This window comes from Schistosoma haematobium, chromosome 4 (assembly GCF_000699445.3).
Source record: "Schistosoma haematobium chromosome 4, whole genome shotgun sequence".
Classification (NCBI taxonomy): domain Eukaryota; kingdom Metazoa; phylum Platyhelminthes; class Trematoda; order Strigeidida; family Schistosomatidae; genus Schistosoma; species Schistosoma haematobium.
This window is the reverse complement of record NC_067199.1, coordinates 15,260,463-15,404,641: the sequence shown is the minus strand read 5'-3', so window position 1 is coordinate 15,404,641 and position 144,179 is coordinate 15,260,463. Positions and strand designations below refer to the sequence as shown.

General features: G+C 35.4%; 4 protein-coding genes across 4 annotated transcripts in view; 2 read left to right on the top strand and 2 right to left on the bottom strand.

Annotated features, from left to right (window-relative positions):
- Positions 1–926, top strand: part of MRPL45_1 (39S ribosomal protein L45, mitochondrial) — a gene marked incomplete at its 3' end in the record, with an annotated part of 16,334 nt that extends 15,408 nt beyond the window's left edge. The window contains exon 8 of the mRNA XM_051215776.1: positions 1–926. This exon is cut by the window's left edge and continues 3,465 nt beyond it.
- A 3,088-nt stretch (positions 927–4,014) lies between these two features.
- On the bottom strand, positions 4,015–46,226 carry MS3_00007493 (uncharacterized protein). Its single transcript, XM_035733277.2, has 8 exons — positions 46,060–46,226; positions 45,892–46,027; positions 34,590–34,692; positions 30,258–30,359; positions 26,814–26,929; positions 16,861–17,039; positions 11,677–11,956; positions 4,015–6,264 (listed from the first exon to the last, which is right to left on the bottom strand). The coding sequence occupies exons 1-8, from the start codon at positions 46,167–46,169 to the stop codon at positions 5,557–5,559; spliced, it is 1,734 nt and encodes a 577-aa protein (XP_035587504.2). The 5' UTR covers positions 46,170–46,226; the 3' UTR covers positions 4,015–5,556.
- A 19,447-nt stretch (positions 46,227–65,673) lies between these two features.
- Positions 65,674–72,705, top strand: BUD20 (Bud site selection protein 20). Its single transcript, XM_051215775.1, has 5 exons — positions 65,674–66,010; positions 66,057–66,177; positions 67,897–68,002; positions 69,071–69,274; positions 71,399–72,705. Exons 3-5 carry the CDS (start codon positions 67,937–67,939, stop codon positions 71,531–71,533), a joined length of 405 nt encoding a protein of 134 aa, XP_051066311.1. The 5' UTR covers positions 65,674–66,010; positions 66,057–66,177; positions 67,897–67,936; the 3' UTR covers positions 71,534–72,705.
- Positions 72,706–72,890: 185 nt separating this feature from the next.
- On the bottom strand, positions 72,891–129,586 carry MS3_00007491 (uncharacterized protein). Its single transcript, XM_051215774.1, has 24 exons — positions 129,273–129,586; positions 129,186–129,238; positions 128,990–129,146; positions 128,933–128,955; positions 128,771–128,903; positions 128,436–128,692; positions 127,282–127,469; positions 126,831–127,065; positions 120,182–120,343; positions 113,723–113,977; positions 112,814–112,883; positions 111,414–111,584; positions 109,701–109,968; positions 108,112–108,161; positions 106,635–106,861; positions 103,903–103,989; positions 100,905–102,651; positions 99,238–99,534; positions 94,625–94,733; positions 89,972–90,210; positions 87,923–88,438; positions 86,197–86,538; positions 76,285–76,553; positions 72,891–75,125 (listed from the first exon to the last, which is right to left on the bottom strand). The coding sequence occupies exons 1-17, from the start codon at positions 129,349–129,351 to the stop codon at positions 102,589–102,591; spliced, it is 2,478 nt and encodes an 825-aa protein (XP_051066310.1). The 5' UTR covers positions 129,352–129,586; the 3' UTR covers positions 72,891–75,125; positions 76,285–76,553; positions 86,197–86,538; positions 87,923–88,438; positions 89,972–90,210; positions 94,625–94,733; positions 99,238–99,534; positions 100,905–102,588.
- Between the last annotated feature and the right edge of the window lie 14,593 nt (positions 129,587–144,179).

Below are 144,179 nucleotides of genomic sequence, written 5' to 3'. Positions count from 1 at the left end.
CGAGAACGTTTAGACAAGACCGAGTTCCCACCATAGGCGAGCTGCTGTATAAGTCGGAAAATAAGGATACATAAAATGGGAATAAAAGAGTGAATAAATGACGTAAATAATAATAATGTGAATCGTTTGATTATTGATCGAAGGAAGACAAGTATTTTCCATCAATATCGACATTTCATCATATTTGTGTGTGGGCTGTGATACTACCCGGGTGCCCAAACCGAAGCAGGTGCTTTCCTTAGGGGGCCACACCCCGAGCCCTCGACCTGAAGGTCTGATCCACAAGGCATTGGAGCACCGTGAGGAAATGAAGTCCCATGGCAGCCGGTGACCAACGATTGGTTCATACGCCATTTGTTCCTTCAAGATACTGGAGCCCATGTGCACCATTGGTTTGGAATCCGGTTAAAGCGCCGAACATTCGCTTTTCGTCCCCTCATTTTTGTAAACAACACCCCTGTAACGAGAAGGCAGTGAGTAGGACTTCCCTGGAAGAGGCTGTATACGCGTGGCTGTGTGAGAGCATTTCGAGAGGGAGGGCGAGCCCATCCCACTCTCGGCCATACCAGGGCATCCAAGGGCTTGAACTGGTTGGAAAAGGCGAAGAGGTGGTCAGTGTATGACATGGTGTCGTAGTATGGAAGAAAGCTGCAAAGGGCTGGCTTCCATTGGCCCTTCACGACTCCCTGGCTGGGGTCCGAGGGGTGGTATGACACAGTGGCTAGAGACGTTATCAGATACGGCTCAGAATGGAAGCCAGTGGCGATCCTGCTGTAACCTTCTTTTACTTTCTTCATAAAAAGTGGTTGTGTCTCCCTCACCTGAGAGATTTCTTCTGATTGTACCTTTCCGTTTCCCCCATTATTATTATTATTATTACACAACCTTACACTAATCTGTTCGTTATTGTTCTTTTTTTTACGCTCCTTACCTTCTGTTTTCTCTTCGAATTCGTTGTTTTGTGTGGCACATATATATTTGGTGCCCTCTTGTACCAATATTTTTGTGTTCAAAAATATTAATAAATAATAATAAGAAGACAAATTGCTGTTTATCATTACTTGAAAATGATCATGATTCTTTGTGATTGTATGACTCATGTATATGTTAAAGGTGAATCAGAAAATAATCTCCAAGTGGCAGATGCAAGTTGAACAGAGGAAATGAGAATAAAGCACAGACAGTAATTGTATTATTACATCCTACAGAAGCCAGCTAAAGCTGTGACCTATATTCTTTCACACCGATAAAGATCTATTTAGTGTGGATATTTTAAGAAATCAGTTCACTTTGATTATAAAAGTACGATCATGCATTGATTACATTTAGAAAGCGGCTTTGTTTAGAGTTGGGAACAAATAATTGAATTGTTCTAAACTTGTATGATTATGAACAGAATAGATCAATAATTGGGTTGAGAGTTCTTTCAGCAAGACTATTTTGTAAAAAATGAACAGCATATTTGATATTACTCTATAAACGACTCTTAACATTCAATTTACATTCACCGTTTAGTATAATAAATACTGGTTTGATGAATATCGCTAAACTGATTTGGTCGTAAAAACAATTTGTAACATAAATATTGCAGTTAACTTTGATTTCAGAATTGAACGAAATATAAATCGAGAATTAAATATTACTTTTAATAGTGACTATGCACATATAAATTTTCTAATTATTCATAGAAATCAAATTATGGTACTTGGTAAAACGCTTACAGCATGTCTATATGGGAATCTGAAACTCAGGAGTGATTAATTTTGTTCAAGACCAGATGGCTCCTGTTTTTGAGAAAGATTTGTTTGTTATTGTAGTTAGTATTATTTGCAGTATTTGTTAAGATGATACTGTTCGGTAACGTACACTTAGAGAAGTCAAACTCCTTCAACATAAACATCAATCTATTAGAATTTGAAATGATCCGAAAGTAATCAAATACAATGTCACCTGAATCACAAGTTCCTATGTCAGGCAAGCCCTGACGAACCACATGCTGTTCCAAGTTCAGGTGTAATCAGCCTAATGTTAATAAGTGAATTATTATTCTGTCAGTATAGGGTTGCTGAGATTGTTGATGTGATCGGTTCATCATCTAAATTATTTATCTGGCGAAGGTTGAATCCCAGTGTATCTGTGTTGATCACGGCAAATATCATTATGAAACGTCTAATCATAAAGCATATAACAGTTCGCATTTTCCTTCTCCACCGTAAGCATTAGTTGCCGAGCCGGACTGTACAACGCACTATACATCTTTTAAAAATAGGATATTCTACTTGATGATAATTTTCTTTCTCTTAAACGTTTTCAATTAACGCACTTGAAGACCTCGTCAATAATCAAACGTGATTAAAGTCTTTAGTAAAATCCTCGCTAACATAAGGTCAAGTACTTTAGGAGTTATTAAGTACTTTAATTACAATAAATTTTGACAATTATTAATTTCATAACAAAATAGGAAAAAAGTGAAACTCGAACATTACAAATCAATATTACTATCATTATTGTTATTATGAATCATAATAACATTCTGTAAAATATAGTGGTTTGAGCTTATATCTCGTGATAAAATCTTGTCGTTAAGTATGCAATCTTCCTTTAACGTGACCATAAAACGTTTACTTTTATAATAAAGATGTGATTCGTAGTCATTCTTAACTTATTGAAATGTCTGTCTCTATAGGCATTGTGTAAAGAACTATAAAGTGTAATAGAATTCAAATTACTGATTAATTATAAATTAGATATAAATGGTACATCTTAGCGTTATCCCAATTCGAAATTTTCTTTAACCCTTGATTGTTCTATCCAGTTGCTATGTTTATTGTGAACAAACAAACGTCTTTATCGGACAGAAATTTCTTCAGTCAGATGCGATTTAATTCACATGTATCTAATACACTTGTTCTTCATACCAAACCGAAACAAAAACCATCTTTTTGATCATAGCTGTCTTCATGACCTACCTCACCTATCGTGAAGAAACAGAGTAATCAGTGCTGAGGTATGAAAATGAATAATAGGTAAAGACGATAATTCCACCCCTCGAATTGTGACTGGGGGTTTATGACATGTAATACTTGACCGTCATCTACCTTGACGCGCATTGCTAACCGGTATAAAATTAAGCTGGAAGAATACTGAAGCAGCAAAGATAAGCCATATTATTAGTTCACCAAGTCACTAAATGTTAATCTGAGCCATATTAATGGACGCAAACTGGCTGGTTGGAAGATGCGCGACAACTCTAACTGGTGAAGTCGTTGGATGACATAACATCGAATTGGTCACAAAGGTTTAGATGGGCTAAATTTTTACGCTCCTTCAGATATTCATATTCAATATTCCTCTATACATACTTTTTCATTCCTCATTCTCCAAATATGTTCTTATTGTTTATTCTTTCTTACTATTATCGCTTTCATATTATTTATACTCTTATTAATTTAATCTCATAGACCTAATGTGGTATACCAACTACAGATAACGTACATTTTTGTCAGACAGTACCTTAATTACGCTTGACTAATTAGCATAACAATGATGCCATAAAATAAGCATTATAAGGACAGATCTGACGATTTATGAAAGATGATCTATTTGTTGGAACTTTACAATGTAATTGTATAGTTGATTTGAAATTTCTTTGAACAATCTATTATTTTATTATTAAGACCTACTCATTTAATACCAAACATATATAGTTCTCAATAAAATGAATATTATCATTATATACTTATTTGTATACCAAGTTTGATAAACAAAACAAAACAATTTATTCAACGCTACTGACAATCGTAACTAATGGTTGGAGACTCTTGGTGACATGGCTCAGAATCGATCACAATGGCGTCGGTGTATACACTCTCTGTCTTCCCTTAAATTAAGAGATTAAAATCGCTTCATATCTTTCGCTCTACGAACTAATTCTTTCTTCCTGTACTATATCCTTATTGCAATCTTTCTTTTATATATTACCATCTCTGAATTAACTACTTTTATGAATCCGGTGTCCATCTTGTTGTGTTAATGAGGTATGGCAATTTGGACCGATGCATATATGTGCCTGGTCCTACGTTGTAGCTGACTGACTATTAAATATTAAACAATCTATATTATTATATAATGAATAAATCAAATAGTTTTACATTACAATCACAGATAAGAAATAACAATAAATAATAGGAAATATGAAGAATTCCAGTTAATAGCAAGAATAAGTTAGTTGGAAAACATTTAACCATTGTGCTTTGTGGTATAAATTATGCAGAGGAGAATTAAATTTAAAAGGGAGAAACATGTTTTGGCACTCATCAATTTAATTGATTGAATTGAATGTTATCAAATTAAATGAAAAAAAACAAAAAGAAAATAATAATAATAAAACAATAATTTTAACTTAACAAAAAATCTACAGTTTTCTCTCGAAGAACTAATGATTGCACAACACATTTCATTTTGAGCAGATGTGATATTGGCACATCAATTTGATGATGATCTGTGTAGATAAATTTTTATTTACACAATGTAAATAGAGTAATAATAATAATAAATTACTGGTGAAATCTCGCTACTATAATTGAACAGTTAAAATATTGATGATAGAAGTTAGTTCAAAGTAAACACACCTATTCATATAGGTGGTAATAATGAAATGAATAGATTTAAAATATGTTGAATTAATCTTTTCTAGGGGAAAAAAATGGAACACTTCAAAAAAATCACATGGAAACGTGTTTATTAGGAATGTAGGCACAAAGTATAAAACATAATACATCTCAAAAGAGACATTGTAATTAATTTTAAGAGAAAAATTATGTACAGAAATAATATAGACATACATTGGGGAATGTATATACATATATATAATGTTTGATAAATTGGTTAAATTTCATTGTAAGAAATGCAATCCTTCCATTTTGTAGCTTTCTTGTTTCTTCTAATCATACACTTTTACAAAGTATTAAAAATGGAATCATTTGATATGAAAAGTTATTTGCACTAAATATAACATCTAGAATTATATATTACTCTGATAAACAAGGGTATAGACAGGCTAATAGACAATAATATACAGATAGAGAGGCAAACGAAACTTTGATATAAAACTCAACTGATATTCACGTTTAAGTAATAAAGATAGCCGATAGAAATCTCAGATGAAAAAAAAACTGATTTTTTCCAACATAAATATTTAAGTTATTAAGAAAAACAAGGAATAAAATTGAGTATTGGACATGAACGATTTATTTGTAGAAAAACATTGGAAAAATGAGTTGAATTTATCAATCAAAATGAATTAAAGTATGATAACTCTACAATTATTGGGGAAAATTATAGTTACGAAAGCTCCTATGCTTTAGGTCAATAATAAGAGCATTTTTCAAAACACATAGCGTATGTTGGGCGTGGATATAAAGATAGTTAAAAAATTTTCCTCTTTTATAATTTTTCGATTACAAACTTATATTATGACAGTATTACAATTGATTCAAAAGAGTATTGGATTCAATAATTGGTAAAACAAATATTTCACAAACTAGCTATTTGTGACTATAACTCATTACTGTTACTACTGACACCATTGTTATTGATTCCATTATTATTATCAAGGATATTAGTATAATTATCAATATGTGTATTAACCTGAATTGCTTCATTATTGGATCTGTTGAGTTTTACATTCACTTTATTGATAAAGTTGGTGGGAGGGAAATTATCAATAATGCTACTGCTTAGTATATCGTTTATGTTACCAGAATTAACTTGGAAAGGAATGTTTCTATTATCATTACTATTATCATGGATGACAGGTGATACTCCCATCGTTGTGTATGAAAACAAATGAGTTTCCGGCTGAGAATTATTGATAATTTCATCATTTAAACAATCAAACCTATTTTCATCACGAAATTCATCTAAAACTCTGTTTGTATCTTGCATGTGAATATTTTCTGAAACTGTACGCCTTTTGAATACTTTCTGCACATCTATTGATGTACCACAAAACACAGGTTTATAATTATAAGATGCAACGTCCGTATTTATTTTCATGAAATCACCATTGGTATAATGATTGATAACTGTACTATTAGACGATAAACGTTGAGTTAATCCACCAAAATTAATACGATAAGTGTAATTACCCCATTTAATGCGCCATGGATTAGATAGGGCAGTAATAAAAACAACATAGACTAGTAATTCACGACTAATCCAAGCTAGTAGAAATTTCGCAAATGAAAATGGAAGTTTTGAATTCTGTTAGTGAAAAACAAAAAATAAAACAACGAAGAAAAACATATAGGCAGAAAAAGATTTAAAAAAATAAAGGCAAAGTACCACAACGTAACAGAGAAATCAGTTTTCTGCAAAATACGAACTGACTAATTTACAGAATAAACATATCCACTTCGAATGGACCACAAGGCGGATAGTGGTCAGTCACTTATAAACACTTACCGTATCCATTAACTCCGACTGCAGCTCCTCTGGAGCTACTATTAGTCCCAAATTAGTTTAAAGAAGAGGATTATGAGTTGTGAGAAAGCAATTTCAACCTCGTTATAAAATTGCTAACAAGAGAACCGTATTGATTATATTTTGCTTCAAGCCGTTAGGTTTAAATGTTTTACATGGCAGAAAATAAAATATCAAATTAGAAACCTCAGCTTTAGAAATCCAACAACCTTTCAATCAAAAGGTGGTACATATACATGAAATAATCTCTATAGTTTTAAAATTTTAACTTATTTGATTCTATCACTTTTTTCAAATATTTAAACATGCAAAATATTGATATAAATTTATCCTACTTGATGCGTGCCATTACACTAAACAACTATTTTGTCCTATTTTGAAGTCATAAAGTTGTGTGCAACAGCGACCGCATATGGAACCGAAAGAAGAATTTATAATTTTGCGTTATATCGCGAAATGACTTATATTGGACACATAAAACATTGAATTCTATGTATATATGTATAAATGTAGTGAGTTCCCACTGAAACTTGAAGGTTCTGTTTTTAAATCCTGTAGGTGTTGAATACGAGCACTAATGTAGATCCTTAGATTAAGACACAATAGGTGATTAATTTAACCTCTTGTCTAGTGGATCAACAAATGATATCAGTAAAGAATCAAAATTATCATAAAATAGAGTTAGTGTATCAGAATGGGTGAAATCAACAAACCATTCCAGATAATTAGTTTGTAATCTGTAAATTAAGTCAAATTTAGCTGTTGTTAACTTTAATAATATCGATATCGGACGAAGAACTATGATCATCTAGTCTACTGAAATACTATCAATTCATTTTAGATAAAATCAATAGTAACCAGATTATTTAATTTAATTATGAGGATTAAAACTGTAGAGATAAATTTTTAAAAAAGTCCGTCGCTAAGTCATATTACTTTCCACGCAAATCGAAAATATTAACATGCACTTATCTTAAAAGTTAATCCATGATAAAATATTAAAATCTTTTTCAAAAAGCTTTGTACATGCTTAACTACAACAAAGTGAAACGTTTTTTTTGTTTCTAATTAGTTTTTACTCAAAAAGATGATCAAAGAACATAATGTAATAAACTATACTATAAAAGGGTGGAAGTGAAAATGAAACAAAATAAGCAGAGATGAATGATAACTAGCAGTGGAATCCAGGACGCGCGTTTCGTCCTATTTGGGACTAGTCAGCTGGATGTACAAATATCCCAGAGTTGATATTCACTCCAAGACTCCAATCCAGTACCATTCGTTTCAAACGCTACCACGTTATCCACTAAGCTGTTGAGTCAAGATAGCCACTAGCTTGTGCAATGGGCTGAAGTTTTAATTCATTTTTGTATTGTTTGAATCCATCTCTGCTTAAAATGCTTGTTATTTAAGACACTATCAAGGCGATCCGCACAGGATGCACATATACCAATTAGACACTGATCAATCGCATTCCTAAACATCAATGGGAAGATTGAAGCAACCAATACAGGAATGGAAATGAAATAGTTATTGAAAACAGATCATGAGACTTTTATGCTTAGCTAAACATGTACATACTAGAATTATGTGAATAAAATGGTTGTTATTTAAAGATTCTGTTCTGATATGTATTAAATGAAAATTTAAACAAGTTGAATACATTCCTGAAGAACGTATTCGACTTTCTGGTTCTTAAATGAGATCTTGCTTATGTGAAATGCACTTCTTACAGTGACAAATTATTTGGATAATAAAGATCGATATTATTTTGCTAATATTCGACTGACTAATTATGGACAATTTTAAATAAACCGGTATAATTTGAATATTTACTAACATGTAATTATTATTAAACTTTAAGTCATACATGATCTGTGAAAAAAAGGATACTGTGATGTATGCTACATATCCTGACAGTTATAAGTAGTATATAGCCGCAATCGAAAATTTAATATCTGTGAGAAGATTGGATTGGAGCGAGCAGAAATGAAATCGGAGAGCAATCAAAATAACAATACAATTAGAGGAACAATGGCGTAGGTAAAGTAAAACTCAGAAAATACTTACAAATGATGTAATTAATGTATGGTTTTCATATTTTACTAAACAATAAATTGGTTTTCCACACAGAAGTCTCGTTTAATACAATCAGTGTCGCAGCCAGTGTAATGTATTTTACTTGTGCTGATAGATATAAGTAGAATACATCATAATTTTATCTAGTTTCTGCAACAATTGAAGCCTGTGATCAAGTATTGAGTTATTAAATTTTTCAATAGTTGTCTCACGTGAACAATTAATCGAGAGCCGGATATAAACAGTGTTATTCAGTCTTGAGTGCTGTTAAAGGAATAAGGGCGATTATCGATTCCCGGTTGCCAGAATCGTGAAAGGGTTCTTTTAGAGGTACTTGAAAAGGAAGTTGGATCAGAGGTGATCTTAGTGACCTGGGAGCGTGACTGCAGTGCCCAAGAGACAAGTGCTTGAGGTTGGTCACATACGACCTTTTTGTGGGTAGTTTTCGTGTTAGCTGCGTACTTGTTGAGACCTTACCGCCGGAGGCGGATATCCGTGGGATAAGGCGAGGTGTGCATTTTTTAGGTCGGCCTTTTCTAACCCCAGCCATCCTTGTGGGAAGACAGTATCGCTGTTATGCGCGTTGTCTGAAGGAAACACCTTACTGCTGTCACACCTCTATACAGTCAGCAGTACAACTCCACCCTCAGAACTTGGGGTTTGCTGTTTTTTTCTCTTACCGTTCTTCAACTGATCTGTCTGGCATGGTAGGACCTTGAAGAACGATTGTTCCAGCCAGTATAGCTCGATTGGTTTATCACGATAGGCAAATTCGACCACCACGTCAAGGTAGCAACAACAGTCGGGACAGTGTTATTAGAAAGTAAGCAAAGTAATATAGGATAAAACATTTAGCAGAGTCAATCCTTCAATAAGATAATAAAATATATTTCCACCTTCGTATCAAATTAATATAATCGAATTCAATTCATTGGAAAATCAGTTAACTGTGTTTTTTTTGAAGAAAATTTTATTGATACCTCAATAATGAACAAAACTAGAGTACTGTGATTTCGTTGTTATACTGAAAGTATAGGATTAAACCAAGAAATTGTCTGAAAAAAACGTGATTATCTACAAACACGGAAGGACAAAAAAACAAACAGAATAAACCTTTTATGAGACAAGACTACAAAAATTCACAAAGAATAAAATTATCGCTACAGCTGAAATTTTGAGATAAACAGTTGATTTTTACAGGGTAATAAATTAGGCTATGAATAATATCGAATGAAGACACGACAGCCACAATCAAAGCAGTTATTGAATATTACCAAATTTATTCGAGAATCACAATAAACAAACTTAAAGAGCATCACTAATATCAAAAATATTGTGAAATGAAACTGATATACGGATTATTTCAAATGCAAAGCTGTTTTTAATGTTATGTAATTCATTATAGAATATAAATCGGTGAAAAAACATACGTATTCACTATGTCATAGATTCTTTGAAAGGAGAATTGAAATACTTCAGTTTTGCATCGCTTTTTGGAGAATCGTATTATTAATTTTGTTTAAACAATTAAAAACACTGGTGATTTTCAAAATCAGTAGTCGCTGAGAATACTTGAAGATATATTCAGTTACTAAATACACATTTATGTACATACGTAAAGTCTTTTAGGATGAATAAGTAAAGATACGATTTTCAATCAAAGCTTCATAATGAAACGATACATCATTCTATTACGGTGTATGCTACTTGTGCTAAGAGACATAAGTAGTATGTAGAAGCAATCGAAAGTGGAACGCCTGCCAGCAGAAGATTTGTAAGGATTGGATTGACGTGAACGGGAAGGTAAAAATAGAGCTATTGTAATAAAACCAGAATTCAAAGAATCATGAAGTACATCAAAAACGAATGAAGGAAGATGTTCAAATAATGTATTTAATGTATGGTTTTCATATTTTATGAAAGCACCCTGTAATTTTGCACTAAACAGTAAATTGGTTTACCCCACCTGAGTTTACGTTTATTACACTATGAAAAAATTGGTAGAGTGTTATAGAATAATAAGTAGATATTTCACATGTGTCAGTCTGCAATTCGTATAGTAGGACATCAAGATATCACAATATTATAAACAACTTAAATCTTCCTTTCTTTTAATATTGTTTTGAACTTAAGGAACTTAAAGACTTGTTTTGGGTCTTGATCAAAACTGTAATATTTCGAGTGTAAAATATTTCCAAACATTTGTTATTCTTGTTCCTACATCTATAAAATTTGAATTTTTTACTATAAGGTGCACACTACATACTTCCTTATCGAATTATATGCACATTGTATGCTGGAGCGGCGACTCAATAGTTAAGATATTCAACTTTCACCATATGAGTTCCAGGTTTGAACCTCACTACATCAATGTCACTAGTCATCAAATTTAAAGTATGATACGAAGCTGAGTACATTAGCATGCATCTGGTAAATGAGTGTGATATGATGGGATTAGAAAGCAAAATTACATTCTTTTACTCATTGTAATTTTTGTTCAACAGTACTTCAGTTTCATTAATTCAGTGTGATAATTACTCAGTGTAGTATTTGTTTTGTTTTTCCAGTATAATAATTTATCCGTTATAACACTAATTTATATGAGTGTAATCTTCATTTAAGATACAATATTCTTGTATTAAATTAATATGGACGATGCACAGCATGACACGCAGCATATGATTTGTTACAACTCTAAGTAATTTTCAATATATGTGATTTCATCATAATAATTAATCAAATGGGTTTACAATCAATGTATAAACGAGTGCATTTTCGACTAGGGTCGCTGCAGTGTTTTGAGGTTAATAAATCTTCACTTGTACCAGTCTTGTTGTTCCTACTTTGAGTCGTGGGAATTGAAGTGGTTCCTCATTTTACAAGTATAAGTAATAAGAGATTCCGACATAACAAATAGCGACGACCATCTATAACAATTGGTGAGGCAGTCATAACAGAGTGAAATAAAAGAAATACACATTATAATTCAACAATTTGCAGTTGAAATTCCAAACTTATATACGCATGACAGTTAAATATTGAAATCAAAAGCTTGTTAATTAAACCGTAGTATCCTTGCAAGAAATCTAGTTTTTATAAGTCTTCATCACTTACTTGTATACAACGTAATAATGTATAATCCAATAGTATCCAAAGTGTAAAATGCATCATAATTAAATAAATAATTTGAATATCAAATAAATAATGCATAGTTAATGCAAATAATAAACCAAGTGTAATTGATTCACATAATGGTTCCAATACACCTGAAACTAATGGCAACATATTCAATCGTAGCCGAAGCCAACGAACCATTCGCCTGATATAATTTACTAATGTACTATTACTAACATTTTGAATAACTGGATAAGATGACAATACTATCCGATAACCTCTAGAAAAAACAAACAAACACGAAATATAAAGGATGAATGTAAAAAGAATATTAAGAAACTATATAGATGTTTCTATGTTTATGTACAGAATAAAAACATCATTAAAAAACAATCAACCGTAATAGTACATTGATCAACATTATACATAATCATTATTTACGCTACTGAACCACGTAATATACATTATGTTTTGTTTCTTTAGGCAACAGCATGTAAATTAAAACAAAAAACGAATTAATTTAACAAGTTTCAAGTCAATGGATGATTGAAGGGCGATACAGAAGTAGTTGAGTCTATGGTGAAAAAACTTTATGACCTTAATTTTTACAAAAATGTTAAAATGGAACATATTGTATGGCAATGATTTCCTAAAAATTAATAAGCCCAAGCAAAAACATGTATAAATAGATTAAGAAACTATATGAGATTTTTTGTTACTGTATAAAACAAATAAATACGTGATGAAATGTGAAGAGTTCTGTCAAAAGAAGTGCAATCTAGTAGAGAAAAAACAATCAACTAGATAACCGAGAAAATCAAAGTTGATGAAAACGATCTTGGAAAATCAAATATATACTTATATCTTTTTGTTTACTTGCTATTGTTGGGACGGTCTTAGACTTTCACGACGGAGCCTTCAGGGGCTCTGAAGAAACCTAATAAGAACCTAATGGAGCTTTCAAGAATATCAACGTGACATGCTATTATTGGACGGTAGCATAACGTGCCTCCTTGAGGATTGGCTAAATTATAAGGATATTATAACCAACGCTAATAACTGTAAATACACATGCTTTCTATACATTTTTGATTCTTACCCAACAATCACTTCACCTTCTTTCTTCTGTCTTCGGATTTTTGACTATGGGGTTCTATACGTTTGAGTACTGTTAGTTGTGTATCATATTTTGCTTTAATCAAGTAGAGGACGTAACAGCTATCTTGCATAAGTTTGAAACAATTTACAGTAAATGGTTAACTTCATCAAAAGATGTCGTTTCTCAAATCTGTGTAGTAGTGTTTTTCTTCAAAATATCATTGTGATACACCATATTCTCTCTCTTTACACAAATACTATGACTGTCTGAAATTTTCGTTGCAATAACGCATATTTGAAACATTCCAACTTGATGAAATACTAAAGAGTTTCAGTCAAATACCAACAACGTTTCACTACCCTCTTAAACAATGTATTTGTGAATATTTCTTCATCACTTACAATGTTTTCTAGGATAGTTCATTAGATTCTATAAAATCGAAAGTTTATCAATGTTTATCCATGATATTTCTATCGTTCATCGAACTAGGAAGAATGAGTTAGCAGTCAGTGATATATATATACATATATTCTTACCAAGAATACATGTTACTACTGTTAGCGGTGTATCGTCATTTACATTTGCATTGACGTAAAGCGTTATCATATTCCAAAAAAATGGAAAAATATTTCCTTTTAATTAGTCAATACATGGTCATTTTTATTAACAGTTCATCAACTATAATTATTCCCAAGCAATCAATAAAATTAATTTACAATTATATATTGTATTTGTTTCTTCATTATATTATCTTTATCAAACTAAGGGAATTCTTTATTTTTCCATTACAATAGCTAAGTATATAATGAATAGAATGTATTGCTTAATTTATTCAACAATACGTTTTGAATATTTTTATAATGACTTTAAATAACAATCTAATGATTTTATATTTAATTGTAAGAAACATTCAGTTTACAATTTCTTTTACAATATTATAATCTTAATGTTTGAATTTATGAGTCGATCTAAGCTAGACCACCATTGAAAACCTGAAAGCACTGAATAGCCGTGTCGTCCCAGAATGAGACTCTTCAGCAGAGCGCATTAACGATTCCACACGCTGAAGTTGAACTCAGGACCTTCGGTTTCGCAAGTGAACGCTTAACGTCTTGACCACTGAGCTGGCATCCAACAGTGTTAGTATCTAACTGTAATCAATCCATATTCATTCTAATATTCTCCCAAATATTTATCAAATTATTCAGTATCTATTAAACTATGCAATTGTAGTGGAAACATAATGACATTTATTTGGAAAATTATTACATTTTTAAATAAAACTGAAATTTGATCAAAACATTATTCTTAGCTTTGCGATAATCCTGGTTTATGTGTATCGTGTCAAGCACTTAATGATAAAATCATCTTGATGTAACGTATAACATAGAACACTATAGTCATTACTAAATTCTTTCAACATGAATGGTGTTGTTCAAAAGAGATTGTTTCAAGAAACAAAAAGCAAGTTCAATCGTTTTATCAATAGTAAAAACTCAAAAATCTAAATAGAATTTTCTGAATTATTCCAATTATAAGTTCAGTGACTAAACCCTAAATAAATGTAATTATGCGATATTTTATAATTATACCTCATTATCCAAAGTAATGTAAGTGAAGTGAGATTCAAATTCTTATCTGCAACTGATTACATAATTTCCCATTAACATATTAACATTTTAATGATACCGCTTATGCAAAAACTAGTTATAATATGCAGTTATTCATCTCACTGTCTTGAAGCAAAATTAAAAGTTGTAGCATAAAATGTTAGAAGATGAGTTCTTGACCTATTAAGCAACTATGAATATTTTGTTAAGTCAATCAACATGAAGAAATACGAAATAACTATTACTAAAACGAAATATATACACGTTTATTATTTACGGACAAACTATACTCAAATAAGTTAGTGTATTCAAGATCAAAAGTTTCAGCTCATAAACCATATTCTTCAATTTATTATTTTAGGCATCTGTAAACAAATGTAAATAAGCAACCGGTAATTTTAGAAACAGAAAACACAACTTTCTGAACACCTTTTATTATTCTATGTGTAAAAGAGATCATTCTTAAGCAAACAATGCTGGAAACATATTTCACGCTATGAATATTTATCATCAAAACAGATTTTGGCAGTCATTTAACAAATGAAAGAAAATACAAACTCTATTTAATTAAGCATACGCACATGCAATGTTTCAACACAATTTATGACATTTACAAGAATTAAGATACATAGTTGGAGTGTAAAATCTAAGTTTTCATGATTCGAAAAGTTATCCATGAGAGGAATAATCCGTTTCCTTTGGGATTACTTACGAGACGCAAACGGTTTTTAAAGGGCTTTCTATATAGTTACCACATTGTTTGCAGTTGAAAACGTTGATACAGTGACCCAAATGAATCATTAGTAAGTTAAACACAATGTGTGTCCTGGATAAATGCTTATTAACCAAATTCCTTACATTTCATATCAATACATTGAGAGAGAGCCACTGAGATAGAACGGGAAAAAAAGAGGAAGAAGCCTATGATTTGGTAAATGCGGCTGAAACATGTTTTATACTTTCACAGCCACAGAGCAATAAATACCACACTAATGCAAAGTATACTCACGATATGAAAGACTGATGGATTACAGTTGTTTTTAGTGAGTGTTATGACAGAATAATTATATCAATAATATGTGATAATGCCCTGACATCAAGAAATAATGATAATAACATATTGAAATACTAGGAATTATATGCTTTTGATGTGATGTATATTAATGGATTTATGTTATGTACTGTTTCCCCAAACAATGTGTTTATATGGCTCTAAAGGATCATCCAACCAATATTAGTGCAAATCTTTTAGAGATAAACAGACTGAAGAATACATTCTTATGATTTACATTTTTTTAAAATTCAGAATCCAGCAACAAGTTGTATTAGATTACTTTAAATCTTAGCAAGACAACGCTTATTCACCATGTGTGGTAACTGTGAAAAAACCCTTTTATCCAAGATACAAAAGGGATAAAAATAACGATAAGCTTCATCCACTGCATACATATTGATAACGTAAAGAGAATAATAGCAATATACGCAATGGAGTCTGCTAATGGACTTACAATAGCAAGTATATGTACAGTTTATCTAAATAACAAATACGTTTTGATGGCTTAAATGATTTCAATGGTTGTCATCATGAGTCAATTGAAGCTAGACCACCATGGAAAATCTGGAAGCACTGGACGGCCGTTTCGTCCTGTCGTGGGGCTCCTCAGCAGTGCGCATCTACGACCTACTGGTCTCGAGCGCGAGCACATAGCCACTAGACCACTGAGCCAGCATCCAACGGTGTTAATGTTTAACTTCAACTAAATGGTTTCATTAAATAATAAGATGACTAAGAAGACTGAACATATAAATAGCTCACGAACTGATGTTATCAAGTACATAATTATACAGCAATAGATTGACTAGCAATTCAAGGTGAAAAGAGCTCAATAAAAATAAAGGAATGATCTTGAAGATGAGTAGTACTCAACTAAATATTATCGAATTAAGGTCACCCCAGAACTTTTAAAGATATTGTCCATTTGTGATCGCAGATTCGATTACTGCTCTTTCAGCAAGGCATAGTAAATCTGATTTGGTCTACTTATTGATCAATTCGACAAGTTACGCAATGTTCAAGTTATTTCCATTATCTAACAGGTGATGAAAAACTGAAATGTCGAATAATTGTTGCTTGATAGTCAGTTTTAATTCACCTAAAACCAGAGAAAGACTAGTCCAACTCTTCGACCAATAAGTTGGGACTAAAAGTAACAAGTTATAAAGTAGTTCCAACTGATAAATTTATAAGTTTACTTGCTTTTAAGACAGTAAATCATAGAATTAAAGAGGGTCATTATTAAATAATTCTAGGATAAAATTAAAAAAAAATAGTTATTTCAACCAATTACGAATATTTATTAAAACGTTTCACTACAAACTTAAGCATTAATATTAAACTAATAAATATACGATAATAACGTGATTAATTATCGTTAATGAGTACATTGTATATATATATATACGCCAACTACTCACTTCTGACACAATGCAGCACTCAAAAAATAATCTTCAGCCAAATACTTCCCAAAATAGGCTAATCCACCAACTTCATTCAACATTGATTTTTTGACAATATACGACATACCGGTAAAACATGTCACGCCTAATTGATTCAAAGCAGTATAACTACGAGCCAAATAACACCCAAATGTAACCTAAAAGGTTAAAAAGAAATATCATTTATGAAAGCATTTCGTGGTCAGGATTTTAAATTGAATAGTGAACATTCTATAAAAATACACTGGTGATTTCGACACAAACAACTAATTTGTATTCATAGAAATGTTGGATTAGGACATATACATACTGTGCTAGGTTAAAACGTTCAAGCATACTGAAAACAATAGAATTTTTGTTGATCCTGTGTGTAGAAACCATGGAATCACCAACAGTTTAAAAAATGTATTGCAAATGAATCGGAAAGCAATTTTACACCCTCTATATTGCTTTCGGTGTACAATAATAATTAGAGCAAAACGATTAACATCTTATAAATGTCACTTTGTATATATATATATATATATATATATATATATATATATATATATATATGGAAGCAAGAACTGAAACAGTAGTTCCCTTTAAATTCCCTAGGATTTCCTAAAATTGACAAATGTCTTTCATACTACAGTCAAATAATAAATAACAGTCCTGAAAACTTTTAAAATAATGCAAATATAAAATCAAGTTCTTAATACTTATCTCAATCGGCCACTATCAAATAAGAGTTAAATAACCTCTGGAGCAGAAGAATAATCTAGTATCTTTGTTATTTTTTAATCTTTTAAATATATTTAACACAGATATAAACAAATTTCTCTCCAAAAGGTTTCATCCTGTTCAACGTTCCAACAGTTATTTCTTCCTATTGTAAACAATCATAGTTTGGTTTAAAAGAAATTGAGTGATGGCATACACATTTCAACCATTATGTTCAAAGTTCAAACTTCTTATATAAGCTAACCAGTAAAATCACAAATTCTCATACACATAGACATGAAAGAATAGATTAACACTGAGCGTATACAAACTAATATGTGTTCCAGTCATTTAATAAATTGAATTTTTATCTTCAATAAAATGCAAATATTGAAAATTATTCTAGTCATATAAATAATTCTAAAAATTATTATGAATATTTGAAATATGTAACTTTAAATGATAAATTACATTTGAAGCATCAACAAACCAGTAAATAGATAATATGTCAACCTATTTATTTTATATGTAAAGATAAACTATTCAATATCATTTATATTTTGTTTTATAATTCAAAATTCTTCATCTAATCAAATTGAAACAAGAATAAATAATCTAATGTTGAATATAAATAAACTGAAGAAAATCTTCAAAAAACAAGGACGAAACACATGTGTCGAGGATTTCATCACTATTAGCCATAATTTCATCTGACTAAAATTATTGAAAACTAATGTTTATAAAAATTAATAATAAGAATTGTATTATTGAACATTTTATATTGGATTACAGTAAACAATTCTTAAAACGAACTATGCGAAATATGTGAATATTCAAAAAAATAGGTATAAGGAAAAGACTTTATATTCATTGGATAATGTTTACAATCAGTCTTTGTTCTATGGCATTTCTTTTCACTTCATATCATGTTTAATGTAGGAATTAAACTGTAATCTTTTGAAGCTTCTTCAAACGACAAACGAAGAGAAAAACATCAGACGTTATAATGGTTCTTGATTTTTTCTATAATTAGGATCATAATAGATAAAAGTTTCGGAAAGATGACAAAATACCATCTTTTATTGGCTTTCATTCTACATTTATCTCTAGGCTGATAGATAAGATAAACGAATTTTTGAAACAATTATTGATTTACACACAAAATATTCGTTGAATAAGACTTGTCAAATACTCTGTAATGAAAAGTATTAATTTTAAAGAGAGCAAGAACAAAGGTTGGTGCAGAATAATATGAATTCATTTTATTTCGTTAGGTTCTCATCAGCTGCTTACAACCTAAAATATTTGAAATTCAACATTATAACAGATATTGACATACTTATACAACAGAGGGCGATGAAGGATGAATATATGTAACATAGTGTAGTAAAGATTTCGTTAGAGTTAATGAGGTCATAAAATTCTGTTTCGAATATATAGAGTTTGGGAGGGAAGATTCCAGAAAATTGAAATAGTGATTAGAAATCATGGAATTAAAACACATTAGACGATTATGTAATGAAGTAACTGAAAAGTATTAAAAGGTCACTTAGTATTAGGTGAACTTGGTTAGTTCTTATAATTTATTCCTTGTAGAAATAAAACAAAGTAGATTATGTGATAATTTTAAAATTTGTCAAGGTCATAAGTATGAATAGAGAACGATAGAAGAATAAGCAAAGTAAAACGCAAATTACGTGTCCTTTACTACTGAACAATTAACATGGATGAATTAATAAATGAGAAACACTTTAAGATTTAAGGTAAAACTGGAAAGATCAAATTATGTTAACATAAGGAAATATTGTTTCCAATCTCTTTTATAAATGAATTCTATTTAAAATTAGTGCATAGCAGAGTTATTGCTAAATATAACAAAATAAGATATTGACGAAAACAATGTTGTAGTATCCGTACCACTACGTTATGTGGCAATCCATCCTAATCAAATCGATAATGCAATTAATTAATATCAATGTTCAAATCCTAAAGATAACTAACACTGCTTAGACAAAATTTAAACGCTATAACTAACCAATTAAGCAGATACCATCAATTTCTGAGGGAAGTAAATGCTAGGTTTTAGAAGTACTGAGGAAAAAGAAGACAGAAGTATAGGAACATTCGTAATGGAATTGTTAAATTTATTACAACTCTTACGATAGATAATTCCGATATAACCCCTTATTGTCCAGTTAAGAAGAAAAGTGTTGCATTTTAGAGATTGTGTACTGTCATGTAATAACCAATAACTTAGACTGAATGAAACAATGCATATGAATTTTTTGAGATTTCTGTTAAACTGTAACTGAATAGGATTCACAACTGATAAGTCAATAACCAACTGCTTATTGTTTTAAGACTAACATTGTCATAAATAAAGACAGAACTTACTTTCTAAGTCACATGCTTTGTTAACAAATGTAAATGACTAACTTCGTAAAATACTGGTCCGCAAGTTGCACGTATTTCATTAAAATGAAATGCAATACAATATTTGTCAGACAAAAATTACAGTCATTTAGTAATAAGATCAAACGACATTTCTTAATTATTGAAACAGTGGACTTATGTCTAAATTTTAGTGCATGAAGGATAGATTGTGTTGTAATTACTGAAAAAATATTGAATAATTAAGGACATAATTTCCATTTCTATCATTTTATATATATAGATAAATAGTTCCAAAACTTTTAAGCTTTTGTCGACATTATCATACCGTTAGCCAAAAAGACCATATGATCTAAAAAACTCTAAGTTCGATTCCTTAGGAAGAGGTTATCACCGTGTACTACTGAAGAATCCCATATTAAGAAAAAAACAGGTGTCCGATGTTCCGTGCTTCTCAATGGTGGTCTAGCTTTAATCATGAAATGATTTAGGCCATGAAGATTTAATAAAAATACAAAATTAAATTGAGATAATATGAAGTAACTGAAGATGGTCATTTTAGACAAAAGGTAACTTAATTCTATTCAAATCTAAGAATACTGCAGAAATCATTTAAAATATGAACAATATACCAATTCAAGAACAACCATAGATCAAATGAAATAAATGATTGATGGAAAATTTGAAATCATCCATTCTTACATTCATGAAAGTAAACGATTTCAATTCTAACATTTTTTTATACATAGAACATAGTGTTTTTATGATCCAAGTTAAAAACTCATCAAACTATCAATTTTACATTAAAGAAGATCTAGTTGACTTTCATTTAATTTATCATCTTATCTTATTGTTTCATTTACCTATTAGAATACAAATAGAAATGTTCACAAAAATAAATTAAAATATCTGCATCGAAATAGGTAATTATTTTTTATCTAGTACAAAACTATTATCAAAATTAAAATTCATTCCACAGTGTAAATGCTTATATTAAAAAATCCCACCAAAAATATGGTCGCACTCATTAAAACAAGAATATATTTAAAATTATAATAAAAACATATCTTAAACTACATTGGTTGAAATCATGAGTCAATTGAAGCTAGACCACCATGGAAAACCTGGAAGCACTGGACGGTCGTTTCGTTTTAGTATGGGATTCCTCAGCAATGAGCATCCACGATCCCGCACCCCGCGAGATTCGAACCCAGGACCCATCATCCTCGCGCCAGGCGCTTAACCAACCAGACCACTGAGCCGGCATCCAACGGTGTTATTGTCTAACTTCAACCAATCCACGAAGTTGCGCCACCGTACACTATTGTCTTCAGTGAGTTGATATCTCACAACAGACCTGGTTGAACTCCACTGGTAACGGTTTCTCACTAGAACTCCAGGAGTATCTCTTGAAGTCAGTCACTAATGAGCAGATGATTATTATCAGAAGGGGTTTTGTGGAGATTTTAAAAATTTCAGTGGTTGAAATCATGAGTCAATTGAAGCTAGACCACCATGAAAAACCTGAACGAAACGGCCGTCCAGTGCTTTCAGGTTTTCCATGGTGGTCTAGCTTCAATTGACTTATGATTTCAATCTGTGAAATTTTTAACATCTTCACAAAACCCCTTCTGATATCTTAAACTAACCAATTTAAAATCATAATACATAGACAAATAGTAAGTCAGTATCTACTGAATAGAATAACTTAAATAAAGGGAGGTTGAACCAAATCTGCACCATAATTATATATATACTCAAAGAGCCAGTTGATTTCACTTCTCCATTCAGTATTTATTTACAACAGATTGTATAAGATGATGACGATTAAAATGCATTACAAGGTGACATAATTATTTTTACAATAAAAACGAAAATATAATCACACGAAATTTGTAGTCAACTATGATAACTGAAAGAAATTAAGGATTATGAAACATGATATTATAACTTTAATCCTTTGTACTTTGACCTAATTCATTTTAGATATTAAATATAGTTAACATTTTACTCTAATATTATTATAGATTATATTCAATAAGAAATTATACAAATAACCTGATTCTAGAATGATTTCTTTTAATAAGATTAACACATTTGATAATAATTACTGTTGAACATTTAATTTGTAAAAACAAACAGACATGTTATGAAGATTATGGATTTAATTAATGCAAAAAGTAGAATCAGTGTATGTATGTGTGTGATTTATTACGCTTAAATTGACAACATTTACAAGAAATGAATTATTTCTTTTTGGTTAGCGTGAGAAAGAACAAACCAGCTTCCAACTGAAGAGGAAATTAGGGAAAGACGATGGAAATGGATAGGATATACATTACGCAACTCATCAAACTACGTCACGAGGCAAGCCCTAAGGTGGAATCCTGAAGGGAAACAGAAAAGAGGAACGCCAAAGAACATATTACATCGAGAAATAGAAGCAGATATAAAAAGGATAAATAACAACTGGAAAGAGTTGGATGGAAAGTGCAGGTTGGCGGCCTACGTTCCTCCACAAGGAGTATCAAGCGTAAGTAATTAACAAGAAATGGAATCATTTTAATGTAGGGACAATTTAAAGATGAACAGAAATGAAACGTGCAACTGAAATCAAATGAATGCTAACTTTAAACTGAATTAATAACACTCTTTGCAAAAGAATAACACTGAAAAAAAGTTAGTCAAACTACAAAATTCTACTGTTAACCACAAGGAAAAAAGAAATAATACTTCACCAATGATACTGTGTTGTATTGACAATAAATTCAAAATAAATCCTTTTTTGTTATATCGGCCATATGAACAAAAAACTTTTACAGTATAGAATCATACATAACAGTGTTTTGTTCCAATCTACTTCAAATTGGTTAAGTATAGAAAAAGAAAATAGAAACAAATTTTGACCTATGGAAAAATTGTTCTTTTAATTACTTAGCATATTGAAATCTAAATAGTGTTAACATATTATAGTCAGCTATATGATAAAACTAACATAATCTTCTAACCTAAGCGATGAGAAATACTTAATGCAATTAAAGGAGAAAGGTTTGTATGATGTAAGTTCTACGTGTATATTTCGGTCATAAACTAATCAAATTATGTTAAGAAAGATGAATAGTGATTGACAGTGTTTCGTCCTATTCGGGACTCGCCAATTGGAATTACCCAGATCCCCGAGTTATTGATCACCAGAGGATTAGATCCCGACCCCGTACACTTCAAACGTCATTGCGATATCCGCTTAGTTATTGAGTCCACATTGTTAATGGCTTGTACATTGTTTTTGTAATTGTTAGGGCTTCAACTGCTCAATATAACTTAAATCTGATTGTGATCATTTTAACCTATATTCCACGATAATCAACTGTGTCATCTACTTACTGTTTATTTACTGTACAATAACATGTGATATTACATAAATCCAAATAGTGTATTTTTCGAAATACACTGTAAAACGTTTACACCATGTCCGTTATTTATCATACATTAATCAGATTTGATATGATTTCCAATCACTGAATAGTTACAATGCAAAGATCAACAAGAAATTTCAAATACTTGAGTCACTTCGATCATCCGAAGATTTAAATCTGACCAGATGAGTTGAGTGTTAACAAATTTATGTTAATGATACACTGATCTTGATTGTATCATGTAAATCTTCATCATTAACTTATTTTATATAATGTACAAAATTCCTAGTACAAATGTTAATATATCAAGGGTATGCTAGTTAAAAGTGATATGCACAGAGAAGTATGCTTCATATATAAATTTGGAATTATAAAACAGTGCGCTGAGTTAATTTACATCCAGACAACTTCCTATGTATTTGAATGAACCAGATCCATTTTTAACATAACTAGCTAATTTGTACGAATATTCGTCAATATTAGACCGGAAAGTTTGACAAAAATTGAGCACCGAATATAGATATAACATTATTTGTGAGAATTGTGCCTGAAATAATCGCAGCGATTGCAATTTAAATAATTCTAACCTTTCGTCCAGCAAACTTGTCTGGACTTCTTCAGGGTGAAACTCAAAATCAAAATCACCAAAGAAATGCATAATGTTTAACAATAAAATCTTTGCTGCGTTTATTCAATCATATTTTGACGTTAACATTAGTAAGTAGGATAACATGAGTCAGTTATATATGGATCATGTGAAAAGTCTATAATGTGAAAATAAATAAATGAAATGTGCGTGTATGTGTAAGATCGAGTTATTAATAGTTGATATTAGGTGTTCGATTTTTTTGTTTGAAGTAAAAACAAAAGTGCAGGTTGAAATTGTTTATGAACCGTCGATGTGCATGTAAAATGAGAACCATCAAATACATAAATGTAATGCTAAGATAACCCAGATTAATTTCTGTCAGAATAACGATGTATGAGAAATAAACAGGTTGGATAGAGAAAAAGTCCAATCACTTGTTAACGAATACTTGTCAAGTAGTTGCTAGTTGAATACCATCCTTTTTGCTCAGACTCTCCTTATTCGCCCATATATACAGCGCTTCTGCTGTCAATACTTCTTTATGTGTACTAAAACCTATCAGAGGTATTTTGGTCCCTTTCATATTGATCTTGTGTCCTATTTACGACGTGTGTAGTGCTATCGCCGACCTATTCTCAAGTTTCCCCACATCAACCATGGATTTGGGACATTTTTCAAACATTCTTTGTGTTCCTTCAAGCTCACATTCAATTGCCGTTAAGTTTCTCCCATATACACTACATTACAATCATAACGGTTGAGCTTATAAACAATATTCTGTTGTTCTTCCTTTAGAAATCTACCCTTAAATTTCACTAATAGTGATTTTGTGGTTTCATAAGCCCGAAAATACACTCTTATATCATGTTTGTTTAGAATCTCCCTTATTCCTTCCGATGTTTCACTACGGTATGGGATGACCAGGGTGGACTTCCAATCTTTCGGTACACACTAATTTAGTTTTTTTTCCATTTATAATAATCTTATTTACAAATTCTTTGGGGCAGTTGTTATTCTCTAAGCGCAGACAAAATTTCATTCAATTCAACCTGTTGGTCTTCCTTATCTGTAACGAGATTACCACTTTTGTTAATTAAATTTTCTACCAGTTACTTTCGTACAACACTCATGAGTCCAACCGTAATCTAAGTATCTCTCAGAATGTGTTGAATTCTTGAATACATTTATTTTCAACTTATTATTACATCTTTGTTCAATCGAACAATCGAGAAACGCTTGTTTGTGGTCATTAGACTTTATTTCCTTTGTTAGCTTCATGCTCTCCGAAATGCTGTTTACATTTTCAAACAATTCTTTTAAACCATTCCGTTTAATGATTTCATTTAAAGATTGGTCTACAGTAGACAATAAAATGAAGGCTACCCTATTTACCTGCCCTTTATCAATGACATATTATAAACCTTTGTTGACAGAATAACTTTTTCAATGCTCGATTTATTTTAAATCAAAATGTTACACATCAAAGCTCAGTCTATTTTGATAAACCCGGTTACAATTGATCAATTTATTTAGTTAATATTGTAATGAATAACTTACAAAAGATTTCTGTCATTGAGGGAATGTCATTCTACATTTAAATTAATTATCTTCAATTATACTGTCATTTTAATTGTTATAGTAAGATTGTTCATTTGTTTTAAATAATCAATCGTTTATGATAATACGCATGTAGGTCAGTCTAGTTTACTTAGTTCATAAATCCGTGAAGACGTTTTAATCACACAGAATAAACTGTTTAAAGTTTATGTACAATATACATATTTAATTTGATTAGAGAAATGATTGAAGGGATTATTTATGACATACCTTTAGTGAAATTATTACTAAAGCTTCATATATTCATGCATTTGTATTCAAGTTAGAAAAGAATATGTATTTTCTAACTGTTGAATTAAGTCTATTGCTGTACAGAGATTTTTTTACATATATTTATAGGAGAGATATAAAATACTCAAAAAGAATGTTAGACACTGAACTGGTAATTGACTTATGAAAGCAATCTCCAGATTCTGACCGTTACATATTACAGAAAACAAATAAAAAAAACTCACACGCTCAACTAGACAGGATCTTATCAATGATTAAGATATAGGCATTTCAGAAAGATATCAGGCTTCCAGACTTTAAACTTGTTTCAGTAAAAACATTATACGGTGTAAAGCATGAATAAGTGGTAAATAGCATAGTCACTCAGTTAACTTTAAATAGCTAAGAACCTGACATAAATGTAGATCGCTTCAAGTTGAAATAATTTACATCAATAAAGAGAGAGAACATTCCTGAGATAAAGAGCATAGAAGTGAGGATAACAATAATAAGTCCTAATGGAAAACTATTCACGGAACATATGGTTTCACAGGAAAGTAATTATATTAACAAAAACATTGAGTAACTACCATATTCAAAAATCAGGAAACTAAAGAATGAATACATCTCAAATGCAATCGATCGTAAACAATGCAACAAAATATTTTTCATGATATACAACAAAAGCATTTCCTTCCCCTGGTTCTTGTATTTATCGATTCAAACAAACTAAATATACCTAATAAAAAGTTTAAGTACTCAAACATTCACTGAAATAAAATGGTAAGCAATGCGTAAATTGAATTGATTAAAACCAAACGATTCCAGAGAGATAAATAATTTTGATAAAAAATGAATCTGATGGGATATAAAATAATCGCAATGCAACACACTGTTACTAGCATTAATTAATGCTAAGAAAAAATGACGTTTGACACTTTCATCTTTGTAAAATGAATTGCGATGAAACTTTTTTAAAACGTTCCAAAAGAAAACATCTGCACTACCTTTTCAATAGCGGCTACAAAACCAGAATGATCGGCGAAAAATGGCAATTGATGAACAATGGCAACTGATGGATCATGAGCTTTATAGACGAAATCCCAAATGACCTCTGCGGATGCTATGAAAATTTCATATTAAAACAAAAATAATCGACTTACAATTATCTTAATATTTATTATAATAATCGTATTTACAATTCAAGTAAAAGGAAGGAAATTTGAAACCGAAAAAATCATATTTAGTAATACGACATCATGTTCAAAAGATAGTATGTAAGTCTAACATTATTATTATTGTCAGTATATGCTTGTGGAGGTTGCTGACCTTTGATTGAGATTATGAATCGATCAATGTTAGATTCGTTGAAGTCAGGGATTAACACCGTTCGATGCTAGCTCGGTGGTCTTGATGTTAAGAGCGCGCGCGCGAGACCGAAGGTCCTGCGCGCAGTATCGTGGATGCGCACTGCTCAAGAGTCCCATACTAGGACGAAACGAACGTCCAGTGCTTCCAGGTTTCCAATGGTGGTCTAACACTGATCGATTCATTATCTCAATCATTATTATTGTTCAAATGTCAGATTAAATTATTTCGATAAGGTAAATATTCCTAAACTATGTTTGAAAATATGCATGCTAAAAGTACAAAAAGTATCGTGTTTATGACAGAAGCTACCTTCACAAAATTAACCAATATACTGTTAATTAACACAATGCCAGTAGAATAAACGAATTTAAAGAACAATGAACATTATTGGAATACAACTTTTGTTCCCACTTAAAGCATAATGGGATACATATCTATTGTGAAAAAATTCCTCCCCTATCACAAAAAATTAGATTCGTATAGTTTATTTAAAAATCATGAAATAACTTGTTGTAGTGCAAGTTTACAGTAGGATGAATAGTAATGTACATGTTGGACATTTTTGCCGAATCTTGAAAAAACAAGTTATTCTATGGTTGTGAAATAGCCTATCGTCCTGAGACCTGGCTTCAGCTGTGATAAAATATTCGGAAAGATTGACTTTAGATTGAGAACATTGAACATACTTTTTAACGTCCAACAGTAATTGTATTTATTGACCTTTAGATGGCATTCAGCTTGGTTGATCGCGAGGTTCTGTGGCAAGGTCTGTCATTGAAATGTGCACCAAAGAAGTACATTAAACTTTTGAAGGCAGTCTACTCAAACACTATTGGTCAAGTCAAAGCTTATGGTAAATTGTCTTTAGAATTGAGATATTTGAGTAGCCTTCGTTAAGGATGCCTACTTTCTTCACTTTTATTAAACTATGTCACAGACATTCTTTCAAATATAAAGCTTTCACCGTCATACGTTTCAGGGATTGGTCTCCTAGCGAACTATTAACTTTTCGACTTACAATATGCAGATGATATAGTTCTATTTGGTGAAAACCCTAACAAAATACAGAGTCTTCTGGCCATCATAAGCAACAATCCAAACATGTTTGAAATCAGATTCTCTACCTCAAAACCCCATATTCTGCTTTAGGATTGGCTCGTGTCACCTCCTGAATTAATTGTAGGAGGTGAAGTAGTTGGACGTATCGACCACTCCAATTATCTTGACGATCTGATCAGTCCTGATGGTCTGCTATCTGGCGAAATCTCGGCATGGATTCAGAAGACTCGACTAACTTTTGCCAATATGCATCACTTGTGGCATAGGCAATATATCAGTCTGTCAACCAAAGTATGAGTTACTGCGCAGAATTTCACTAAAAAAATATTCCAACCTGTATGATCAGAAAGCCTATGATTTTATAGAACTTAATAAATATGATTTTGATCACTGAAACAGTCGAGCACTAGTAAGCAGTCCTACATTAGGACGAAACAACTCTCCAATGTTTTCTGGTTTTCAATCTTTGTTTAGTAAAAGTTAGTCTGTGATGGAAAACTGCAAAATCCAATAAACTCCTTAACTCTCTATACTAAGACAAAATAAATAGTCATTCTTGAAACATACATCAGAAATTAAAAATACAAACAAACATGCTTTGATCAATTCGATTACGCTACAGTACGACTAGGCAAGACTTTTGAAGTAATTCACTACATGTATTCGAAAAAAATACGTAACGAAATAATTTCCAACCGACAGTCCGTAGAGCTGATCATAACTTTCAAGATAAATTGAACGGTCATTTAACAAATGTCAAATAAATAACGGGAAACATGAAAAAATAGGGTGTACACGTCATACTACTCTTGAACTTATATTTACCAATTTGATGAATGACACATTAGTAGTATTATAAGTAATTCATGTACAGATTCATTTCTAGATAATTCTAAATGTTAATAAAAGAATATCTCACATAACCTACTTAAACCAGTTATAAAACAGCAAAGATCACCAGTAGCTGTCCTAATGTTGTTAAATATGCACGTGGCTAATTTATAAACTTAATTAGTCATAGAACCATTGGAATTAATGAATGAGACCGTTAATTTATTAAAATAAATTAAAACAATATCCTAAATTGACTTCCCAGCAAATAAATCTCACTGTCCAAAATGTAAGAAATTACAGTGAATTTACTGACATTGGTGAGTGTATGTACTTGACAGTTAATCTTTTTTAATTAATGATACAGTAATCGTATAAAAAGCATTTAACAACCTGAAAGGTGTTAAACTACAGTCGATGAAAACGTTTAAGTATGTAATCGATAAGTGAACGATTCGATACTAAATTCAAACCCCCTGGTTATCAAGTATAAAACTAAGAAATCAATAGAAGCTGGTAGTTTCTATTAAGCAACTACGTGATTGCAATAAGCTACCTAACTTATCCAAGGTGTTGTTGGAACTCCATAAGGTATTTTTTAATCTGACCACCAATCTAAACAACTCAATAATTGTTTTCTATTAAACTCCTACAGATACCCATTAAAAGTTCAAACACTACGATTATTTTAGCTCTCACCCACATAATAGTGTGCTGTAAGCTGTTTATGCGGATAGTTATAGGCAGTATGTAACAGGAATCGGGAGTAAACTGCCCACCAGCAGAAGATTGAAATAAAGAGAAAGAAAAAAAGAGGAAGAAGAAAAAAAGAAGGGAAGAAGGAGAAGGAGAGGAAAGAAAATAGAGGGCGATCGGAACAACAACAGGATTGGAAGAATGATGGACTGCGTAAAGGACAACTTAAGGAGGATATGCTCATGATGGACTTAATGTGTGATGGTCATATTTTCCAAAGACATTGTGTAATTTTGCGTAAAATGATAAATTGACTTACATCACCTGATTTTTCTATCACTACAATAGTATTTACAATTTCTAAAACCATTTTTTTCACTATGAGACACCAAACTAAATCAGTAAAACTACGTTTAAAGAAATATAAAAAGAAAATCAAACCAAACGGGTTAAATGTAATGTAGTAAATTAAACACTACAAACCGTAAATCTACCTTTAACTCGACTAGTGCTCACCCAAACAAGATTATATTTTGCAGCCTCGTAAGCAGGTACCATATTGTGTACCATTGGATTCACTACTCCGTCTCTACCTCCTGAAGAATTAAAACAGAGATTTATTTTCAAAAAGCAATCAAGATCATTTCTTAATGACTGAATGATTAAATCGTTACATGAAAAATTTTCCACATAAAATTTCACTAACCTAATTATAAATTATTAAGTCAAATTATGTAACTCAGGAATTCCAGTTGTGCAAATGAACGATTAATATCAATGATGATAGAAATGATATGTAGGATTTTAATTACAGGATTTACAAAACTAATTTGTAATCCCCAATTTACGCACGATGCAACAACGCGGTTAGATGAAGCTCAAATAAGATCGCATTTAAAATTATTCTAGTAGTTCATAGAGTTGAGTAGATAGCTAATCATATACAAACATGAAATTGAATCGTTACACAGTGACTGATTGTCGTGTAATTAGCAATATTTATAAAATAGCGAAGTTGTGAAACGTTTCATGTTAATGACAGTTTAACTTCGTTTCGCACTTCCTTTTGCGATGTGCGCTTGATTCAAGATTCTGTATTATGGTATACGTTCGAACGACATTTAAGCAATTGGTTGGATAAATATACCATTAGTTTAAACACGTTGGTTAAGTCAACATTCAACGAGTATTTAAGGCACTATTTTTCTTAATTAACAGTTCTATCAAGATATAATGTTATTGTATATCTTTACAGTTGATGGAAAAAACACTACTTCTTAACATACTTTCTCCTGTTTTCATAAAATAGCTACCTTTTATCATTGGAAAATAGGATCTCAAGGAGCGGAGCAGTTGGTGAATCGTCGACTTCACTCAGCACCCTGATAGGAACGTAAATTTCCAGAGCGGATACGAGAAACTAGTTAGCCTATTTGTGAGCTCCAGATATACTGAAGTAAAAAAAACTAATCACAAATAAATGTCTACCTTCAGCAGGAAGACTGATATTACCATTATGCTAGTTTTTATTTTAAAGATTAATGTGCGTGCACGAGCGTCTAATAAACAAAATTCATTAAAAATCTTATGAGTAGTAAAGTAACAAATACATCTTTTATAAGTAGTGTTGAGTTATTTTGATATGAGTGAAGCATAAAACGGATGGGCTTATCAGCATCATGAGAAAATAATGCTTTGTCAAATTCAGTCACTTTCAGTAACATGGATACAATTATGGTAGATCTTCTAATCATAAAGATAACTTTTCTAAGCTGAACCTATCTCATTATCACGATCAAGAAATAGATTCAACAAAAAACACTTTAGAAACTATCCACATATTAGTTCGAAGAACTGTGTTAATAGGAAACGTTTTATAAAAACAAAAAGTTATCCAGATCCTTTATAGTTATATACTACCGAAAAAACTGTACAGAGTAAATAAGAACTTTCATCTAAATTTGATCGAATAGTTTCACAGTATTTGGGCGCCGAGTTAATGTGGGACATTAAAGAGGTAGAATGTATTTGTAAAATCCTAGCGAAAACATTTGAAGTATATCAAACGTTTCGCCTAGCAATCTGGTCCAAGCTTTTTCAAGGAAATATAAACAAACATCAAAATTATCAAATTTAAATAGATGCTTAGTTCTCCAGTTTACTGTATACTGAATAGGTCATCTAATCAACGTTAACAATTCACTTGATATTGTTTTACTTGAATCTTCCGATTGAGGTTTAAGACTGCAATTGATCAGTCTGTTGTTGGCTTATGTGCATACTGTGTGTATGCCTCGATATTGCCTTAATTTACAAGCATTATAAGCAAAGATGCATAGTGGCTAGCAGTGGAATCCAGGACGCGCGTTTCGTCCTGTTTGGGACTCGTCAGCTGGATGTACCTGCATCTCAGAGTTGATGCCAATAAGAGACTGATCAATTTCAGTCCTAAAACATCAATGGGAAGATTCAAGTAAAACAATATCAAGTGAATTAAACTTCACCCCATTGCACAAGCAAGTGGCTATCAGGACTCAGTAGCTAAGTGAATAACGCGATGGCGTTTGAAGCCGACGGTACTGAGTTCGAGTCCCAGAGTGAACATCAACTCTGAGATGCAAGTACATCCAGCTGACGAGTCCCAAACAGGACGAAAGGCCTGTCCTGGATTCCACTGCTAGCCACTATCCATCTTTGCTTATAACGTTAACAATGTTTAAAGTAGATATTTGCATTATTGTATAAGAGACATATGATGTAAAACAAAAAGTGTTAAGATAACAGAACATTACTAAAACTATCTTGAATGAATTCATCTTGCATATTAAAAGTTAAGTATAAAAAGATTCTCATATTATTTAATAAATACCACTTAATACAGTCATTACTATTCTAGAAACATGAAGACATAAAATCACTTTACTTTCAGTAATCTAATTTATTTAAGACTAAATATTATAATTATAGTGGAAATCATTTTGTTGTTAGCTTTTCATTCTATTTTTTTCTTCTTTGTATGGTGATTTCCTAAAAAGAAAATTCTTCTCATTATGTAGTGTGTTTTAATCTCGTTGAATAATACATATGACCATAATAATAATAATATTAATATCACATTTTAGAAACATTTGGTAACTAAAATAAATAAAGCAGATGATGTTAGTTTTCGATATTATTTCATTCTAATGGATTTTATACACACCTATTTCTTTGTTTTTATTAAATATTTACATGTGACTTATAATTAAAGTAAATTTGACTATTTCCTTAACGTTCATAATATAGAATGATGACGCAATATGCACAGTATGCACATATGCCAATAACAGACTGATCAATTGTAGCCATAAACCTCAATGGGAAGATAGAAGCCAAACAATATCAAATGATTAGTTCCTTTGATAAACTTCGATAATACAATGAGAAGACGAATTTTATCAGAAAATTTATAAATGTTCTTAACAAGTATATGTGTGATCAGATTGTTCGAAATGTATTGTGCAAATATATCACATAATTCTGATAAACTTCTGAATATTTTGATAAACTTGTACTAGTGATTAATATTTGCTCTCAAATTTTTGAAGAAACACATAAACTTTCACACTATTTTCATCGGCTAACACTCCTGTCATTCAAAGTGATTAAATTTTATATAAAAAATATATAGTTAAAAACCGTTTCATATATTTCAATTGCTTTGATTGCTTCAATCAAGATACCATTTTACGAAATTTTATTTTGCTTATACTTATAACAGAAGTTAACTAAAACTGTCTTATTCTTGCAAAATATACCTAATATTTTCACTTTTAATCTTTTTATTTCAAATAGGCAACAGTAAACTACACGAAATCATGAAGAGAAATAATATGTTCATTGATACTTATCGAAAAAAACTTAACTGTAGTCATCCTACTCTCAGAATTTAACACTACTTCGTTGTATATCAGTCAGTAATATAAACTAACTTCACAAAATGTAAACCATTGGAGTAAACGATAGCCTTCCACTTGTTAATAAACATAATTCAAGATAGATTTTCAAAGGATGTAGTACGGAACTGCTGGATGTGTAATCAGCAAAACAGGGAGAATCATTAATTTTCAAAGATGATACTTGGCAATAACCTCACTTTGTGATGAACAGACGGGTCGAATAGGATGTTTAAATATCATATTATTACAGCTGCATAACATCAACTAAAAAATTACAAGAGACAAGGGACTGTGGAGAGATATTTTACCTTGATTTAGAATTTCTTAGTATTGAGTACTAAAAACTTGGGAGTAGAACCCAGAACATTCGGGTCTTAAGAAGAGTGCAATACACGTTCACTAACATGTCGGAATCTAATGATCTACAATCCAAACTTCACTTAATTTATAGTATAAAGTGGTTGTTGCCCAATGTTCATCAACAATGTTTATTTTACTTATGAAATGATTGATGTCGACCAGCCCCATATCTTCTCCCTTCAAATCTCCATGACATCATCAAAAAATGCAACCATTACTAAAAGAAAGGTTTTGTAGTAATATATCAGTCATTCTGAATTGATATCAATTAAAAAACTGTTAGTCTAAGAATTATAGTTCTCACTATAAAACCTAAGTGTTCCGAAAACTAGTTGCTAATGCAACTCTGTGGGTGCATACTTCTGAGAAGTCTAGTACTAGTACAACATCTTTAGACACTGCCTAGCAATTTTCAATAACTCTTAATTTACTACCCGTTTGTGATGAAAATCACCTTCAAATAGTCAAATAAATTCCTCTTTTAAAAAATATGGGACATTTCTGAAATACTATCAAATACACACTTACCAATAAATAATCTGCTATTTACATGAGGATATTGTTCACATAATGATTGTAATAAACTAATTACTGGATCATTTTCATTTTGTACACAAAATAACAGTTCAAACTAAAAACATATAGAAAAGAGAGTTATTTGAAAAGGTACAAATTACTCAGTACTATATTCCATGTACAATGTACTGTATAGTAATAATTTAATTAATAAATCGTAAATATTATCAGTTGCCAGAAAAATTGCGTTAAATTACAATCTGTTCGTTCTCCAATTCATAAAGTCCACTTGAATAGCAAGATGATGAAAGTACCTTTGATGAAACTATCAATCAAAATCAAATCACCATTTTTTATGTGAATTAATGATAATATACAAATATTCCTCTAGAATGAAACGAATTAAAAAACCGGATGAGTAAGAATTCGATATGGTTGCGAGCCATTCGTATATCACAAGAATCTGAAACTATGATTTAATTACCAAACGAAAGCAATCAGTTAATTACTCGGGGTAGCAGATTTTTAAATGCAATAAATGCGGTGATAAAGGTTTTAAGGAATACTACATATACTAATAAATCTATTTGTTCCCCAAACCGTTAGTCTAAGGGTGAGGATTATTGAGGGATAATTAAAATCTAGCTTGTCGGTCATTATGCTTATTTAGTTATTTAGTTGAGTGGTATAGTTCACATCATATGATAACGCAACAACCATTTAGTCAACAATCCAGTAAGGCAACTTTCATTACTGTCAAGTTTAAAAAAAATAGTCTGACCAATAAAAAAGATACGTGTTATATTATTATCTTAATGTTTACAGTGTAACAATCACTGTAGATATTACAATAAAGATAGCATAGAATATACTACCGAACGGTATAAGTAGCTGGCATCTGGAACTCATTGACAAGAAGAGAGTTAAGTAGTGAATGAAGAATCTTACTAATTTCTGCACCTAACAGCGCACATTCACAGTATGTAACGGGAGAATTGATTGGTCAAAACTCTATTTCTTACAATAATTTACCTTCATTTCGTAGATACATCATACTGATAAGAGTTAGCAAGAACAATCTGGCTTGATGGATTATCGTCTTTTGATATAAAAAACAAGATTTTTATTTGATTCATGTAGACAATAAAACAAGTATATTCCAGTTACAGAATGTGTGAAACCTCCAAACTACTAAAGATGCGACTTAAGTAACCATTGGGCGAAAACTCAGTAACGTTTAACAGAATAAAACAAAACGACAAAACAAATATACAATAATTATGGACTTGATCGTTTCTTTGCATATTTGAAGAAAATAAGAGGTTATTAAACCAATAAAACGACAAGAAAACTACAAACGATGCTCAAAAAAGTGTCTCAGAATGAGTGTAATCATATAAACTGTTATATCCTAGCGAAGATTAAATTACAAGTAACTTCTGAGACCTATTAATGGACTAATATTATATATATATATATATATATATATATATATATATATATATATATATATATATATATATATATATATATATATATATATTCTTGTGGTATAACTATTCAGTAATTAGATTATGTATATCTATATTCCCCTTATTACAAGCTTAATTTTGGCTTATAGATTATTATTATACGATTTACTGATCTTAAGTTATGTTCAGTTTTTTAATTATCGTCTCCCACGTTCACAGCCACTTTTTGGCTTTATTTTGTATAAATGCTATTTCCTATTATATGATGCGATGCGGTCTGTTTGGCTGGTATATAAACCAAGTATATCTGAAATAAATGATTCGCATAGCGGAAGCTGTTTTGGTGTTCTGGACTCAACGGGACGGGCTAGTGGAGCAAAGGACCAATAAGGACGCTAGGCTGATCAGACCGGTCGAACGTCATTGGTTTAGTACAGTACAAGAATGAATAACTCGTATTTCGATTGACGAACAAATTACGTGATAACTAGCCTCATTTAAAGTCACAACATAAACAAAGTTTAATTCAACAGATGTAACTTCTAGCATTCATAATCGGTGGACCTAAACAAAATTCCAAGCACTAATTAAGTAATAACGTCCTATAAAAAAAATCAGTCAGTCTAATTTCTAATATCTTTAGAATTACTTTATGATCAAAATAGTGAAGTGCCTAAAATTAATGGGTTTATAAATATTCCTTTTGTCGTAGTATGAACATTCTCTTAAATGTGTAACATATACTTCATTACAATAAATTATCTTCACCTACATAAAATACACTTTGTTTATAACCAGTTGGGTTGAAATGTTTCATCTAACTTTGTGAATTTTCAACAAACTTTTGCAAAACGTTTCTTTTTATCCTGAGAAACATGAAGTTGATGACACCAGATAAATTTAATTTCAAAGGAATGGTTTAACCGTCACGTATCTAATGCCTAAATTCTGAAGAAACATTGATAACTATACGATAAAGATAGTCTATATTTCTGTTTTAAACAATCGATACAATTCGCTAGAGTTCAATAAATTTTTATTTAACATAAACTCTTTTCTAATTATTAGTATGTGGTTGTGGAGATTTTTGAGTTCCAATTGAGATCATGAAACGATCGATGTTAGACCGCCATTGAAAAACTGAAGGCATTGGACACCTGTTCCGTCCTAGTATGGGACTTTTCAACAGTGCGCACCCACGATTCTGAAGACAGCCGCGCAATATTATGGATCGGTCTAAGTTTGGCATCAATACTGTTGGATGCTAGCTAGGTGGTATAGAGTTTAAGTGTTCGCGACCGAAGGTCCTGGAATCGAATACCTTCTTTCGGTATCTTTTCTAATTGTTCTGTTCCCCCTTAAGCTTCGCACCAAGTAAATATTTCTTCGGTACTAGAATTTGAGAAACTGATGCCTGGACGATATTTATACGAACACATGCGTATACACTATACTCCCTATTTTTTTCTGTGGAGAAAAGGAAAGTATGATGAAACAATTATTTTGATAAATACATACTTGAGAATAAAGTTACACTATGAATCACAATGAAACAATAAAGCAAACAATATTCAAGAATAGTCTAATGTTTATTGGCAAACGTAATACTGATATATGGAATTCGAAAGTAAACTTTGGTCGAAATAACGTTTCAAAAACCACAGATCCTACTTACTCGCTAAAACAAACCAAATTGTTTTATGGTGACAAATTTTCACTTGTGTTACAACTGGTTTGAAAGTTACTATTAGATACACAGATTTTATATCATAAAACAGATAAACTCTGATTTTCCGCAATTTAGATTTAGATTCAAAAAATCTGGTGAAATGCGTTTAATCTGTTCTTACTCAACCTATATACATGAAACTCATTTTAAAAGCTAAAATATAAATTGTACTAGCATTTTCGACTAACTAATCAATGTGCATAACATTACTTACTTACTTACTTACGCCTGTTACTCCTAATGGAGCATAGGCCGCCGACCAGCATAACATAATAAAGTGTAATTATCTCTATTTCATATATGTGTAAACTCAACCAAACCTACAAACAAAAAGCATTTTCATAATCTATGAAACGACAATGTGTACAATAAAGACAATTAGGTTCATTTAATCGACTGTACGTTAAATAACATCATATAACATACAAATAATTTATTGAAGAAAAAAAAGGCTGAAACGTAACTTATTTGCGAAAAAATAAATATATCTGATCAATCAATCAGTCAGTCAATAAGAACGTGGAACTTCGTACGTACGTACATCAGTTTGAGTTGCCACACCACATTAGCACAGAGATGCAGTGGTCGATTCAAATCCCATAGTGGTAGAGGCGGTAAGAGTATAAGCAGTAATCGGAAACATTAGGGTTTGAAGATGTTATTTAAAGAGTATAAACCAGTGAAACAAATTTGGAAAGAAAATAAAAAACATGAAGAATTCAGAAGATTAGAATTTGGGAGAACACAAAGAGTGAATGCACCTGCACCATTGCAAATGATTTTGAGCCATGTCATTCAAGGTCTCTAACCATCGGTTTCTATCATCTCGCGGGTCCCAACTAGGTAGTCTACACCTACCAACATGGCTCAGTCCACTTGTCAGTGACTTCATGGATTTGTGCCATATTTTGTTCTGGCCGCCCCTAGCTTTCTTCCAACCTTCTCCTACACCAGAAAACATCGCACGTCGGGGCAGTCGGTGTTTGGGCATATGTAACACGTGTTCCACCCATCTCCACTGAAATTTCATTACTTCATCAATTGATCAATCACAACAATTTTATACGAAATTTTCTATTAGAATTGAATGACCGAATTTAATGTAGCTGGACAAATTGATATAATTAGGATGAACTTCACATTTTCTAAATAAAATTTGTAGTTAGTCAGGTTATTCAGAGCTCTTTTTTAATCAAATAGTATTTTTGAAAATGAATTAAACTATCTAGTGAAACATCGGAATATAATCTTGTACATAACGTGTATTTATAGTTACCCAAATATTTATAGTTTATTTAAGTACAATGATTTTTCTAAGAAACTATATCAGATAGTATCGAACAACTGACAAACTATATACAATGAAGCAGTGGGCGTCTCTTAAATAAATCGCTTTATGATAAGCGTTCAAGTTACAAAATAAAAAAGCTACCTGAAACTATTTTTTACATAGGAATGTGGTTTTAGTGAAATTTCCTGCAGTTGACATAATTTTGGGAAATACATTTTAGACCGACTAAAAGTCAGTTTTGAAAGTTTTATGTATTATGGTTATTAACTTAAACTCAAATTTCGTTCGTTCAAGTCCTCAAAATTTATAAAACCGCATATAGCAAACAGGGACACAGGAAGAGAATAAAGACTAGGAAATGAAAAAACAAAGAAGAGAATAGTCATGAAAAACTAGCCATAGGAAAATCCTATGCCTAAAACAAAGGACAAAAAAATCAAAAACATATTGGAGTCATAGAATTTGATCCTTTTAATAATTTTATCCAGTATCACAAACTACTAGGTTCTGGCATCTCGTTAACTACAGAAACAAATAAGGCTGAAAAGTAATAAACGCTGAAATCTAAAAACATCCATTGCATATGAATTGACTGTTAAACAGGGCCATACAGTTGATATGTTGTAGAAAAACACAAGAGATGGAGTAATTTAACTAAATAGATCAAGTAAGAAAAACCTGATTGGCAGAATGTTTTGTGTATAAAGAAAAAATGTATAGGTTTGAAAGAAAAGGTGAATGGTGGTGGAAGGGACTTTGAACTACGGGTCATGTAAAAAAGTCAGCCTACATCATCCTGAGTTTCATCCCAACTATATTGCAATATCATGTGAACTTAACGAATAGATCTGTTTACAACTTATTACAGAACGTGCTCATCATCCCATACAGATTCAAACCTAGTATCCATAAAATAAATTCAATTGCATACTGATATAAGGGATATAATCCATTTTCAATGTTTAAAAACCTTGAAATAACATACAGAGAACAATAGTGGTATAAGGAAATTTTTATATATTTCATATAATTTTTATTTACCGGTATTTAGAATAAAAGATTACAAGACAAATTATCAATTTTTCCCTAGCGTAAACAATGGAATGTACTGCAAAACAATGATGATACTGTCATTTCAATTCATTTGTACTAAGGATAGAAAACATTAGAAATCGATGTAATTAATCTCTGTAAAGCATAATGTGATACAATGCACAATGAAGGACGACGTTGACTAACGTTTCATCAAAGTCAACACTTAAGTCTGACATTATAGACATATTAGTGACAATGTACAGCAAAATACAATGAGCAGGAAAGTTTTAGGACAAAAAATAATCTCAACCATTTATTTCCAATGCATAAAATTGACAGAAAATGCATGATAACCAAAAACAACAAACATCAAGCAGTGGTTATCAATTTGTTCCGTAGTAAGATGTTGAACTCATTAAAATAAACTAATTATAACGTCAATAACCCAATAACCAGAACAACTCTACAGTGATAGGCCTCTGCATGTAATTCTTGTTTAACATCACATGACATTCAATGCTACATCATCTTAGTATTTTTATTTACCCATCTTTTTTCATACGCACATTTCCTCATTTTTTTAAAAAGAGTTCTATCATTAAAAGAGAACACACTTATTCGTAAGATAAAAAAGACTGATCCTAATAGGCAGTAATACTGATGACTCACCATTAAGCAATAAACAGTTTAATAAATTTTGTTTAAAAGCAGTTACATTTCAGGGGCGTTCACGTATATGAGATTAGAATAAAAAACAGTGTAGTTTATAAGAAGAAATTAAAATTCATTTGTTAATTGAAATATATCTAAACCATCTGTTTCCATGAGTACAAACTCATATATATTTCATAATAAAGTTGATAAAGATCTTAATATAATAATGATAAATAACAATTAATACCAGTTTTTATAAAATGTCTACTAATTTCACCATAAGCAGTACTAATCAAGTAAAATACGATCATATTGTTTACTTGATGTTTAAGTGATACAACTTCAAAAAGGAAAATAACCGGTACCATTAAGTTTGTATAATTTCAAAAAAAACGTTTACTATGTTGTTTACGAAATTGAGAGGATGAAAAGTGAATGTCTGTGTTGGTGAACACGGAGAGTCCACTTAAGGGTGTTGGAAAACCCCAGCAGTGCGCATCCACGATCCCGCTCGCGGGATTCGAACCCAGGGCCTTCGGTCTCGCGCGCAAACACTTAACCTACTGGACCACTAAGCCGGCACCCAATGGTGATAACGTCTAATATCAACCAGTCCACGAAGTTGCGCGACTATCTTCCATTGCACTGAGGTAGATACCTGTCTCTACCCGACATGGATTAGCTCCACTGGTCACGGCTTCTCACTAGAACTCCGAGAATTCCCTCACGAAGCTAGTCACTAGTGAGCACATATTAATTACTAGTATAGGGGTTGTGGAGATTATTAAGTTTTTGATTGAGATCATGAACCGATGGATGCGCACTGCTGAGGAGTCCCACAATAGGACGAAACGGCCGTCCAGTGCTTCCAGGTTTCCAAAGGTGGTCTAACATCAATCGGTACATGATCTCAATCAAAAACTTAATAATCTCTACAACCCCTATACTAGTAATAAATAATGAGAACTATTGTCATGCCATTTTAAATTATTCCATTTTCAGTAAAATAATTAATAAAGTGTTTAGATAACTTTTTAATTTGGTGAATAATGCTAATCAAACCCACTAGTGAATTGTTTTCATAGCACACTCACGGTAGATATATTTTATTTATGAGTACAGTATAAAATTTGCTATATATAAGATTTCGATTCGTAACTTAGATTCCAATGATTTTACTTGAAGTCTCAGTCTTAAATACATTTTGTACACCAATACAAGAAAATATATGATTTTCTCTTTGGCTATATTTAATTCATGAAGAATTCATGTTTTCCACGTAAGGAATTCTATCATGTTATAAAGCAGGATAAAGATCAATAGATTAATTTATAAGACTTGAGTGGATTAGCTATGAAAGTACTATAAAATGAATAATGGGTTACACCTAAATATGAATCTCCTAATGTCATGAATTCGATGCAAGTATCCAACAGTACAGAGAGATCACTTATATCTGATATGCTTACACCTTCGACGAAACATAAATATAGTTCCCCCAAAACCAAAACCCACGTAAAATTTGAGTAAATCATGATTATAAATTAACACCAATAGCTGAAATAAACATACAGTGTCACGGCATCTTAAGTCTTCATTATGAAACCTAGTTGATTGCTTTTGCTATGACTACATTGAACGGTTAATTTAGAACAAACGAGCTCTTTGTTCTATTGAATGTTGCAGAAGTTAAAATTTTAAAGACTTCTGGTGTAAATATTTTTTTGAAAAAACTGTTGTCTGTTATCTACATAAGAGCTGAATATATCATTAGCAGCCCGAACAAAAACAAAACTTACTTAATAATCTAGTCTTCTGGAATTAAGTTGTTGATAGTTCACCCAGGTATTTGCAGAGGGAACTTTAAACATTAGTTACTTATTTGTTAAATCAACAAACTACATTAAACGGAAAGTATATATGGATGAGAGAGCTTCTGAGTTACCTTAATTTTCTGTAAATTGACAAACTTGAGTAGTAAAATTACATTTGTGTTGCATTTAACAGACATTCAAAAACTATACTTCTACATTAATAACCGCTGGTTGGAATTAGCCGGTACAAAATGATTAGTATGAAAGTCTGTTTTAGTGAAAATTACGCATGCCCAGATACTACGTACAAACAATACTAGTGGTTTGTTCTTTAAGCATCAGCATGTAGAGTTACTAAACCCGTGTTTTTTCTCAGTGTATAGTACGTTCATTATGATAGTATATCGTGTTTGCATTTATCAACCTACAAGTTTATGGGGTTAAAAAGACATAAAAACACTTTATTTTGCTTAAATAAAGTGTTCACTATTTTAAGGAGATAAGAAAGAATCACTAAGGCTCATAAAAGCAATCCAACTTTTGTGATTAAAAACTGCCATTCAAATTCAAGGCTGATTAAAAATATACAAAGCTGTGAAAACACAATTATTGTCTTAATTGGAATTCATATTTATACTATTCGGTTGAGATCTATGAGCCATAAATTGCCTCTAAAACTTTGATGAGATGGAAAATTGTTTTTTTCAAAATTAAGGCTAACAAGTTACTGCGAATATGGGAGTCACAATTGTACAAAAATGTTATTAGTTTGCCAACTTATATATATATATATCACTAACAGAACGATAAGACCTTTCCAAGTTTCAAATTTTACACGTCCAACAAGTTTCACAATAATCAAAATGAGGGTACAGAAACTGACAGTTTTTGTTACAGTTAAAGATAAGCATTTCGATAGAACGCATTTAAATTTTGCCTTCTTCAGAAAATCGTCATATACAAATCTAGGATATTTTAAAACATAAGAAATACGTTTGTAAACGTTGATTTGGAAAGCAGGACAATACGTTTTTGAGGTCAGAATATTTTACTCAAAAAAATCAAAATACAATACAACTGACCTGAACAACAACCTGAAAAAAGTGATATCAATACCTAAATCTTTTTTGGACATTAATGAAACTATACTGTCAATTATAAATACTACTTGTTTGATGTTTGTTTGTCCGAAATCCCCCCTTAGAAAGCACATTATTCCTTCAAGCACATAAATACTGCTCACAATCTGAAACTGAAATGAGCAAAGTGCCTTGAAATCACTGTTTGGCTACAGGTTTTATGATACTTGATGAGTGAGTAGCCGTCCAATAAAAGATCTGTGTTTCGTCCTATCCGAGAATGTCCAACAACTCAGTGCTGATATACACACTAAAACTCGAACCCGATGACAATCGCTTCAAATTTCAAAGCACGATTCACTAATATATTGAGCTCAAACGTTTATAAACAGACCCATTTGTAAGGTTATCGGGCGTCTTGAGTTTGTCAAACAAGAATCTGTTGAATAATTCTATAAAATTATTTCAATCAAAGATACCATCACTAAATAATCGTTATCCCACTAACATTCATTTCGTTAACAAACGGATACAAAGGTGGCTGTAATATTTTAAGCGATTTATCAAGGTGTTACATCAGCACAAATCTCTGATCAGTCATTTCAACGTGTAACCGTGCACAAATACGTGGTTGTTCGGTTCGCTCCACTGCAAGAGTGTATGTTTATCATCACAGAATCATATGTTAGAAGCTTTGCAGATTCCATATTATCTACGCTGATAAAAATGACATCGCTACTGATAAATAAAAATGAACTGGGTCGAAAATTCATGACAAGTTTTCATATTCAATTAAATGCTGTAAATGAAAGGATCACTCCTAACCTGCTTAAAGCGCATCGAGAACCTTTCGTCGAAAGCAATGACTGACCGAAATCCTTATAATTTGCGCTACCTTGCACACTACAAGTTTAGCCAGTTTAAAAACAAGTAACCATTTCGCTATGCTATTATGGTATGACATCTTTAACCAATGTATACATAAGTCAGGTATATGTTGCGTATGACTGGCTGATTGACATCAAAAGCACATTTGCTTGAAACAACTTCCTATAAAATATAATGTACGTCAGTAAAAACTGCACTACTTTCTCTGCATCCAGTAATTCAGTTAAATAAACCACCAGCATAAATTAATAAAATACGTAAACGTTTGGTGAGACGTGATTATTCGATTTAATATCGACATATACTTAAAAATACTTTTAAAAATTCCTTTATGAAATCTTGAATTTTATCACCACGTCTCAGGTCGCCACCCTTCTTCAGTCGTTTCAATCTAGTTGACTGCATAGTATCCCTAACCTCAAGATAAAACCAGTGACTCAACGTTGTGAGCCTGTACTTGCCAAGTGCTATGAATCAAAACTACTAAAAATAATGTTAGTTTAATCATGTTAAAAAGTCTCTGGTCAATTGTTTCGTAGGGCCAGTGAAATATCACTAAGCCCTAGCCAAATCACCCGGCAGTTGATTCACTGAATATCGAGTAGATCATCGATCCCTGTCAAAGTCAAGGACGACCAATGCGCATCAGTTAATCGTACACCATGGACTGGCCAATGCGGCAATGGTCTTATTTTCGCTTGTACCTACTTTAACTAATATATTTCTTTAACAACGTCCTCTGCGTTGAACAGTCTTCAAAGCATCTATAGTACCTTGGTACTTCAATGGGGTAGTCCACGTAAAGTGCTGACCACGAGGTGTGACCTCTACGTTAGCTGGTTCGTCACACCGTTCTCGTCTAACTCGAGTAGGCCTCCGATCATTCGACATAGATTATCTACATTGGTGGTCTACAGTTTTCAAGTCAGATAATGCAGTAGCCGATCAAGCAATTATTAGTTTGAAACAATCCAGTGTTTTGCAAGAGATCCATTTTCAGTAGATATACACATTTAAAAACACCTTATTTTATAAAGTTATGGGAAGACAATAATAAAGAGAAGGGCTATGGAGGAAAAACAAACTTAGACACATGTTATTCTATTACATTTCGCTTTTCATCTGCTTCTGACTTCAAGATGCTTAATGTCAGGTTAGTATTGCCCAAGTCTTTTTTATAATGAAAATGAGTCGAAAAAGCACATGAACGACCGTGAGCAATTCTAGTCGCTTAACTACGACCTAGATATCCCGTATGAGTGCCTATGGTGCGATGAATGAAATTTTAGCATAGAAAAGATGTTGCATGAGTATATAGTAATCAAAATACAAAAAAACAGTCAGAAGCTTACTCGAGGATAGTTCAAAGTGAAATGACTTTTTAGGTTTTCGTGAAGACAATCATCTACTCCCATTAGAGGTTTGACAACTGACACTCCTGGGGTATCAGTTAATACGACAGATCTTTTCGGATAAAATAAACATCGACTACAGATGCAGAGTGTGAAAAATGAACTTACGCTGTGTATAGCGATATCAAAAAGAAGCAAATTTGATGAAAATATACGAAAAGTACCAGTAATGACAGAACAAATATTCCCAATGAACACAGCTCTTCAACCTGGAACATCTCTAAATACAGTCATATGGTTCAACATAAACTTGAAATGTTGAAGTTAGTTTAAGGTCGTAGTTAAGTTCATGTCCATTCAGAATTCAAACTTCAGTCTTCAATCTTCAGTAATAAGGATAGGAGGTCTGTCGACCTATATTAATCCTTGCAGTTTGTAATACTGTGGAGGTCCACTCTCGTTTTGAATATATTAACAGACGGTGCTGATATTACGTGTTCCGGTAGGGAATTCCAGTAATTCACTACTCGGTGCGAGAAACGGAACTCCAGACGTAAACAGTTTGATCTCGGTTTTTAAACTTTCTTCGAATGTCCTCTCAAATGATCGGTTCTAGACGGAAGCAAAAGATAAGACATGTTAATACCAAGGTCATCGTTCAGTATACGATAAGCCAATATTAGACCACCCCGTACTCTACGGTAAGATAACGGAAATAAGTTAAGGTGTCTCAGTCTGTCTTCATAAGATAGGCCAGCTAGACCTTGTACCATCTTAGTAGCCCGTCCTTGGACTCTTTCTAGCATATCTGCTTCATATTTGAAACAAGGACTCGCTGCTTGAATCCCGTATTCTAAATGTGGTCGCACATAAATCGGGTATAGTAATCCAAACATTTCATCATCTAAATACTGAAAAGACCTACGAATTGACCATAATACCCTATAGCCTTTTGCAGCAGCAGCCTTACAGTGACTAGTCGTTTTGAGATCATTGCTTAATATAACTCCTAAGTCTTTATAGTTTCTTGCTTTGGGTAGCACGAATCCACGTAGTGTATAGTCATACGATTTATCAGAGTTATTTAACTGCATCACTACACTCTTATTAGGATTTACTTCTAGTGACCACCTGTCCAACCATGCCACCAATGAGCTAAGATCGTCCTGCAATACTATTCTATCCGACATACTATGTATGGGTCTCCAAATCTTAATGTCATCAGCGAAGAGTAGAACGGATGGTTTTGCTACAGTTGGCAATTCATTTACATAAAGTAAAAAGAGAAGAGGACCTAGGATTGTGCCTTAGGGAACCCCACTTTTTACAGGTACCCACGAGGAGAGAGCCCCATTAACCCTTACCCTTTGTCTCCTGTCATGGAGAAAGTTACTTATCCAATCGACGACTGTGTTATGGATTCCAAAACGTTTCAGTTTGAATTTAAGACCAGAGTGTGAAACCTTAGCAAAGGCTTTACTTAGATCTATGAAAATTACATCCACAGGAGCATTCCGATCCTTTGCCGCAGCCCACTCTTCTCGTGCAATGAGAAGATTTGTCAAGCAAGATAGGCCTTTCCGAAAACCATGTTGTGCCCTGGAGAAAAGATTTTGCCCTTCAACATAGTTTATAACAGTTATCCGAATGATTTTCTCCATCAGTTTCACAACTGCACTAGTTAAGCTAACGGGTCTATAGTTACTAACTAAATCCCTACTCCCAGCCTTATACACCGGACTTATTATGGCGTCTTTCCAGTCTCTAGGAAGTCTGGACTGTCTCAGAGACATGTCGAATAGTATCGCTAATGGTTCAGCAATTACATCTGATATGGCTTTCATAATCCTAGGATGAATATCATCGGGACCACTGGACTTATCAGGTTTGAGATGCTGAAGTAGCCTTAAAACAGTATCTTTCTCAATGACTACAGGATCCATCAGCGAGCCGTCACGGTCACGATGAATCATTGGTCGTTCCTCATTACCGATAGAAAACACTTTACTAAAATATTCCGATAAAGCTTCAGCTTTTTCGGCATCATTCTCTGCTAAGATTAACGGATTGTCTCGTATCAAAAGTGATGGAATTCCATCGTTTCTCTTAGTTTGCCTTTTTATATACGAGAATAACCGTTTCGGACTATATCTAGGATCCCTAACCAATTGTTTTTCGTATGATAGTCTAGTCTTGCTTATTAACGCTTTACAGGCATTCCTACACTTACAATAACTGGATCTGTATTGTTCTAAACCAGTAGAGATGAACATATTCCAGTGATTCTTCCTTCTAAGGAGTTTCCTGACCGTTTTAGTTATCCATGGTGGACTATTATTCGGTCTTCGCGGTACCAGGTATGGTATGAACGGGGACGTAACTAGTCTAAATTTACCTTTAAATGCAGACCATGCTTCTTCAACTGATATGCTAGCATCTACTAACCAATCTGTCTTAGCAGCGCATTCCTGAATGGCTGATATGTTAGCTTTCCATACATTTGGGCGAGGTGTAACCTGATCGTATAACATGTCCCTAGTTCTAAACGCGAATGACAAAACAGCGTGATCGCTGTTTACTAACGGTGGAAGGATATTTAAGTCGACAATATCCTCAGTCTCATGAGTGATTACCAAATCCAGCAGAGAAGAACCCTGGTTAACACCAAAACGTGTGGGTTGGGATACATGCTGCACTAGTGCATGCTCCATTATTGTTATCAGTAACCTACTATCAAAGGAGTTTATAGATCCTTCTGTGGTCATATCAGTCCAACTAATATCGGGTGCATTAAAGTATCCTATTATCAAGCATCTGGTATTATCACTCCAAAGATGAATGTGCTCTAAAACAAAGTCATCAGCTAAGCAGATTGGGCTCCGATAGATGACACCTAGCATAAATGTACTACATCCTATAGCCAACTTACAGCTAATGACTTCATAGGTGCCGCTATCATGGGATTCGCTAGTAGAGGAGCGGATATTTATGCCATTGGCTATATATAACAGGACGCCGCCTCCTTTTCTACATCTATGTCTATCACTCCTGATGCAATGGTATCCGGATAATTCTGGAGTAATGTCTAAGTCATGGACTAACCAAGTTTCTGTCACTGCTACTATGAGTGGCTTTAACCTGTCTACTAGTGCTTCTAGTTCATAGAACTTATTTCGTAAACTACGAGCGTTGGTATATAAAAATCCTAAGTAGAACAGCCTATCCACACAGGCCTTGGTAGCATTCGCTTCCAAGACCTGACTATCCGAAAACCCGCTAGCCAGAGATTTTCCTCGCCGTTTTGCCAACGGGTTTCAAGTTCAGCTAGTGCTTTCTTCCTTTTTATTCTATCTTCGAGAGACACGTCAGGTCTAACTCGGATGTCAGAACTGTCGTGACAACGAGTGATACTTAACAAGAGATCCTGTTGCTTCTCCGATCCTAGGATTACCTTAAGGAGTCTGCATGGACGGGGTTCAACATTGTCCTCGGTCCTCTTGCCTATTCTTACCAATTTTTTGACCTGAACTCCTTTGGAGTTATCTGGTAAAATACTACGAATGTATTCTCCTAGCTTTTCTAAGTCATGCGCGTGTCTAATTTTCGGATCAGGGTCGTTTGACTCCCGCAATTTGCTCACAATAATATTCGATGTTATTAGATTTTTCTTCTCAGTCACGCCAGGATGGGTTTCACTCTTACCTTCAGATTTTGGTAGTGCAATTTGTGGCTCACAATTTGGGTCCACCAGTGAGTTACTAACTACCTGTGTACTGCTTACAGCTTTTTTCTTTTCGTTTCGTTTCCTACGTACCGTAGTCCATTTTTCATCCCTCATAACACTGTGACTATTTGGAACGGTGACTGTTTTATCCAGATCTTCGGTTCCCATTAAAGGTGCATTATTAACAATGTCAGTACCAGGTGGTACTACTCCCCTGTTAATGTCAACGAAGATTCCACTTTTACGTCAGTCAGAGTCGGTTGTTTGAGGCGTCGCGTAACAGCAGGTACTACACTGACACATTCGTCGCTGTCAGTGCCCGTGTTGTCGGCGCATATGCCATCCTTCTTTTTACAGGCCAAAGCCAACAGGCTCATAGCCCCCTGTATTAGTAATGCCTTGTTGGCACAGCAAAACATGCAAAGCCAATGTGAGTTAGGCTTCGAGCATCTTTTGTATGCGGTGGGACTTAAGTGGGTGCACATTTTGTGGAACCACTTATGGCATTCGTCACACTGCATCCCCTCTTCCACAGGGAACAAACAGTTTGGTTGCCCACATTTGTGAGTCTTACCAACCATTGTAATTCGATTTAAAAGGCTTAAAAACAAAATGATAACAATGTGAACACAAGTGTTAGTCAAGGACTAAAAACAGGTACTCAGGACAAAATGTAGCAAAAAATTTCAAACTTTAACCAAAGAACTCTCAGTTAAAGTCGACCAAGAATGCTTTTTAGTGCAATAAGTACCAAAAGCAAGTATAATCACCACAAGTACAAAATTCACTGCCCTTTTTGAAATTAGCTTTGTCCAAGAGATTTATATCTAGATAGTAAGATAGTTTACATATTTACATGTAGTTCTTATCATGATTGAATCTTCATAGGTTTAAAAATTGTATCAGTTAATAAATAGCGTGGTTGGAGAGCAACACAAGATCGTCCATCGACGACTATGCTTTGAAATGCTCTTGCGGTTGAAAAACTTCATTGTAATTCTTTATACTGGGCAAAAAAGTTGTTGAAACTTAAGACGAAAATCTGTAATGATTGAATGAATGAATTGTGTTTCAAATTATTAACACTACAATAGGTCGAACACCATATTGCGAAACTGGACATGAGACTTAGTATAGGGACAAAGTGGTTCTAAAGAGGAGGGTTCAGCAGACAGATATATGGCGAGCCAAGCTACTTTTATCGGAACAGTGAAAAAATAATATTCAAGCCAGTTCGGATTACACAACACAATATAGCATTTCCCACGTCCATCCTCAGTGACAGCTGCGAATACTTATTACATAGACCACAAATTGAGGCTGAAACGAGTTTATCAGAGAACTTCTGGAAGGTTTTGATCATAAATCATAAAAATAAGTCCGATTCTTCAATCCATTCGAATGATGTTATTAGATTGCATAGACCGAGGTAAAGCCGTCAAAAATAGCTTTCAAAAAAGGGCATAAATGCTATTACAATAATATGCAGAACGACTGAATTTTCTCAGACAGATCATCCGACAAACGGGATACAACACGAAAACCATTCAAATGAATTAAATTTCTATCTCACAATTTCACAAGATAGTTACAATGTCTCCATTCAACACACAGAGGTGACATAAAAATGAATCATAATTTATCACTTTAAACCCAGTTACAGCTAGAAAAAATAGGATGATGTGATCTGCAAGTACGCTTGAGTTTCATGTCCATTTAACACAGTGATTTGAATCAAAGCTAACCAGTAATCGTTGAAAACGTGTAATGAAACATATGAAAATGCGATATGGTGTGGATGCTTGACTGAGCGCTTCCAGTAAAATTAGCAAACATAGCTTCGATGTCAGAAACTCATAGACATGCTTAGTTTCAGGATTTATTTATCACTACACCGTAGAACGTAGCTCTCTGGTGTGATGGTTCAGATTTACATAGATAACGATGAAGTAGAATAATCATTGGCGGATCAGACGGAAGAGCTCCTGACTGATTGTTACACTACTCATGTAGACTCCGCTTGTGGTAAACGTGTTTATGAGAATTTGTATAGAGACGTGAGTGATATTCCGAGTGAACTAAACAATGTAGATCACCAAACTTCAGATACGTATATGAAACACATTCAAACTAGTGATGGTTTCAAAAGTTTCTTTAGCATGACCGAATAGGGATATTCTGCTATCAGTTCACTGTCAACACGATATTCGAAGACGAACAAGAAAAAAGATAGTTAATGTTGAGAGAAAGAACATTTCTGAAAGCTTCCCGAAAATGGTTGGCGTGAGACCTACAAGGTGCATGTTCAAAGGATAATAAGTATCCTACATGGTCTCCACAAGGATTTAACTGCTTTGGATCTATTAGCTTTGTCCATTGAAACTAACAATGTGACCATCATTATAGAACACCTACATAGCTTGTTAATATAGAGCCACTCACTACTATAGTTATCAATACACCACCCGAAAAGAGGTTGTTAGGCAGTCTAACCACAACTAAAGTAACAATTTGGAGCTTCGTTTACATCGCCAACGTAAGTGATTTGTGTAGATGGTACGGGTTTACTCAAGTTATGTACGGATATTGTTACTTTTTAGATCCCATCGTGGGCCCAGAACGTAGTTAACACGTAACTTGGATTATCCCATATTAATAAACAGGTTCACTGTATTCGCAGGCGACCGGATAGAATGAATACACTCGGTCATCAACACCAGATGGTGTTATAAATATGTTGCAGAAGTACAGGGAGGGAACCCTGTGGCATATGACTGCTCGTTGCATAAAAATGAATAAGTTGTGTTAGTGATCTCTGGTTTTGACAATTTTCTGGAAACTGTCCAGCGGTTTGTGGTCTGTCGTCCAACATAGAATCAGACCACTTTGATAAATAGCTTACCTAGGGATTTAAAAAATCTTTCTGGCCCCACTATATTTCACTACCGGATCCAGCAGCCCTTCGAATCGACATCCAGGCGGCCTGTTTGAATATCTGGGCTACCTGTTCGTCCGATCTAGATATTTCATCAAGTTATCTGTTTTGTTGTTTGTTTTAGCACATCATTGTGTCTATTGTGCTCACAATCTATTCAGGCGCGTTTATGAAAAGTTTACAACCTTTCGCTATACAGGATACAAAAAGGTACAATCAGCGACATCATGGTGGCTGGCAATATGCATTGAAACGAATGAACATTAATCAAATGTGGATTACCGAACTCCTAACATCTAACTGGTCATCATTCAAAATTGATCGTCACAATCGATCAAGAAAAGGAAACCTTTTGAAATACTTTATGCTGAGAATTCTATGTTGTACCAAAAATATAATGTTGAATAAAGCTTCTAATAATAATCATCGACAAGTGCGTAACAGTTTTTCAGATAGGCATGTTACTGCTCATGGCACGAATAGTAATACGGCTCTGGTTGTACAGTAAGTACACTGTGAATCGATATTAGTGATTGCACTTTCATCCGCTTGAAGCAAAATGCAAGTCGAGTCCTACCCAAGACTATAGTTAGCAGCCCGAGCAAAAATACAGAAGTATAACTGTGGGCACAGTGAAAACGTTGTGTTCACTCCAAATCGCCCGCCGTTTCTTTTCAAAGACACGGAATGCCTGGTGTGTAGTGGTCGTTTCGTATTTGAATTGCTGTGAACTGGTTGGTGCCCGGTGGACTGCATGATGTTCAGATGTTCTCATACTTAGGTAGGTTTTTACTGAAATATAACAGCAGGATCATACTAAAGAACAATAATCTACTTTACTCTGCCTTGTGCCCCACAGTTGACCTCGATTATTGCTTCATGATATGATCTTGAAAACAAATTGTCCAACGAAACCTCACCAATTTCATTGGAAACTTTATCTGGTTCAGAAAATAACGTAAAATCAGGTGTAAAGCTAAAACGTTGAGAAGGAGAACTACTGAACACAAGTCAATAGCAAGTAGGTGCTGAAGGTAAGATTCATCGCGATCATTAGTTTCACTTGATATTCAACTGAATCCTCTTGCATGACGCAAGTTTCTGCTTAAATTAAAAGAAGCGAGTTGTGTCTGCATGAAACATGAAAACAGTAGTCGGATATTCTTGGTCGACTGAGTAGGACCCTTCGAGATGTGTACAAGCACTTATGAAAGTATACGTCGGATGGTTGTGACATGGCAGTATCCCTGACGTCATATTCTTCTGGCATACATACGAAGATAGACTAATAAAGGTAGGCTCAATCAATAAGAAATTATAAGCCGCATCATAAAATATATTCTTATAAAATGAAGTCCGAGCGAGCTAGGTGACATAAATGCTTACCAAAATAATACAAGAGTTTTTATTTGTAAATGAAACAAACAGTATTCACGGATTGTACGAAACCAGTGTTTTGAAAGCAGAGGACTGTCGATAAATACAGTGGAATGTTTGTGATGAGATCTAAAAGAAATGTTGAAATTACTTCTTAGAAATCTTTAATAAATAATTGAGATACCAGCTTCACTAATGCATAATTTGGTGTAGTCTATGCTCTACCATATGAAACATAACTGTTAGTATATTCAGAAAAAATTCCAAAAATTATCCTGTTAAGTCTAATGCTATCCTTGAACGTGAAATGGTGTCATATTCATATTGGTCAATATTTATTTCATGTGTCGTTTAGCTACTGGTCAATATTCACGGAAGTCCTAACTGTATAAATGTGCATTTTTTTGTAAAGTATTATTCTTATTCCTATTCTTATTCTTCTCCTGACCCCATAAACAATTTTCATCTACTGTTCGTGTTCTGATATATTGGAGATTGGGGAGCAGTATTGGGGTCGTACTGGGATATCTAAAGTTGGTCAGTCGGTAGGAATTAGAGTAGACACCCAGCGGTCCACAGTAATAACTAATCAAGCAAATGGGCAATTTATATCGCATTCAGCACGTATATAGCATAGAAGCTAATAGAATTCAGCCATAAGTGTCTTACTAGCTATAAACAATGCTCTTAATTCTCCAACCGTATTGGGATTTTATTTATTCATTTGGTATTTGCAAATAAATTGTAGGCTCCACATAAACTACCGACATTTTTTTATTTTTCTTCTTTTATCTATAATATGTCTAATTTCCTACCTGGAGGCATCGGTAATTTACGGCTACTAGGTATGGAAGCTCGTTAAGTGACAGCTTCTTCTATTCCGTCCAGAACCATTCGAAACTACTACTGGAGAGAGAAGACCTGGTTAGGATAACCAACTTTTTAATGCAAAATCACACGGTGGTTCGGTAAAATGTGAAAATCGCACATTAAATATATCGTTGGCATGTCTTTGGAGTGTGTTTTACAAACCTCATCGTTCCTTTGTTCCTGTTGTCATCTTGATTGCTTTTAAGTTTCTTCTCTATTCTTTCCATCTCGGCCATTTCAACATTCTGCTCACAGGCATTCCACTACATATATCTGTCAACACAAGTGACATACACCACATCACTTACTGAGATAAAGGCTGTAAATTAAAGGTAGACATTGGGAAGTTTGGCGAGCGACGGTAAAAATGCTGTCCGCAGATAAAAAATAGGGCCGTCAATTATATTCGACGACACGTGGTATGTGCGCGGGAACCTATAGCCTAACCTTTTTTGTGCCCTTGTTTGTTGTTTCATAATCCGAAGTTCAAAATCTAACGATTGTACTTAAAGTCACTAAGGATCATGAACTATAATTTACAGATATGATTGATGCAATGCCGTTGTTCATACATGGCAACCACTGTTGGGTTCCGGATATTAGTTCGACAACAGAAATGAATACTGTCTAAGAGAACATAGGCACTGAAAGTGTATTTCGCTAGCCTCATGCCAATGAAGTTGATGAGAAACGCTGTTCGTGCTGGAGCAGTTTCAGTTATATCATTTGCAATTTTCTTCAGTGTGTGTATTGCAGCTTCATGAGGACAATTGCTTCACCAAATCACCAAATGAAATGAACAGGTTATACATTGGAGTTCGTTGCAAATGACTCGTGACTCAAAAGTGGCTCGCCACCTCTTGATAAACTTAACGTTCAGCTACTCAGCTTTTTCTAGATGAAATATGCAAATTAAAACATCGAAGTTAAGTAATTACTTCAATTTGGATGTTCACAAGAATGTCAAAGCACGATATCTTCGTTGTCATGGATGATGATGTTTGTGATGAATGTTCCGATAGCAGGATGAGTAAAAAGAACATATAGACTGTGATGAATTTCTTATAAAACCTCAGAGGTCGTTTAAAAGCTTTTCAAGCCCCTCCTCCATATAAGGGAACTGATGACACAAAGACTGCAGACCCATACATAGTATGTCGGATGGAATGGATGGTCTTAGCTCACTGGTGGCATGGGTGGACGTATGGCACTATAAGTGAATTCCAACAACAGTATGGCGATGCAATTGAATAACTATGATGATTCGTATCACTACACAATACGTGGATTCGTGTTACCCACAGTAAAAAACTGTAAAGACTTAGGAGTCTTAATAAGCAGTGATCTCAAAACTACCAGCTACTGTAAGGCTGTTGCTACGGCAAAAGGATATAGGGTATTATGGGCTATTCGTCGATACTTTAGTATTTTGATGGAGAAATGTTTAAATCATAATACCCGACTTTCGCGAGATCGCTTTTGGAATATGGGATTCAAACAGCGAGTCCTTGTTTCAAGTATGAAGCAGATATGCCGGAAAGAGTCCAACGGCGAGGTACTAAGATAGTAACAGGTCTATTTGGCTTAACTTATGAAGACAGACTCAGACACCAATAGTTATTTCCGTTTCCTTACCGTGGAATTGTTTGTTCCTCGTTGAGGAGGGAATGCAGTGTGACGATTGTAAAAATTGGTACCACAAAATGTGTACACGCCTAAGTCCGACGGCTTACAAGATCCAGATAAAACTGTCACCGTTCCACATAGTCCAGGTGTGGCTGTCCTGAGTGGTGACAAATGGACTTCAGTAAGGAGAAAAAGAAATGGCAAGAAAAAAGCTGTGTGCAAAACGCAGCTGGTCAGCAGGGCATTGGAAGGGATGTTATCAGAAGAAAAATCCTCACTACGTGACAAGACACATCTCTCTGAGAGATCAGTCATTTATCATAAGATAAGAGAATCTTCAGAAACAGAACCAAAGGCAAGATTTGAACACGATCTCAATCATATCAAGACATCATTAAGTAAACTACTCCCAGATACAGTTCCAGGAGTTAGCATTTGTAAGCTTTATACTTACGCCTGTTACTCCTCGTGAAGGAGCATAGACCGTTCACCAGCATTCTCTGTTCAACCCTGTCCTGGGCAATCCTTCCCAGCTCCTTCCAGTTGTTATTCATCCTTTTCATGTCTGCTTCTATTTCCCGACGTAATGTGTTCTTTGGCCTTCCTCTTTTCCGCTTCCCTTCAGGATTCCAAGTTAGGGCTTGTCTCGTGATGCAGTTTGACGATTTGCGTAATGTATGTCCTATCCATTTCCATCGTCTTTTCCTAATTTCCTCTTCATCTGGAAGCTGGTTTGTCTTCTCCCAGCGAAGGCTGTTGCTGATGGTATCCGGCCAATGGATGTTGAGTATCTTGCGTAGACAGCTATTTATAAATACTTGTACTTTCTTGATTGTGGTTGTTGTAGTTCTCCAAGTTTCAGCTCCATACAGTAGAACTGCCTTGACGTTCGTATTGAAGATTCTCACTTTGATATTGGTTGAAAGTTGTTTTGAGTTCCATATGTTCTTCAACTGTAGGAATGCGTCCCTTGCTTTGCCAATCCTCGCCTTTACGTCTGCATCTGATCCTCCTTGTTCATCGATGATGCTTCCCAGGTATGTGAAGGATCCTACATCTTCCAGAGTTTCGCCATCAAGTGTGATTGGATTGCTGTTCTCCGCTTTGAATTTGAGGACCTTAGTTTTCCTTTTGTGTATGCTGAGGCCTACTGATGCAGAGACTGCTGCTACACTGGCTGTCTTTATCTGCATCTGTTCGTGTGTACGTGATAGGAGGGCTAGGTGATCTTCGAAGTCCAAATCGTCTAATTGGTTCTGAGCTGTCCATTGTATTCCGTGTTTTCCTTCAGATGTTGAGGTCTTCATAATCCAGTCGACCACCAGAAGAAAGAGGAAGGGAGAGAGTAAACAGCCTTGTCTGACTCCGGTCCTTACTTAGAATGCATCTGTCAGCTGTCCTCCATGCACGACCTTGCACTGTAGTCCGTCGTATGAGTTCCGGATAATATTGACAATCTTCTCAGGAACTCCGTAGTGTCGAAGAAGTTTCCATAATGTCCTCCTATCTACACTGTCGAATGCCTTTCATAAGCAATGAAGTTGATGTACAGTGACGAGTTCCACTCAACTGATTGTTCGACGATGATCCGTAGTGTTGCAATTTGGTCTGTGCACGACCGATCCTTACGGAATCCAGCTTGTTGATCTCGAAGTTGGGCATCTACTGTGTCTTCCACCCTTTTCAGCAACACTCTGTTGAAGACTTTCCCTGGTATTGACAGTAGTGTAATGCCTCTGTAGTTTTCACATTTGCTCAGATCTCCTTTCTTTGGAATCTTGACGAGGTGTCCTTCTTTCCAGTCCATCGGCACTTGTTCCTCCTCCCAAATCTTTTTGAATAGAAGATAAAGCATGCTTGTGGTTGCTTCGATGTCTGATTTCAGTGCTTCAGCTGGTATGTTGTCGGGTCCTGCTGCTTTCCCGTTCTTGATTTGTCTGACGGCCACTCTAATTTCTTCCGTAGTTAGTGGATTGACATCTATAGGAAGATCTATGTGTGCTGCTTCGACGTCCGGTGGATTCATTGGAGCCGGCCTATTCAGGAGTTCCTCGAAGTATTCTACCCATCTGTTACGCTGTTGTTGAATTTCGGTGATTTTCCTGCCTTCTTTGTCTTTGACCGTGTAAGCTTTATAGAATAGGAAAAAAGGTGGATTCCGAAAGTCCTCAGAAAAACCGCCTCCTATAGGTTACATTCAACACGGTGGAAGAAAGGAACTTGATTCTAAGTAATTCACGTAAACTGATTGGATCCGGAATATATTTGCGTGGGGATCTCAGCCTAGCTGATCGTATTAAGAGACAAGCTGCAGAAGCGGAAGGAAATGAACGTCGCCGAAACGGGGAACGAAACCTCGTTCTCAAGGGTTTTCAAGCTGTAAAAATTCGGAGCATAACGACCCCCAAGCCACTCTGGGTGGCAAGGGAAAGCACTCCACAGACTTAAAAGTATGCTACACAAATGCTCGCAGCCCACTAAATAAAATGGCGGAGCTCAAGTCAGTGATGAATAAAGAAAAACCGGACGTTATTGCTATCTCGGAAACTTGGTTAGCGTCAGAAGTATTAGATAGTGAAATCCAGTTGACTGGTTTCATAACCAGTAGGGCTGATAGATTAAACCAAAGGGGAGGCGAGGTTATTCTGTACACGAAAATTACCCCAACCATAAGATTAGCTGAGACAGTAGCACATGTTTCAGGGACATGTGAACTGGTGAGATGTAAGTTGAAATGCCGAAGGCAAGATATTGAATTAGTTGTAGTATATCGCAGTCCAGAATGTGTAGCAGATGATTTTATCCTAAGTAAACTTAAGTCCTGGTGTAACAACGGTAAAAGTCTTGTAGTAGGCGACTTTAATGCATCATATATAAACTGGGTTAACTTAGAAGTAGGGTCATCGATATCGTCGTTCAACTGCAAGCTGTTAGAAACCTCGATTGCATTAGCTTTATTCCAACACATTAGAGATCCCACAGGATACGACTTAGGAAACTCTTCTTCTCTTTTAGTCTTCACACACGGTGATGGCGTTGGTCAAATGGCTTTTCTCTCACCACTTGGGAGAAGTGACCATGCAGTCATCTTATTCAAATTCATGGCTGAGATTGCCTGTCGAACAGTCACGCCAGCCCGTCCTAACATATGGAAGGCAGATATTCAGGCAATTAACTCCGCAGCATCGGCTGAGAACTGGGAAATTGACTCAAAGGCATCAGTACAAGAGGCCTGGACTCTATTCATGCAGTTATACAATCGGGAAACTCAACCATACATACCCTGGACTGTACCAAAGAAAAGGAAGCACGGACATCCCTGGGTAGGGCGGAATATTCGACGTTTACTAAGACAAATTAGTGCTGGGATGTTGTCATCCACCTTGGCACAGCAGGTACGATGGAACGCTACAGATCGATAAGAAACGAGTGTATAACTAAAATTCGGGAAGCTCAAAGAAAATATGAAATGCAGCTGGCACAATCTGCACTCAAGCAGCCCAAGAGAATATTCTCGTACATAAACTACAGAACAAGAATGCACCATTGTATTCCCAACCTAAATAAAGTAGGAAGTGAATCCGAAATGATAGAGGAAGATCAGGAAAAAGCAAAGGCTATGGCTGAGTATTTTGGGGCAGTTTTCACTCAGGAACCTCCTCTAGAGAAAGAACCAGACCCAAATACAGTCAACAAACCAGCTGCTCACCGTGGACTTTGACCAAAACGATGTGCTTAAGGCTCTTAGCATCCTAAACATGGATAAGTCAACAGGACCAGATGAACTACACTCCAAAATCTTAAGACATATTGCCCATTATATCGCGGCCCCACTGACTGTGATATTCAATATGTTACTTGACCAAGGTGTGTTACCTATGGACTGGAAGGGTGCAATCGTCACTCCCATACATAAAACAGGTCCACGACAAGTTCCATCGAATTACAGACCCGTAAGTCTCACCAGTGTGGTAATTAAAATACTGGAAAGAATAATCAAACGAACCATAACGTCATTTATGGGAACCAATAACTTGCTGAACATGGAACAACATGGTTTTAGAAAGGGTCTATCCTGTACAACGAACCTCCTTATAGCTATGGAGTTCTGGATTAATGCGCTAGACAACGGAAACTCAGTGAATGTTGTCTACATAGATTTCAGTAAGGCTTTTGACAAGGTGCCGACTAATAGACTGCTATTGAAGTTGGAAAACTTAGGTATTGCCGGACCTCTTTTAAAATGGATTAAAGATTTTATAATGTTTTGAATTATCTGAATTGTAGTATGAAATAAGAGTCCCAGAAATAACGCAATTGAATTAAGAAGTAAGACACAAGCACAAACGGATGTATTGTATTTGGAATTCGAAATCAAGCATTCAACAAGTACAAAGGTATCATTGGTTCATTCAAACACCACATCCGCCACAGGTTACATTGGAGTCTAGGTGTTTGTAATCAATCGTACGTCTTCTTCTCAAATTCATCCTGAGTCTGTCTGACATTGTATTGGATAAGGATTCTGTATTATCTAGAATATGCTCATTAACATTAGAATTAACAATCGAAATTGGAACTGACTCACCTGGTTCCTGAAATTGTATTTGATCTACATGTCGACTGTGTGTACTTAAGTCATCGATGTCTAGAATTCGCACCATTGATTTTCCGACATTCTTCAGAACAATACCCGTAGATGGTCGAAGATCATTTCCTCAATAGTATGTAACTTCTGCAGACTCCAAACATCTCATATTTGACCGAAGAATTCTTCCTTTCAATAGCTTCCCTGGAGTCTCCTTCGTCACCGAATGTCTGGCATTTCTATATTGCAATAGAAAGGTATCTACTCCCCTCTCCAGCTCATTAAATGTTAAGGGGGCTATAGAATCAATAGCAGTCTTTGATGTCCTAACAAAATTCTCTGCCTGACCATTAGAACACAGATGTCTGGGAGCAGTAAATAGATGTTTGCACCCTATACCGTTCAACCAGGTAGTGACTGCATCTGCAGCAAAATGTGAGCCATTATCAGTCACCAACACCAAGGGAACCCCTTCTCGACTAAACACCCTTCTTAATGCTTGTATTGTGAAATCAGAATTTGGTGAAGTTGTGAAACAAACTTCAGGCCACTTTGAAAAAGAATCAATGACTACTAGTGCATAGTATTTACCAAGAAGTGGTCCACAATAGTCAGCATGAATCCTCTGCCAGGCCTCAGACGATACTGGCCATGGCACCCACTTCGAAGGATGATTTTTCAACTGATGACAATTCTCACAATTGCTTGTCGTACGACATATATCTGCATTTATCTCTGGCCACCAACGTGTGAGCCTTGCCAAGGACTTCATTTTCTCAACACCTAAATGACCACTATAAGGATCTTCAAGAACAGATTTACGCAATGAAGGAGGAATGACAACACGATCGTTTAGACACAGAATACCATCAGGAGTAGTAGATAGCTCATCCCGCTTTGAAAAATAGATAGGAAATCTACGTTTCAAATTAGCATTCCAACCTTTCCTTATAGCACTGAGTATACTTCCAAAATATCTACGAGTTTCTCTAATGAGATCTGAACGTCTCACTGGTAAAGGTTGCAATAACAAACAATCCGAAGTATTGATAGGTTTATCTTGTAATGACTGTCGAGAAATGTAATCAACATGTTGAATCTGTTTGGCACTTCTGTGCTGAACCGTATAGTCATGTGCACTCAAAGCAATACTCCATCGCTGAACCATAGCTGCTGAGGAACGTGCTAAAGATTTTTCGGGATGATAAATAAACTTTAAAGCTTCATGATCAGTAACAATAGTGAATTTCTTTCTGAATAAATATTTATGAAGTCTTTTAACAGCTTCTCGCTGAGTCTGTGAATAACCTTGTTCAGTAACAGTAAGTTTGCGTGAAACACAGGTAACTGGTACACCTTCCTGTTCCAAAACTGCGCCAATACCCACAGGTGATGCATCGGTAATAAGCACAGAATGTACACTAAGGGAGTAAGTTCTAAGGACAGCATCACTTTGAAGAAACTTCAGTAGACTTCGTAAGCATGACTCTTGTTCCCCACTCCATTTGAATGAATTGGATGTTAAAATATTAAATAAATAATTTGCACGACAAGAAAAATTAGGAATAAAACGGGAATAGTATTGAAGAGCACACACTAGTGAACGTGATTCCGTAAGATTTTTTGGAGACGGTGCATTCGTCAGTGGAGCTAGTCGTTTCATATCTGGTCTAATACAATTACCATCAACTAGGTATCCAAGGCATCCAAAACTAGATACACAAAATGAACACTTATTTGGATTCACTGTAATATTCTTCTCGATTAAACGACGCAATAAAGCAATAAGTCTCTGGTCATGAACTACCTTATTAGAACCATAAACAATTAGATCATCTTGATAAACTTCAACACCTTCAAGATCACTAACTACTTTATTCATAACTTCCTGAAATATGGCTGGAGAACAACTTAGACCAAATGGAAGGAAATTGTATTTGAACAGACCAAAAGGAGTGTTAATTGTCGTCAAAATAGATGAAGACCGATCTAAAGGGATTTGAAGATAAGCATCTTTTAGGACAACTTTCGAGAACACTTTAGAACCATGAAGTCGATTTAAAATATCTTCAGCCTCTACGGTCGTGCACGTTTGCTTCAACAAACGGGAGTTCAATGTCATTCTATAGTCACCACAAATTCTAGGGGTCTTGCCGTCCGACTTCAGTGGCGTAACGATAGGAGTACCCCATGCTGAAGTAAAGCATCAGAATTTTCTTTAGAAACTAGGAAAGACAACTCCACTTTCAGCCTTTTCAAATTCCTTAAACCCAGCACTGACAGTCCTGTTTCGCTAACTAAAAATTCACAAGGTATGTATGAAGAATTATCATCTCTGATTCGCAATTCACAACATCCTCGTATGGGCAGTCTGTGTCCAGTAATCCCCAATATTGATACTTCAGTGGGTCGTATAACAACGTTAGGATCTAGAGATTTCAAGTTCTTGAATGAAATAATGGACTCTATACTGCCTGTGTCCACAATAAAGTCATGAAATGAACCAAGCGATGTATATAGTCGTTTTTGAATATGAGCATTACCTTTCGAAATAGTAGACAGAGATAAATGATCACTAGAAACATCCGAATTATTGAAATTTGAATTACAAGATTTAATACAGCTTGAAGCAAAATGGACAGTAGCTTTGCATACTGATTGAATGTGTCCTACCTTACCACATTTAAAACACTTAGCATTACGAAATACACATGAATTGCGGGCATGAAACTTTCCACATGATAAACCTTTACCAAACTCCATCTCACCTTTGTGATTTGCTTTCTAATTCCTTGTTGAAACACCTTTCATATTTACACGAGAATAGGAATCACTGTTAAATGAACGCAAGTTTGATTGACCCTGAGATTGTAGTTCATCACGACCACTAAGCAAAGTATTAGAAATCTTCATCAACTGGATATCAAGTTCATTGACTGCTTCGTAGTTAATACACGCAGTTCTAGCATCTTGAAAGGAACAGTTTGGCATTTTTAACAGCTCTCTTTCCAAACTCGGTATGTTAATTCCTGCAATTAATCGATCTCTCAGTTGTACATGAAGTTGGTCACCGAAATTACACTTGGCAGCTTGTTTCTGTAATTCAAGGATAATTCCCGAGCCTTTTGGTCATTTTGACGAACCATCTTATGAAACTTCGCCCTTTCACGGCATTCAAAACTGGTGCATTTTACATGACTTAATAATAGCTCTTTTAGTGTTGCATAGGGGAGTGAGATAGGTTTTTCTGGATATGCCAAAGTTTTTAGTAAGCTGTACGCTTCTCTCCCACTGAATGTCAGAAAATGTGCCATGATTTTATCACCTTTAACATCTTTCTTGGTCATGCTCCAGATTTCGAACCTTTCCAAGTAATCCTCAAAAGCTTCAGGAGTTGAATGAATATCTAACTTTTTCATTGCAGGCTCCATCGCGATGCCAATATAATGTTTTGAATTATCTGAATTGTAGTATGAAATAAGAGTCCCAGAAATAACGCAATTGAATTAAGAAGTAAGACACAAGCACAAACGGATGTATTGTATTTGGAATTCGAAATCAAGCATTCAACAAGTACAAAGGTATCATTGGTTCATTCAAACACCACAGATTTCCTAGTAGGCCGTAGACAAAAAGTAAGAATAAATTCCAAGTGCTCCATCTGGAGACCAGTACTTAGTATGGTACCTCAAGGTTCCATCCTAGGTCCTTTACTTTTTGTAATGTATGTTAATGATCTTCCAAGTATAATACAGTGTACAATGTTATTATACGCTGACGATGTAAAGATCTGGCGAGTAATAACTGGAGACACAGACGCATGTGCCCTTTAGGCAGACTTAAATAATTTGATTAACTGGTCTAAAGAGTGGCTGATGCCTATCAACGCGGCAAAATGTCTCTACATTCACTTTTGGGATTCAAAGGTTAATACGTACAACATAGGGGAAGTGTCATTACCCGTGGTCCGGTCTCATAAGGACCTAGGGGTGACAGTGAGTCATGATCTTAAAACGACGGCCCATCTCCGGGAGCTCGCACTTAAGGTGTTTCAAACCCTCTGGGCTCTAAAAAGGACATTCACCAAGTTAGATACTACCATGTTCACCACAGTATACACACCCTTAGTTAGAACTAAGCTAGAGAACTGCGTTCAGGCTGCAAGCCCCTGTTTAAAAGGTGACTCGGACATACTAGATAAAGTACAGAGGGCAGCTACCCGTGCAGTTCCAGAACTCCGAGGTTTATCATACAAAGAGCGGCTTGAAAAACTGGACCTCTTTACTCTGTCCTATCGCAGACTAAGGGGAGATCTAATTTTGATGTACAGAATACTGAGAAATGATTTCGGACCTAACTTATTCTCTCTCTTTCTTCCCACGAGATCGGGACACCTCAGAGGACATAGCAGGCGAGTAGAAAAGCCAAGAACGAACAAAATACCCGTGGCATACAGGTTTTCACACCGAGTCATCAATACTTGGAACCTGCTGTCTGAAGCAGTGGTTTCCGCACCTTCAATTGACTCTTTCAAGAGAAGACTGGACACTCACAGAAGCATACTAGAAAAGGAATAGCATAGGCCGTAGACCTTCTGTCCTTACTACACAAATCAGAATACGGGGTGATCTAATATTGGTTTATCGTATACTGAACGATGACCTTAGTATTAATATGTCTTATCTTTTCCTTACATCTAGGACTGATCATTTGAAAGGACATTCGAAGAAAGTTAAAAGACCGAGATCAAGTCGTCTACGTCTGAGGTTTCGTATCTCACATCGAGTAGCGAAATACTGGAATTCTCCACCAGAACACCTTCTGTTTATATATTCAAAACGAGATTGGACATCCACGGTGTTACAGACTGCAAGAATTAATATAGGTCGATAGACATCTTATTCTTATTACTGAAGACTGTGGACTGAAGACGAAATGAACTTGATAAACCTGCTATTTTATCCCGCACCACTTGACTTGTTGCGTTTCTTATCATTATGTAAGTTGTCTCTATTCATTCTGCATTGCCTTCTCCTTATATGCAGCCATTTCACAATAAGTGTAAAGTAAAACTCGTGTGAATATTAACTAAATGTGTTCCGAATTTCTGAAGGTATAAAAGCCGTTTGGGAAGTAAATTATCCCAGACTTGAAACCAATTTCACGGTAAACGTTAGCCAATTTTTGTTGTTTTCCCATAACTTTGCATTCAACAATACACTGAAAATATTTCTCAAAGCAGTAAGTAGTTGTGATACCGGTCTGCTAATCTGAAAATGTCTTCAGTACATAGGTGGTATGGTGACATCGGTTTTTTGTACGATAAAATTCGCTGGGTTAATTTCATTTAGCCACATGGGAACCGCAATTTCAAAGTATGAATCACTGACCACTCAATACAAAATAATTCTATAAGATTAGTGAAAGCTGGTGCGTATATCTACATTTGTCAATAAATCGTCGAAAATATTCAAATGTGCTGATAACACTTCGACATCTTTGTACTTTGCAATATGAAGAAACTTAGTGTCCCGGATTCATGTCATGGGTCCTGGACACCTTATTTTTTACTACATGCTAAACAGTGTAAAGTTTGAACCTTAAGCTGTTACGATCGGTATCACTGACTTATTTCTTTGACTTCGTTATTTTACGTTCCTGATGTAAACACAATGTGCAGTACAAACATTTTTCACGTTTTTCACCGAAAACCTTTCGAGGTTTTGATCTAAGCATCAGGAAATCAACCGTTTGTAAATCCGTTGCCCATCTGGCTAAAGTGTACGTAAAAAGTACTCCCTTATTTTTACCCATTTAGTTGCTTACTTATCTTCTTAGATTTCTTGATAACTGTTTTAGAGGTGAAAATACTGATAACCACTGAGATATTCATAGATTAACTTATGGCATCTCAAGCTTGTGATTGGGAACTGTAATTCCGGGAATTACAGTTCAGGAACTGGCCAGTTCCTTAATTCAGATTAATTAGTCCTCGATTTTAAGATGCAGTAAGTATTAGTGTACATCTTCAAACCACTAGGGCATAGATAACTTTAGCGGAGTCTTTTTGTCCTAGCAGTAGTTACTTTTCATAGTTATTCGATAGACGGGTGATGAATTATGTTTGGCAAAATGTAGTCTGTTTTCTTTTTGACTCTTCATTTTTCGGTTACACACCAACTGGTTTTCGATCATTTGAATCATCATGCCATTTGCATGAACCAGACCCAGAAAACTTTGTTGAATTACCACTTGTTTCTATTTTGACTTGTGTCTTATGATATCACAAACCACTGAGCTGTACAATCCCTAACAACTTTTCTAAGATTTTGATGAGGTTTTCTTCTCTGAGCAGGATGGTTTGGTCGTGGAGCTGTCATCGTTATTCTAAATGACATCATGAGCACAAACTCTAGGTATAAACGAAATAAAGAACAGCAGTGAAAGCTCCACGATCAAACCATACAGCTCAGAGAATAAAACCACTAAAATCATCCACCTGAGCTACAAATCTTCTGTACTACCTTTTCCAAGAGATTGTGATAAATCAACAAACACTGTCTCAACGGCTGTTCTTAGGTCAAACCGTATGTGACAAATTATAAATACAAAACTAATAGTGTTAAGCATGGAATTAATGTCTTGAATGATTTATCGTTATTTTTACTGTCAGCAACATTAGCCCATTCCTAAGCTTATAAGTTTTTATTTGTAACACTGAATTAGATTTTACCCTTTGGTGGAAACCCGTGGTTTTTTCAAATATTTAAAATCTAGTGAACTACTCGTCTAACCAAGCTATTCTTGAATTAGGCTATTTTGAACACTGGGTTGGAGTCATATAATACTCAATTAACACTAATACATTATTGTTGCACTTTACAGAGACTATTTCAACATACCCACTTGTCGTGGTTACTGATTCATGGGCCGAAAGGGTGTTCGTAATGCTCGCTATAAAGTTAAAAATCGTACAAGGGATATCGACCAGGTAACATTATTTGATTTGATTTTGAGAATTCATACCAGATTCGACTTTTGTGAATGTTAGATGTCAAGTGCTTTAAATCGTAGCACAGATTCCCGATGTTAGCCTAAATATATTTATTTGGAATAGAATTTCGCCATAAACAACTCACATAGCAAGACCTGTCACTTTTAATACAGCAATTCCTGCTTCCAGTTAGTTGTCAGCTTAGATCCTTATCGTTCTGGGAAGCTAATTATGGTGTATTTTTGGATCACCAGTCATATGATCAATTAGCGTTTTGTAGATAGTATAATCTATATCCGATGTTACCTCTTTTAGTATAAAAATAGCAACTTTGGCGTAATTGCTACAATACTAAACTCAATGATCAACTATCAATTCTTGTATTAAAACTAAAATCACATATTGCAAGAATGCTGTGCAGATTAACTTAGATGAAGTGAAATCTTGACTTACAACCCAATGTTTAAAACTCAAATGCTTAGACTACTGACCAACCACTCTAAAGCGTGTAATGTCTTAGGTGTTTTGGGATATAAGTATTTGTTTTGACTGTAAATCTATGGCTAATAATGATTAACTCAAGGTACAGTTACTTATAATCCTACAGCACAACTTTCCAGTCAGACAGTACTAATTTGCTAGTTAATGGAAGTATAGCAGTTGACAAAGTTATTGATATCCATAAAACAGAGTGTAAAAGTCTTTTCTGCATACATCTCCGATTCATCTTCAAGATATAGTATCAGAAAAATTGCTGGATTTGCTACCAAATAAAATCTGTTTTAAAGTTTAGCCTTTAGTAAATAGTCATAAAGAAACTCACCGAATTAATGTAACCTGTGAAAGTATTTATGAAACTAAATGAAAGTGTGTACAGATGTTTTTTAGCTATCAGTTAGTAAGATTGATTATACGTGCTCATCTGAATTTTTTAGATGAAGTAAATGAGGTGAATTTCAAATTTGTGGTCCAACGGTTTAAGTGTAGTATTACCATTCATTATTTGTAATTAACTCATGATTTATAATGCCGTTGTAATAATAGGCACCTGTTCTATTGTTTTAGATATCTAGTGACCTCAAAGAGGAAAATTTTGCTAAACGAGTTAGTGAAGCTACAGAACCAGACGAAGATAAGCCTGGTCTTGGTCAATTCTTTTGTATCTTTTGTGACAAGTATTTTATTGATCAGATCACTCTTGATCTTCACAAAAAGCAGAAGCCTCATAAAAGAAGGTTAAAGTCTCTGGATGAACCTCCACATACACAAGTGAGTTCAGTAATTTGTCTAATTATGTGCAACAGCTTTATTTTCTGCTTTTCACCCCATTATTTGTATATATTTTTTATTAGTAGCTAATCAGCAATGTGAACAATATCTCAAAAGGAGCACATTTCATGTGAAATTAATTCTTTAATAGCAACTAATGCCCCATATTTCAGTGATGAACAAATGTTATTCCCCAATATAAACTGATGGTTAATTAAGAATCTTCCTGTATTGTGCATTTTATACATAAACCTGACCATTCTTGTCACATCACTCAAGGTAGATCAAAACTGTAAACCAAAGTTTTCATATCGTTGTCACATTAATATAATGGTTACTGTATATGACAGCCTTTATACTGTGTATGCCTCATACTTACTTAATGTTCATACGACAATCATTTCACAATGATTTATACACGTAAATTCTATTTTATAAAGCCGCGGAATCATGTTAAACAATGACAGAAAGTAATGGATTCATCATACCGTCTCCATCAACACAGGTTCACCCATAACTTCGATGGTTTTTAACCGTTCATATATATGACTTTCAACTTTAAAAAATCGACTTCATAGGGCCAAATGATTCAGCCTCCCAAAAACAAGTTATACATACAGAACTAGTATATATGGCAGATTTCAACATGAACTGTCTAAGGACACATGAGAAACTTTCTCACTAAAAATCCAATTCATTCCAATGTGGCATCACTTATCTTAGACTTCCATTGTTACTGGTCTATGAATGTTTCGTGGAGGTGTAATGAGTTTCACATTGTTTGTCGTCGTGAAAATTTTTGAAAACCTAGTTATTTTAGATAATTTGCGTTTTAATTTAATATGAAAAGTGTTTGTTAAAAACTTTAGAACTAAAAAGAAGAGGATATATGTATGTAGTTTCGCTGTATGATGGAAACTGTTATATCTATATTTATTTTATCAAACTAGCTTAAACAGGTATCACAGATTTTAAAACAGTAGTTTTTACTTAATAAACCACTTTCATTAACATATTTATATAATCATTTTGGCAATTATCAGGAGAATATTAGTGTTCAACCGCACATCTGCTACAAAATATAGGCATTATTAGTAGATCAAATGAAGTTTCAGATGTTCGGTAGCGTTGTTACTAACCGAGGACTAATTACAGGGTTGTAGATGAAGCTTTAAGTAACACAAACAGGTCGTTTCATGAAGTTGTATACGTCAACTAAATATGATGTTTAAAATGTCATTCTTCGGTGACAATATATGTATGTATTTTCTAACGTCATAGTGTGAAGAGCAGAAGTTGTCTCTTACTGACGCACTTCCATAAATCCGCTTTCCCTACCCCTACTTTTTATTCACATGTTATTCTCCAAGCTTCTTTTAAGTAGGATGACTCGCACAGATACTTATCGAGTTCTACACTAGTCAGTCAGGTAAAAATTCCAAACATCACAAAGATGGGTTAGAATATGGTTTTACTTTTAGGGTATATTATTTATTAGTAACGAAAGTAAATATATTCACGCGTAGTACCGTTAATTTAAAGCAGTATTTTAACTATTTTCCAAGTATATGGGGTTGTACCGATTGTTGAATTTCCTTGTTTTGCATCACGAAACAATTTTAGTTAGACAAAACTTAAAAACTAGGTACCACTGAACAGCCGATTTGTCTTAGTGTGGGAATTCTCAACAGAGCCCACATATGATACAAAGAATATTACTTATGGGAATGGATGAGGGTCGCATGATCAGAGAATCAGTTAGGGTTAGGAGTGTAAACGGTTAGACGCTCTCTGTGAGGTCTGGAGGTCTTGGGTTCGGTTGCCGGTGGGGCTGTTGGTTTATACTGCCAAGACGTCACCGTAATACGACGAAAGAGCCGTCTTGGTTCTTTATGATTCTCAATGGTTTTCTGTGATCAGTCGGTAAAGTTTGGTGTTTATAATTTCTTAACATATGTTGGTTGGCCTGAATCAAAGCCAGTGAATGCTAAATTTTTCCTGAACCGATATTTATCTCATATATTATATCATAAAACAGCCTCACAACCTAAATTTATTGTTCATATGATGATCCTTTTTCATAAATAAATATTGACACGTTTTTTGGTCCCATTTTTTTCACAGGAAGATGCAGACCTTGCTGCTGGAATTCTAAAGGATGATTATAAAATATCTTCTAAAAAGCTATGTATATCACCTGATTTGTGTCAACAGAGCGTACAATTAATACCACCTGTTTCATATACTTATGTGGAATAAAAATTCACATTTTTCAGTCATGATTCCCATACTGTACAGTATCTTGATTTTACTGTAATTTTTCTTGTACAGTGGTTAAATTTTGAAATTTCATTTGAAATACAGAAATGGAAGTTTGAGACTTAGTATTGTGATAAGCGATGCTATGTAGATAACTTTTTGACTTGTCTTGACCAATTGTAGCTTCCGTTTATGCGGTAAAAGTTATGAGTGGTCATTATATATAAAATGTGAAAGGAATTTGCTACGTAATCTGAGTCGAATATTTATGCCTCGAAGTAGATCAAGGTGGAGGTCAACTTTCCCTCTTCGCTTTGCTGAATTCTTTATGCATCAAATAAAAGAAATATGTTATACGTACCATCGAGATACTAACATTCTCAGATATGTATGCTATAAGTGGTTACAGTTGCCAAACAGTTTGAACAAATCCCTTACTAGTTAACCATGAAATAGAATTTATATGGTGTCTATTTGCATTACGTTCAGAATAAAATAATTCGTAACAATTGATTATCAATAAAAGTCAAAGGTTGTTGAATTCACCCAGATATTCTCATGTTAACTAAGTATGTATCGGTAATTCAAGACATCACTAAAGTTCAACTGCTTCATTATGTTCCTGAAATCGATCATGACATTACATTAGAACGATTATACTACTTACAAGTAGTTCAACAATATTTGCCAATAATATTGGTCAATATTGTGTATGGCAAGAAATAATATTTAATCACTTGCCCAGTTAAGCATGATTATTGATACACAGTTAAAAAGTGAGCTGTTTAAATTGCTGCTGATAAAAGAACATACAAGGAGTAATTTTTTACCCACTCTAACCTCATCAACGAAATAGATGCTGTGTTTAAACGGCAAAGTTCAAACTTGTCATTAAACTACTTACACCTATTTTTATTCACACGATCATAGTGAGAGAAATCTAAAACGAACACATACTAGCCAACCAAACTATAAATATACTAACGTTTCTTATTGTGCTTCTTTCCTCCATTTACCATTGTTATTTGAAATATAATTCGTTCCTGTTCAACCGTATTCTGATTTGGGGACTTGTCGAATGAATTGGTGTCAAACAATGCAATAGAAATAGCTGGGTCGTAATAAGAGAAATTATAAGAGCACCAATATTAATAGTGATTATCAACCTTTTGTAGAAGAGTTAAGAATCTATATTTATTCCCTCAATTTGTTTACTAAATCGAAATCAAGGTCACATACATTTTAACATCCATATATACAATTTCAAGACTGTCTAACCTGAAATAACTGGAGAATCTTTCCAGGTGAATGAAACAATAATACCAACTAAAAGACAGTAGAAAGTAGATGTTAAATAAGGTAACGCCTAAAAATATAGAAAGAAACAATGTGTGTGCTCCATTTGGCTACTATTTGTATCACGCAAAAACGAAATCAAATAAAGTATTAACGATACAATTCAGATAAAATGAATTCATTCATTCATATAAGAGATGAGAATTCAAAATTTTAAATATTAATGGTCTATTGTTTTTAGAAATTATTGACGAAAGAGACCGTTTACTGTATGAATAAATAATAAACTGTTCAATTCAACTTAAGAAAAGTGATACAACAGCAAGTAGCATTAGTCTCATTATATATTTATCTTCACGAATAGCTGCCAGTTTCGAATTCACATAAAATTTACAAATATAACGTTAAGGATAAAACATGAAATAGTTATAGTACTGTAAACTATATGATAAATTGGAATACAAAATTCGAAATTATAAACCACTCTCGAAGTATGTAGGTGACTTTAGAGTGAACGCTATGTTTGATTTCTTAAAATCCATGAATTTTCTTACATCCACCTAGACCGATCACTAGAGAAGATTCACCAATCATAATCTTGATAATTATCTACTCCAAGAATACTTGATTCGTACATGAATCATCCTAAGTCTTAAAAAATTACACGCTTCTATTGATAACGATTAACCTTAAGCAGTCACCGGTTATTCTAGATGTCAATTGAGCCGGATCTACGTTCTCTTTCTATTCTAATACTGAGTTCAACAAAACAATGTAGCAGCAACCAAACGTTAAGCACTTAAATTATGTGCATGAAATGTCGAACCCCAAACAGAAAGCCGTAATTTATGCATAATCAAACCAGAAATGATATAAAATGGAAAAAAAGTGAATAATTGCTAAGCTATAATTAAAGAATAGTGAGATGTATGGCAACAGTTAATGAGTCTAATAGATGCCTATAATACAAGGAACATGAAAAAACAGTATTCTAGTTGTTTAGTAAATATATATAAATCAATAGTCAGTAAGAGAGTTACAAAAGTTGTTGCTTTATCCATATTTCTTTAATCATTAAGTTATTTGCGAAGCTGCTACCATATAACGAATTAAAAATTCACTCAATGTGTTTGAATCTTTTAATTATTCACTTTGCTTTAAAGTGGATATCTAACATTAACTAATCGAGAAAAGAAATAAACAATGATTTTTAAAAGATTAAATTTTATAATATGTCCCTAGTTAAATGTTTACACAAGCCAGCTTACAAATTCTAAGTTTGTTTAAATAATAATATATTTTTGAAATTTCGTAAAAGAAAGCAAAACCTGTCAAAATGTCAAATCTGTTAAGTATTTGTACATACCTACAAACCAGCTAATTCATCTAATAGAAGTGAAGTGATTATGAACTCAGACAGAACTTAACGGTTAATATTTCAAAGTATCGGCCAACCAATTATATTATAGTGAAGTCCTGTGCAGGTACCTATTTGTCACTGAAATAAATAATTATTATAGTATTTCTTAGTGTATTCGAATAATGTAAGTTATCTTTTTTTTAAATTTGTATATTTCAATATGTCATTAGTTGGCAGAAATTTTGATGTTAAAACTGTCCAAGATTTTTAAATTTGGGATAGATTACATACAGATAGCTCATTAGTTGAAAGATACATAAATTAAGTAATAATCTACAACACAATAACTAAGAAAGTAAATTGCACAGATAAATAACTTAATTACGTAACATATACACAAAATACATCCAAAAATATAAAAAAACCTGCAAAATTAACAATGAGCCAAAAAGGTAAGTGTACATTTAAAATAAAAAGCATTAAAGAGAATCTCCAACACCGATATATATATATATGCATTTTCTTTGTACATACATAATGATTGTGAGTACAATATGAAGAGTAACAATGAGAGATTAAAAGATATATACCTATGTATACAATAAATATTTTGAGATGATATTTAAATAAAGTATAAATAAATTATAATTATTCTCTTTTTAGTGGATTGACGAAACTAATTCAATAATCTATTGATAATAATGAATTATATCTGTATTTGTTATAAATGAAACTAATAATCAGTAAAAAAAAAATCAAATTGACTAGACAGAAATAATTGTGATAAATTGACTTTTTTGTTTATTTTCTATCCTTCACCTCTTGTCCCCCTTCCGTGAAAGGTTATCCTGTTTATTTAGAACAGATTCATTGAGTATCTTGCACAATTCAGTAGACAGATGCATTTTATGAATAAGTTTTTCCCATGATGGATGCCTAATAAAGGATTGGCGAAAAAAAAAATCAGTTAGATATAAACTGACAAAAACACTTAAAATATAATGTACTACTACTGATAAGAGAAACGATATAAGTAACCTACGTTTAAATACATATTAATGCTAGTGATGATAAATTATAACTATTCTTTGTTATTTATTAATTTGTTACGAAGACTGTATGTTATCTAGTTTTTGTTAATAAATGTTAGATGTTTTCTGTAACGAGAATACTTTTTCTAATTCATATTTTTATACTGACCATTATGTTAAGAACAATTTTCGAAATGTTGTGTTATCCACTCGATCCATTTAGTTCACATTGGATCCCATCCACATCAAAGAGGATCTCAATCGTTCGTAATTAAAACTTATTGCAGACCAATAACCCAAACATTATCATAACCACAGCTTTATTTTTACCAATCTTTTAATGATTCCGTTTACTTTCTTCACATAGCTTTAGTAAAATATTGCAACTGGGAAGTAAATACCAATATATTTTATTATATTCCGAAAATTTATCTGTAATTCAATTAAAGTGAGAAAAAGTAAGCAACAAGATGTGTAAGCGGTTTAATTATAATTGTTTAATAGCAAATACTGTGTAGTAAGTAGGTTAGAATTTCACTCTACCGATCAAGAAATAATTAAGTAATATTTATTTGAAGATTGTCTAAATTAATTATTCTGTGATATGTGACAATGTAGTGAACAAGAACACGAGTGGGAACAACCGAATGTATTTTAACACGAAATTACAAAATATCTCTCTAAAATCTGAGAACCATGAAGTAAATACTTAGTTTCAAAATATCAATTCATTATCTCAAACTTGACCATTTATTTTGCAAATATCAGTCCATTGTTCCTGTATTTTCGTACAAATTGCTCTCCATTCCCGTTTTTCCCCCTCGATTTTCTACTGAAATACATCCTATTCCTGACTGTCGTTATATACTACTTATGTAGATATAAATAGCTCACACCACAACAACTTCAATGTCAACCTTTGAGTTGAAGACTTTAGCACCAATTATTTCAATCAATAGGTTTTTATCACCAAGGTAAATCAATTGAGAAATATTTGAGAATTCTACAGAAATACATACACATAAATTATTCAAACTTAATTAAATTAAATTTTATTCACTTACATTACTAAATTCACATATAATGGACGAGGTAAACATGTGATGACGCTTTCTAATGTATATAACGTAAGAGAACTTCTTTCAATTACAGGTATTTCATCAAATGAAATTAATGAGGATTTTTCGCGATTACACAAACCAATTGATTGCATATGATTTTCACTTTGATAGGTACAGACTACAAATTGGCTGATGAATTTTAATGTAACTGTATTCAATGTACACAACCAACTCCATAAACTTGATAATTCTTTTTTTGCACCAACCATAATCTTTAAACAAAACAAGAATATGAGTAATAATTTATACATAAAAAACGAGGAAGTAACTAAGTTTAGGTTCATGCAAAATTATACAAAAACGATGGATTAATTTAAGATAAAGTCATATGCTAACGATATCGCAAATATGACCTCTAATTGGATAGGTTTATACTACTATTAACGAAGATAATCAATAGTGGTGGGTTTGAACTATGCTCTCAGCCGTGAATTTTATTAACTGTACAGTTAGGCGAAATTGAATGATAAGATATCTGACCAAATACTTACTTACTTACTCCTATTACCCTTCACTGAGGAGCACAGACCGCTCACCAGCATTCTCCATCCAACCCTGTCCCGGTGGTCAGTCTTTTCCAGTTGCAATTCATCCTTCTAATGTCTGCCTCCAATTCTCAACGCAATGTGTTCTTTGGCCTTCCCCTTCTTTGTTTCTCTTCAGGATTCCAAGTTAGCGCTTGCCTCATGATGCAGTTTGAAGATTTCCGCAATCTATGTCCTATCCACTTCCAGCGTCTTTTCCTAATTTCCCCTTAAGATAGCAGCTGATTTGATCTCTCCCACAGTAGACTGTTGATTATGGTATCCGGCAAACCGACATTGAGTATCTTGAGTAGACAGTTGTTTTTTAAATACTTGTACCACTTTGATTATGGTTGTAGTTCTTGAAGTTTCAACTCCATGTAGTAGAACTGTCTTGACGTCCGAATTGAAAATTCTCACTTTGATATTGGTTGAGTTTTGAGTTCTTCAACTGTAGGAATGCGGTGCTTGCTTTACCGATCCTCGTCTTTACGTCTGCATCAGATCCCCCACGTTCATCGATGGTGCTACACAGATACGTGAAACGTTTAATCTCTTTCACAGCATTTCCACCAAGTGTGGTTGGGTTGGTGTTCTCCGTGTTGTATTTAAGGATCTTGGTTTCTCCGTTGTGTACATTGAGGCCTACTGATGCAGAGACTGCTGCTACACTAGTTGTCTTCACCTGTATTTATTTTTGTATATGGAATGGATGGGCTCCTTCAAACTAAACAACTCTCTCCAATATATTATATTATTTAACGATGACCCTAATTTTAATGCACATACTTACTTACTTACGCCTGTTACTCCCAATGGAGCATAGGCCGCTGACCAGCATTCTCCAACCCACTCTATCCTGGGCCTTCTTTTCTAGTTCCATCCAATTCTTGTTCATTTTTCTCATGTCTATCACCATTTCCCGGCGTAATGTGTTCTTTGGTCTTCCTCTTTTCCTTTGACCTTCAGGATTCCATGTGAGGGCTTGTCTTGTGACACAGTTCGGTGCTTTCCTCAATATGTGTCCTATCCACTTCCAGCGCTTCTTCCTGATTTCTTCCTCCACTGGGATCTGGTTTGTCCTCTCCCACAGTACGTTGTTGCTAATAGTGTCCGGCCAATGGATCTGAAGTATTTTGCGTAGACAATTGTTAATAAACAACTGTATTTTCTGGATGATGGATTTCGTAGTTCTCCAGCTTTCTGCCCCATACAGTAGAACTGTCTTGACATTTGTATTGAAAATCCTGACCTTGGTGTTGGTTGACAGTTGCTTTGAGTTCCAGATGTTCCTCAGTTGTAAATATGCTGCTCTTGCTTTACCGATCCGCGCCTTCACATCTGCATCAGATCCACCACCCTGTTCATCAATGATGCTGCCCAAATACGTAAAGGTTTTCACATCTTCCAAATCTTCTCCGTCAATTGTGATTGGATTGGTGCATTCTGTGTTGTATCGGAGAATCCTGCTTTTCCCTTTGTGTATATTGAGACCTACTGCTGCTGAGGCTGCTGCCACACTGTTCGTCTTCTCCTGCATCTGTTGTTGCGTTTGGGATAGAAGGGCCAGATCGTCTGCGAAGTCTAGATCATCCAACTGCATCTTAGATGTCCATTGTATCCCGCGCTTTCCTTCGGACGTTGACGTCTTCATGATCCAGTCGATCACTAGGAGAAAGAGAAAGGGTGAGAGTAAGCAACCTTGCCTAACACCGGTCTTCACTTCAAACGACTTTGTCAACTGTCCTCCATGCACGATTTTGCAGTGTAATCCATCATATGAACTCTCTATGATATTGACTATCTTCTGAGGCACGCCATAGTGTCGAAGAAGTTCCCATAGTGTTGTTTTGTCCACGCTATCAAATGCCTTTTCATAGTCAATGGAGTTGATGTAGAGTGATGAATTCCATTCAATTGATTGTTCCACAATGATCCGTAGAGTTGCGATTTGGCCTGTACACGATCTATCCTTACGGAATCCTGCCTGTTGGTCACGAAGTTGAGCGTCTACGCAGTCCTTCATCCTGTTTAACAATACCCTGTTGAAGACTTTTCCCGGTATTGAGAGAAGAGTGATGCCCCTGTAGTTATCACACTTGCTGAGATCGCCTTTCTTTGGTATTTTGATCAGAAGTCCTTCTTTTCAGTCTGTTGGTACTTGTTCCTCATCCCAAATCTTATTGAAGAGAACGTGGAGTATCCTTGCAGTTGCCGCTACGTCTGCCTTTAGTGCCTCTGCTGGGATGTTGTCCGGTCCTGCTGCTTTGCCACTCTCGAGTTGTCTGATGGCCATGCTGATTTCTTCAATTGTTGGTGGGCCAACATTGATTGGGAGGTCCGTGGGTGCTGCTTCGATGTTGGGTGGGTTCAGTGGAGCTGGTCGATTCAACAGTTCTTTGAAGTGTTCTACCCACCTGTTTTGTTGCTCTTCAATGTTGGTGATTACCTTGCCCTCTTTGCTTTTCATTGGTCGTTCTGGTTTGCGGCGATTTCCAGAGAGTTTCTTTGTCGTGTCATACAATTGTCTCATGTTTCCTTCTCTTGCAGCCTTTTCCGCCGTCGTTGCTAAATCTTCCACATATTTACGTTTGTCGGTTCTGATGCTCCTCTTCACTTGTTTGTTTATTTCCGTGTATTCAGCTTGTGCCTTGGCTTTTTCTGCTCTTGTTCGACTGGTATTGATCGCTGCCTTCTTGTTCCTCCTTTCTAGAATCTTATCCAGTGTACCAACAGTGATCCATTCCTTGTGGTGGTGCTTCTTGTGACCCAGGACCTCATGACATGTTGAAGTGATTGCCTCTTTGATTCCCTTCCAGTTGCTCTCCACAGTAGTTCCTTCTCCATTGAGTAGATCATGAAAGGCCTGGAACTTGTAACTGAGGACTATCTTGAATTCGTTGAGTTTGTTAGTATCCTGGAGAAAGGCCGTATTGAACTTTTGTGATACTGTCCGCCCCGTTGTCCAGTGCTTCTTGAGTTTCAATTTCATCTTGGCGACCAGCAAGTGATGATCTGATGCTATATCAGCTCCTCTCTTGGTTCTCACGTCCTCTATAGTCCTCCTGAACGTTTTGTTGATGCAAATATGGTCGATTTGGTTTTGTGTAGAGTGATCCGGTGAAGTCCATGTGGTTTTGTGTATGCGTTTATGTGGGAATATGGTGTCGCCTATGACCAGTTTATTGAAGGCACCATTTTCGTTCCTTTCTCCCAGCCCGTGTCGTCCCATGATGTCTTCATATCCAGTGTTGTCCGTTCCAACCTTGGCGTTGAAATCTCCCATCAGAATGGTCAGGTCCTTTGTTGGGCACTTCTCGACTATTGACTGCAGCCTATTGTAGAATTGATCTTTAGCGTCTTCATTGTAGTCGTTGGTAGGCGCATAGCATTGGATGATGTTCATTGAAATGCCCTCTTTCTTTGTTTTAAACGAGGCTTTGATGATCCTTGGTCCATGAGATTCCCATCCTATAAGTGCATTTTGCGCTTGTTTGGACAGCATCAATGCAACTCCTTGTGTATGTGGTGCATTTTCTTCTTCATGGCCGGAGTATAACAGGAGCTCTCCTGTAGTTAGTCGTTGTTGTCCAACTTGTGTCCAATGTGTTTCACTGATCCCAAGTACCTCTAGGTTGTATCTTCTCATTTCTGCAGCAATCTGGAAGGCTCTTCCGGTGTCCCACATTGTACGAACATTCCATGTACTTAAATAAATGGTCGCTCTGGTTGTCAGAAGGGGCATCGGCCTCGTAACTTCCGAAGGGTTTCGGCTTTCATCATGAGGCGTCATAATTCTTCTAAATGAAGATCTTCTGACTCCCAGGGCAGAGTTTAGAAGGTTTGAATAATTTTTTCTGGTTAGCGTTTTTTTAGCGAGTTAGTCTTCTACGGGATGGGGACGCTAACCCCATGCCCAACCCTCCTCCTTTATCCGGGCTTGGGACCGGCAGTAGCCCCCGGAGGGACTCCAGGCGGAGTTAATTTTAATGCACATAGTGAATGTTAATGTTTAAAACAGTTAAGGCACACACTATTATTATTATTATTTTTATTTGGACACATAAATATTCGTACAAGAGGGCACCAAATATTTATGCACCACACAAAACAATGAGAATTTAAAGAGAAGAAAGAAAAAAAGAACAATAACGAACAGATTAGTGTATGGTAGTGTAATAATAATAATGGGGGAAACAGAAACGTACAATCAGAAGAGATCTTTCAGTTAAGGAAGAAACAACCATTTTTTATGAAGGAAGTAAAAGAAGGTTACAGCAGGATCGCCACTGGCTTCTATTCTGAGCCATATCTGATAACGTCTCTGGCCCCTGTGTAACAACATCTCTCGAGCTCCAGCCAGGGAGTCGTGAAGAACCAACACAAGCCAGCCCTTTGCAGCTTTCTTTCATACCACGACACCATGTCATATACTGACCACCTCTCCGCTTTTTCCAACCAGTCCCAGCGTCGGCAAATAATGCACGACGTGGAATTCTCTGAGACGACATTCGGAGAATATGTCCAAGCCACCGAAGTCGGTGTTTTAAGATGGTGACACCAATTGCATTATCGTCTCTGTTCCCGAATACACGATGCCGAACCTCTGCATTACTAACACGGTGTTTCCACTGGATGTCAGCAATCCTTCGGAGACAACGATGATCAGACACAGAGAGTCGTCTAACATCCTCAACTCGGAGAGGCAAGGATTCACAAGAATAGAGCGAAACTGCTCTCACCGACGCGTTGTAGATCCGACCTTTTACAGCCAGACTAACATCACGAAGGCACCAAAGGTGGCCCAGATTGGCATGAACCGCTCTGACTTTCACTATACGTGCATTGATCTCATCACTCATGCCACCACCAGCACTTATGCAGCTACCTAGATACACGAACTTCTCGACTACTTCTATCTGCTCACTATCCAGGGTGAGTACAGGATTAGGATCCTGACAGTCTTGTAGAAGTACTTTGCACTTCGAAGGTGCAAAGCATATACCGTACCTACGGACATTGATTGCCAACTGATTAAGTGCATGCCTTGGGCATTATCGCACAGTAAGACAATATCGTCCGCATACTCAAGGTCGAGGAGTCTTTCTCCAGGCAACAGATCCACACCACCATTACTTACATTCATCAGAGCTGTTTCCAGAATGTCATCGATTGCAAAGTTGACGAGGAATGGTGAGATTGGGCAACCCTGCCTAACCCTACTGCTCGAATGAGACAATGGAAAGAGGTGGTTGCATGCCCTCACTCTACCTGAGATGTTTGTATATAGGGCCTTTAAGATGTTAGTAAACTTCTCAGGCACACCCTTCTTCAATAGACAATCCCAGAGAACAGTCCTGTCCAACGAATCGAAGACAGCTCTGATGTCAAGAAACACTACGATTGTTGACCTTTGATAAGTATGGCGGTGTTCTAACATTTGTCAGAGGGTGAAGATTTGATCAACACATCCTCGACCAGAACGAAAACCCGCCTGCTCCTCGCGAGTCAATCTTTCTCGGGTTTTGAACAACCTACGAAGTTTGACAGAAGCCAATAGCTTGGACGCAATCGGAAGTAGACTTATCGCCAGATAGTTGTTACAGGAACGACGTGAACCCTTTTTAAAGATAGGGACAACTATCGACTCATTCCATGACGTTGGTAAACTCTCTAGTTCCCAAACCTTTGTAAACAACGTCGTCAGTATCGTAGCCAGAAAATCACCCCCATCTTTAAAATGAGCCAGAGACAAGTCATCTGGACCCTATGATTTGTAGCGCTTTAAGAGTTGGAGTTCCTTGCGGACTTCCGCCTCATTTGCTGGATCAGTCGTCACCGGCCATGGAGGGCGGAACAGTCTGACCGATGTTGCCGGAGCAGCAGGCCAGTTGAACTGCCCTTCGAATAATTCTGCCCATCGTCCAAGACGTCGATGGATGTTAGTGATTGGCATCCCGTCATCCTCACAGATTGTTTCGCTCACATCAGACTTCTTGCTGTCAGTGGCTCGGATGAGTTGGAAGAGCTTCCGGTGGTTACCACATGCAGCTGCTGCTTCCAACTCATTAGCACACTCCGACCACCAGGTTTCTCGGTCCTTACGCAAGCTATGCTCAATTTCATTACGTAATATCCTTCGTTTATGGTCAAACTCACGGTCATCCGGATTAGACCGACGGGCTTCAATGAGTTGTAAGGAACCAGAAGAAACCCAGTGCTTATAAGCTGGACGTTTCACGAAGCCACAAGCGACTTTACTTGCCATTTTCATGGCGTCATGAAGTGGCATCCATCTTGTTGACATCAATCCTTTGGTGGCGGTCACTTCGGTAGCCACTGAAAAGTAAGGTAAGATTGGCGCAGACCAGAGCATGATCATAGTCCAAATAGGTACTCCAAAAGGAGCGGCAGTATTTTACACAACCATGCCAACGGTAGCTGATCGCGATGTGATCAATCTGAGTCCAGGCTTGAGATGCAGAGGGAGGACGTTAGGTGGCACATCGGCAATGACTGTGCCGAAAGTTGATGCTAGCCAGAAACAGGTTATGGTCTGTGCACAGTTGCAGTAGACGGTTCCCGTTATCTGTCCTGCGATCAACAAGTCCACATTGACCACCTAAAGGACTCTCCTCTGTGTCTAGACGCCCGACCTGAGCATTCAAGTCTCCGGCTAGTAATACAATATCTGTCGAACGCACTTTCTGGAGAAGAACAGATAACTGGTGGTAAAACTCATCCTTGATCGCATCCGGGTTGCAATCTGTCGGGGCATAGGCGGAGATGACGAAAACACATCATTTCTCACGCCGATTTCTTCTCAATTTGATGGAACTTTCCAATCTAACAGCACATGACTGATTGTTAATGGGGATCCAATCGATTAGTGCTGCCTCAGCTCTAGCGCCTAGTGCGACACCAACGCCAGCAAGATCAGACGAAGATTGAACAGGGTCCCCGGATAAACGCACGTAAAACAAGCTTTTCGAAGCGACAGATGGAGATCGAATTTGTAGCTCTTCACCAGAGTCTTGAATACGGGTCTCGGATAGACAAAAAACGTCGATATGAAGACTTTTCAAAGACATAGCCAGCCCTATCTGTTGACCAACCTGCATAAGTGTGCGAACATTGAAGGCAGCCAGTTTGAATGGTGCACGTAGTTTCAGAAAAACTGCTTCAGTATTTGTATTTGGTGGTAGCATACAATTTTCAACCAGCCAGTGACTCGAGAAAGTTTAGATAGAACCGAGTTTCCACCATAGGCGAGCTGCTGTATAAGTCGAAAAATAAGGATGCATAAAATGGGAATAAAAGAGAGTGAATAAATGACGTAAAAAAATAATAATAACAATAATAGTAGTAATAATAATAATGTGAATCGTTTGATTGTTGGTCGAAGCAGGACAAGTATTTTCCATAAATATCGAAATTTCATCATATTTGTGTATGGGTTGTGATACTGTCCAGGTGCCCAGACCGAACCAGGTGGTTTTCTTAGGGGGCCACACCCCGACCCTTTGACCTAAAGGTCTAACCCACAAGGCAGTGGAGCATCCTGAGGAGATACAGTCCCATGGTGACCGGTGACCAACGATTGGTTCGTACGCCATTTGTTCCTTCAGGATACTGGAGCCTATGTGGGTTCTGGAGACTGTTAAGCATTACTGAAATCACGAATAGATCTAACTTATGAACATCATTGAAAACATTGGAGTACTAGACGGGCGTTTCGTCCTAGTACGAGAACTGCTCAGCATTGCGTGTTCACTAACCCGCATACGAGAATCAGACCTGGGACCTTCAAGTTTCGTACTCGAATGCTTAACCACTGACTGTTCCGAAACTGTAAGGGTTTTCGTTAAATAATAAAGATCATAAATAAAATTAGAAAAGTCACTTACCAAAGACCATAAAAATTCGCTATAATATGTCAAGTTATGATCATTATAGTAATGAAATAGATCGTGTGAATGAAATCAATGCAAGAGTTTTGTTTCGTTTATGGAAACAATAATAATAATAACTTCATGTGAATAGAGTATGTAAAAAGAGAGGTGCTGTATAAGTAATTATGCTAAGACATTCATGCGAGTTACGAAAGATAGATGTATAGATTAAGAAATATATTAACACAAGAGGAACTGAGGGGAGTAAGGGATTCATAATATCCAGTTTATGTATATCGTGTTCTAGTCGTGCACCAAGGTAAACACAGAGGCCAAACATACTTCTTTTGGATACATAAGTTAGGTTTCCTGGAGTTCATGAGTACGCAAGGACAAAACCCTCTGAATACGGCCTATGTAACCAGCACCAAAGGAGCAGTTAACATAATGAACACGCATAGAGGAGTCCATCATCAGTAACCTATCATTGATTTGTTGTGTAAGTACTGGTTTAATTGAGGAAATTACATGCAAATTCACGGTGTGAACTGTCCTTCCAACGGATCTTTTGAGTCAACGTGTTAAAATGTCACTCGCTGTGTCCCCTTATAAAGTCGAGTTTTAAGTAAAAGGTCGTCTTGCTGATCATGTCGGAATTTGTTCTTTTTGTCCGTCCTGATAGATACATTTGACAAAATTATCTGAATAGCCGTCATTTCGTAATGTATTCTTTAGTTTACCTTTTTCACCATCTACACTATCCTAAGAACATAATAGTTTGATTCTTTGGTTGAGAAATCTAACCAAATTTATTTTGTACTGAAGAGGTGTAAGCTATAAAAGTGGATATCCTAATCAGTTCATGTATTCTTTCAAAATAAATTTCTTTTTATGGAACTATCTAGCCATCTAGTAGATTGATCTCAGTTGAAATACAACCAAAATCTAAAAAGCAATAAATATCGGTTTCGTCCTAGCATTGAACTCTTTGGAAGTGAACAACTAGAAACCGCCAGAAGTCGAACTCAAGGCATTCCGGTTTTGTGGCGAACGCCTTCCAATGGTAATTTCAGCTTCAATTAATTTTTGATCAACCCCATGGATGGCAACTGTTTCACAAACCAAACGCTACCAGTTACAAATTCTCACTAGAACATTAGGGACTATTAAAGTTTAGAAGAAACTTTTGTAGAGGTTTATTTAATTTGTTGGTTATACTTGTCATACATGTCATGTACAGACATTATATAAAACCGATTAATACAAACTGTTTACTCAAAACTACAGTAAATACACAAAAATTCAAACTCCGGATCTCATAGTTAAATACTTCAACGAAAATAACCGAGCTACTAAGCTAAACAAAAAATGCAGGGCAATTATTTCACTGTAACAGAAACCGAATTTCATCTTAAGAATAAAAATAGACTACCACTTACTGTCGGTTTATTTAATAAAACATTAATCATTGCATCCGAATATGCACAATAATTATCAAGATAATAAAATGCTATCCGATATCTATTTTTCCATTGGTTAAAAACATATATATTCTCATTTGAATTCAATGAAATTAATTCAATAGAAGGCTTTAAATAACAACAAGATGTACTAGATATCAATGATTGATTTGACCAGTATGATAACAGATTCGGATCATGTGTAGTTATAAAATGAAGCATTGAATTAATGAATTGATTGATATCATTAATTAAATGATTTTGTTCAGTTAATGATAAATATGATAATTTATTATACACATCCTTTAATAATATAGTGTACTGCAATGTAAACAAGAAAAATAATAATTAATTGCTTTTAGGATCGTAATTTTTTCTCGTTGAAGTTAAAGTGAATGTTTTTGAAGCACTCGAAATAACTATAACAAACAACAGCGTTACTTCTACTGCACTTTGGAAAGATCATTTACATCAAGTAATACCTTTATAACCTTTGTGTACAGAAGGAAAGTGGTTTTTAAACTAGTTACGACATGGTAAGAATGGTTGAGTCACATATTTTGATCCATTATACAAGTATATATTTTATCTAACATGTTCAATTTATTAAAATTATTTTGCGTAATTGTGTAATATCAACTCCCCCACTAATGAAAATAAAGTCTGATAGAAATGGGCATCTGTTATGGATACCATACCATATCAGGATGAAAATAACTTACTTAAATTGATAGCAAAATAGTCAGGATAATGTTAGTGTCAGTGATAATGAGAGGGTTTGAAAAATGAGACTATGGTTCGAAAAGAAAGTATACATGAAGGAATACTGAAACACAAGATTTAGGTGTAAAACAGAGAGAAAATTCATCTGCTCAATAGCGACCAATTCTCAGTCATATTGGCCAATGTACATTCTTTTCGCTGCATATTGCCAGCAACCACGATATATCTGGTTGGGCCTTTTGTAACTTGTACAATGAAAGGGTGTACACTTTTCAGAAATGCACCTGAATCGCTATACGATTAAGAGCCATAATGATGTATTAAAACAAACAAAATTAGATAATTTGTTGAAAAATCTAGATGACATGAACAATTAGCCCAGATGTTCAAGTAGGCCGGTACTAATTCGTCCTAAGTAAAAAAATATTCATGGTATTATTCTAAAGAGGTATAGAAAAAGATAGGTCACTACTATAAACATAATATGAATATTTTTCATGATGAAGATTATTCGTATATTGAACCCGTTACGATCATCATCCATATCTGAAGCCCATCAGATGTAAGTTTCAACCCCCTGGTTTATGGATTAACAATAGAAACAACAGTTAATTAGACGAAATATATCAGTACCACAAACAATTTCTGTATAAGCAACAATAAAGTGATCAATTTGGTTCGATAATAAGAATAAGATTTAAGAAAACTTGTTGCATGCATTGACATTGCGTCTGAGCCTTGATTATGCAACGTATGGACCAATAACTTAATATCTAAAGACATCGGCTTCTATAGAACTTCACTAACTGTCTTCAGTTTGACTGCTTAAGTAGTATCACTAGCCCGAACATAGACAATGTGGATAAGAGTTGAGTGCTTAAACCTTTATTTGTCAGATGATTTACACGTTTTTTCTGAATAAAAGACAACATAATCCAAAAGTTAAGCATTTTTCAAATTTCCGATTACAAGTAAAACGAACCTGATGAATTATTGAAGCTGGTATAACTGGAATGTGATTGTCATTACTGCTATTATGTTTATTATCAGTAATATGTTTATCGTTCTTATGTGAAGTTAAGTAAGCACTTTCCACTCGAGGTTCATATGTGCTGAAATCAACATTACTGTCATTTAATGAATTCATACGAATATAATCAGTAAACCATTCAGACAAATCAGATGACGTGTTATTTACTTTTGTAATAGATTCAATAAAATAATTCATATCTATGTGTAATATGAATAGACCATTAATCCACACAGTACGTTTATTATGAAATAACGAAGTATGAGATGATGATGATGATGATGTTTTAGATAGTGTTGACTTGTCTGATTGAAAATACGATTCACGTGAAAACAAATAAATTAAATCCTTCGTCAAACGTTCATTTCCATCTTGAGATAAAATTGATTCGGCCATTACATCAATAATTTCTTCATATATAAAACTGCTAGCCACTGAACAAGATTGTCTTGGTATATGAATTTTTGACTGAAAAAAAGTGAACGGACCATGTCACATAATACTTAATAGAGTATTTTTCCATACCGGACTAAATCTAAACTCACTAAGTGATAAAAATTAGTTGCTAGAAGCTAATTTGCATCATGGTTTGATAACAGAAAGATAGGGAGTGGGAACTTAAAAACTAAATATTTACTCTATTGAGTACAAAACCAAACACATAACCTTCTGGTATCAAGGTGGGTCCGAATCCATGCGAAAACTGATCATACATCCAAGCGATTACATTTTATAACTTGATACATTTCGAGACGGCGCGACCAGCATTCAGTTTTATAACTGAGCTATTAATAAACGTTTTAATTGTGATTGACTTTAAAAGTCACGACTTCCTACTTAACATTTGAGTGACTTATCACGTGGAAAGTCACTTACTTACAATGAACTTGTAGGTTTACTTCTATTACAAGTATATGAAGTGCATTTTTAAGGGGTTACAAAATGCACTATTTGCGATACTTCAAGTTTTAAATAATATATTATTGTAAAATAATATATTATCATCACCAATTGACAGCACCACTTGTAACACGAAAAATATAGGGTTACAATGAGAAATCTGTAATTCAATAACTAAGTACCGATTCGCACAAGTAACAAGGAGATAAATTTAATAAGTGAAAAGTCTGACATTGTTGTGGATATTCCAAAATAAACATTAATAGTATATAAATGTGATCGCCGATTAGAAATCTAGCGAAACCAAATGTATATATAATTACATTTAAAGGAGATGATTGAAATTTGAATTCATGAATGACAAACTTCATCTAATGATAATAACATCATAGGTTATTCTCATTTAGCGATCATTTATAGAATAATGTTTCGCAATAAATTTCTATAGAATTGAATTGATATAGGATTGATCGATCACTGAGTAGTGTCCAATGTTGTGTTTATTTACCAACTAGTACTGATCGAATTATATCATTTGAGTTGTAATCTGGGTGTAATGCACGAGATATCGAGTCACTTGAACTAGTGGCCACACCGTAGCTCGATTAATAGGAGTCAATTAGTACTAAGGGCTAGATAAACGTGACATTGGTCACAACTCATTGATCAGTTAACGTGTCTCAGACTTACAAGAAGTCAGTTACGGTCTGTACAGTCCATTGGATACGCCTCAAACTATCAAGATTGGTGACGCGTGTTCACAGCTCAGGTGGATTACAAGTCCCCTCAAGATTACTGGTTTTAACCACCTAATACAGTGTAAGATTTGAATATACTAGACGAGAACATATCACACGTATTGATAGGTAAAGAAAAACGCTGTTTATTAACTACGAACTGCTTCAAGTACTAATCGACAGTCTGCACCATTTTGTTTAGGAGTGATTGGACATACCATGAGAAATACATTGAAACACTAAATCAAATAAATCTGAGAATTATAAGAGTTATGGAGCAACTAGAGAATATAAGCAAATAATAATCTGTGTCGAATAAAAACTTGTCACAAGGAATTTAATTCTATACACGTGAATAACATACTGAGGATAACAACGGGAAGCTACAAAAGTTTGCAGCCGGATTACATAAACAAAAAGTTGTAATCCTTGATGGAAAATTAGATTTCAAGTCATTATTACTATCAGTATTATTATTATAATCATCATCTTCCAGTAAGTTGATCTGAGCTAAACCAACATGAAATTGTGATTTCTTATAAAATTGATTGAAAGATGATTGTTTCCAGGATGGATAAATCCATATTAATCGAGTGATCAAGCCTAAAATAAACAAATTAACAACAACGGAAGCAATCATTCTATAATAATAATAATAATAATAATAATAAAATTAAAATTTGATTTGAATCGTTTCTATAAAAAACTAAACAACCACTAGAAAATACTGGAAAAAAACCAATGAAGTTGAAATATCGACAATCATTGATACAATTTGAGAACAAAATCACATTCCATTGTATAATCTGAGATTTAAAGTTATTGTATTGTTTAAACCTACAATTGTAAACAAGAAAATTTACCGCCATTTTTACTTCCAGTCTTCATCAAAAAGAACTAATTAATCTTGCTTCACTTTGTATACAACTAATATGCGCACATATTTTGGTGATTACATATAGTGTTTGATCGGTCGTAACCATAGTGATACTGTGAGCGATTGGATTTACCGAGCTCCATTGATTAAATAATGCGAATTTATCATTATTGTCAAAATTCACGAGGAATAAAGTTGAATAGAATACTTTTTAAGTAATAGTTATGATTATATTGTTAAAACATGAAGATAGTTCATATTGGGAATGCAAGATCCCCAGAAATCATTTGGTAAATTCATTTTTGTAATTTTATTATGGAAATATGAATTTCGTAGTGTATTTACACACATAAGTGTGTGCTTGTTGTTTATTGGTTCTTCCGAGTTTCTTATGAAATTATATATTTACTAGCTGAACCTGGTCTATTCCTTTTCGTTAGTAGGACTGGGGCGCAGTGGAATACCTTAGCTTCTATTGGTACAATGTTGCTGACTTTCGTTCTGTTCACCGGTCCTAGGTGACATTGTAATTTCTCGAACTGAGCACTTCAGTGAAGATTTTCTTTTTTGTTACAGAATCTTTACTGTCGTATTTACAATTATTTTTTACACATAATAGTTGACAATAATGTCAGTCATAGAATAGAAAATGGTACGTATGTACATCAGCTTAAGTTGTCATAATCCAATAGCAAAGAGAGATGGAATTATGGGAGCGAATCCCAGAATGGTAGAGGTAGTCATAGTATGAGTGCTAACAAAAAACATTGGAAATTGAAGATACGATTCGAGAAGAAAATATAAATAAGTGAAATAAAGGAAAATTACCAGGGATTCAAAAGCTTAGAATATTGGGAAGGGATGCACCTGTACCACAGCAAACGAATTTGAACCATGTCATTCAAAGTCTCTAACTATTGGTTAAGATAATCAACTGTGCCTAAACCAGGTAGTTCATATCTGTTAAAATGACTAGACTCAATTGTCACTGACTTTGTGGATCGATTCCATGTTCTGGCTTGGCATACTCTTACACCACACAACATCATTCATCGAGATGATCGGTGGTCGGGGATACCTAACACCTGTCCCAACCAGTTAATGAAGATTTACTACTTCATCAACCGATTTGACAATAAAGTAGAAAGATATTGCCTAAATAACAAAGTTGTCATATTTTTAGGCATCCAGTACAAACTATTTAATAGTTTTCTATTTGATACTTGAAGTTTTTTATAACCTTCTCAGTGATCACACTGGTCTTGTATATTGTTATAGACTACTATCTGCAGAGGATAATAATAGAAAGTCAACAGATTTAGTAAATCACACAAGAGTTTTAAATGACATAATCATAGATGCTATCATACAGGTATTTTCACTTTATTCTTCTTGAATATGTCCAACAGATTACCAATGGGCATCAATATTCTAGTTGTTTGACAATAATAAATTTATTGACAACTTGGCACTATTCGACTACGGAAATAGCACGCAATATAACCATAGTTACGACCGACAAAACAATTTATGTAGCCATTAGACTGTTTGTATCAGTTGTATATAAAACAAGTGATATAACGAGTGTTTAAAGTATTTTATCTCAGTCTCAAGTATATTATGATCAAACATTAATTTGATAATAAAACTAGTCACATTATATCAGAACCAGGATTCATGACCTAGAATAGAGAACCAGATTAACACCAGATACGACTTTCTTTAATACAATTAAAAGCAGTTCCTCTCAGTGCGTCTGGAGTAGAAATCAATGAAAGGAAAGCGAATCACAAATTTGATAGTCCGTAGGCTAAGTGGCTGTTTCTCCAAGCTCAGTGCCCATTTATATCTTACTTCCACTACCACACATCAATAAGAATAATCAGCTCTTAATTATTAAGATTTAATACAAAAGTAAAGAGTAGAAAGAAAACCCAGATGGAAATACTAAGATAAATGAGTGGCAAAAGTGACAAAAATAAATTAAGATAATTAGCAATAAGGCACAAAATACGATAAAAATCGGAAGCCATCAAAAACGTAATGACAGATATAATGGAGAGGAATAAAAATATCGTAACTAAAAACGAAGAGGTATGAAACGAAATGTTGCTTGTTTTGTTTTAAACATTTTGTAAAATAAACTTGTTTTACAAGTATTCAGTGAGAATGTATTAATCCAAACACTAAACAAAATGATTTGACAGTTTCTTAAGTATAGATATGATCATTTTCACTCTTGTAGACTGATGGTGGATAATGATTGAGATACGTTAATTATTAGGCACAGACATATGCATCACAAAGACACTAAAACACGCAAACAAACGAAGATATTTTCATTTTGCTGTAAACAAGGAACTTCAGAAAGAGAATATAAAGGTTGACAGACTTGAGATTTTAGCATTGATAGGTTTCATTGAAATCATGAGCAGAACCAAGTTAGAACACCATTGAAAATTTGGAAGCACAGGACGGGAGTTTTGTCCTAATATAGGAGTACTCAGCAGTGCACACCTATGATCCTACACGGAGAAACTTCCGTGTCGCACGTGAACGCCTAACCCCTAGATCAATGAGTTGGCATCCAACGGTATTAATGTCCAACTTCAATCAATACACGACCAACTTCCTGTTATATCCCGATAAGAATAATTAATGGTAATTTTTGGGATCCATTATGGACCAAGACTATGAGTATATTTTTATCGTATAATCGTTATGTAACTAAACTGTTCACATTCATGTAGCTCTTATTATAAGCTTTAATTCGACCCACAGACTATTACTATACGATTTACCATTATTGAGTTATGGCCTGTCTATTAATTACTATCTCCCTCATTCACAGCCGCATTTGGCTAATTCTTGTACAAATGTTGTTTCATATTTTATGGTACGTTGTGGTCTGTCTGGTTGATATATAAACCCAGTATGCTTGAAATAAATGATTCATATTGGAGAACCTTGAACTGGCGTTAAATCATATCAACTTGATTGTATTAATTATCGTTAATCCCTTCTTAACCTGCATCACAAAACATTATTACTGAGTAATTATAGTAATTATATTATTACATATAGAGTATTAAGCAGATATATGTTCATGTATTGATTCGATTATGTTATATCTCGAACTTAGATTTTTAATATACCGCGTATAACTTGAGCACTCGAACAATAGAACCCACCAAGCCGCAAATGAGAAGACAGAAGACAAGTGAAAGGAATGCTATTCCAAATAGTGTCAATTATGGTACAAAACCGTCAGGTATTTATAGTTTTTAGTAAAAACGAAATCATCGTTATCATCCGCATACAGGGGGTTATTAGCATTTGTCCAATAGGGAAGCTACATGTAGGGATCCCGGAATATTCTTCCAAAAGATGATTGGACGAGATATCTTCGGCTCTTTCTGAGCTTCTTAGAGCTTCCTCAAGTTCACCTGTAGGCCGTCCTCATAGATTATTACATATAATACGTGAAAGCTAACAAAAAATCTATTTAAACGAAAGGAAATGTACTAAATACATCCAGAACAAATATTGAGGCAGAGTAATATGAATTCATCATATTTCACGGTTTTTGATCAGCTGCTCACAGCCATATATATATTGAAAATTAACATTGAGGTTAGATGTAATGTGAGACAGATACATGAAACTGTACTAAACTCGATTTTCTATAGTTCATAGTTCAGCACAAAATGATTGATGGCATACGTACTGAATAAGTGAAATAATAAAACCGATAAGTCAATACGTTTATGAAGAGAAACAATGTGTTACTGAAAAGAATTCGCTACAACTCACTGTAAGTCCAGGTAGAAAAGTACTGTATATAATAAATTTAACATAAGCAATAACTAAAACACGTGAGAAGATATACTTATTAACTTCAATAAACTGTCAATTAGATACAGAGAAAAAAAAGCATGGAATCGGCTTCTTCGGATTAAAGTGATTAAAACTTGTTTAAATTGATAACAATAGAATTATGAATAGTAGTGTGGGACGTGAAAAACAATTTTTATCTAACTTAGAAAGAAATATTTTCGAATTTAAATACAAATTACAAATACAAAAAGAATCCGTGATAGATTATAACTACTGAATTTTAACACTCATATATAAACTTACCATGAAATATATTAGTTAATAATACTCGGTGTTGTTCTCGTTTATCGAACTCTGTTACAGAATTTAACTGACTATCAAACGGAAACGGTGACTGACTACTGAAACTAATCTATGAAAATGGTGAAAAGAAAATAACAGAGCATAACTGATAAAACATTTAGCAGATTTAATGAATAAATTGTATTGTAAAATTTACTATCAGACAAAAGAAATTACATAAACACATAAGAAATGGACAATTTCGTTTCAAACCACCTAGTGGTAATCATCGTCGCATGACTTAATGAGTAAATATAAGATTATGGAGAAAATGATTTGGAAAATACTAACCAAATGTTTTTAACCCAGTAGGTTAGCAAAACATTTATTTGAACACATAAATATTGATACAAAGAGGCACCGAATACATATGAGTCACACAAGTCACTTGATTTGTGTGTGGGCTATGATACTGCTCGGGTGCCCAAACCGAAGCAGGTGGTCTCCTTAGGGAGCCGCACCAATAACCTTCGACTAAAGATCTGATCCACAAGACAGTGGAGCAACGTCAGAAGATGCAGTCCCATGGTAGGCGATGACCAACGATTGGTTCATACGCCATTCGTTCTTTCGATCCTGGAGCCCATATGCACCGTTGGTTTGGAATCAGGGTTTTCCAACTTTCCTAGGGTAAATCAACGGTACACATTAACCCGGTTTAAGCGCTAGACATTCACTTTTCGTCATCTCAATTTCATAAACACCAACTTTTTCGCGAGAAGACAGTTAGTCGAACTTCTCTGGTAGTGTCTATATACGCGTATCCATATGAAAACATTTCGAGAGGTAGAGAACTCTCCCCACCCTCAGCCTTACTATGGCATTAAGAGGCAATATAAGATAGAACTAGGATTACATGTTATACATATTTGCTACACAGCCAGTACTGACTCGTCATAAAATTTACGTAATGTCTCAAAAAATCTATTATATCACTCTCTACATTTGATGAATTTATGACTATGTATGGGGTATGAAAACCAACAATAGGATAAATATGTGGCACTTTTTCAAGATTTAAGTAACTTCGATCGAAAATGATCTACACAGAACAGGATAAAAAGATCCATGAAGTATTAATAATAATAACTCATTAACCAAATACAAATTTATGCAGTTTACTTTGTCATACTCGCTTTCACTAGTGAAATCGATCGCTGGGTGAACACTGTTGAATTGTTCTAGGAGTTTATCTTGACTGACGTTTTGATCTACGATAATGAAAGTGTCGTCAATGTGGCGGCAATATAAATCAAGCTTCTTAATGGTCTGTCTCATTAAGATGTCCATTTTCTAGCTTTTCCAGGAAGAGATCAGCTAAAATCGGACCTAGAGGTGAACCCATGGCTATCTCGTCTATTTGTCTAAGTATTGTTGAAGGCAAAATGGACATTCAGCGTGCATCTTAAGAGCAGTTCCTTTAGACTATCGTCAGACAAGCCAATGTTGATTTTTTTCTGTTATTTGCTTGCATATAAACTCAATAGTCTCCATAAGTAGTACGTTGGTGAACAAAGATACTATATCCACTGAGATCACATTTTTCAAACTAACATTAATATTTTCCACTTTGGAGAAGAATTCAAAGACATCTTTTACATTATTTCTAACAACTGATTTGTGTAAATGCTCTAAGATTCGCACTAGCCACTTTGCAATTTTGTGGTAAGGAGAATTGTACATATCTAGAACTGGGCGTAGGGGAAGACCCGGTTTATGAACTTTAGGCAAACCGTACAGTCGTGGTGTATATGATCCAGTCGGCTTAATTGAATCATGAATCTCAATCGTAATTATTCCCTTTTTCTTTAGATCCTTAAGGTAATTAGCCAATTGTTTTTCTACTATATTACTGATGTCATAATTACAAGTAACTTTATGAAATTTGCTAGGATCACTAAGCATTGTTTCCATTTTTTTCATGTAATCTATTTTGTTCATGAGAACTATACCTCCTCCTTTATCTGATTTGCTTATGATCAGGGTTTTATCTTAATTTCGTTGAATAGTCTCGGTGCTGCTTGGTTGGTAGGTGATTTGTGGTACCCTTACTATTCTTGTATTGTTGGCAGCTATCTACTAATGTGGTCTTAAAGCGAGCAAGATCATCCGATGAAGTAGGAATCAAGTCAGTTGTTTGTGAAAATAAATTCTCAAATTGTACATCAGTATCTAATTGGTTGATTCTATGCCTACTATCACATAATCCAGGCCCCAGAGATAAAGCTTCTAGCTGTATTACTGATACGTCTTGTTAATTTGAACGCTTTATTCGGTTCCTAAGCCATTCTGGTTACCCGCATGCTAGAACTACGCAGCGACCTGAACTCGAGAGCAAAGGCGCAAAATAAGCGAAAAGCATTTTACTCCAAAGGTTCAAGAGCTGGAAAGCAGCAGGACCCGACAATATACCAGCTGAAGCACTGAAGTCAGACATCGAAATAACTACAAACATACTTCACCTTCTATTCAAAAAGATTTGGGAGGAGGAACAAGTGCCCATGGACTACAAATAAGAACACCTCATCAAGATTACAAAGAAAGGAGGTCTGAACAAATGTGAAAACTACAGAGGCATCACGCTACTGTCAATACCAGGGAAAGTCTTTAACAGAGTGTTGCTGAACTGGATGAAACACGCAGTAGACGCCAAACTTCGAGATCAACAAGCTGGATTCCGTAAGGATCGGTCATGCACAGACCAAATTGCAACACTATGGATCATCGTCGAACAATCAATTGAGTGGAACTCGTCACTGTACATCAACTTCATTGATTATGAAAGGCATTCGACAGTGTAGATGGGAGGACATTATGGAAACTTCTTCGACACTACGGAGTTCCTGAAAAGATTGTTAATATTAACCGGAATTCATACGACGGACTACAGTGCAAGGTCGTGCATGGAGGACAGCTGACAGATGCATTCTAAGTAAGGACCGGAGTCAGACAAGGCTGTTTACTCTCTCCCTTCCTCTTTCTTCTGGTGGTCGACTGGATTATGAAGACCTCAACATCTGAAGGAAAACACGGCATACAATGGACAGCTCAGAACCAATTAGACGATTTGGACTTCGCAGATCACCTAGAACTCCTATCCCATACACATGAACAAATGCAGATAAAGACAGCCAGTGTAGCAGCAGTCTCTGCATCAGTAGACCTCAGCATACACAAAGGGAAAACCAGGGTCCTCAAATTCAAAACGAGGAACAGCAATCCAATCACTCTTGATGGCGAAACTCTGGAAGATGTAGGATCCTTCACATACCTGGGAAGCATCATCGATGAACAAGGAGGTTCAGATGCAGACGTAAGGACGAGGATCGGCAAAGCAAGGGCCGCATTCCTACAATTGAAGAACATATGGAACACAAAAGAACTTTCAACCAATATCAAAGTGAGAATCTTCAATACGAACGTCAAGGCAGTTCTACTGTATGGAGCTGAAACTTGGAGAACTACAACAACCACAATCAAGAAAGTACAAGTATTTATAAATAGCTGTCTACGCAAGATACTCAACATCCATTGGCCGGATACCATCAGCAACAGCCTTCGCTGGGAGAAGACAAACCAGCTTCCAGATGAAGAGGAAATTAGGAAAAGACGATGGAAATGGATAGGACATACATTACGCAAATCGTCAAACTGCATCACGAGACAAGCCCTAACTTGGAATCCTGAAGGGAAGCGGAAAAGAGGAAGGCCAAAGAACACATTACGTCGGGAAATAGAAGCAGACATGAAAAGGATGAATAACAACTGGAAGGAGCTGGGAAGGATTGCCCAGGACAGGGTTGAACAGAGAATGCTGGTGAACGGTCTATGCTCCTTCACGAGGAGTAACAGGAGCAAGTAAGTAAAAAATCCAAAGGTTCATTTTTGTACAGAAAAACACGGGTATTTATAGATGTTAACATTGGCTAAATCAACATCATATCTTGACCAATCCGCTAAAAGACATATTATGCTACTGACCAATAGTAGCACGCCACGTTGATATTCTAGAAAACTCCATCATGCTCTGATTGGCTAGGACTCTTCCGCTCCTTTACGGCCTCTGGAGGCTCCACTGCAGTTCTCAGAAAGCTGACACAACAATTACATCTAGTTCAATATTGCAAAAATTATGTACGTACCGTTTCGGGTCGAAAGGAAACTCCTTTTCTGGCTTTTGGTTTTCCAAAGTTTTTATTAGTTTCGTCAACGTTTTCCAGATCTATTTTGGAAATTATTTCCACATAACCCATAATCATTGACTGAAGCTCTGAAGGCAGGTTTTTAACGGAATATTGTCGCAGATATTTATTTTTAAAGTATCAATTTGATTCGATGCATGTCTTTCAAGTGTTTTTGCATTAGGATAGATTCTGTTAAGACGTAAAGACTTCCAATATATTTTAGGATATCTATAAGATTGTATACAATTAATAGCAAATTTTAAGCTCATTTTCGCTTCTTTGAGACGTGAAGTAAACTTCAGAAACTCATTGAGTGTCTTAAATGCAACAGAGTCCTCACGCGATTTTAGAATATTAAAGATTCCCATTGTGAAAATTAGAATAACTTACCAAAGTTATATCACTTGGTGGCAAAATACCTTTCGCAATATACACAGGCCATAAATTAAGCATTGCATCAGTTAGTCGTGAAACAGTATGAATAGTTGGTTTCCAACGCTTATCATAATTGTTTAAATTCGCATTATTGTCATAACTTGATTGATTCCAAATTATATAGGATAGATTCCAAGTTGTGCGCAAGAATGCACCGATAAGTAATAACCATATAACACATGAGAATAAACTGTAAACTCGCAAATGACGCGACAAGAATGCGTTAATTTCTCTCACTTGACTTTGTATAAACTAAATACAAAATAGGTGAGTTGTAAGAAGAATATTTTGGTTAGTAGTTATAACATATACTTATTTAAAACAATAGCTTAACTGAAAAGAACTTTGGAATAAATATCACGAGGTACAAAGACTAATATCACCAGGTCAATACATCCACCGATATACATACAACGATAACTTACGTAAAAATGAAGTAGCATTATGCCTTTTACTTATTTTTGAAATTTCTTTTGAGTTCCCTTGAATTAAAATGCAATTAACTGAATAAGTAGTGATATAACGTTAGTCCAATATTCAGTGCATCAAGTAAACACGCATATTTGTAGTTAAAGAATAACTCCAATAAGAGTTCGATAGTAACAAATGATAAGAATAACTATTTTATTTTAAATTTAGATTACGAGTATTTTAAGGATTTCCATTTGATTAAAATAACTACCTAGTTTATTTTTTAAACAATTTGTCTTTTTTAAAGTAAGAAAAAATTCATGTGGTAACACATATACTGTATTATGACAGTAACTATGGCCTAACAATCTCATCTAAGAACGTTTGAGGAAATAATCAAAAGTCTACAATAAAAGATCAATAGCAATAGGCATGGGGTCAATATGATTTTTAAGGGATTTACGAGCTAATAGATTTAGTAATTACTATAAAGCGTAATAATAATATAACTATTAAGAAAACTCGTGCGAAATTTTATTGTAGAGTTCAAAACAACATTTTTCAAAACATATCAGTCAGAGACACACTGAAAACTAAAGAGCAATGGATAAATATTTCATTGTAATTTGTAACTCATCGTCAGTGAACGATTTTAACATCGGGTCTCACTCCAAGCACGATAGTTTGACATCACTGAGATTTTCAGTTTCAATCAGCTTTTGAGACTGCGTGATAATTGTTGATTTCTGATAGTAAATTACCATTTTACTCTCGCGAACTCTACGATTAACCAAATTAGTATGATTAAACAATAAAGAAAGCAAAATAAATATTTACAAAAAGTGAACCAGTTTCTAAATGAACATTTTAACACACTCATACATTGCATAACGTTATAATATTAAGTACTAATAAAAATGGAGACTAAGAAGCAGCATTTTGTCAAAAGATATGCTGTTAGTTGAGTGTATTTGTACCCCGGTAAGTGGTGAATTTCTTATTGATATAAAGACCGAAATCTTGGTCTATTTCAATCAGTTAGCTTAATAATAAAACTTAAAGAGATGTACAACAACAAATAATATAGTTTAATAAGTAGAATAATGGTTAATACATATCATCTTAACCTACTAACAAAGTTGTATATATATATATTTAACGAGTTTTTAACACGTATCTTAAAATACGAACAATTTAACTGATGTACTAACCTTCATGAAGTAGTTAGATCTGTATATCGAAATTCGATGAATATACACCATCCAATTTATTATTAGTATGGAAAACAATACAGTATCCTAATTCATAACAAGAGATATGATCTAAAAAGGTAATTACGGAAAAGAAGCTACGGAAAATGAATGTTAAAGAAAAATCACAGCAAATAAACCAAAAGTCATCATCTAGTAATGATCAACACCTAATCAAAAGCGAAACACTTAAATAAGTTCGTACAAAACGACAGACATGTAAAAATTTGTTCGAAAAAGAAAGAAGTGTGGAGTAATGACTCGCTGGTTAAGGTGTTCGACTTTCAGTTAGTAATTTGCATGTTCAAATACCACTCCACCTACCTCGGTTTAGATAATCGGATATTATCGCTAGCCCCACACTTAAAGTGTGGCTCGAAGATAAATGTGTGAAGTCACATCAGGTTGGTGATTTCGTAATATTAATAATTAGATTGTTATAACTGTTAATTTAATTAATAAATATTATGCACGACAAACAAGAATTAATGAGAACATATAAAGAAGTTGATGTTAAATAAGCAATTGTTCAGATATATTTAGTTCATATACACTGAAGTAGGATACCGCATACGCATGTTAGATCAATGAAATTGTCTGACTAATGACAGTTTCTTAAAGATCTGTTAAATACGCCAAACGCTAAATGAAATACGTTAAATTATGAATGAAGTCACTTGGGTTTTCTTTTCGTTAGTCTGTTAACTTTTAAAAAAAATAAAAGTAACAAGTTGTCAGAGAATTATATCTGAATCTAAACTCCCTTACATTTTCTCTCCAAACTAATAGATTCAACTTATATAAGAAAACAGACACAAAAGACACCCAACTAAATCGATACAACCTCAAACTGTAAACTATAAACCGCATGATAGTCAAATATTTTATCTATCTGACATTGCAAACAAGCAGATTAATTAAAACTAATCACCTAGCAAATAATTTGTCACTGACATAGCAACTTTGTCAGTACGACTGGTTGCATAATCAGATTATCGACAGTTATAAACCTTTGGTAATTAATCGTAAATAAATAAATAAAAATTCAGAGCATGAGCATACACAGACGATAAAATTGAGAAAATATTCTTGTCAATAAATTTATTACATATATTTTCAAAATACATAACACCGTTCAAAATCCTAAACATGAAATGCATGGAATCAAACTACATTATTTAAACAAAAGCGGAAAAAAAAACTAAATGAAAGAATATTTTGGTATTAGTAATAATCCTGACGTCCTGTATACCGGATAGTAATACTTTCAATGCTGAAACAACTAACAGTGATAAGTTGATAAATGCAAGTACCAGTCGACTGTTTCAAAAATGACAATTTACACTAGAAGAAGGTAATATATGAAAATGAATAAACAACTCTATAGAAGAATCAAATGTCAATGGCATTAATCATACTGATGATATGTTGATGATAGAATTATTTCTGCCACTGTGCTCCTCATGAGAAAAAATTACCAAAAAAAAATAATGATACAAGTCATCACAGAAAATCTACATAATACATAAATAGAAATATAGAAAAGTGATTATGACATTTTTAGTCTTAGTAAAATGATATGTTGTATTTCTTTTGTCGTGTAGAATTCACCGTACAAATAAAACACATGCATTGTATCTTCCATTCAATAATTAATATCATCTTCATAAGTGCTTGATTCACACAACATTTGACGTAATTGTAAACCCTGATAGAAATGAGGGGAAAATTTAAAATATACTCATTTATTTATACATAGTATTAATTAAATCAGTTAGGTATATCTGTAAAAGTAATGTTTATTTATTCGATGAAAATAAAAGTATGAGATAGTTTTTCACATATTATCTTAGACAGTTTAGTTGTCGTTCAAAGTTGAGGGATGTTTAATTACTGAGAATGTTTAAATTATGACAAATGACTTCTAGAAATTACTATTTTGTTACAACGTTTCTGTAAATGTATATTTGCGCTTCTGTTCACCAAAATTTCTTATGACAACCGTTTTGCCAGAAAGAACCCACTGCTAACTAATAACTATCTTCCGTACTGTCATAAGGGATTATAAATTTATTCATGCACAGCACCTGATGGCTTGATTTAATCGACCTTAAACTATACAGGGAATTTTCTGAATGAAGTCCCTTCTTTGGATTAGTCGGGCACCAGAAGAGGATAAGAAATTAGGCGTCTCCGTTAAAAACAATCAAACCTAAGTGTATTTCACTATACAATCGATTTGTGTTATTAAATTACGCAAAAAAAAACTGATTATTGTAACGTGATGTAATATCTAGACCTACGATACTAAGTTCGATATCTGAACTTTTAACATGATATAACATATCATAAACATAATCAATAACGGGAAAGTGAAATCCTCTTTTTTATGCAGAACAACCAAGGTTGAATTTGATAACTTCAAATAAATTGAACACAAGATATGTTTTCAGTAGTAACAAAATAACAATATAATTATAAGATTAATTCAAGTTCCTACTCATTAAGATATTGTAAATGTTTTTTATAAGTATTATACATCATCAGTTCATTCAAATTTCCGAGATAACGTATGCAACTAATTAGACAATTTGTACCTAATGTCTATTATATATATGGCATCTTTTGCACTGTAGCTACCGAATATCAACATTCAGTAGCCTTGTGAATAGAATGCTAGTTTGTGAAGTGAAGAGAACTGGGATGTAGATATGATTTGTAAACAGGAGGAAATGAATCTCAGATCCCACTGGTAATCACTGTCTAAAAATAGGACCTCTAACTACGCACAATATTCAAACATTTCGACAATGAACTCATACTACAACAAAAACTGAGCAAATTCAATTTTGAATATAAATAACAGGAAAATACAAACCAATACAAACAATAAAGAAAATTCTCATCATTTAAATAAAGATATATAGAATAAAACATTTCAATAGGATGAATACCCTACCTTACGAATTTCTGATAACTGTTGTAAAATAGTATCTTGTCGGGTAATTGAACGCTCATGTTTTGTATTCGAATTTCGAAGCGAATCCTGAAGTGAGATAGATAATAATCCAAATTAATAATTCACATTGAATATATTTTACAGGGACTTATTTTGATTGGTTATTCCTCGATTATAAACAAACTCTCACATCACAGGGAAATTGTAAGATGCTTATGTTTATTAAACAATACTGTGAGATGTAATACTATTGACCAATCATCTATCAGGCCCAAATGGTCTAGTTGCATCTAACCTGTTCATTGCACTCCGTGCTTCCTCTCAGATATCTAAATCCTCCTAATCCAGTCAACCACCAAAAGAAAGAGAAATGGGGAGAGTAGGCAGCCTTGTCTGACTCCGGTCTACACTTGGAATGTGTCTGTCAGCTGTTCTTTATGCACGACTTTGCACTGTAGTCCGTCGTATGAACTCCGGATAATGTTGACGATTTTCACAGTTACTCACTGCATATTGTCGAAGAACTTCCCATAATGTTCTATCTACACTATTAAATACTTTCCCATAAGAAGTTGATGTATAGTGACGAGTTCCATTCAATTGATTGTTCAACGATGATCCGTAGAGTCACAATTTGGTCTGTGCACGACCGATCCTTACGGAATCCGATATGTTGATCTCGAAACTGGTCGTTTACCGAATCTTTCATCCGGTTAAGCAAAACTCTGTTGAAAAATTTTCCTAGCACAGATAGTAGTGTGATGCGTCTGTGGTTCTCATACCTGCTCAGATTTACTTTCTTTGGTGTCTTGATGAGATATCCTTCTTTCCAGTCTGTCGGCACTTGTTCTCCCCCCCCAAATCTTCCTGAATAGAACATGGAGAATGTTTGCAGCTGCTTCTATGTCGGAGTTTAGTGCTTCAGCTGGTATACTGTCATGCCCTACTGCTTTCCCACACTTGATTTATCTGATAGCCATCCTGATTTCTTTGATCGTTGTTGGAGTGAGATCTATAAGAGAGTATGTATGTGCTGCTACGATGTCCGGTGGATTTGTTAGAATATGAAAACCATACACTAAATACATTATAGCACATCTTCCTTCAGTTGCCCTTTATATACTACATGATTCTTACAATTCTATTGTTAGTATAATTGCTCTTTGTTTCTCCTTCTGTTCTCTCCAATTCAATCTTTTCAGTCTTCTACTGGCAGTTATTCCACTTCCGACTGCTGCTACACACTACTTATATATGTAAGCATAAGCAGTATACGTTACACTCGTCCCCTATTTAAACGGTCACTCCTGTAATTATTCTTTCTTTCTGTGTTAGTCTGTGCTACGCTACTCCGTTGAAATGCTGAGTCCACCGATGAGCAGAACCAGCAGCTCTGTCGACCTGCCGTCCATCTAAATCCGATGTCTACGCAGCACCCTGGACGTCAAACACTTGCTCTCCAGAGACCCACTGAGCCATTTACATCCGATTTGCGCCCAGCATCTGGAGCATCCCACATCATCTCCCTGTCGACGATGACTGCTGCGCTCAACGCCGTCTCGCCAGGCATATATGTATAATGAGTAGTCAGAACAGTCTTCTGACTACTTTCGACATTTGTTTATTTATATTAAGCTGATAATATGGAACTTGAAATCTGTCAGGGCAATTATCACAAAGAATTATTTCGTTATTTTTGAACTGATCATACACCGGTTTATCATCTAGGAACAATTCACTTTAAGTAGACTTAAACTAAGACGAGATTAAGTTCTAACAGGACAGATAAGAAATATAAGATTTATTTAGACAAACATATTTTAAACTACCGATAATTATGTCATAATCCTAACTTCACTATCAAAACAATTTTGGTGGCATTTAAATTAGAATCTTTTTCACTCGTTAAATTTAGTAATAACCAGGAATGGAAAGTTGAATGAGTAAAAAAGAATTATGTTTGCTGGTTTATGAAAAAGGATCCTTAAAGTAAATGGAGCAGACTTTATTATACATGAGTAATAACTATCTAGTATAATGTCTGTGTTAGGGTATTTTTATGCGTTATCGATATGATGGGCAAGAAATATACTTAACAGTCAGATATTAAAGAAAGTTTATGTAATGAAAATAGTTATTAATCACGTGGACGTGTCAAATGCTAAGAAAGCCCAACTAACACTCCTTATGTCTATTAGTCTAAGAGTTTACTGAGAAGCTCAAATAAACAGGTATAGATATACATATATTGTTGAGTTGAGAGGTTAAAAAGATTGGTTAGAGAGCACAGTATTTGCTTATGATGTATATCCTATATTTAAATGAAACAGATAAAAATAAACAATTTTAAGATACCGAGTAAGTTACATGAATATGCTGTATGCAAATAACTTGAATATAACATGTCCTCAATCTTCCTTAGGAAAAGATTAATTAATATGTTATGTCATATTGTGTAGATTTAAACTACAGAATAAATATATTAAATTTTTTAATAGTATGAGTAATAACACTTAAACTTGTAACACTAAAATTATCATGATTGTAATATGAATTCAACATGAAACAAGGAGTTCAATTGACGAAATAAGTATATACATAATTTCACATTAATCACATTAGTTTGTTAGACTGAGGCAAAACCTCACAGAAATGAAGGTCGGCCTAAAACTATATATAGTCAGACATATATATATATATATATATATATATAAAATTAAGAGCGACTTTACTTTGCCTTCTGATTTCCTAGTATTCTCAACAACACCAGGTTCATGACTGACAGGCAATATTATATTTGCATCATTCGGAATCAATACATCATAAGTACGAATAAGATCCGCAGGCCCATAAGGATTTTCATGATTAAGAAATGTAGTATTATTTAGAGACTCAGTGTTGATAGTTGAAACTTGATGTTTTGGCATTGAAGTTGACGATATACTGTAGGCTGTAGATACTTGAAACGATTTACAAATTTATTTTATTGAAAAAGAAATACAAGACACTATATTTTAAAAAAGAGTAATTAGTACATAAAAGCTGACTTTATTAAAAAAAAGTGACAGCTGTCAACATTCAATCGTGAGAGTATTGTTCAATCTCTCTATGGAGCCTATGTATGATGATATGATACATCAAATCTGCGCATTCCATTACAGAATAAAATGTAATGGTTAATACCTGCAGTGGGATATGTGAATTTTCATGGTGAATCATATGCATTCCGAGAATCAGTTTCTACAGACGAACATGGAGAAACCTTGGGGAACAAACTGAATAAACCTTCGTATTGAACTGTCTTATGATCCATAGTTGACATAGCATCGGACTCTATAAACAGATTGAGTGCGAATCTATTGATGAGTTAAGAACGTAGCAGAGAGAACGAGGATACAATATTTCTAGTTTATTTTGGAGAACATTGACGATGCCATTTTCAGAAACAAAAAAACTTGTACACAATAAATATAAATACAATTTAGCGCACTTAAGAATTTTTAGCATCTTGTTTAACCTCGAATTTGGACCCAGAAGTATACACTATATGTTAGTTAATTTTAAACAAAACTAGGAAACCTGTAATTCCCGTAACCAAATGAGCTCAATCCTAATGGCAGTGCTTTAATTGGCTAAACAATATATGATAAGAAAGCTAAAGCTCTTATTCAAGTGAACTGAAATCTGGAACAGACGAAGTTGTTGATAGAAAAAGATAAAAAATCAATTTAACAGTATATTAGGCATGCGGATAATTTTATTTAAATTCTATTGATGAGTGGATTACTCGGAGGGTTTACTAAAATAAAACAAACAATGTGTGAAATGTTAGCTCCACTTAGTTGGGTAATAAGTAGTGGGAACCAGAGAAATAAATCTTGCCATCATTTATCAATCATAAACCACGTTGGCCATGGTACTGGTCCAAGCTATCACATTATTGGAACGAAAATGTAATAAATATAACTCAACTTGATAAACAAGTACACATTTATGTACTCGACTTTGATCTGTCCGTTTTTGAAAGCTGAAGATTTTATCCGTTCACCAGAACCAGTAGATAGAACGAAACCCAAGATTATGATTTAATGGTTGAAAGTTAAACACTATAGCTGCTAAGCTACTACTCTATATTATGTAAAGAGTAGATATTAAATATAAATAGTTATTAATTCTTAACAAAAAAAGAAAAGTATTCATGTAGCTCACTCGGTATGGGAATACGTGATTTCATACTACTTGCATCTTGGACAGATCTACTGTTAACGAAAAATATATGAATAATGAACACTTTATGTTGATTTATTATTGATTATAATAAAGAAAAATAGCATAGCCATCTAAGCCGTCACATTAACAACAGAACAGAAATCGATCAGATAAGAAGGATATGGAAAAATGAACAAGTCCTCTTTATGAGTAAAGGGGACAGGTCAATTTTCATAGAAACCAGATTGAGGTATACGCCAATTATTTTGTTGCATCTTTTGGAGGAATTTCTTTAAAATACTAGTCGATATCTGATAGTTTCGAGGGCAGTTTTATGATGTAATTATGGAGATTTATGAATGTAATGCCAGAAGCTTTATCTAGACGACTCAGGATTGAGCCTTTATTTCTTACGAGATCAAGAAGTTGTGAAATAGTTTAGTTACTAACTTTGTATTGATATTGACAATAGCATGTTACAATAGTTATTTTGAGTTGTTAAAATTCTTTATTTTCTGATACACGAAATCTCAGGACACGTTATGATGTAATTTCTTTTTAGAATTTCATAGGTTCATACATTCACTAAATCACTACAAATACAATTGTGAAGCTTAAGTAAACGATTTAGTCGCAAAGAAAATTTTCTTCGCTGAATTGCCTTTTTTTCTTTAATGACACAATGATTTACTCTCGTTACTTAGAGTATAATCTTCTGAATACTTTTTACATTAGTAGAATAAAAAAGGAGTCAATCAGTTGTTTGATGTTCGAGGACAAAGTTTTTTTCTTTTACAGAACCCCAGTTTTATTTAAACAAATATGAATCTTGAGATGGTGGAGAGGATTTGTAGCTCAGGTGGATGATTTTGGTGGAGTTTTGTTCTCTGAGCTGGATGGTTTGGTCGTGGAGCTTTCATCGTTCTTCTGAACGACATCATCATGATGGTAACTACTCAATTACTGAAAAGAAGTTTATGTACTGACTTAACTTTACATTTGTTTGAAAACTAACGATACTAAGCGTCTGCCCAAACTAAAGTAGGTGGAACGGTATTTAAATCTGAGATTATAACACCTACATCAATTTTTTAGGATGTCCAGAAATCGTTAAAAACGACCGACAATAATGTAATAATTCAAAGGCTGGTCAAATATGTTGAGGTGAAGATATTCTATGAACGATTGATAATAACATAACATAATAACTTTCTTTTAATATTAGATTTTCATTAAAAAAAATTATGACACGATATCAATTCAAATTATCAAAATTACACATCCTTCTATTTTACTATAGACTACTATTTTTAGTGGGTAAATTAGCTGTATATACGACTGTGAAGCTTTAATAAATGAAATCGTCGAAAATAATGTCTACGCTGAAATGCCTTTATTCTTCTTCAATAATACAATGGATGGTTTCTTGATATTACACGTTATTATTACTAAGTGTATATCTATGATTTATCGATTCTCATCACGGACGAGTTATTCTGTATAAGGCTTACCAGAAGTAAAATTGAAACATTCTTAAGTAATTAGTACGTAATAATATGAACAGTAATAACAAAAACAAAAAACTATACCTTTCGAACTTATTCGTACCGGTAAATGAATTAATTGTTTGTGCGCTATTACTGCTTGATAATTTTGATTGTTCATTGGCTGATTTAGAAAAGTCATTATCATTATTATTATTATTATTATTATTATTATTATTATATGAATCAGAATTAAATGATTGAGATTTTGAAGTTCGTTTACCTTTTAGTAGTTGTGATACTTTTGTTTTATTATTAACTAAATTATTATTATTTGTAGGTTTATAATTTGAGGTTAATCGATTTGGTCGATCTGCATTTTATCATTGAGAGAAAAAGGAATACAACATTATAATATAATTATTTAAATACATTGTTAAAAAAATAAAATGATGAAATAATTACTAAACATTACAAAGAATGAATAAAATATTACTAGGATTATGTGTATTGATACATAAGATTTCATTCGAAAGACCAGTCTTCCTCTTGTTACCAAGTGGATTCATCACAAACGGTTGTAGTGTAATTACTGGTCATGTTTTATTAATTTGCCATTACCTCGGATAATTTATGAAGTTGGTGATATAATGGGACGAATAGTGCTGAAGTATACCTTTCCAGACTTTGATACGAAGGGTTATTATTTATATTTTTATCATATAATTAGTGGACCCTTCGATTGTTGTATTTTTACACCCTCCAATTTTTAACCTTTTGTTTGATCCATTATTCCTTGTCATGCATCTTATCATTTCGGATTTACCATCAGTTGCCTTTTCCCCCTATTACTCGAATTTTGTATAACCTATGTCTAGGTTATGCACGCAATGTAATTTTTTTATTTATTTATTATTTATTTCAACACATAGATAATGGTACAAAGAGGCACCAAATACATATGCGCCACACAAATCTCATTCGATATGTATGAGGGCTGTGATACTGCCCGGGTGCCCAAACCGAAGCAGGTGTAATTTTTTTGTGGTTAGACATTTCAGGTATATTAGCGTATGAGTTCTGAGTTATATTTGCGTTGAGTACAATAAAGAACTGATCTGAATTCTATCTTCATCTTTCGATTAGTCAATGGGGTTAGAAGGAGCTCAAGGGTCGATAAGCATTGGAGTCTTGGTAGTTATTCATTGATCGGTGTGTCACTCTGGCACTAAATTTACCGGTCCATAAGCCAACACAAGTGAAGTAATCGACAACCGGATTGGACCGAGATCATACAACTGTGTTCCTATCATTACTGCCCACATGGGTCCCAACACAACCTCAAGCATCTATTTTTCTCGACATAACAGTTGGTGTTCTGATCTTAATTTATTACCAATTAGTCACTTTGATGTGGTGACGATTTGTAGCTTGAGGAAATAATTTTAGTGAGACAGCATTAATTAAGCTGGCCGATTTAGTCGTGAAGCTTTTAACTGTCTTTCTACACAACATCGTCAGCATAAACTACTAGAATTTCTAATGTATTTGGAAAAATTGTAGAAAATAAATTTAACTCGAAAGAGTGAATTCACACAATATATATTAGGTGTCACTGGTGAAAGTAAGGCGTGATAGTCTATAGTGATCCTAAAGTGTAAAAAAGAAAAAACTATCATACGCTAGTAATTCATCCACTTAGAAACCATAGTCTTTATTGTGTATGGTATCCAAAGTAACACAAAATTAGAACATTATATCAGTACTTGATCCCATTATTTGTAATTAGAATTAGTTAAGAATTTGAAATTCACTCACACTGTTGTTTTTGTTGATTTGACACAGATACAGACATTTTACTCAGATTATTCTTTACTGATTTGTTGTCACTGGGTTTTAGTTTGTGAGCAGGAGTGCCATTATTTTGATTTTTCGAATCTGGATTATTCGAAACTTGTTTGTCTTTCGAATTGGTCCATTCGAAGTTTTCTAAAATAGATTCGAAATGAGAACATTTCATTTTGCATATTGTCTACAACATAACTTGAAAACATTCTCAATGATATAAGTATACATAAAAGTAAGGTTTTCCTGATAGGGGTAGTGTTTACTGTTTGTTAAGCATGATAAATAAACGTCACGCTTTTTTTATCAGTATGTGATAGTAAGTTATAGTATCTGCATTACTTTGCCACACATTACTAATACCTAAAACATCTCCGAACTACACACTATCAGGAGACAAGTGTATTGAATAAGCCAAAGAAACAGATATAGACAGTGTCAACTTGGTTCACGCTACCTAGCAAGTGAGTTCATAGACAAGTACGGAAGATGTGAACACAACTACGCATATTAGGATTTACATAGCTGTTGGGTTGATCATTAAAGTGAATAAAGTTTAAATTAGAAACGGAAGAATAATCAAGTCCTATTTTCTAAGTGGTTTGTTTAACTGACAAATAATAATTAATCGTTAGATGATGAGAAAAACCAATCATCCCAACAGAAGTAAGCAAATATTTTAACATTAGTTTGGACTTTTTCTGAAAACCAAAATTACGTATGAAATATAACAATACAAAAGGATACCATTTTAAGAACAAAAACCAGAAGCCCCGACATATATTTTTCTCCTTGTTGTGAGTTGCTAGTATCTTTTTAAAATGAACAGATGACTTAAAAGGAATGACAACAAACATGTAGGACTTTTAGAATACTTCAACATAAAATATGCAGTCAGGCTTATATCTCTGAATCAGTGTGAAAACTTCGAAAAAAAATAGAACACTTGATTTGAGTATCAAAGAACAAACACTACACAGCAGAAGTTGATCATATCCTATAGAACTTTATATGACACTATGCTACTTTAAAATTTGGCCAAAATTTACTTCAGAAATTTAGTTAGATAATATGATCTCTAAAACCCTCAACGTCTACTTAGGTCCACATAGTATGATTTCAGTACGAAATTTGCAAACAACAGAGAGTGTGGATTAAGTTAAGCATTAAAAAGTGCTGTTAAATGCTTATATCAAGAGACTTAAAATATTACTGATACATAATGGCTAATTATGTTCATAACTTACAAGTCTACTATGCGGAATCGCTTAAACTGCAATTAATAAACTAGACTACTTGGGTGGTAATTACTGACTTATGCGCGAAAAATAAATCGATAAAACTTAACTTTATTACAGAAAGAATCTGTTTACCTGTTTGAATGCCGATATTTTCGGGAAACGAAGTTTGAACAGCCAATGAATTCTTAGGATATGCAACAGACTACAAATGAATATAATAGATTTCAACAGATGCTGAGTAAGAAAATGTACAACCAAATGTAAACAATAATACTGGAAAATATCTTTAAATTACATAAGGATCTGTTAACAACTACTGTAATTTAAACATCGTATTCAACATATGACCAATATAACTAAGTAAATGGATTGGCGATAGAACTAACCACTACGAATTTGTATCAATTTGTCACACCTCTGGATATTTACTGTGAGTAATAAATAACAAAGAAAACAAGATTTTCAAAAATGGACTAAATATAGTAAAATAGAGCACGATTTGACTGTCAAATAATACACTTAAGCTCGATAAGGAACACAAGTATAACTGATGGTATTAGAAGCTCATAAACAGTAATTTAGCGATACAAATAATCATGTCAGTAAGTTTTCATCTACGTATAAAATTTAAGTCAATAGTTAGTCAACCTTTATTTAAAAGATTTTGCTTTAATCTTCATAGACTGACTAAATATAGGATGTTAGATTGGGATTAGTTAAAGACCAGAAAAAGTGAAGTGATAAACATACTCAGTGGCATCAGTTCATATTATCAGATTAAATGTTGAGGTGGAAATGATCATAGGACAGTGAACTTTATTGACATAACAATTGCATGTAGGAAATGAAATTTAGCTTCATAATTATGAATATTATTCAAATCAACTAGTAAAAGGTAATGATATTAGTAATAAACGATATCCAATACTGTTTCTTTTGATGAAGCACAAAAAAATACAAATATCATTTCCATAAACACATACTTACAAAAATCCTATTTATCAAGATATTGATAATAATCATCACAACATATTGACTTACATCTGGCGCATTACAACCGGATGAAGATAGGAAAGCATACAAAGGATTATTTTGACTCTGTTTTTCAACCTCAGATGCAACAGACAAATATGGGACAAGCAATTCAGACTGTATGACGGCTTTTTGACTTAATGAATCCCTGTTTCGTTTTAATTCTGAGTAACATGGATGTTTTTGAATTTTAGTCAGCTTCGCTTCTTCTTGAGCGCGAACAAGTGATTCATATAAGTATTGTGTACGTTGAAATTCTTCCATCTGAAGAGAAACAAAAGTATGTGGTAGAATTAACAATATTTGGAATCAGTAGTCAGTTAGACTAGTCCTATTGCTTCGTGCATGCTTAAACGGTTGACGGTAATTTTGAAAACAGACAACGAACAAACTAGTCACATTTAATTTTAGTGTTGAGTATTCTACTGATAAGTTTAATTTTTTGAAATAATTCCAAATACTACTTACGTTAAATTATCTTTGGGTAATAACGTTATGATTTCCCGGTTGATTAGTAAATAAGCAAAGATAGATATTCAATTACGCCAAATGTGCAAGACGATACAATCTTGTCAACTTCCTATTGTTGATTTCACTAGTGATATACTCAAAAATTTTATTTCGACTGAATTGTAGCCGACTCCTTGTACTTTAAGTAAATACATTATCTCTCTAAACTGCCCCTAAAACCTTAGTCAGATATCGTGTATGTGAGTACAATGTAACCTCGTATCAGTCAGTTAGTCAGTAACAACATAGAACTTCGTACGTAAGTACATCAGTTCGAGTTGCCACACCACATTAGAACAGAGATGCAGTGGTCGATTCAAATCCCGTAGTGGTACAGGTAGTAAGAGTATAAGCAGTAATCGGAAACATTAGTGTTTGGAGATGTTATTTAGAGAGTATAAAACAGTGAAATAAATCTGGAAAGAAAATAAAGGACATGACGAATTCAGAAGATTAAAATTTGGGAGAACACAAAGAGTGGATGCACCTGCACCATTGCAAACGATTTTGAGCCATGTCATTCAGAGTCTCTAACCATCGGTTGCCATCATCTCGCGGTCCCCAACAAGGTAGTCTACACCTATCAATATGACTCAGTTTACTTGTCAGTGACTTTATGGATTTGTGCCATGTTTTGGTCTGGCCGCCCCTAACTTTCTTCCAACCTACTCCCACATCATAAAACATCGCACGTCGAGGCAGCCGGTGGTTGGGCATACGTAACACGTGTCACAGCCATCTCAACTGATCAAGTTTCACCACGTCATCAATCGATTTGCCATCCTTACCTAGTACCCGTTTCCTAACAACTCCGTTACTTACTCAATCGTCCCACGATATACGAGCAATGTTTCGAAGACACCTATGATCGAATACTAGTAACCTACGAATATCCTCTACTCTTACCGGCCACGTTTCACTGCCATAAAGTAGGACGGAACGAACTGCTGCGCAGTAAACACATCCTTTGGTTGATAGACGGATATCTCGCCTACGCCATAAATGACGCAAGTTGGCAAAAGCTGGTCGAGCCTTCTGTATCCGTGCTGAGATTTCGTCACACACCAGACCACAAAGGCTGATCAGACTTCCAAGATAAGTGAAGCGGTCGACACGCTCAACTACTTCACTCCCTATCATTAGTTCGGGTGTCGATGCAACGCAATCCTGAAGCAACATTTTGCATTTCCAGGGGGAGAATCGCATCCCGAACATACTTGCATTGTTGCTTTAAGTGGTCAGAAGACTGCATTTTGTCAGCATCTTCACCAAATAGAACTATGTCATCGGCATATTCTGAGTCAACAAGTGGAGACCGGGAAGACCAGTCAAATAGCAACGGAAATGTGGAGATACAACATGGCAGTACTGGGAATCAGCGAAACCCCTTGGACCCAAGCTTGACAACAAAGGCTAAATACGGGAGAGATACTGCTATACTCCGGCCACGAAGAGGAAAATGCTCCACACACTCAGAGAGTTGCTCTAATGTTGTCCAAAGTAGCACGAAATGCACTAGTAGGATGGGAATCTAACGGATCCAGAATCATCAAAGCATTATTCAAAACAAAGAAGGAGGGGATCACAATCAATATTATCAAATGTTATGCACCCACCAATGATACCAACGACGACATTTAAGATCAATTCTACGAGCAGCTGCAGTCAATCATAGAGAAGTGCCCAAGAAAGGACCTCACCATTCTGATGGGAGATCTAAACGCCAAAGTCGGAATAGACAACACCGGATATGAAGATATCGTGGGACGACATGGACTGACTGGGAGAGAGAAACGAAAACGGAGGAAGATTCGCAAATCTGTGTGCATTCAACAAATTGATCATAGGAGGCACAATATTTCCACACAAACGTATACACAGAGCTACATAGATCTCAACGGACCACACCACAGAGAACCAGATAGATCATATTTGCATTAATAAAAAATTCCGAAGGACAATGGAAGATGTGAGAACCAGGAGAGGAGCTGACATAGCTTCAGATCACCACCTAGTTGTAGCCAATTTAAAAATGAAGCTAAAGAAGAACCGGACAATCAGCACTACAAAGGTTCAATACTGCCTTCCTTCGAGATACTAACAAACTCAATGAATTCAAGATAGCTCACAACAACATGTTCCAAGCCTTACAAGATCTATGGAAGGGAGAAGAAACTACTATGGTGGACAACTGGAAAGGTACCAAAAAAGCTTTTTTTTATTGAGATCATGAACCGATTGATGTTAGAACACCACCTTTGGAAACCTGGAAGCACTGAACGGCCGTTTCGTCCTATTGTGGGACTCCTCAGCAGTGCGCATCCACGACTCCGCTCGCGGGATTCGAACCCAGGGCCTCCGGTCTCGCGCGCGAACGCTTAACCAGCTGGACCACAGAACCGGCATCCAATCTTGGACGCGCACTGCTGAGGAGTCCCACAATAGGACGAAACGGCCGTTCAGTGCTTCCAGGTTTCCAAAGGTGGTGTTCTAACATCAATCGGTTCATGATCTCAATCAAAAACTTAATAATCTCCACAAACCCTATACTAGTTATCAAAAGAGCATTAACTTCAACGTGTCAAGAGGTTCTGGGCCTCAAGAAGCATCATCATAAGGAATGGATCTCTATAGAAACACTGGACAGAATCAAAGAAAGGAAGAACAAGACAGCTATTAACAACAGCCGAACACGAGCAGAGAAATTCCAAGCACAAGCCGAGTACTTAGAAGCAAACAAGCAAGTGGAGAAAAGCATTAGATGGAAGAAAACAGAATGGCCATCAGACAAATCAAGAGCGGGAAAGCAGCAGGACCCGACAATATACCAGCTGAAGCACTGAAGTCAGACATCGAAATAACTACAAACATACTTCACCTTCTATTCAAAAAGATTTGGGAGGAGGAACAAGTGCCGATGGACTACAAATAAGAACACCTCATCAAGATTACAAAGAAAGGAGGTCTGAACAAATGTGAAAACTACAGAGGCATCACGCTACTGTCAATACCAGGGAAAGTCTTTAACAGAGTGTTGCTGAACTGGATGAAACACGCAGTAGACGCCAAACTTCGAGATCAACAAGCTGGATTCCATAAGGATCGGTCATGCACAGACCGAATTGCAACACTATGGATCATCGTCGAACAATCAATTGAGTGGAACTCGTCACTGTACATCAACTTCATTGCTTATGAAAGGCATTTGACAGTGTAGATGGGAGGACGTTATGGAAACTTCTTCGATACTACGGAGTTCCTGAGAAGATTGTCAAAATTATTCGGAACTCATACGACTTGGAATCCTGAAGGGAAGCGAAAAAGAGGAAGGCCAAAGAACACATTACGTCGGGAAATAGAAGCAGATATGAAAAGAATGAATAACAACTGGAAGGAGCTGGGAAAGATTGCCCAGGACAGAGTTTGATGGAGAATGCTGGTGAGCGGTCCATGCTCCTTCACAAGGAGTAACAGGCGTAAGTAAGTAAGTTGACTATCATTAAGTAGGACCCTAAGAGGTTTCCTTGCAGCGTCTTTCCTACGTCCAGTAAGACGTAGACAAATACGCACTCGCATTGGAGCATGATCTGAGTATAAGCATATGCTCCAGAATGAGCGACAATCTTCTATCGAGCCCCTCCATCAGTGGCTGATAGCAATGTGATCTAGTTGGGTCCAACGTTGGGACAAATTAAGGGGTCGCCATGTCAAAAGATGTTTTTCCTTATGCGTAAAGTTGGTGTTTGCAAGAAACAGGCGGTTATCTGAGCATAGCTGCAACAGACGGTCGCCACTATTTGTTCTTTGGGCCGCGATACCATACGATCCACTCATGTGTCTTTCCTTTCTACTTAGTTTACTTACTTGAGCATTAGTCATCAGCCACTATTAGTACATCCGAGCGCCTAACGTTTTGGAGGTCGGGAAGCTTTCTGTAAAACTCATCTTTTACACCATCTGAGCTGCAATCAGTGGGAGAGTGGGCAGAGACGACGAAGAGGCAATGACGAATGTCCCTATCTTTCTGAGTCCGTACCGTTCCGTTTAGTCGGATAGCGCACAAAAGACTGCCTACTGGGATCCAGTCTAAGAGAGCTGGTCCTGCCTTATGACTCGATGCTATACCTACGCCAGCGAGGCCACGGGAAGCAGCATCAGGGCTTCCAGATACACGAAGCGTGAATCGAGATGGTTCTTAACTTTGATATGGTGAGGTCAAGTGAATGACGATACTCGGATCCTGTGTGCGCGTTTTGGAGACACAGCACACATCTATGGCGCGAGATTCTGAAGTCCTGGCTAAGGAGACCTGTTGTCTTATTTGGCACAGTGTTCGGACGTTAAAAGCTCCTATGTGTAGTTTAGAGCGTGGTTTCAGGAGACCAGGAATAACGTTCCACGTACTCGAATCGTTTGCATTAGCGGTGCGAGGTGATAAAGAGGCGTGAGAAGGGATAGTCATGGAGATGAGAGAGGTATTTGGAAGTGTAGGAGGGATTTGAATGTGACTGACTTGGCCTCGTGTTCTGTTACAGGTATGAGGGCTGATGTCAATTCCCGACTGCGCGCACCGTGGAAGGGTATTTCTTGAGGAACCTGAAAAGGAAGTCGGATTAGTGTTGGTCTTAACGACCTGGGAGCGTGGCCGCGGAGCCCAAGGGACAACTGATTGAGGCCAGTCACGCACGGAATTTTTGTGGGAAGTTCTTAACGAGTTAGCTCCGTTCTTCAAAGGACCTTACCGCCAGAAACGGAAATCCGTGAGGTAAGGTGAGGTGTGACATTTTTAGGGTCCACCTTTTCCAACCCCTTCCTTCTTTGTGAGAAGGCAGCATCGCTGCAGATGCTGGTTGTTAGAGGGGAACACCTTATTGCCGTCACACCCCTCTAAAGTCAGCAGTACGACTTTGCCCTCAGACCTTGAGTTGCTGCTTTCAGTTTTAACGTTCTCCAATTGGCCTCCCTGGTATTGTAGAACCTGCAGGAACATATGTTCCAGCCAATATAGCTCGGTTGGGTCATCACGATAGACAAGTCCGACCACCACGTCAAGGTAGCAGCTACGGTCGGGGTAACCCCGTACAGTAATTTATCAATTAGTGTCGTCATCGACGTAGAGCCTGTCACAGATGTGCATTAGCCCAAGTTGTTATACAAATTAGCACAATATGAAATCAACAAGGTGTATAGTAAAACAGATCAAAACAATATAGTAACAACGGCGATAAAAAAAGACTAAGTAGAAATGTTTATATGAGGGATTCAAAATCAATGGATAAAGAGCTGACGTATCTGAGACATTGTGAACGATTATGAGCCATATCATAAAAAGTTCCATGCTACTGATCGAAGATATCACGGTTATTGCAAAAACACTAACGAGGTAGTCCGAATCTACCAACGTGACTTAGACCAAGTCAATGATTTCAATGACTTATTCCATAAATTGGTTAGGCCTCCTCAAACTTTCCTCCGATCTAATCCTATAACAACTGAAATCTCCTACTGAGGTCAATTAGCCAGTCTATTGTCAGAGTATTATCGTATTTTACTAAAATGGCAAATCATTTATTTTCGTATTATAACAATTCATTCTAACTAGAGTTAGTTTAGCAGCAAAATATTTTATTTGTAGAGATAAACAGGAACCCGACTGATTTGCCGATGTCACAAGTAACAGCATTGAAAGTAACATTACCAATAGGTGAAATTTCATAATGATAATTATTCTTCTAACAGTAATATGTTGAAACAACCAATTCAAGTGGTATAGCTCATATCTGTAACCATAAACGTATCTAAAAAATAATTTCAACGATGTACTAACCTCCAGGAAATCAACACGTAGAAAACGCAAGTAAGAGTACGTGAAAGATAAAATTCGTATGAACTTAAGTAAAATGTATTTGAATAACATTGGATGATAAAAATATTTAATATTAAAACTAATACTCATACATCTTTTGCTATCTTTCGAGCATTTTCAACCTCGGCCATTTGTTGTAATCGAAGACGTTCACGTGAGATACGCTCTTCTTCCATTTTCTCTTCCATAAGGAGTCTTGCTTTCTCTTCTTCTTTTAGACGACGTTTTTCTTCGATTTGTTTCAAATTTATCAACTAAAACATAGACAATAAACGAATCATAAAATTTCTAACGAGTATTTCTAATCTATTTTCCGAATGTTTGATGTTGATAGCCTAATAAGATATTGGTGTTGATGAGCAAAGGAAATGAGGCATATCATAGAACTATATAATTTACTTCAGTTAAAGACAATAGTTTAATAGAATGAAAACCAGCTATAGTAACTACAAAAATCAATCACAGAGATTATTTTAACAGGAATTTCGATTCCAGATGGAAAGTTTTTGAACAAAATGACTAGTATGAGATGGTCATACTTCCAATCTCCAATACATATGATTAAGCTTGGAAATTATTATTGGACAAGTTTGTGAAGATAATGAAACCAACTTATACAGTCAGCCTTTTATTACAAAAAAACATGTGAGATTACTCTAAAAGTGTATATGCTGATGGATGAATGATTCCTCGGGAAAATAACTACAAAACAACAATTAGCATAAAAATATCCCACGAATCCACTTTTAATACTGATGTCTTTATTTGATGAGTATAAACCAATAGCATTAATTGTCAAATAATGTATCTTACAATGTAAAACTTTAGGTTCAACAATGTTCAAAACACCCTGAAATAATGTATTAACAGTTTGCTAGTTCATAAAAACCAACAAAGTTCAGATTGTACACTTTGTTTTAACTGAGACTTGTGATCACTAAAACACAGATCAATATTTATGACATAACAATGAACTTTTTGACGTAATAACTTTGAAGATAAATTTTTGGAGCCTAAGATGGTTCTTGCTAGAGCACAGGCAGATCCAAATAATAGATTTAAAATAACAGAATGTATGCTCAACATTTTATTTGTCTAACACATTCGGATTAAATTTATGATAGCATCTGGGCTTCACTAAAAAAGCCCATAAGCCAAGAGTGGAGGATTATGTCGGATGTTTACTTATTAATTAATTTTCCTTTAGTTAGTTGTAAATTTTTGACTTAGTATGTAAAATATTAGCATAACGTCAATCGAAAAATTTTCATGTGACAGTAATTAAATACAAAAACGATAAAATAGTAGAAAGTATGTTCCAAAACTCACCTGTGCATACCACAAATGTACTATGATATACATTTTTTCCTAAGCTAAATGATGATGACTTAATGATCCAGTGTACTCATCATTACCTTTTCAATCCACTATAATTTACTATTCACAAGAACTCTTCATATTGACTTATCAAATAGCAGATGCAAACTGACTGTACACTTGTTTATGATGTACTACAATTATTCCTTTGCTTATAATCATATTAGGTTTCACAAACAACTAAAATGAGTTGTACTTAGAATAAATAAAACCGTAGACAGCGAATGGATTCGTAACTACATTATAGAATGATAATCTGTTGGTAGACCCAGTTACTAACTCCGCCTGAAGTCCCTCCAGGGGCTACTGCCGGTCCCAAGCCCGGATAAAGGAGGAGGGTTGGGCATGGGGTTAGCGTCCCCATCCCGTAGAAAACTAACTCGCCAAAAAACGCTAACCAGAAAAAATTATTCAAACCTTTTAAACTCTGCCCTGGGACTCAGAAGGTCTTCATTTAGAAGAACTATGACGCCTCATGATGAAAGCCGAATTCCTTCGGTAGTTACGAGGCCGATGCCCCTTTTGACAACCAGAGCGACCATTTATTTAGATACATGGAATGTTCGTTTATTATTATTATTTATTTAGACCCAGTTACTAATTAGCATCCAGATAACCACATAAACACCACGCACAAAACTGATAGTCTTGAAATAGAAACATTTATAAGCCTTAAAGGTAAAGGCATAGAGTTTTAAAGATAATCTTTACGATCATCTAAGACGAAAGTATACTCAACACTCATAAAAGACTAAATAGACACACAAAAGTTATGGACTGTTGAATTGGCTATCGCTAAATACATAGCAGGAAGGATTTCTGGTACGTTAACATTCAGTCAGTCAGAAACAAGATCATTGACTATAAAAAATGATTTGGAAGTTTTATATTTATCTACTGTTGTGCGACAATTAGCTCCCGATCTGGATGGTATAAGTAAGAAACCCCAGAAAATCTTACTTCCATACTTAGTTTGAAATTTTTTATTAATGAATAGTATTATATTCCGACTTAAGCTTTCTCTAATAATAATGTATGTATTCCCAAAAACGTTTTGTGATTGGTAATTCACGACTTTATTTTAAGTGTGACGCTTCCCATTTAACCTTATTTTTCAACGATTCCCAAGAGCTTGTTAACCCAGTAGTCCATTCATAAGTCAGAAACCTATTTTTTGCCTAAAAATGTAAATAAAAATATAACCCGTTTATAATGCTAAATACATTATTGCGCTTTTACCTGTTTTGGATTACTTCTAGTCACCTAGTTTTGAAAAATACTGGTGAGGAGAATGAGATAACCAAGTTGCGAGTACAATTATTTAGAAACTATGAGAGGAGAATAGTAATTTTGAAGATTATTTCGTTTCAGTCATAACAAATTCAGTGGTTATGATTCACCGAAATTCATAACTTTGTTAACAAGACTCTCGGGCATAAATCCAATCTGTTTACCACACATTTTATGATGAACATTATTGATGATATAAAAAATTATTTAAAATCTATATTAATAGTATCTGACGTCATGTTTGAGTAAATAAAGTTAGATGATCAATGAAAACAAATGGTTAGTGGTTGTAACTAGCTTTTGGTTTTTCAGAGATTACTGAAAGGTTGTGTGTTTTGTGAGTTCGACTAGATTCCGGGTGTATGCAGTGTTTGCAAGACACAAACAGCAAAACCAAAATCAAAAAACGAATCGTTCATCGGAGAACAATCAGATGGAAAGAACAAAATTAAAGACCAAAAGATTGTTAATGTTTGATCACCGATATCATTACATTGACGTGATAGTACTACTGCTAGATATGGAGCGTAACACAAATAGATATACAATCTTGTAAAAATTTAGAAGTTTAAATGGTCCTTTAGCGATTGAAGCATTCTGTTTACGACCAGTAGGTCATAAGTTTAAACCGTGCTTTAACTACTTCGGTCTAGCTGAGTAGTATTACAAACATTCATACAAACACACTTCAAGTATAACTTTTTTTTCCTCATATTTTATCTGGATCCAAGTAAGTTTTGAAAATGCCTTTTTCACCAGTCTTTTAAAATATCTACAGAAACTTACTTACTTACACATGTTACTCCCAATGGAGCATAGGCCGCTGACCAGCATTCTCCAACCCACTCTGTCCTGGGCCTTCTTTTCTAGTTCCATCCAATTCTTGTTCATTTTTCTCAAGTCTATTTCCATTTCTCGGCGTAATGTGTTCTTTGGTCTTCCTCTTTTCCTTTGGCCTTGAGAATTCCAAGTGAGGGCTTGTCTTGTGACGCAGTTCGGTGCTTTCCTCAGTGTGTGTCCTATTCACTTCCACTGCTTCTTCCTGATTTCTTCCTCCGCTGGGATCTGGTTTGTCCTCTCCCACAGTACGTTGTTGCTAATAGTGTCCGGCCAATGGATCTGAAGTATTTTGCGTAGACAATTGTTAATAAACAACTGTATTTTCTGGATGATGGCTTTCGTAGTTCTCCAGCTTTCTGCCCCATACAGTAGAACTGTCTTGACATTTGTATTGAAAATCCTGACCTTGGTGTTGGTTGACAGTTGCTTTGAGTTCCAGATGTTCCTCAGTTGTAAATATGCTGCTCTTGCTTTACCGATCCGCGCCTTCACATCTGCATCAGATCCACCACCCTGTTCATCAATGATGCTGCCCAAATATGTAAAGGTTTTCACATCTTCCAAATCTTCTCCGTCAATTGTGATTGGATTGGTGCATTCTGTGTTGTATCGGAGAACCTTGCTTTTCCCTTTGTGTATATTGAGACCTACTGCTGCTGAGGCTGCTGCCACACTGGTCGTTTTCTCCTGCATTTGTTGTTGCGTTTGGGATAGAAGGGCCAGATCATCTGCGAAGTCTAGATCGTCCAACTGCATCCTAGATGTCCATTGTATCCCGCGCTTCCCTTCAGACGTTGACGTCTTCATGATCCATTCGATCACCAGGAGAAAGGGAAAAGGTGAGAGTAAGCAACCTTGCCTAACACCGGTCTTCACTTCAAACGACTTTGTCAACTGTCCTCCATGCACGATTTTGCAGTGTAATCCATCATATGAACTCTCTATGATATTGACTATCTTCTGAGGCACGCCATAGTGTCGAAGAAGTTCCCATAGTGTTGTTTTGTCCACGCTATCAAATGCCTTTTCATAGTCAATGGAGTTGATGTAGAGTGATGAATTCCATTCAATTGATTGTTCCACAATGATCCGTAGAGTTGCGATTTGGCCTGTACACGATCTATCCTTACGGAATCCTGCCTGTTGGTCACGAAGTTGAGCGTCTACGCAGTCCTTCATCCTGTTTAACAATACCCTGTTGAAGACTTTTCCCGGTATTGAGAGAAGAGTGATGCCCCTGTAGTTATCACACTTGCTGAGATCGCCTTTCTTTGGTATTTTGATCAGAAGTCCTTCTTTTCAGTCTGTTGGTACTTGTTCCTCATCCCAAATCTTATTGAAGAGAACGTGGAGTATCCTTGCAGTTGCCGCTACGTCTGCCTTTAGTGCCTCTGCTGGGATGTTGTCCGGTCCTGCTGCTTTGCCACTCTCGAGTTGTCTGATGGCCATGCTGATTTCTTCAATTGTTGGTGGGCCAACATTGATTGGGAGGTCCGTGGGTGCTGCTTCGATGTTGGGTGGGTTCAGTGGAGCTGGTCGATTCAACAGTTCTTTGAAGTGTTCTACCCACCTGTTTTGTTGCTCTTCAATGTTGGTGATTACCTTGCCCTCTTTGCTTTTCATTGGTCGTTCTGGTTTGCGGCGATTTCCAGAGAGTTTCTTTGTCGTGTCATACAATTGTCTCATGTTTCCTTCTCTTGCAGCCTTTTCCGCCGTCGTTGCTAAATCTTCCACATATTTACGTTTGTCGGTTCTGATGCTCCTCTTCACTTGTTTGTTTATTTCCGTGTATTCAGCTTGTGCCTTGGCTTTTTCTGCTCTTGTTCGACTGGTATTGATTGCTGCCTTCTTGTTCCTCCTTTCTTGAATCTTATCCAGTGTGTCAACAGTGATCCATTCCTTGTGATGGTACTTCTTGTGACCCAGGATCTCATGACATGTTGAAGTGATTGCTTTTTTGATCCCCTTCCAGTTGCTCTCCACAGTAGTTCCTTCTCCATTGAGTAGATCATGAAAGGCCTGGAACTTGTAACTGAGGACTATCTTGAATTCGTTGAGTTTGTTAGTATCCTGAAGAAAGGCCGTATTGAACTTTTGTGATATTGTCCGCCCCATTGTCCAGTGCTTCTTGAGTTTCAATTTCATCTTGGCGACCAGCAAGTGATGATCTGATGCTATATCAGCTCCTCTCTTGGTTCTCACGTCCTCTATAGTCCTCCTGAACGTTTTGTTAATGCAAATATGGTCGATTTGGTTTTGTGTAGAGTGATCCGGTGAAGTCCATGTGGTTTTGTGTATGCGTTTATGTGGGAATATGGTGCCACCTATGACCAGCTTATTGAAGGCACATAGATTTGCAAATCTCTCACCATTTTCGTTCCTTTCTCCCAGTCCGTGACGTCCCATGATGTCTTCATATCCAGTGTTGTCCGTTCCAACCTTGGCGTTGAAATCTCCCATCAGAATGGTCAGGTCCTTTGTTGGGCACTTCTCGACGATTGACTGCAGCCTATTGTAGAATTGATCTTTAGCGTCTTCATTGTAGTCGTTGGTAGGCGCATAGCATTGGATGATGTTCATTGAAATACCCTCTTTCTTTGTTTTGAACGAGGCTTTGATGATCCTTGGTCCATGAGATTCCCATCCCATAAGTGCATTTTGTGCTCGTTTGGACAGCATCAATGCAACTCCTTGTGTATGTGGTGCATTTTCTTCTTCATGGCTGGAGTATAACAGGAGCTCTCCTGTAGTTAGTCGTTGTTGTCCAACTTGTGTCCAATGTGTTTCACTGATCCCAAGTACCTCTAGCTTGTATCTTCTCATTTCTGCAGCAATTTGGAAGGTTCTCCCGGTGTCCCACATTGTAAGAACATTCCATGTATCTAAATAAATGGTCGCTCTGGTTGTCAAAAGGGGCATCGGCCTCGTAACTACCGAAGGAATTCGGCTTTCATCATGAGGCGTCATAGTTCTTCTAAATGAAGACCTTCTGAGTCCCAGGGCAGAGTTTAAAAGGTTTGAATAATTTTTTCTGGTTAGCGTTTTTTGGCGAGTTAGTTTTCTACGGGATGGGGACGCTAACCCCATGCCCAACCCTCCTCCTTTATCCGGGCTTGGGACCGGCAGTAGCCCCTGGACGGACTCCAGGCGAAGTTATCTACAGAAAGCTTACATTATAATGACAATTATTACGGACAGAGGTAAAGGACTTAATATATCTAATTTAAAACTTACTCTAGTTTCGTGAGCAAGTCGCGCACGTTCAGCGGATTCCAAGGAATCTATATACAGTTGTTGAGTAAAACCTCGAACACGATTAAAACCAACCTTCCAGGGTTGGTTAGGAGTATCCATTTTTCTAGATGATGCATGGAAATCGTTGGTAACAGTTGAATCAGGTAAAAAGAAACCTGACGACATAAAATGACTAGCCGAAGGATGTGATGCCAATGCGCTGTTAGATGGATTGCTATTTCAAACAAATTTTTAAAATAGAAATAGACGTGCTTGTGTAATACTGAAAAGATAAAACAGGAAATTGTTTTGAAGCACAGTAAAATCATAGTGTGAATGGAGGATAACATTGTGAATATATTACTTTTCGGAAATACCCTGTATGTATTCGAGAAAAGTTCATTCTTCCAATATCCAGCTAATACAAGCAAACGTATTTTAAAAGACTCACTTCGATATACTTAATCCATGAAATTCATTTGAGTTGTCACAATGTCCGCAGTTATTTGAAGAAGATCCTGACTGAATTTTATTGAATTCGCACTCCTTTTGCAGTTCCTGAAGATTTTTGCCTCGCATAAGTTGTTGCTCTTTCAGTTGTTCATCTAATGCAGCCTTCCACTGCCGACGATTTTCTTCCTGAAACATAAGTTGACTTCTCAAATAAAATATGAAAATATATCCTAGGAGACTGGAAACTATTTTATTTGCTTTTGAAACTCCTTAAACGGTTCCACTAATTACATCAAATCCTCTTTTAAATACATTTTTTAATATATGTTCAACCTTGAGCTGAAATCGATTAGGACATTTCGTTGTGATTTTTTCTCATGCAGTAAGACACAAACAAACAACACCGCAAGAAAACATAACTGAAGTTTAAACATGTGCTTGGAAAAAATGACAGTTTTCAATCAGCCCTAGAAAGTGGTGGATGGAAGTTTTACCTTTGTACCCACAATTGGTTTGATAACAGAGAACCAGACAGTGTAGCTTTCTACATCTACCGTCGGACTTGCAGGAAACAAACGGTTAAACGAGCGTATTGAAAACAGTGTTAGAATCCCAAAATCTCCAACTTCATTTCTTGCTGGTAATCTGTCTGTCTGTGTTATAACTAGTTCCTGTCTGATGAAAAATGTGATGCTAACACGATCAGAATCGCAGAAAAGCGTCAGGGTATGGGGAAAAAGATGTGAAATTCTATGTGACTCCATGAAATTTGTGTACTGCTGTGAGGGAAAGTGTATTTTTATGACTAATTCATTCAAACTCAATCAACAGATTACAGGTTCAAGTCGCAAGTCATATACTTCGAGTCGAGCGTATAGGTATTATTACCCTTCGAAACATGAATATCTCAAAGTCAAGTACGTGAATCTGTACTGGATAAATCAGTCACAGGTGAGGTTTACGAAACGGTATAAATTGGTATTTCATAACATAAAGCTTGAAGGTAGGTCAGTAAGCTAATAATAAGCACACATGAAAACAATGTTACCTCCTAGGTATTTATAAATCAGTCAAAAATAATACCTAGAGAGTGATAGCAAATGAAATATATTTTTACAGTCTTAAGTAATCTATAAAGAAAAGGTTGCATACTTGTTTTGACAAATGAGCATCTTGTCCAGAACCAAAAGCCATAGGAGTAAGAGCAGGAATATTATCTATCCGATTGTCGCTAATTGTGTTCGAATTAGACAGTTTTCCTGTGGACTCGGGATTAGGTTTACCGGTTGGGAAATCGACTTTGGTATCCGAAACAACATTTGAAGCTTCTATTTTCCGGAAATTAGGTGTATCCAAGCAACCAGGTTGTTTATCCCATATGTTGTGAGTGATTTGAGTTGACAAGTTAGCTATGAATAAAACAGTAGTATGATTAAACACTAATCTGATACATATTTGGGACCTTATTATCGATAAACACTACTTACCTTCATCTCCACTCCACTGATGTTTGTTTTTTTCTGAGACTGACATGGCGCATTGGCTTAGTTTGCTGTTTGGATCGGGCATCTTCGAATCTAAAGGACTTTTAGGAGCATTCTGGGAGATGCAAACCAAGCTCTTGAAATGAGAGAAAAGTATTTACATACCTGCTGTGTTGTATCCTGTGACACTAGAAAATAGTGAGGGAGGGAGCATAATCTTACCATTGGCTCCAAGCTTTGATTTAGCGTCTAGATATACTGAAGTGAGAACTTTTACCAAGGATGATTGCGGAAGCTTATCACGGTTCAAGTCGATGACATCCCTTAAGACGGAATCTATAATGGCTTCATTATCTGAGGGCTTTGACTTTAACGCCAACTAAGTACAAGAACTGTTTTAGTCAAAGTTTAGTCTTACTGATCCGAAGGCAGTCCCATTTTCATGTATTCCCTGTCTAATTCCATTTTGACCTAACCATGACACTCAAACATATACACCACATACGTGAGAAATATCCTTGAATGTCCTTCAGTTGTTTCTGAGATATGGTCGAAATAACGTTTGACGTTTTTGACTTCTTCATTTATTATACGAATATTTGCAGTTTAGTGTTGGGGATATTTTAAGTTTATATGGAAATTCCCCTTTATTCTCACGGTTATTTCATATATTATGAGGGAATCTACGAAGCCAGCCAAGAACACGTCACTTCAAACGACAGCTATTACTGTCGTTACAAAAATCATTGAATATACATGTCACTATAGCTTTTACAGGAGGCGTTGGATACGATGAAGGTCAGTAGTGTAACGCAAAATTATTCACTTGTCAGGCATCCCATTTTTCTTGAAAGATAGTATGTCGATTATCCGTGTTGAACCTTTATTTAAAGTAGATTTCTTTGTAAATTCAGTGTTTCCCAGAGTTAACCAATCGGAATATATATCCCATTTCACTAAGTCCATCAAATCCGAAATTAGATTCAGTTTCGGTTTGGAAAGAACAGGAAGCTAAGTGGCCTGTGTTAGTCTTGGCAGTGATGATCTCTTAGTTGACCCAACTTTCTATCGAAAGAATTGACAGATGGAGCTCCAACCACGTGTTGAGGCATTGAATTCCACTGACAAGTAATTTGTTCTGGGCTTGTCAACCTTTTTGGAGTGCCCTCGCAAATTTCCTGTTTTAGAAGACAATGAAGATGGGAGAATACCAGGTGCAAATGTATCACCAAGTAATCTGAAAACTGTAATCAAGTCGCCTCTAGTTCTTTGGTATGATAGTGGGAATAGGTGTAACGATAAATAAATCCCTAAAATCAATAACTCACTAAGTCTTCAATATTCTATGCTGATCACATTAGTTTTAATGGACTCACCTAGCTGAAGGTGTTTGGTCACGCATCCGCACCAGATGATGAGTGGGAAAGCCGTGCTTAACTTCTCCTGCAACCGCCAGCCAGTTTAGATCTGTCATTTCTCGATATATTGACAACCTATTAAATATATCTTCGAACCTCCTAGCTTATGACTTTTAATGTGGCTGGATAAGCATAATTCAATTATAGGAGGTGTTAATGGTCAAAGTGCTGTCAAACTACAAATACTTGTGGCATCTTCATAGGTTTAGTTTGGCTAGTCGAGAATCATACAGGAGCTTCCCTATTCTCTGAACCTTGACCAAAAGCTCACTGTCTTTTGTTAAGCAGAGGCTGGCCGCCTGTATGCAGTACTCGGGTTTAGTTCGCACGAATATTATGTACAAAGTCAAGAAAGTTCTAGTGTCGACATGACCAAAGGCCTTATGTATTCTCAAACCTTTGGAGGCTATTGCACGGCAGTGTTCAATGGTTTTTAAGTCTTAGCTGACGGTGACTACTAAGTCCTTACGGGCCTGGTCAATAGATAGCTAAATGTTATTCATCGGGCTGCAATTAAACGCAACTCAACTTCGTAAATGTGCCCTTCAGCTTAGCAACCAATCAGAATGAGGCGGGAATTATTGCATGCGCCATCTTTGTAAGCAATGGCGGTCGGCTTTCTTCGTTCTGTGCTTCTTTCAGTTATTTCTTTTGTGTAGCTATGTAATTTAATGTCTCAGTGTGCTAAAATGCCGCAGTTAGTGTAATGTTCTATATGTTGGTACGAAGTTTATTTCGAATCAGCGATGTTTTCTGGGTTTTTGCTGCTTCTACTCAAGTCAATGTATTTCTTCGTGCATGCATCCGTACACTGATGACCAATATGCATCGCAATACACTTGGAAGTACTCTTCGGCGAATGCCAAGTCTGAGACCACTCAGATAATTTCTACTGGTCATCTTGAAGTTCTAAGCCTTCATCTTTGCTTCATATAGCTCTCTGTGTCTTCACATCGTCAGCAAATAGCAAGACCGATGATGCTAGGAGACAAGCGAGGTCACTGACATACAAAAGGAATAACACTGGCTCACAAACTATAACTTAAGGCGCTCCGATAAGCACAATTTTCCAGCCAGACAACTTAGAGTTCATCCGTACTCTTTGTTGGCGCCCAACTAGGAAGTCTATCATCCAAATTAGTAGACTGCCCCCAACTCTGACATTTCTTAACTTACATAGCAGTCAGTTGTGTGGAACATTGTCAAAATCTTTGCTGAAGTCAATGTAGGCTACGTCTATAGGTAAATTTTAATGTTTTTAGGAGCGCACTAACTATCACGTGCTACCAATAATTTAGTGAGACACGTGATATTTTATTCTAAGTCCAAACTGCTTTTCCAAAGAATCCAATTTTCAATAAGATACGTAAAAAGCTCATTCCTAATAATCTTCTCTAAAATTTTAACAGCCACGTTGGTCATGCTGACGGGTCATTAGTCCTCAGGTTTATGTTTCGTACCTGTTTTGAGGACAGGAATTACTAAGGCGTTCTTTCATTCTTTTGGTAGTCGACCCTGGGTTACGAATAAATTAAAAATTAGCTAATTCCTTTATTAACCTAGGATGCATATAATTGGGTTCCATGGATTTGCTTACATCATGATTATTTAGCAGATCAAAGACATTGTGTTCTCTAATAGTCACATTATCCAGTGTATGTCCGTTAGGATTTGTACAAACCGACGGGAAGGATGTCTCTACGGTACAGACATTGCTAAAGTAGTTTGAGCTTTACCATAGTCTCCCTCCACTAATGATGAAGCATTACTGTCTCCCCATAGTGCTTGTTACGGAAGAAGTGAAGACATGTAACTGACTAAAAACTGGTATACTGAATATTATTAATTTCATTGTTTTTGGGTGTATTCAGTTTACTCAACTTCTAAACTTGTTTATCCATATCTTTATCTTCGGACATTTTGATTACTCTTTGACTTGAGTTTGGTATTTGAAAGTTTATGCTCCAGGAATCTAAAAAATTGACGTTTTATTTCGCAACTGGCATGATTGTTATTAGAACGATATTTGGGTCGATTATACGTGATTTGCGAATAAACTTCGGTTCCTGAAATGGTGTTCGGTTTAATTCTTATCTTGGGTTCACAAGTTAAAAGTAGATCGACACACCGTGCTTCAATAACGGAATAAGGCAAACCGGTCAATATAAGATCTGGTAAGAATGATTCAGAGTCCAAGTCGTATCTAGTGGCTTATTTCACATGCTGTACTAAGGCGCATGTGATAAGCTGATTAACTAGTTCCTGCTCGAAAGAGTTTTCCGACAATCCAGGTTTCTCCAGTATGCCGTGAATCAATTGAAGTCTCCTAGGATTAGACACTGACCACTTTGAGACCAAGTGTTGAAACCATCTTTCAAGACTTCATTTACATCACAACTTGGAACGCAGTAGACCAAACTAATCAGCAACTCTTGTCCCTTACATTTCAAGCGGCAACTAACTAATTCACGCGTCCCACTCTTGTGGGATACACTATCAATGATGGCAAGTGCGATAGTATTTCTAATCAACAGAGCCAACCCTACCTTTATGCTTCTGGATTCTGTCCGCTCTTACTAGTGTGAAACCTTCAAAATAAAGTATTATACTATCTATTGTCTGTGTCCACCAAGATTCTGTGACTGCGATTACATCTGGCTTGGTAGAGTAAATCTGTACACCTAGTTCCGATCACGTAATTAACAAGCTTCGAGCATTTGTGAAAAAGATCCGAAGCCTATTTAAATGACTTCGTGTTGTACCCATAGTGGCTTCGTGGTCATTTTCTGTCGACGCCTCTCAACCTGAAAATTCATAATTTTTATAACCTTTTCAAAAGCACCCTATCTAAGTTTTAGTTCTTTTTCAGATTCTCGTTCTTTTACATGGTCTTAGGGTAGCATGTCCTTAAGGACAAAAACTCCTGAATCCTTTAGTTTATTTCCATTCTGTAACACTAAGTTCCGTTCATTAGATTTAAATACTAATTTGAGCAGCCTGGTTTGATTTTGCTTAAGGTTCGTTTGACTGCCTAGATTATGCACCTTTAGCAAGGTGACTCCGTAGGTATCCTGGGGCATAAGCTTATTTAGTAACTGTTTTATTAACCCGATGTCATGCTCAAACGAGTTTTAGGTTCTGAGCTCTCACTTTCATTGAGTCTAAAATAAATAACTGATCTGACATAATTATCAGTTTGAGCCTTAAATACGTGAAACCGGAGACCTGTGTCCTTTTATGATACTGTATAAGTGTGTTCTTCCTTCTGAGTTCTTGAAAGATCGATACATGAGTTTTATGTGTTGTTAGTTCCAGGAAGAGATTACCTTGAACTATTATCAAACCAACTCAAGTGATTTATTGAGGAGCTCAGCTACACGAACGGTTGAATGGAACTTCACTACTGCAGAAAACTCAAGGCAGTCAGCCTGTTTAAGACTACTTCATGATACTACCTTCAATATAACTTAACCTGTACCTGTGATAACAGTCGTAGAGATATATGTATACAAATTATCTTGATTTCTTCGATCGTTGATGGAGTGACCGCTGCAGGAAGGTCTGCGTGTGCTGCTTCGATATCCGTTGGATTCAATTTAGCTGGCCAATTCAATAGTTGAGCAAAGTGTCCTACCCATCCGTTCCTTTTTTCTTGAATTTCAGTGATTGTCGTGCCTTCTTTTTCTTGGCTGGTCGCTCTTGTTTATTATATTTCCCTGCTAGTATCTTCGGTGTGTCACATAGTTGCCTCATGTTTCCTTCTCTTGCAGCCTTTTCCTCTGTCACTGCTAGTTTTTCCATGTATTTCTGCTTGTTGGTTTCAATGCTCTTCTTCACTTGCTTGTTTGCTTCTGTGTATTTAGCTTGTGCCTTGAATTTTCCTGCTCTTGTTCGGCTATTATTAATTGCTGTCTTCTTTTTCTTCGTTTCTTGAATCCTGTCCAGGGTTTCGATATCGATCCATTCCTTGTGATGGTGCTTCTTATGGCCTAGCACCTTTTGACACATTGAAGTTAATGTTTCTTTGGTTTCTTTCCAGTTATCCTCTATAGTACTTTCTTCTTTCAGTAAATCCGGTAAGTCTTAGAACCTAATGTTGAGAGTTATCTTGAGCTTATTGAGTTTGTCAGTATGTCGAAGGCCGTATTGAACCTTTGTAGTGCTGTTCTTCCATTTGTCCAGTGTTTTCTTAGCTTCATTTTAATCCTGGTAACCACTGTAAGATCCAAATTGAGGTTTGGACTGAAGAATAGCTGTCTAGGTGGGTTAAATACGCGCCCTTGCCCGGTTGAAAACAAAACAAAGTAATTGGGTAAAATGAAGGTTCTAAAATTCATCATAAATTTAAATGTACATTGTTACCCACCCAGCTACTCAACCAATAATTGTTCAATTAATCAAGTCAATCGAAACAAATAAGTGCTATTCTATCCTGTCTGGATAGACCACTCACAGATTCATCCAAAAGATAATATTTGGTTGCTTTATTACACAGAGTGTTTCCAGTTCTGGAAGAGTGCCTCAATTAACAGTCAAAAGGAGGAACAAACCAATATAGCTGCCGCCAAGACCAAGTGTCAAGTAAAACAACATAAATGCAGTTCAGGAAGAAACATGGAAACCTGGTGAAGGCGTATGAAAAATAAAAATTATAATAAAATACAAATACTACCAACTCAAATGGAATCAAAATGACTGAGAAAATGTACAACTAAATGAATCAATAGGAACAAACTGCAAGTGTATACATGGAGGAATTTTCACATACAAAGCATTCAAAATGGATCTTACGACCACCAGGTGGTGAGTTGAAGCTATGTCAAGTCCTTTCCTCGTTCAAACGTCTTCCATTGACCTAATGAATTATTTAGGGACGCAAATATGATCGATCTGATTCATTATAGTGTGATCTGGTGAGGACCATGTTGCCCTCTGTATGAGTTTGTGCTCATCACTGATAGATCTGATGACGCGATTGGTCGATTCATTTTTTGCTTCTCATCTGCGAAGCAGTCAACGATATCTTCTCTATTAGGACAAATAGTTGGATTGTCGTATGGTACAGCATTATTAATTACTGTGGATCCTCTCTCGTAAGCATAGTTCACAGGCCATTTGGAACCCCGTCTGCTTCCAGCACTTGGTTTTGCTTAGCTATAAGAAGAACAGTACAAATGAATATATACCCTATATTTCTTCTAATTAGCTCCATCATATCTCTTTTCATTGATCAATAATCCCTAAGTGATTACCGACACACTATGCTTGATAGAAATTTTAAGCCTGTTTGAAGAAATAAACCAGTCTATCCATTAATGGCTAAGTAGATAGACAAGAATAAATAAACTTTCGAACATGCTTCTTAGAAAAATCTCTAAAAAAGTGGACAGGACTCTGTTAGAGCTGACCACGAGTGCATTTCATTACAATTGCAAAGTTCGTTACTGATTGGAAATACGGGAATATAATCTCAATTTGAAAGAAGATTTAGAATTTGTTAGGTGGATTTACTATAATGAATAGGTCTCCTCAAGGAGGTGGAACTCATGGATAAACCCAAATAAAGGAAATTTAATGAGTGTAAGTACTATGTAGATATTACAAGATTCTGGTTTATAGTTGACGTTTTTCTGATACTGTACCAGTCATTCTGGCATATTACGATTGAGTCGCCTTGATGCAACTTTCTAATCCATATGATCCCAAATTGAAGCCGCATCATCGTTAACCTTAATTTCTATTGTGAAGGTCACGAGTGCAATATAACCAGCGAAATAACGTTTAATGTTAAGGCGAAAGAGGTTCGAATTGATCGCGCTTGCATTGCCGACACATGCAGCCCTACTGAACTTCCCTATTTTTCATCAAATGCTCAGCATTCAATGCATATCTTCTACGTTAAAGAACGTTTACCCTCAAGTGTCGTCTTATCAGGAAGCAGTGTTATTCCACAGTCGCTTTACTGGAACGTTGCTATTATTTTCAGCCAAAGCTTTGACAGTGTTGCTAAAATGGATGAAAGTATCATCAGACGTCCAAATTCGTGATCAACAGACAAACTGCTGTAATCGCCTATCATGAACTGATCAGGTTTCGACAATACAAGTCGTATTAAGCCAATCAGATGAAATAAACTTATCGCTACACAACAAATTCCTTGAGCATGAAAAAGTGGTCCTGTCATCAACGCACCTAAAATGTGTTCCTATTGAGCACCGACAAACCCAACTACTCTTACACGTCAGATGTAACACAAGGGAGAAGGTGTGAATTGCGTTTAGAAGATTTAATCTAAAGTTAGTTTATGCAGAGAAAGTTCAGGGGCATTTGTGGAGTTACAAACAAATTAAGACTCCCGAAAATTTCCCGAACCATTCCGAATATAGTAGCGGTATATGTAAACATCCAATAAAAACCATGACACAATGTTCTGAGCTTTTTAGACATTCTTGCAAAGATTCTGTTTCATGCCGATTGAGTAAGGTATTTCATGTAGCCCCTAGATCTGCGGAAACTTTGACAAGAATAGCTTGGGACTCGCCCACTAGAAAGCGATAGACAGTGTGCTGTGTCCAAAATCTGCTACTGATACACGGTGTGCTACATGCTATCCCTCCAACTGACTATTTGAGCGAGAACACCAGGGCAAGAGAGAACGTTAATTGAGCTTTTCAGTGAAATGCAAAAATACCCTTACATATATACATATCCCACTCTAACCTTTGGGAAATTGATCCATTTCTTATTCACTGAAATGCACTTGTCCTTTAGGTCACTCCTAAGTGACATCGATTTACTTTCTCATTAGGCTACTTCTGATTGGCTCTCCGTATCAACAAGCAAATTAGAAGCAGTGGGCAAAAACAAGTTTTCTAAAGTATCAAACCAGACCTGTGGGACCTTTATATGCTTCTCATTATGTGATGAATCTGAAGATTTTGAAATGATTATTGAATAGGTTATTACACGAAACACGAGTCAAGTAAAATAGGTGTTCGCTACCTAAGAAAAGGAAACATTTCATGGTTTAGTAAAGCAAAACTAATGTCTACACAAAAGAAGAAAGTAAATGGCCATTTTATTTTTAATGTTTATAATTACACTGGGAAGTTATCAGATGATTCCTAGTTATTCAACTCCGGCTGCTATAGATTATTATTCACGGAAATTAGTAATCGTAAAACCCATTAGTTCATATGCTTTCAAACGGATTGGTGTTATTAGTTCAAAAAGTGTGAAAGAAACAGAGCAACTTAGACTAAGCTCTACGAAAGTTGCATGTTCACGTAGATATTTCCCACCTACTTAAAATGGATGATACGGAATGCTGCTTTCCAAACTAATCTCAAGCATTGAAGTGAATTTCTTGATTTACACACTATTCTGTGACATCGTTTGATTCCTCGTCTTGACGACTATTGGAAACGAGCTCAAAGCCATTTAGGCGTAGGAATATTTCAATAAGTTAACACACACTACACATGAAAGAGATATCAGATCATTGTCAATTGTAAACTAACCAGTTACTGATACAAGAGCTGATTTCACTTAGATTAAATGAAACATTTGACAAATGTAAGTACAAGCTTTCAACCGGGTATTAACCATGATTTTAAGTGTGATTCATAGGAAACATACGGTGGAGCTGTGCAATTTAAGTATTTATTACTTATTAAATCACTATGTTTTTACTACGTTGCGTTGCTGCGATCACCAAAGATGGAGAGCGGCACCGAATGCTATCTTTCTTGGCTTCGCTAAGGTGTTCAATACTATGTTGTACAAAAAACCTATGGTGAACGTTTCGTGCTATTATGTAACCCTCGTTCTATTGATAGAAGAAACCAGATTAGTAGAGAATAGGTCTTTATCTAGCTCCAGGAAAAAGGACCTAGTAGGGCGGGAGGTTACCTGTTCAAATACACAAAGCTTTTCAACATTTAATATAAGATAGTAGATAATATAATCCCCATACAAAATAAGGAAGTGAGTGAATATGTAGAATTATGGTCTACTATGATATTAGTACTGCTCTAATAATAGACCTAATCCTAAAATTGTAGATTTGTCATGATATAACTACTTAATCTATAAGATCTTACATGGAAGTCACACCATCGACTACACCAACTCACTGTATCTTAACAATTACCAATATATGAATATCTATTTTCCGATTTGTCTCGTGTTCAGCTTTGAGGGTTGTGTGGTTATTGTCCAATGCCACTACAAATACTTGGGCTCTATCGCTATGAAATATAATTAGTTGTTTGAGGTCAAATCTTAAATAACCGATCTAAGTTGTTACAAACGTACCATAGGAAAGTTTCATTGAATCACCTCTGTCCTTTACATGAAAAAACCGGAATATCGGACGTTCTGTGTCAAGATCAATAGATGTTAACGGACCTAATACTTCTACTGACAGAAAACTAGACGCCTGCACTGATTACTCCACAGACTTGGCATAATCATATACTACACTTTACTCCTGCTGTAGACACATTGGCACGGTCTCTCTTGAGATGTTTTTAACTCTGTTCTAAACGTATGTGAGAGATCTCACCAAAAACTGTAATTCTGCTACACTTCATGTTTGAAAAAATACAGAACGTTTGATGGACATCCAGAGAAACGCAACAGCATGGCATATAGGGACAAAGAATAAAACCCACGAGAATCTCCTCTGAGAGCTGGTATCATCTGTGCTGTCCACTGGGAAAGCAGAAGCGATTATATCGTGTGTGACACAAACCGGATTATCTTGAAGGTATCACAGATATACAGTGCATGATAATGTTGTTATCCGAGTGTTTTTATTTTACGATCTTGAAGCCAGGTAAATTTGAGCTCAGGCTTGTAGTGGTTCGTACATACATTTCAAGCAGACTGGTTGTTATAAGAGACGCTCAACATGTGCCCAAGCGTGAACTGGTGCAAATGCTTGACCAGGGGCTTTCAGATAAGAGCGTGTCCAGGAAAACTAGTGAGGTCGTTAACAATATCGAATACTCATAAAACTTTAGTCCTGGAATTTATCTACATCTACAATCCTTACCACATTCAGACAGTTATTATAAAAGTCTCAGTTTAACCCACCTTTATCGTCGTTTACATTTATTATTCCTAATCTTGGTCTTATCTCCTTGTTAATCTTCGCTCGTTTTGTGTTAGCTCATCAAAATGATATTTGATATCGTAAAAGGATAGAAAACATTTAAGCGAAATAGGTGCTCACCGAAGTCGATTTTCATGACTCATTTATTTTACATCGTACTAACCAGTTTAGATACCCGTTGATCAGACTCCGATTCGATAGTATGATGATGTTAAAGAAGTATAATTACCGGCTACCTTTGCATATAGTTATAAGCTCAATTCAAGTTAGTGAATAACGAAATAAAATAAGTCAAATAGATAAATGAACTTTTGACACATATTTCATAAACTTGTTCCCGCAGACAGACAATAAGAGAAGAGGAGACCAGAAGGCAAACATAACAACTCCGTATATTACTCATCACGAGAGTTAACGTGGCTCAAAATAGGTAGTGGATAAAGTTACAAAGAGACAGGGATTGGATAAAGTAATGGGCGTTAGACACACAAGGTGCATAGACTTAGAAATACAAGAACGTAAAATTAATATGTGCATGTGTTCCAAAGATCACAATTTCTCATGAAAACAATAATTATTATGAAAGCAAAAACGATTCAGTAGTAACATGGTTACTGAGTTATTATGTTCTGTCCAAAAGCTAGGATGAATAACGTAAATAGGTATTAGACATGATGGTGTCACAGGTATTCAGTGTTTGACAACACGTCTACCAGTAACACCTTCTAATATATTTCGTTCCCACCCAGAGAAATCAAAAGACAGAGTCGAGGAGATCGGAAGAGTGTATTTGGCGATTACCAATATATCGGAATTCTCTGATCTAATCTGGCTAGCGATTGCGGTTGATGTTGAGCACGGCGTTACCACACGTGATCTGGTGCGGATGCCTGACCGAGCGCCTTCAGCTAGATGAGTCCACTAAAACATATGGTCAGCATCCAATGTCGAAAACTTACAGAGCTATTTATTTTGGGGATTTATTCACCGCTACAGATCACTCCCCCCCTAGTGGGGCAGTGACGACCCTAAGACGTGGCCAGCCAGAAGTTTAAACCCAACGAGTTTGTCGTTGGTAAACACTCTTCTCATAGCTTACTAAGTGTAGCAGCGTCTGGTCGTCTTTCCTTACTATATAGGACGGAGGTACAACATAGTAAAAAAAGAAAAAATTACAACGAAAATTTCGACTCCTCGTAAACTGCATCGTTCTTTTCCAGCCGTCCTGGAAAAGAAAAAAGAAAGTGTAAGTGCATGTCGAAATACACTCGTATGTGCGTAAAAACACAGTGTCGGCGAAAAAAATGGAAAATAAAATCAAGCACACGTAATAGCGTTAAAAAAATAATTTTTTGTTTTTTTTTAAATAAAAATATAAATGTATAGGCATATTAAAATTGTTTTTTTTAGATATTATATATCGTAAAAAGAAAAATCGAGATCACATAAAATGTCGAGTAGTGCCTTACGTACAGTAGTCGTTTAAATGTTCTGGAAATCTTACTCTTCTTCCAGAACGCGTCGTTTTAGGTTTATTTTCAGATACATTCGGAGTATCATCGCTAGTGTTGGTTGTCGGTTGAGGAATTATGAGTGTAGGAGTCGTGTTGTGCGATTGTACCGAAGGAAAATCGACGTAGATAGGATTTCCTTCTAAATACGCTGCTTTGAGGCGATCGATGCTGATGCTATCGTTTGTTACGTTCTTATCGACTATATAGTACTTAGATTCACGTTGAAGAACTTTGAAGGGTTCTTCGTATGCTGATTCGAATGATCGTCGATGCGAGTCTCGACGTACGAAGACGTGTGTACTATATCGTAAGTCAGGTTGAACGAAAACATCGGTTGATTGTGGTCGAGTGGAAGCAGGTTTAACTGAACGCATTGCGTTTGTAAGCCTGTTCGTGTAGGAGGTTAGATCCATGTTCATTGAAGAGGGCGAAGGATCCACGAATTCTCCTGGAAGTCGAAGTGTCGTTCCATAAACGAGTTGGGCCGCAGTGTATCCAATGTCAGCTTACCTAGTAAGACGAGTGGAAGAGCGTTGGTCCACTGTGAAACGTTTGCAGCTGATAGTGAAGCTTTTAGTTGTCGGTGAAAACGTTCTACCAACCTGTTTGCTTGTGCGTGGTAGGCAGTCGTTCGGAAGCAAGTGATTCCTGAAAGTGTGGTCAGACGACGGAAAAGTTCAGATTCGAACGGAAGTCCGCGGTCTGTAGTGATGGTTGAAGGGCAGCCGAAGTTTGCTACCCATCGTTCGACGAAGGCGCGGGCCACTGTTTCAGCATTGATGTCCTTGATAGGTACTGCTTCTGGCCATCGAGTGAAACGGTCTTCGCAGGTTAAGAGATAAGAGTATCCATTTGAATCTGGTAAAGGTCCTACCAAATCCAGAAGAACATGCTCGAGACGAGCGTCGGGAGTTTTGATAAAGCCTAAGGGACATTTGTTATGTCTAATATCCTTAGATTTCTGGCAGCTTACACAGGAGCGTGCCCACTCCCTCACGTCTTTATTCATGCCAGGCCAGCAAAACCGTTCTGCTATAAGCTTGATGGTTGCACGAACACCTGGGTGAGAAAGTTTGCGCAATGTATTGAAGACATTGCGTCGATAATGTTTCGGCACGATTGGGAGATCCCTACCTGTAGATGTGTCACAAAGTAAGGTTTCGTTACCTGTTCCCATCTGTTTGATGCGTAGTTTAAGGGTTGTAGACGATAACTCGTGCTGAAGATCAGTGTCTTCTTTTTTAAGCTCGGCGAGTTTAAGAAGGTCGATTCCTTGGAAACTGTTCAAGGAATTTATGCGAGATAAGGCGTCTGCAACTACATTGTTTGCTCCAGAGATGTGTTGAATATCTGAAGTAAACTGGGAAATGTAGTCCAGTTGTCGAGACTCATGAGGTGAGTACTTGTCTGACGAGGAGCTTAACGAGAAAGTAAGAGGTTAATGGTCAGTAAAAAGGGTGAAATCACAGCCTTCGATATAGTGTTGAAATGCCGCACAGCACAATACATAGCTAGGAGTTCCCTACCGAATGTGCTGTACCTCGATTTGGTGTCTAGCAACCGTCTAGAGAAAAATGCCAAGGGTTGCCAGGAGTTGTTAACCCATTGTTGTAAGACGCCACCGATTGCCGAGTCCGATGCGTCTACTGCGATACTAATGGGTGCTTCAGTGTCCTGATGTGCGAGCATTGTTGCTTTAGCAATCAGTTCCTTAACTGTGGAGAATGCTTTTCGTGCGGTGTCGTCCAGATTGATCGATTTCGCATTTCCACGAAGTTGGTCGGTAAGAGGTTTCATAAGTAATGCGCATTTCGGTATGAAACGTCTATAGAAACTTACGAGGCCGTTAAACGTGCGTAATTGCTTGACGGTGGACGGTTCTGGATAATCCAGAATGGCCGCCACTTTGGTTCTAAGAGGTCGGATACCTTGAGCATCGATAGTGTGTCCCAGAAAGTCTAATGAGTCGGTTCCAAATTGGCATTTCTGAACGTTTACAGTAATGCCATGCTTTTGTAATCGTTCGAAAACAAGATCTAGATGCTTGAGATGTGATTCTCTGTCCGGACTTGCGATTAGACAGTCGTCAACATACGCGTGTACGAAGTTGAGACCTCGAAAAACGTCGTCTATGAATCTTTGGAATGTTTGAGCAGCATTTCTTAGACCGAAAGGCATTCGCAAAAATTCGTAGAGTCCGAAGGGAGTTATGATAGCTGTTTTCGGAATGTCGTCAGTAGCCATAGGTATTTGGTTATACGCTTTAATCAAGTCGATTTTCGAAAAGACAGTTGTACCTTTCAAGGTAGCTGTCAAATCGTGAATGTGAGGCAACGGGTAACGATCGGGAATGGTTTTCGCGTTCAATCGCCCATAGTCACCAGTTGGACGCCAATCGTTGCTGTCCTTTTTAGGGACCATGTGCAACGGAGATGCATATGGGCTACTTGACGGTCGTATGATTCCTAAGTCTACCATATGGTCGAATTCGTTTTTCGCTAACCTTAGTTCTTCAGGAGCTAGTCGTCGTGCTTTAGAGAATACAGGTGGTCCTGTAGTCGTGATGTGATGTGTAACGTTGCTGGTTACACACGGTAATCTCGGTTGCGTTTGTTATATCCCAGGATACTTATCGAGTAGTGGCTGATAGAGTGGGTCTATCATATGCTTAATTGTGACTGGGGATAATTTGCAACCAGAGAAGGAAGTTACGCAAACGGATAAATTAGTGTTTCCGTCTACTAGCCTCCGTTTGCGCGTGTCGATGACCAGGTTATGGTGTTGTAGAAGATCCATACCAATGATTGGCATAGAAACATCTGCAACAACGAAAATCCAGTGAATGGGTTTGCGTAAACCCACGTTAAGGTAAACGTACCTTTTGCCATACGTAGCGATCGGTTTTCCGTTTGCCGCCTGTAAGTTTAGGGTCGATTCGTGAAGTCGGTCGTTAGGATTTGCTGGGAGAACGCTAACTTCTGCGCCAGTGTCGACGAGGTAGCGAACTCTCGTTGTCACATCTGTGACGAATAACAGACGGCTATGTTCGCCGGCTACGGTTGCCGTTAACGCGTGCCGGCTTGGAAGTTTCCCGAGTTGTTTTTCGAGTCACTCGGTTTCGTGTTGGGAAAATTGCAGGGTTTTCTGCAATTTCTGGAAAACTTTCCATACTGGTTATGATACCAGCACCAGTCGGGGTTATCTGTCTCTCGTGGTCTAGAGACAGATCGCTTACGTGAAATGCTTCTACGTGGTGTGCGCGATCTCTTACGGTCGGTACGAAGACTAAGATAACGCGTGAGTGTGTGACATAACTCGGTTATATCATTCTGAGTCGTTTGAGGCTTTTCTTTGACTGAAAA

Excerpts from the sequence above, each read along its gene's own strand:
- BUD20 (XM_051215775.1), top strand. The coding sequence starts at position 67,937 with ATGGGCCGAAAGGGTGTTCGTAATGCTCGCTATAAAGTTAAAAATCGT. Across the intron at positions 68,003-69,070 it reads GTACAAGGGATATCGACCAG|ATATCTAGTGACCTCAAAGA; the intron begins GTAACATTATTT and ends CTATTGTTTTAG. Across the intron at positions 69,275-71,398 it reads ATGAACCTCCACATACACAA|GAAGATGCAGACCTTGCTGC; the intron begins GTGAGTTCAGTA and ends TTTTTTTCACAG.
- MS3_00007491 (XM_051215774.1), bottom strand. The coding sequence starts at position 129,351 with ATGAAGAAGTCAAAAACGTCAAACGTTATTTCGACCATATCTCAGAAA. Across the intron at positions 112,884-113,722 it reads CCGGTTGTAATGCGCCAGAT|TCTGTTGCATATCCTAAGAA; the intron begins GTAAGTCAATAT and ends ATTCATTTGTAG. Across the intron at positions 103,990-106,634 it reads CTAGGAAATCAGAAGGCAAA|GATTCGCTTCGAAATTCGAA; the intron begins GTAAAGTCGCTC and ends ATCTCACTTCAG.
- MS3_00007493 (XM_035733277.2), bottom strand. The coding sequence starts at position 46,169 with ATGTTCCAGGTTGAAGAGCTGTGTTCATTGGGAATATTTGTTCTGTCA. Across the intron at positions 17,040-26,813 it reads TTGTAGCCGCTATTGAAAAG|GTTACATTTGGGTGTTATTT; the intron begins GTAGTGCAGATG and ends TTAACCTTTTAG. Across the intron at positions 6,265-11,676 it reads CATTATTACGTTGTATACAA|AATTCAAAACTTCCATTTTC; the intron begins GTAAGTGATGAA and ends TTTCACTAACAG.